This window comes from Triturus cristatus, chromosome 3_2 (assembly GCF_964204655.1).
Source record: "Triturus cristatus chromosome 3_2, aTriCri1.1, whole genome shotgun sequence".
Lineage (NCBI taxonomy): Eukaryota > Metazoa > Chordata > Amphibia > Caudata > Salamandridae > Triturus > Triturus cristatus.
The window spans coordinates 608,031,970-608,176,148 of NC_140584.1; positions in this window are offsets into that span (position 1 = coordinate 608,031,970).

Sequence of the window (144,179 nt, forward strand, 5' to 3'; positions counted from 1 at the left end):
GGGGCATGGAGGCGCTAGTGGCATGTGTGTGTTTTTGGAGTGTGGTTGTGTCCGGTGCTGTCTTTGTGGGGGTTGCGTGCATAATTGGTATTTGGGTTGTATATGGCGTTCCCCCCATGTGAGGTGAGTTGTTTGTGTACTCACCAGGCTCTCGGACTCCTTCTAGTCCGTCTACTGCCAACGGCTCCAGCGTGGTCATCACCTTCTCCTCCCAGGGATGGTAGTGTACCGGTCTGCGGGATGGCCCTCCTCCAGTGATGTTGGCCTGGTTGTGCTCGTCTGTCATTTTGCGGCGGACCGTCCTCCGCAGATCGTACCACCTGGCTTGGCACTCATGCCTGGTCCTTCCGGTGGCCCCAACAGCATTCTCGGAATTGACTATCCTCTCCCACATGGCAGTTTTTTCTGATATGCTGGTCCGTCTGACCAATGTTCCAAAGAGCTGTGGCTCGACTCTGATGATTTCGTCGACAAGGGACTCCAGCTCGACCTTTGTGAACTTTGGATTCTTGTTGGTGGGCATGGTGTGGGTTGTGGGTGTGGATGGTTGTGGGGGTGTGGGTGTGGATGGTTGTGGGGGTGGGGGTGTGGATGGGTGTGGGTGTGGATGGTTGTGGGTGTGCAGGTGTGTGTGTGTGAATGTGATGAGGGTGTGTTTGTGATGGTGGTTGTGTGAAGGAGTGCAAGTGTAAGGTGTATTGATGGTTGAAGTATGGTTCAGTGCGTTGTCTCTGGGGTCTGGCAGCAGTGGATCTGTTGCAAAGGATCATGGTTTGTGTGTGTTGGGCCTTTTTATTGGTCCATTTGTGGGTGTGGCTGTGTTTGAACTTTGGGTGGGTGTGTTATAAGGAGTGGTAGTGGTTTGGGCCTCTGTTTATCTGTTTGTCAGTTGCAGGTCAGTGTATAGGATGTATTTGGCCTTGTTGGATATGTTTTGTGGTGTTGTGTGCCTCGGATTGACTGTCCTTGTGTTTTTTTGGTTAGTTCTGGTTCAGTAGGAGTGTTTTTAGCCTTTGTACGGTGCGTACATGGGCCATTTTGTTGTACAGTGCTGTCCTTTGCTATGGCTTAGTACGACTCGTACATGCCCGATGTTGGGTGAGTGTGCTGGTGTGTGGGCCTGGGGTAGGGTGCGTACGAACACGGGCAGGGTGTTGGTCCGCACCGTCCATCGGTGGTGGTGTTTCGCACGGTACATACAAGGGGGGCTGGGTGTAGGCTCCGTACATACACGGGTGGGGGTACGGTCCGTACATACACTGGTGGGGTGGGGGTACGGTCCGTACATACACTGGTGGGGTGGGGGCTCGGCCCGTACATACACGGGTGGGGTGGGGGCACGGTCCGTACATACACTGGTGGGGTGGGGGTACGGTCCGTACATACACTGGTGGGGTGTTGGTACGCTCCATTCATACACGGGTGGGGGTACGGTCCGTACATACACGGGTGCGGTGGGGGTCCGGTCCGTACATACACGGGTGGGGTGGGGGTACGGTCCGTACATACACCGGTGGGGTGTTGGTACGCTCCATTCATACACGGGTGGGGGTTCGGTCCATACATACACTGGTGGGGTGGGGGTACGGTCCGTACATACACTGGTGGGGTGGGGGTTCGGCCCGTACATACACGGGTGGGGTGGGGGTACGGTCCGTACATACACTGGTGGGGTGGGGGTACGGTCCGTACATACACGGGTGGGGTGTTGGTACGCTCCATTCATACACGGGTGGGGGTTCGGTCTGTACATACACTGGTGGGGTGTTGGTACGCTCCATTCATACACGGGTGGGGGTACGGTCCGTACATACACGGGTGGGGGTACGCTCCATTCATACACGGGTGGGGGTTCGGTCCGTACATACACGGGTGGGGTGGGGGTACGCTCCATTCATACACGGGTGGGGGTTCGGTCCGTACATACATGGGTGGGGTGGGGGTACGGTCCGTACATACACTGGTGGGGTGGGGGTACGGTCCTTACATACACGGGTGGGGTGTTGGTACGCTCCATTCATACACGGGTGGGGGTACGGTCCGTAGATACACGGGTGGGGTGGGGGTACGGTCCGTACATACACGGGTGGGGGTTCGGCGCGTACATCCGCAGCCGGGGGGCATTTTGCGCGTACATGCGGGGTCTGTGGTGGGGTGTTCGGCGCGTATGCGGGCACGTGTCTCCATGCTTGCTGTGGGAGTTCGGTCCGTACGGTGTTTTTTGCATACAGCTGTGAAATCGAAAGGACGGGAGTGATCGTACTAGCGCGGTCGGACTTCATTTTTCCGATTCGTACGGTAAATCGTCCGGGGATGTGTCGGACACAATTTCCGACCCGAGGACGTGTGGGGAAATGTTCCGGATGTGATTCGTATGGAGTTTTTCCCATGCGAATCGTACTTTGTAGTTTGTACGCTACTTGTACGATTCGGACGGAAAAAAGTCCAGATTCAATTTGGACGGGGGAAATTTTTCCAGGATCCGAATCGGCACCTTTGTGTGTTGGGGCATGACATGGGTGTTGCTGTGGGTGTTCCCGGTGAGCAGCCAAAATATTGAAAATGAAATATCAAGATACACTAATATCGAGTTTTAAATATCGAAGGGACACAATATCGATGTCAAGAATATCGATGGACAGAATATCGACCCTAAGGTAAGTAATATCGATTTTTTTTATATCGATGTTAGTAATATCGAAGTTAGTAATATCGATATCTAATATATCGATGTTACTAATATCGATGTCACTAATATCGATATTTATAATATTGCTATGTATTTTATTATGTATTTAATATGTATGTGTTAATTATTTTTTGTTAAGTGTTCTATTGGTTTTAAAATATATGTATACAATTTTTATATGTTAATAATGGTTTTTTTAAGTTAATTTTGTGTTTTAGTACCATAGCGGGTTGTGGGTTTATAGGGGAATAGGGTGGGAAGTAATTTAAATATATGAATTTCATTATAAATTTTTGGGAATTATAAAATAATTTTAAATAATTTTTGCGTTTAAATTCTGTAGCTGGTTGTGGGTTTATAGGGGAACAGGGTGGGAAGTAATTTAATTATATGAAATTAATTATACATTTTAGGAATTATAAAAATATTTTAAATACATTTTGTGTTTAAATTCTGTAGCGGGTTGTGGGTTTAAATAGGGTGGGAAGTAATTTAATTGTAATTAAGTAATATTTTTATTTATTTATTGGTATTGATAATTATATTATTGTTAATTAAGTATTATTTGGTAATTAATTTTTATTAATTGGTAATTAATTTTTATTAATTGGTAATTAGTTTTTATTAATTGATTAATTGATAATTATGTTAACTGTATTATTTTATTATTTAAGTGTTTTGTACGTTTATAGGGGAATAGTGTTGGAAGTAATTGAAATCTAATTAAGTAATTATTAAATTTGTTGTTGGGTATTGATAATTAATTAATTGGAGATTAATTATTAATTGGTAAATATTTTAAATTATAATATTTTGGTACTGAAAATAATGTATTGTTGATTAATAATCAATTGGTAAATATATATGTTTAAATATTGTTTATTAATATTTCTAATTAATATAGTAATAAGTAATTATTAATTGGTAATTAATGTATAATAATTATGTTTTGGGTTATACAAAATATGTAATTGTTTAATTCTTTTTAATTGGTAATTAATGTTTGATAAATAATTATTTGGATAAAATATGTAATTGTTAAATAATTTTTAATTGGTAATCAATAATCACTAATTATTATTTATTGGTATGTATTAATAATTTATTGCTAATTAATTATTTATTGGTAGTTATGTTTTTAATAAATATTGGTATTTGTAAGTAATTTTGAGTTATTTAATAATTAAATTATTAATTATTTTAAATAATTATTTTATTTATAAGTATGTTATTTTTAACTTCTAAGCTATCCAACACTTTCCCTACTGTTGCACTCTCTGGAGTTGGAATAGTAATTTTTACCCCTACGCTATCCAACACTTTCCCTACTGTTGCACTCTCTGGAGTTGGAATAGTAATTTTTACCCCTATGCTATCCAACACTTTCCCTACTGTTGCACTCTCTGGAGTTGGAATAGTAATTTTTACCCCTACGCTATCCAACACTTTCCCTACTGTTGCACTCTCTGGAGTTGGAATAGTAATTTTTACCCCTACGCTATCCAACACTTTCCCTACTGTTGCACTCTATGGAGTTGGAATAGTAATTTTTACCCCTACGCTATCCAACACTTTCCCTACTCTTGCACTCTCTGGAGTTGGAATAGTAATTTTTACCCCTACGCTATCCAACACTTTCCCTACTGTTGCACTCCCTGGAGTTGGAATAGTAATTTTTACCCTTACGCTATCCAACACTTTCCCTACTGTTGCACTCTCTGGAGTTGGAATAGTAATTTTTACCCCTACGCTATCCAACACTTTCCCTACTGTTGCACTCTCTGGAGTTGGAATAGTACTTTTTACCCCTACGCTATCCAACACTTTCCCTACTGTTGCACTCCCTGGAGTTGGAATATTAATTTTTACCTGTACGCTATCCAACACTTTCCCTACTGTTGCACTCTCTGGAGTTGGAATAGTAATTTTTAACTCTATGCTATCCAACACTTTCCTTACTTTTGCAGTCCCTGGAGTCGGAATAGTAATTCATATCTCTAAGTTATCCAACATTTTCTCTACTGTTACACTATCTGGAGTGGATATAGTAATTTTTTGATATCCGCTATCCAACATTTTCCTTTCTGTTGTTTTTTTTGGAGCTGGAGTAGTAGTTTTATTCTATCTGATATTTAATATTTTTTTAAATATTTTAGCTAATGTAGTATATAATTAATTTTAACAATATTTAAATTAAATGTAATTATTTAATTTGTCATACTTAATTATTTAATTTTTATTTATGTTATTGTTTTATGTGTATAATGTTATTGAAGTTTTTAATATTTTTATATAATTTATAATTTATTAAAATAATTATTAAAACATTATTAAGTAAGTATATATTATATATTATATGTATATGTTTAATTAATTTTTTATTAAATTATATTTATTAATTATTAATTTTTAACATTATGAAATATATTTAATTATGTTATTATTGTATTAGTATTATTGTGTTTATTTTGCATATATTATTAAACTAAAAAAAAACTATATTTATTACTAACGATATTTTTGACATCGATATTTAATTATTGATATTTTTGTACTTACCATGTTGTAGATAGGATGTCGATATTCTTGTCATCGATATTTTTGTTCCGATATTTTTGTAGGTCGATATTGTGACCTTCGATATTTAGTCAGTGATCCGGTGTTCCCACGCAACACCCATGTCCACTGATGTATTTCCAGATTTACGAGCAGTTGTAAATCTGGAAATGCGTCAAAATGCTACGTCACCCTAGGGGTGGTATAGCGAGTTGCAACGAGGAGAAATGTTTTCATTTATCCTCGTTTTTTTCCTCTTTTAATGCGTGCTGCATTCAACAGCACACATTGGAAGAGGAAATCACCTCAAGTAATTGTTTTTGTGCAGGAAGGTACCCCTTCCTGCACAAAAACAATCTCCCCACGACGCAGGCATCCTAGCACTCAGCAGTGTCCGGCTCATGTATGCGCAGTGGGGTGAGGCAGGGCACAGCAGGGGGGAACCCGCGGACGACGGAATAAGTATTATTTATTTATTCATTTAGACCTATTCCATTATTCGCCTTCTTACCCCCTTCTGCGCACTGCCCTGCCCACCACGCTTAACTGAGCCAGCCACCGCTGCTTGCACCATGGTGCAAGGGTGCCTGTGCCGGCACATGGCAGCAGTTTGTGCGCCAGCTCAGGGGGAAGCACAGAGATGCAACATTTTGTTAGAAATATGTCGCATCCCTGCTTCAAAACTAACGCATTGCAGCAAAATGACTTGCAGCACCGCGCTTCGTTAGTTTCTTTTAAATCTGCCCCTAGGTTATCAACTTTCTGGGCTTGACACAGATCTTCTAGGTGTAGGCAGTGTCTGTGATGTGTTTGGTTCTGAGGGGATGTATCTTTGGGTGAAGAACTACAATAAAAACTGGATTTGTATATAGCACATATTGTGAACATGTGCGTTTTCTAAGAGCTTAACCAGCAGATATTACAACTAACCCAATATTTATACACAATTTACTGTCCTAAAGAATATGGAAACCTGAGCAGGCCATGCCAGAATTTTGTATTGGATACTTGCTGAGCACTTTTAATTTACTAAACTATGTTGTTAGCATTCTTTTTCAGGCCTAGGTGTTTATATCAAGCCAAGTTGTGATTAAAGACGAAAGGTGGCACCCTTTTTGGTCCCCATTCAGGAGATTGGACAATCATCAAAACAGGCAAGCAAAAGATGTTCACAGTCTCTCTTAGCTCAATGCAATAGCTATTTAGGTGCCGACTACGATCCTGGTAAAAAATTCCCCGTACGACTCGTATCCGGTCTTTTTACCGTACGAATCGTACAAGTGCCGTACAAACTGCCAAGTACGATTCGCATGGGAAAAAGTCCATACGAATCGCATTGGGAATAATTCCCCACACGTCCTCGGGTCGGAAAATGTGTCCGACACATCCTCGGACGATTTACCGTACAAATGTGAAAAGTGAAGTCCGACCGCGCAAGTACGATCCATCCCGTGCGTCCGATGTTACAACCGGATGGAAAAAACACAGTCCGCACCGAACTCCCATAGCAACCATGGAGACATGTGCCCGCATACGTGCCCAACACCCCCCCAGCCCCCGTATGTACACGCCCAACCCCCCCCCAGGCCTCGTATGTACGAGTCGAACCCCCACCCGTGTATGAACACCCCCATACGTACGAGTCGAACCCCCACCCGTGTATGAACACCCGTGTACGTACGAGTCGAACCCCCACCCGTGTATGAACACCCCCGTACGTATGAGTCGAACCCCCACCCGTGTATGAACACCCGTGTACGTACGAGTCAAACCCCCACCCGTGTATGAACACCCGTGTACGTACGAGTCGAACCCCCACCCATGTATGAACACCCCCGTACGTACGAGTCAAACCCCCACCCGTGTATGAACCCCGTGTACGTACGAGTCGAACCCCCACCCGTGCATGAACACCCGTGTACGTACGAGTCGAACCCCCACCCGTGTATGAACACCCGTGTACGTATGAGTCAAACCCCCACCCGTGTATGAACACCCCCGTATGTACGAGTCGAACCCCCACCCGTGTATGATCACCCGTGTACGTACGAGTCGAACCCCCACCCGTGTATGAACACCCCCGTACGTACGAGTCGAACCTCCACCCGTGTATGAACACCCGTGTACGTACGAGTCGAACCCCCACCCGTTTATGAACACCTGTGTACGTACGAGTCGAACCCCCACCCGTGTATGAACACCCCCGTACGTACGAGTCGAACCCCCACCCGTGCATGAACACCTGTGTACATACGAGTCCAACCCCCACCCGTGTATGAACACCCGTGTACGTACGACCCGTACCCCTACCCGCGTACGTATGGAGCGTACCCCCACCCCAACCGTGTATGTACAGCCTGTACCCTCACCCGCGTATGTATGGAGCGTACCCCCACCCCAACCGTGTATGTACGGACCGTACCCACACCCGCGTATGAATGGAGCGTACCCCCACCCCAACCGTGTATGTACGGACCGTACCCACACCTGCGTATGAATGGAGCGTACCCCCACCCCAACCGTGTATGTACGGCCCGTACCCTCACCCGCGTATGTATGGAGCGTACCCCCACCCCAACCGTGTATGTACGGACCGTACCCTCACCCGCGTATATATGGAGTGTACCCCCACCCCAACAGTCTAAGTACGGAGCGCACCCCAGGCCCCAACACCAGCACCTTCACCCAACATCGCGCATGTACAAGTCGTACCAAGCCAGAGACAAGGACAGCACTGTACAACAAGATGGCCGATGTACACACCGTACAGACGCTAAAAACACACGTACACAACCAGGACAAAGCAAAACAACACAAGAAGACTCCATTCGAATCGCACAAAGCCACAAAACATGTCCAACAAGCACAAATACAACACATTCACTGACCTGCAACTGCCAAACTCCCAAACAGAGGCCCAAAACACAACCACTCCTTATAACACACCCACCCAAAGTTCAAACACAGCCACACCCACCAATGGACCAATAAAAAGGCCCAACACACACAAACCATGATCCTTTGCAACAGACCCACTGCTGCCAGACCACACAGAGAAACAAATGCACCATACTACAACCTCCACTACACCTTACACCTGCACACCTTCACACACCCACCTTCACAAACACCCCCATCACATTCACACACACACCTGCACAACCACAACCACACACCCACAACCATCCACACCCACACCCCCCACAACCATCCACACCCACACCCCTCACCATGCCCACTAACAAAAATCCAAAGTTCACTAGCCAAGAGTTGGAGGTCCTTGTCGACGAAATCCTCAGAGTCGAGCCACACCTCTTTGGAACCTTGGTCAGACAGACCAGCATTTCCGAAAAAACAGCCATGTGGAAGACGATTGTCGATGCTGTGAATGCTGTTGCGTCCACCAGAAGGACCAGGCATGAATGCCACGCCAGGTGGTACGATCTGTGGAGGAGGGTCTGAGCAAAAATGACAGAGGAACACACCGAGGCCAACACCACTGGAGGAGGGCCGGCCCGCAGACGCGTACAATACCATCCCTGGGAGGAAAAGGTGATGGCCATACTGCCGGTGGTGGCAGTGGACGGAGTAGAAGGACTCCGAGAGCCTGGTGAGTACACAAACAACTCACCTCACATGGGGGGAACGTCATCCACAACCAAACTCACAATCATGCATGCAACCACCCCAAAGCTATCGCATGACTCAACCACACTCCATAAACACGCACATGCCACTAGCGCCACCATGCCCCATGCACCCAGCTGGACAATGCCAAGTCACAGGCCACAGAAAACACCAACACAAGACACGGTAACCCGGATGGCGGGAGTGTGGGCCTCAAAAATCACATAGTGCAACTCAGAAGCAGACAACAATGCCCTCTGCCCATATGGCCTAGGTCACAGTTAGACAAACAGTGTGTCCCCACACAGGAAAGACTTGCCTGCAAATGGCGGACGCCTTGCATGAAGACATGGGGGTGAAGGCACTTTTTGCACATGACAGCAGCCAATGAACAGCCAACACTGTGAAAGAGTGGCAGCACACACCACCTCAGCAGCAGCACAGACACAGACACTACACCCAATGGGTGCCTGGAGATCAGAAACAAACTCACATGAACAAGCCAAGGGCCATTCAAAGATCTGCAAAAAGTGTGTGCCTAGGAAGCTGGGCTGAGGTGACAGAGGGTGACACACAGAGGGAGGGAGAGGGGGAGAGAGAGGGAGGGAGACACAGGGAGACGGACAGAGGGAGGAGGCTGACACAGGGAGGGAGGGAGAGGGGGACAGAGAGGGAGTGAGAAAGGGATACACAGGGAGACCAATTCAGCCTTGGGGGGTGTGGGAATGTCTGCTCGTCAGCAGGTGGACTGCGTGCATGTAGACAAGGGTGGCCAGTGCCTGAAACCCCCTCTCTTCTCCATGGCAAAACACTGGGCCATGTGTAAACCTGTGCACGAGCACAATGCCAGCTACCTGCATTATATAAGTGTGTGGAACAACTCCATGTGCCCACGTACAGTGCAACACGGAAGGCGCCAATGCATGGCTCGCCACACCTGCTCACTCCACTGCTGACTGCAGTCACAATTGACGCAGCAAGTAAGACTGTGTCACACATAGGTAAAGTCTCAAAAGCTGTGGCCAAGGGACATACCCATGCCCAAGTGCACTGTGAGTGGAATGCAAGACATATCCAAATACCCAGAGGAAATGTGCCAACTTTGAAACGAATGAAACATGGATGTTGCATGGAACAAAAATAACATTGTCTCTCTCACACACAGGTCAACGTCGTGGATCACCCCCCAACACTGGGGGGGAAGACTCACAGGACCCGGCTCTGCGGGATGACGATCCCACCGGCAGCGACGACTCTCACCACTCTGTGGACGACCCCGACCAACCTGGCCCCTCTGGTGTCCAACCACCTGCAGCACATGCGTCAGGTACAACTGGGCCAACCACCACCCCCACTCCTGCCACATCCCAGGAGACACCCAGGATCCCTGCCCCACCACCACAACGCAGCCAGGCTGACCAGGAGGGACACGGTGTACCGGGCACCCAGGAGGAGGCAGGCGACAACGCTAATGCCACCCCTCAGGGGTCCCGGAGACCCGATGTGCCCACAAGGGCAGGCCAGGTGCAAGTGGGCAGGGGTGGTGGGAGTGGAGGACGGCGGAGGCGCGAGCCTGACCAGTTGGCTGCAGAACCGGTATATTCCCATGTAAGAAACATCCTGGACACATACCGGCAGGACACCACGGGCATGAGCCAACTTGTGTCCACCCTCAACGAGATGAAGAGGACCCTCGAGGAGATCAAGACCCAGCAGGCCCAGCAACATGCGGAGCAACATGCCTGTCAACTGCGACACCAAGGGCAGATGGAGGACAGACAGGCTGAGCTCGTGACGGTGTTCATGGGAATTCACCGTACACTCCGTCGGATAGCCGACAACATGGGCAACCCTCCCTGTGCCACCAGGCGAAGAACATCACCACCCACAGGGAGGGATCAGGAGGAGGAGGAGACATCCGACGGAGCATCCCAAACATCGCCACGGCCTGCTTCCTAGGGTTCCCGCAGGAGGGCGGGTCGTCCACGGAAAAGACCGTGAGGGTCGGCGCAACAGCACCATCTCCCAGGACACCTGGCCTGGCACCTGGCCCACTGGACCAACAGCAGCACATCAGCAAAAGACATTCTCTGCCACATGGACTTGCTGGTCACTGTATGACCAATGTTGACAAAGACTGTGGCATGGACTCTGATGATTTCCAATGGCAAGAACACCAACTCCCCCAGTGAACTTTGGATTCCACACACCCGGAAAGCCCCTCTTGTCATATCCCCCCCAACACGTACCCCAACACAAATAAAAAGTTATACGATAAAGAGATGATGCCTACATTTTGCATTATTACCTTACATGTGTCTTGTAAAGTCTAACCATGCCTGAGTTCTCATATGACTTCAACCATCCATACCCTGGGGCCTGAGTCTGGCACAGGACACACATGGGTCACAATGTATTAGGCAAGACAGACATGGAGCACCATACACACCCGTGATGGGCCCAACCAGCTGAGGGGGTGGCCGCACAACCGTGCCGACAGACATATTGAGTACAGCAACAGTCATGCGCAGAGGTCAGGGATCATGTGGAGTGTCCTGGGGGGCACCCAGGTATGTGTAGACAGGTGGCAGAACCATGTCCTGCAAGCTTGAGTCAGGTGGATGCAGAGAATGGTGGCCTGGCCAACGTTGGATGCATGGGGATGGCACATGTCACAATACCCACACAGTCATGGACATCATGCACAATACAGAGTCTAATCCCACACAAACAGCTTGCATCTTGCTACTCTACACATAGACACATAGCCACTATCACTGAAAACCATGCCAGACATGCCGTATGCACCGTGGCAACACACCAGCATTGACTGAGAAGAGGCACCTTGGAGGCATAGGGACACCTTTATTAGTCATGTATTCCGGAATGCAGAGGCAACTCGGAGTACACATACACAGGTCATGTGGAGTAACATGTGGGTCCAACACTGGCACCCCCCTTCTGCAGCACAAATGCGTGATAGCCATGGAACTGGCACACAAGTGTCGGGTAACAGCTAAACACCCCCTGCTGCTCACGGAGAGGCTGCCATACACCATTGATCCTCTGATGTGGAGGTCCCACACCATGTCAAGCCAATGCAAACCGTATGTGTCCGAGGGCAGTGTTACACACATTGATGCCATCATCACAATCCACTATCCCATCACAGATGACTGTCAACAAGTCTGACCATCTATGCAGGTGTATCCAGCTACATGTAATGTGTCCCATGGTGATGCGACATGTCTGCAGAGGAACCAAACATCGACAGGGGCAGTGTGCACACATCGTAAACAACTGCCACACCCAATACACCCCTGATGCATCCCTTACCCTAAGGAGACTTCCAAACTTGCCTGTGCGTGTAACGCTGAGTCAGCACACGATGACGTGTCCATGAGGAATAGCAGTGCCAATACAATGCAACCAGCAGACGGCATGCGCAAGTACCTGGGGATGAGAGACACACAAGAAGTCCGCCACAAAAAGCACAGCCACTTGCATGTGCATGTACTCGACACATGTAAGGATGACAACATGCTAGGTCACAATTATGACTGTGGAAATACACTCATCACTGGCACCATCACTCGAGTGACACATCCACACACACCTCTGACTCACGTAGCATACATGCAGATGGACACACACATGGCAACACATGCCACACGGGGACCAATGCGTGCACACTCAGACACTGGTACTCACCACTAAGCAAAGAAGTCGCGTATGAGCCGACTCCGGATGTCCTCTTGCGGAACCACATCCTCCACATCACTAGCCCCATTGCCAAGCCCTTCGTCCTCCACGGGTGGATGGTCCTGATCATCTTGATCCAGGATGAGTGGCACAGCTTTCTCAACTGCCATGTTGTGCAGCATGCAGCAGACCATGAAGATTTTGCAGACTTTCGCCGGGGCATATGGGAGGGCGCCGCCGGTCTTGTGTAGGCACCTGAATCGGCTCTTCAGGAGGCCAAATCTCCTCTCTATCACTCGCCTTGTCCGGCCATGGGCGGTGTTGTAGCGGAGCTGGGCCGGCGTGCTGGGGTTGCGGAGAGGTGTGATCAGCCATGGCATGTTGGGATAGACAGCGTCCCCTACATGGAAACCACATGGACATAAGTAGGACAGGAGAAGCGGTCGTGCTGGAAGTCTACGTAAAATACAGGACAGACAGAGTGTACCCACCAACAACACATGCTCGTTCGTTGCGCAGCTGCGTCATCATTTCAGGCACCCTGCTACGCCTCATGATGTAGGCATCGTGTGCTGATCCTGGAAAACGAGCACAGACATGTGAAATCACCATGTTGGACAGACACACCACAAGGGCATTGATGGAGTGGTAGTGTTTGCGATTCCTGTACGCTACCTCCTGTGCCTGTGGTGGTACCAAAGCCACATGTGTCCCATCTATGGACCCAATGACATGGGGCATCCCTCCCAGGGCATAGAATCCACGCTTGACCCCAGTCAACTGTTCAGGAGTTGGGAAATGGATGAACTCATCCAGGTGAAGCAACATGGCCTCTAAGAAATCATGCAGCACACGGCTGAACATGCTCTGGGACATGCCACCAACATGAGCTATGGTATATTGAAAGGTACCCGTGGCAAGAAAATGTAGGGCTGCCATTACCTTCAGCTTGGGTGTCAGTGCCGTAGGATACCTGTGCAGCGGTTGCAGGTGTGGTGCCAGCCTTGCCGTCAACTCCTCAATCAACGGTTGTGGGAAGCGGTAGCAGCGTATACAGTCATTCTCCCGCATGTCAGCCAAGTCCGGAATTGGTCGGGGAAGAGGCGGCGCTCTGCAGTAATTTGGAAGTGACAAGGAAGAGTGAGTGCACTACAACAACAATTTATATGTACTGAGCACATGTTAATCTGTCAATACACATATGCTACATAGGGAGTCAGGTATGTGCTACATGCCCTGGACACGTATGGCTGCCAGGTGACACTCCTACCAAGACCCAGCTACACACGGAGATTGTGAACCTCCACATCCCATGGCATGGGACTAGCTGTGTCCCAGTGTAAGTGAACAGCCAGACGCAACACAGGAGTGACATACATCAACATATCAGCAGAAGTAGGATGTTGATTGCAGAGACAGGTAGCGGAACACTAGAGCCACAGGTCACATGACATTACACTAGGACAGCCCACACACCTTGCCATGAAAGTGTACATGTCATGACTGACCACACATACATTGAGAGGATGCAGACAGGTCCTTGTTACGCTACTCCATGTCCCATGCATACATACACACCTTACATCCGATACCACATGTGGCCTGGTGTGCGTAACAGTGTGCCATGGCCATCTACACACAGACACATGTTGGTTGATGCAACAGCAGATGCTTTCGAGGGAACACCAACATCAAGCTAATGTGAACACACCACACATGCATGACATAGACACATCGTGCACCGTGGGTAGTCACATGTCTGGTGTGGTAATGGTAACGCCTGTAGCGGGCATCAGGGGACACTTGCGTGTGTTGTTGACTGTGCCATGCCAGTGACGCTCATCCCAAGTGTGCAGTGCGACATGCACACATGTCAAAGGAGTTAAGGGCATGTCTGGCACATATTGCACCGTCACACATAACATCTGTACACATCTCATCATACATCTATTGCCTTCACAACTCAGGAGTAATGTGCCACATCACAGCCTTTCACACCTGTGCCCCACACATGTAGTACTGCCCAGACAATGCCTTGATGTCCATCCATGGACAAGTATGTCAGCTCTATTCCTTCCTGTGTGCTGCCTGTCACCACTGTTATGTGTGAAAGGCACCGTACATTCGCTCTGAGGGCGTGTGTACGTTCCCTATCACTATGGGAGTGCTGCCGTAGGCCTACCCATAGTGATAGTGAGCATACAGGCGTGTATACGGTCTGTATAACTATGGGTACGCATACGCGAGCACACCCATAGTGATAGTGAGCGTACACGAGTGTGTACGGTCCGTATCACTATGGGTACGCATACGCGAGCACACCCATAGTGATAGTGAGCGTACAGGCGTGTGTACGGTCCGTATCACTATGGGTACGCATACGCGAGCACACCCATTGTGATAGTGAGCGTACACGCGTGTGTACGGTCCGTATCACTATGGGTAGGCATACGCGAGCACACCCATTGTGATAGTGAGCGTACACGCGTGTGTACGGTCCGTGTCACAATGGGTACGCATACGTGAGCACACCCATAGTGATAGTGAGCGTACACGCATGTGTACGGTCCGTATCACTATGGGTTTGCTCGCGTATGCGTACCCATAGTGATACAGAGCGTACACATGCCTGGACGGGCCGTTGCTATGCATTTGAGGAGCCCTAGGGCCCCGGAACGCACCGTACCTGTGTGTGAAACTCCAAATTACATAGGGGACACATGAGGGACAAGTATAAAGGCCTACATGCATGCTGGTTGTCATCGAGACCAAGTTTAAAGTTTGATTTTTTTCCAGCAGGTGCCCAGCAAAAGTCGGTTTGAATGAATCTACTTTGTTGCAAAGTGGTTGTGGAGTTTACATCATGCTCAAGAAAAAAAAAGAGCTAAGCCACTGACTGTGCTAGGTTTAAAGGGATTGGAGGAAACATAGGATGCAAATGTGAGTGACCAATCACTCTGTACTCCTGTGCATGAAACAGGCCAGCAAGGCAGATATAAGGCAGCCAGGTCCCATGAGAGAGCACTTGCCTGCACATCTTTTGTTTCTACAACACTGCTGCTGCTCGTGATTCCCTGGCACCATGTCAAGGTCTGTGGAGATGGCCCAGCCTTTCACCCTGGAGGAGAATCTGGCATTGCTGGATGTGATCCTCCCACAGTACCCCCTGCTGTATGGGCGACCAGGGTTTCAGGTGAGTGCAGAGTCCACTAGCACAGACTGTGTCCCTTTTTTGTGACTGGGACTTCTGGCATTGTGTCCAGGTGTGACACACATGCATTGTACTGTAGAGTGGGTCCCAGGGGGGGGAATGCCTGATGTCTCCCAGCCAGAGCATGCTGTGGTGCATGTCTGCCGTCCTCACTTGCATTGTGTTTACTGTGTCAATCACTGCATGGTGCATGCCACATTCTGCCTGTCTTATCCTCCTGGGAATGTTGCCTCTACAGTCCTCATGTGATTATGTGGTTAGCCCAGTGTGACAGGTGACTGTACCCACAGATGTGTGTTAGTTCTGTGTACCTGTGCTGAGAGTGTCCACATGATGTGTTCGTACCCTGGACATCGGTGTGTGTGTAAGTCCCCTGTCATGTGAGTGGGTGCATATGTGGAGTGTAGCACCCAAACTGCATGAGGGATGGATATACCCTGCCCATCTGATGCGAGCAGGGAGCAGTGCTGTGTGTCTGACGTGCAGAGCCAGCCCCACACCTGTGAGCCCCCCCGTCTAGTGGCACATGTACAGAGTGAGGTTTGTAGCTGCTTTTGGCAATGGGAGGTGAATGTCCTGTGCCTGTGTGTGTCTGTGTACTCTGCTGAGGTAGCGTCAGTGGCCTGTGGCATGTGACTGCTTTGAGGTGCTGCACATAATCCTGGTGTACCTTCTGATCCACAGTGTGAGTCTGGCTCACTTATTGTGTTGTACCCCTCATGCCACCTGTGTACTTTCAATGGCACGTGGTGCATTTGCCCTTACACAGAGGAAAATGTCCCTATGACAAAGGTGCAATGCTTTGGCTGCATACTATGCCTTGTTGAAACCAGCAAAATTGATCTAATGTGTGTCTCTGTGACATGTGGCAGGTGTATTGATGTAGTCTCACTTTTTCAACCCCACAGGTAGGCGCCGATGCCAAGGAGCAGATCTGGAGGGACGCCGTCAGTGCCGTGAGGAGGATGGATGGTCGCAAGCGGCGCCTGGCCCAGGTGAGAAAACGCTGGCAGGATATCCGGTGCTGGACGCGGAGGATCGCACGGGTCCTGCTGGGGGACTCACCTGTGGGCCCTAAGAACCATGGGCGTCGCCGTCTGACCCACATCCACAAGCGTGTGCTGGCGGTGGTCTTTCCAGACATGGACAGGCGCTTACGGGAGAAGCAGCAGCAGGAAGGGGGTAGGTACATGTGTGTTTGTTGTGTGTCACCAGCTTTTGGAAGTGCGCAGTTGCATGGATACACTGCCAGTGTTTAAATTTGCGGTGCAGGTCCTGTCACCCACAGTATAGCGGTGCTGTCCTTCCGCCCTTCCCCTCTTTGCCATGTGTTCCCTGGTCTGTGTGTACTCACTCTTTCACAAGGTCATCTGGGCTGGCAGTTAATCCACGTGACCAATGCTTGCAGCATCATGTGTGGGGGTGGTGTGTAACAGGTTTTGGCACCTTGCCTGTGCCCTGTCCAGTACAGTACTTGTGGGGTCCATGTCAATTGGCACTGATGGTGAGTCCAGACATAGGAGTATGTCTCTGAAGTGTAATGCCTTACAGCAAGCATGTCCTATGTTGTGGCCTGTAACATGATGTGCATGAGTGTGCGATACGCAGAGTGCAGGGATGGTGGCCTGTGTTGCAGTCATTACCATTCAGGACCATGGAATATTGTGGCCACTACTGTCCCCTGGGGCATACTTTGCTAGGTATCATGTGTGTCATCACAATATGTGGACACTCTCAGTGTCTACAGCATAGGATGTGCTCTGTGCCATTGTCCCCTGGCACCATGTATATTTACGTAACGTGTTCTACAAGTGTCCACTGTACAGCCTGACCTAATTTTCCTCGTTCATACTCACGGTGGCCAGTGCCTGTGTGTCTTGTTACAATTACTGATGATGGCCATTTGTACATGAGATCGTTGTACAGGCGCACATGGGGTATTTTGGGTCCAATATGGGTTTCTGGCAGCCCATGTGTATTTCTCCCAGACTAATAGATGCAAGTGCTTCCTGTGTCTCATCACATTGTCTCATGTAGGGGGTGGTTGGTGCGGGCAAGGCCTACATGTCGACCCCTGAAATCTCATTGCTCGGTCTGGCCAGTGTGTGATGTTTGTCTGGACATACACTCAAGGTGCAGTGTCCCATTCATGTTGGGCATGTCTTTAAGTATTACCTTTGCAGCATGTGCCTCAAGTTCATGGAGATGGTCCCTGCTCATCCCTAGTTACGGCAACGCTGTGTGGTGCAGATGCAGTGCTGGATTGGCCCCAGAGCCTGGCTCCTCTGTCCAATTCCATATCATGTCATTTGCAAATGTGTCATGCTCTCCATAGTTTCTCAGTGGCATGGTGGGTGAACCAACTGTGTGTTGCAGGGCCTATATATGTACCTTGTATTGTAGATGGTACTCATCTTTCATTTCAGGCTATGCACTGTAACCTATGTTGATTTGACTCATGTGACATATGTATACAGGTGTCTGATTAATTCCTGTTTATTCACCTTGCCCACAGCATGGTCGGGGGACACGGATGGAGACACAGGCACGGACCGTGCGGAGGGACCGGGCACCAGTGCCAGCAGTGACACCTTAGCTGGCACATCGTGTGTAACTGAGGCCGAGGGGAGTGAGCCGGAGGACCTGTCCACTGCCACCACAGATTATGAAGCTGACGGGTCCGAGGCTGAGCACTCCGAGGAGGCGGAGGCTGCTCCAACAGCTGACAGCAGCACAACATCTCTCCCCGCCCCCTCCATTGCCATCACCGGCCACACACTTGCTTGTGTCCCTTCCTGGCGTGCTAGGTCACCACGTGTCTCCTTCCTGCCAGGCACCGCACCCCCTGCCCCTGTCTCCACTGCTGCCGCCAATGCCGAGTCTGTGGACATCCTGCGGCAGTTGCAGGTTGGTCAGGCTGCGATGCTTAATGTCCTCCATGGCCACGGACAAGTGCTCACCAACATGGAGGCATACTTGGAGGGCATTTCAGCATCGCAGGCTGACCAACGCAACTTGCTGCGGTCTATTGACTCGACACTGTCTACAGCAGTGGGTCTCCTGCAGCACTTCGTCCCACCCCCTACCCATGCCCCATCCACACTTCCCACTCCCATGCCTGTCCCACGTACACCCAGACGTCAGCATGCACACACCCCACCAGACACAGGCACCACACCAGCAGGGAAGGCAAAGCGCACACCTCCTGGCACGCACACACAGGGTGAAGTAGGCACACCCACTGGGTCGGGGGGGAAACGGAAGACACGCAGCCAGAGTGGGAGTCCACATTCCTCATGACTACCACCCTCCAAATCCACTCCCCTCAGCTCTCCTGGCCAAGAGTCGGACACAGGGTCAGTCCTGCCCAGTCTGTCCATCAGCCCCAGTGTGGCACCACCCCGCAAGCGGTGGAGAAGGGACACCGGCAGGGGAGTTGAGTCCCCCCCCTGTTCACCTCCCCCAGTAGCGCTGCAACCCATCCCTGTGACCCCCCCCCCCTCCTTGGGGCCTGTGGTTCCTTCGGGTGCAGGGGCGACGCTGAGCGACCTGGCAGTAGTGTGCAGCGCCGTGCTCGAATCCACCTTTCGCGCTGCCCCACCCCCTGTGTTGGAGTCGTCCGTCCCTGCACCCACAACACCTCCACTTGCCCCTCCTGTCCCTGCGGTGCCTGGTCCTTCCCCCCAACATGATGCCCCCCCCTGTGGAAGACAAAGGAGTCTGACTGTGCAGGCAAGCTAGGGGACACACGTACCACTGTGTCCCCCATCCGGATTGGAGTCATGGACTGCCCTATGGGCCTTGTATATATTGACATTTATGATGCTTTTTACTTACATCCTGCTGAATAAAGCTATTTGTTTTTTCCTTTGTACACTACTGTTTATCTGGTGTTGCTGTGGGTGGACCAGCTCCATGATTTTGGGTGGTGATAATGTGTTGGGTGTGTGGGAAATGTAGTCTTGTGCTGGTCATAGGGTGGACCCTGGTATCTGTGTGCCATCACAAGCTGTTGGCTAAATTACTTGGTTCATGTAAGCAGTTACTGCATGGTGACATCGTCCCAAGGTGTGTTCCTTCCTCTGTGTAACCTGACATCTTCCCTGCAGGGTGTTTCCACTATGTGGTGCTGAGCTGTGTCTACATCAGCTGGGGGTGTGACGGACTCCTTCAACTTTGCACATGCATGCTGTGCGATGTCTCCACCTGCATCATTTGTGGCATCCTTGGTGGTCACTGTACTTGTGTATGTTGACTGTTGACAAGACTTCATGTGGACATGTTCTCTTTTAGGCGCTATGCATGTGTGTACTCTCAGCCTCGCACACATGTGGTACATGTACTGCAGGGTCTTTGTGCACCTGACTGACATTTGTGGGCATTGTATCTGTGGGTACTCCACCCTTTGCGTTCCATGGGCACTGCTGGGAGTGATAGGCCCCCATCCCTCCTGTGTCTGGGCACTGCTGGGAGTGATAGGCCCCCACCCCTCCTGTGTCTGGGCACTGCTGGGAGTGATAGGCCCCCACCCCTCCTGTGTCTGGGCACTGCTGGGAGGACTCTGCACCCACCCCTCCTATGTCTGGGCACTGCTGGGAGTGATAGGCCCCCACCCCTCCTGTGTCTGGGCACTGCTGGGAGTGATAGGCCCCCACCCCTCCTGTGTCAGGGCACTGCTGGGAGGACTCTGCACCCACCCCTCCTATGTCTGGGCACTGCTGGGAGTGATAGGCACCCACCCCTCCTGTGTTCAGGGCACTGCTGGGAGGACTCTGCACCCACCCCTCCTATGTCTGGGCACTGCTGGGAGTGATAGGCACACATCCCTCCTGTGTCTGGGCACTGCTGGGAGGACTCTGCACCCACCCCTCCTATGTCTGGGCACTGCTGGGAGTGATAGGCACACACCCCTCCTGTGTCTGGGCACTGCTGGGAGGACTCTGCACCCACCCCTCCTATGTCTGGCCACTGCTGGAAGTGATAGGCACCCACCCCTCCTGTGTCTGGGCACTGCTGGGAGGACTCTGCACCCACCCCTCCTATGTCTGGGCACTGCTGGGAGTGATAGGCACACACCCCTCCTGTGTTTGGGAACTGCTGGGAGGACTCTGCACCCACCCCTCCTATGTCTGGGCACTGCTGGGAGTGATAGGCACACACCCCTCCTGTGTCTGGGCACTGCTGGGGGTCCTCTGCACCCACCCCTTCTATGTCTGGTTGCTGCTGGGAGTGATAGGCACACACCCCTCCTGTGTCTGGGCACTGCTGGGAGGACTCTGCACCCACCCCTCCTATGTCTGGGCACTGCTGGGAGTGATAGGCACACACCCCTCCTGTGTCTGGGCACTGCTGGGAGGACTCTGCACCCACCCCTCCTATGTCTGGGCACTGCTGGGAGTGATAGGCACACACCCCTCCTGTGTCTGGGCACTGCTGGGAGGACTCTGCACCCACCCCTCCTATGTCTGGGCACTGCTGGGAGTGATAGGCACACACCCCTCCTGTGTCTGGGCACTGCTGGAAGGACTCTGCACCCACCCCTCCTATGTCTGGGCACTGCTGGGAGTGATAGGCACACACCCCTCCTGTGTCTGGGCACTGCTGGGGGTCCTCTGCACCCACCCCTCCTGCGTCTGGCCATGCACGGTCCGTACATACATTGTTGGGGTGTGGGTACGCTCCATTCATACACGGGTGAGGGTACGGTCCGTACATACACTGTTGGGGTGGGGGTATGCTCCATACATATGCGGGTGTGGGTACGCTCCATTCATACACGGGTGAGGGTACGGTCCGTACATACACTGTTGGGGTGGGGGTACGCTCCATACATATGCGGGTGTGGGTACGCTCCATTCATACACGGGTGAGAGTACGGTGCGTACATACACTGTTGGGGTGGGGGTACGCTCCATACATACGCGGGTGTGGGTACGGTCCATTCATACACGGGTGAGGGTACGGTCCGTACATACACTGTTGGGGTGGGGGTACGCTCCATACATACGCGGGTGTGGGTACGCTCCATTCATACACGGGTGAGGGTACGGTCCGTACATACACTGTTGGGGTGGGGGTACGCTCCATACATACGCGGGTGTGGGTACAGTCCATTCATACACGGGTGAGGGTACAGTCCGTACATACACTGTTGGGGTGGGGGTACGCTCCATACATGCGCGGGTGTGGGTACGCTCCATTCATACACGGGTGAGGGTACGATCTGTACATACACTGTTGGGGTGGGGGTACGCTCCATACATACGCGGGTGTGGGTACGGTCCATTCATACACAGGTGAGGGTACGGTCCATACATACACTGTTGGGGTGGGGGTACGCTCCATACATACGCGGGTGTGGGTACGCTCCATTAATACACGGGTGAGGGTACGGTCCGTACGTACCCGTGCCCACGCTGTGGAGTGCTTGTGCGGGCCGTACCCAGGCCTTTGGCACATGGGTACGGGCCGTACCGCCATTGTTGGGGTGACGTGGGTGTGGGCGTGGTACAACTCGTACCCACGCTCTTAAGGCGTGGGTACGGTACGTACCTGTATTGTTGTGTTGCTGGTTCGCGTCGTCGCCCACTTCCGTTGTGGCGGACGCTGGCGTTGCTGGACACGCCCCCACCCCCCCGAAGTGACCAGGGCCTGGAGGTCAGGTATGTCCAGGGCATGTGTGCTGTGTGACTTGGGTGGGGGTTTTGTGTCCTGCCCCTGCCCCCCCCCCTTTGCCCCTGGGTGTTGTTCTGACCTTCTGCGGCGTCTGCGTCGGTACCTGTAGAGGAGGTCGACTGCTATGAGGGCCGGGATGACACGTAGGTTCGGGTCCATGTCTGTCCATCGCGTACAGGTGCTCCTTGTGCGCGTCGTCCTGATTTCCCGGCAGTTTTTGGCTGCCGGAAAATATTCTCCGCGCGGGATGACGTTGGTGCGAATCGTACTTCCTGGTTCGTGGAACGCATGCTGCATGCGTCCCGACGTCACGTGGGCGCTTTTCCGGATGTAAGTTGTGTGTTTATTTTCCTCGGTTGGTGTTTTGTACGATTCGTACGGAAATAGTGTTTCCGTGCGAATCGTACTTGCATGTTTGTAAAGTTTTACAACCGGGTACGAGTCGGACGGAGAATACGCTCCGACCGACGGTTCGTGCCCGGTTTCTCCAGGATCGTAATCGGCACCAATTGGTACAACATAGTGAACAATGGCTAAGCTCAGAATTGCGTGACAAACGGATCAAGTGCGGGAATGACGAACGATTTGCGTCAGTCTGGCCCGGGCTGCCTGTAACTTGGCAGGGCTGCATCAAAGCAGCTGGTATGCCTACCAAGGCTGCTCTTTGCAGTATTTCATTTCTCCCCTCCGCCCTGAGAGACTGGAGAAGCGGCCGGCCGCCTACTGGATCCCCTAAAGCAATCTTTACCTCCCTTAAAGAGGGAGCCGCAGCAGGATCCAACCTCTCCTGATGGTGCATGGGGAAAAGTGCTTCCCTGCGTGCCAGGGCGCAATGACGTAGTCAGTGGCTATGTGGCTCCGTTCCCCTTCAAAACATCCTCAGGTGTGGAGGACATTCCCCGCCATTTCTACCGAGACCCGCCATATCATTTTGGAGGATTGCAAACTTTTTTGCCTCAGAATGCTAATTTCTGAGTGGAACTATGGTATCTGCTAACGGCAGATCCCATCAGATGAGAGTTGAAAGCAACCTCTACAGGAATTCAGTGCTTTAATACCACATGTATTAAATATTAATTCAGTGGGAGGTGTATTTACTGGTATTTATTGCTCCATCCGATTTCCACACTTCAGAATGGAGAACATGTAGTAATAGTTTGTGCTTTCCTCCTCTCGGGGTCTGCTAACTCAGAAAGCTTCAACGTTATTCTCGGGTTATAGCCATTGTAAGCATCTCCAGCCCAATCTGTCTCTTCCCTCCATCGCAGTCAATATTAACATTAGGGTTCAGGAGTACATCTGATTTGAGGGAGAAGCATACTCTTCCATACACAATCACCTGTGTAACTTTTCTGTTCAAAATAAAAACATAGAAGGGGCATTTGATGTGAGGGGAACAAGAAAAGAGGGGTCTCCAGTGGGAGGCATGGGAGCCGGAAATGAGGGTATAAAATGGTGTTATATCCCCGTCACTATGGTACACTCAAAGGCACTGGTGAAGCACACTGTTGGATAGTCTGGCAAATAAAAAGAGGGGCAGTCATTATAACAACTCTTTGGGGGTGTGGGTGGTGAAATGAGAGGGAACGATAAAAGAAAGCGGGGCTTTGCACACACGGTGTAAATCAAAGGAGTGTTGTGGATGACGGTGTGAGGGCATTTGTTGTATTATTTTGGATGGGGTTTGGTTGAGTATTGGTTGTGGAGGTGCATGGACACTGACCTACATGGAGGGATGTTGGGCTCAAGAGCTTGGTCTTCAGGGTCCTATCAGGGCCAAACAGGATTACATGGACCCTTTCCCATAGCTGGTTTGACCCTTCGGGAGGGTGGCAGGGCTTTGAATTAGTTAGTGTTTGACATCAGGGGCTTTCTGTAGATACAGGACACTATCCTTCTGTGTGCTACAGCACACCCTTATGTTTGGATGCCTAGCACAGACCACAACAGTGCACCTTATCACAGCAAATGCACTGTTCCTATTGCAAGTGTGAAACAGTGTTGCACTGGCAACAATGCCTTAGCAAAAGGCAAACCGTCTATTTCAAGTTAGTGGTCTGCCTTTTACTGAAGCTGCGGCCCCAGCCTCCGTTTTAAAGGGGGCAGAGATCTCTCTGCAGACAGATACAGTGAATGGCTTTATCTACCTACAGAGGGATATTTGGGGAGTCCTTTTCACCCCATACCCGCCTCACGAGATGCCTTCTACGGGAGCACACTGCCTGTGCACCACCTTTATGTGCGGCACATTCAGTGTACCTCTTGACAACTCCTTACCTGTATGTTCGTGTTTGTAAAATGGTGCGTGCACAAAGGAGTCCATCATTTTTTTAAGCCACATCCCCATGCAAATGATGACACATCCCATGGGATCTCACTGGTGCACATTTAGTCATGGCATGATCCATATAATAGAAGTAGCCGTGCGTGCACCTGTGCCCACTTATGGGATGCCATGGTGCCCCATGGGTTAAAAAAATGGACACTAGCACGTATTGCTCCTTTTGGGCACTATCTGTAAGATGACCCCATATAACTTAACATGGCTCAGTCATGCGTACTCAATGGACTACTCCAGGAACTACTGCCAGGGTGCCGGGAAAATGAATGTCAGTAGCCAGCCCTTTTTCAGTGAAAGAAACACTGTAGTGCCTAGAGCCCCTCCATGATCGACCACAGCTAAGCTTCTAGGCCCTTGACGAGGAGACAGCCATGATGTGTTGGGGCCTCAGAAAACAAAGATGTGGAGGACCAGCTCTTGCTTCTGCAAACAATATTTAAATTGTGGACATTCCTTTTTGTTTGTTGTCATTGTTTAGTGGCTAACACTAATAAAAAGACAATGAATGAAAAGATTTTAGACACATTATTATACGTCCTTGAACTGAACATATATGACGTATACTACTTTAGCCCGTATATGTGTGTGCATTCTGTAGTGTTTCATTTGTCATTAAATTGAGAAGAGTATCTTGTCCTCGACCTCACATGTGACAGAACCCACAACCATATAACAGGGCATGCTTCATCAATGGATTCTCCCACCTACACTGACCAAGCTTCCTGTGACATTTTCTTTTATGACCCTGCAATGGTATCTAAATTAATGGGGACATGTTGCTGAATTTTTCATATCATTATTCAAGGAGGATCTATGTAGTTCAGGTATACCGCACACTGAGGTGCCGATTCCGATCCTGGAAAAACCGGGTACGAACCGTCGGTCGGAGGGTTTTCTCAGTCCGACGGTAAAAAAACATTACAAACATGGAAGTACGATTCGCACGGAAACACCATTTCCGTACGAATCGTAAAAAACACCGACCGACGAAAATATACATACAAATGTGATCCGGGAAAGCGCCGACGTGATGTCGGGACGCAGTCAGGCTCCGTTTCACGAACAAGGAAGTACGATTCGAACCGACACCAGTCCGGACGGCAATATTTTTACGGCACCCAAAAAGTGCCGGAAAAGCGAAGTACGGCGCGATGCGAGCGGAATTGCGTCGAACCCCCACCTGTGTATGTACACCCGTGTATGTACGAGTCGAACCCCCACCCGTGTATGTACACCCGTGTATGTACGAGTTGAACCCCCACCTGTGTATGTACACCCGTGTATGTACGAGTCGAACCCCCACCTGTGTATGTACTGTGCGTACCCCCAGCGCGCTGGGGGTACGCACCGTACATACACGGGTGGAGGTACGACTCGTACATACACGGGTGTACATACACGGGTGGGGGTTCGACTCGTACATACACGGGTGGGGGTATGACTCATACATACACGGGTGTACATACACGGGTGGGGGTTCGACTCGTACATACACGGGTGGGGGTACGACTCGTACATACACGGGTGTACATACACAGGTGGGGGTTCGACTCGTACATACACGGGTGTACATACATGGGTGGGGGTTTGACTCGTACATACACGGGTGGGGGTACGACTCGTACATACACGGGTGGGGGTTCGACTCGTACATACATGGGTGGGGGTACGACTCGTACATACACGGGTGTAAATACACGGGTGGGGGTTCGACTTGTACATACACGGGTGGGGGTACGACTCGTACATACACGGGTGTACATACACAGGTGGGGGCTCGACTCGTACATACATGGGTGTACATACACGGGTGGGGGTTCGACTCGTACATACACGGGTGTACATACACGGGTGGGGGTTCGACTCATACATACACGGGTGGGGGTACGACTCGTACATACACGGGTGTACATACACGGGTGGGGGTACGAATCGTACATACACGGGTGTACATACACGGGTGGGAGTTCGACTCGTACATACACGGGTGTACATACACGGTGGGGGTTCGACTCGTACATACACGGGTGGGGGTACGACTCGTACATACACTGGTGTACATACACGGGTGGGGGTTCGACTCGTACATACACGGGTGGGGTTACGACTCGTACATACACGGGTGTACACACACAGGTGGGGGTTCGACTCGTACATACACGGGTGTACATACACGGGTGGGGGTTCGACTCGTACATACACGGGTGTACATACACGGGTGGGGGTTCGACTCGTACATGCACGGGTGGGGGTACGACTCATACATACACGGGTGTACATACACGGGTGGGGGTACGAATCGTACATACACGGGTGTACATACACGGGTGGGGGTTCGACTCGTACATACACGGGTGTACATACACGGTGGGGGTTCGACTCGTACATACACGGGTGGGGGTACGACTCGTACATACACGGGTGTACATACACAGGTGGGGGTTCGACTCGTACATACACGGGTGTACATACACGGGTGGGGGTTCGACTCGTACATACACGGGTGTACATACACGAGTGGGGGTTCGACTCGTACATACACGGGTGTACATACACGGGTGGGGGTTCGACTCGTACATGCACGGGTGTACATACACGGGTGGGGGTATGGCACGTACATCCGCGGGGTCTGGGGGGGGGTTCGGCGCGTATGCGGCACACGTCTCCATGGTTGCTATTGCAGTTCGGTCCGTACGGTGTATTTTCCATACGGTTGTAAAATTGGAAGGACGGGACGGATCGTACTTGCGCGGTCGGACTTCATTTTTCCGATTCGTAGGGTAAATCATCCGAGGATGTGTCTGACACATTTTCCGACCTGAGGACGTGTGGGGATATTTTCCCAATGCGATTCGTATGGACTTTTTCCCATACGAATCGTACTTGGCAGTTTGTACGCTACTTGTACGATTCGTACAGTTAAAATCCCGGATACTATTCGTATGGGGAAATTTTTTCCAGGATCCAAATCGGCACCTTACTGTTGAAAATGTGTGAGGGTGAACAAAAAATAGTCTTCTGTCATCTGATTAAAAAAGAAGAAAGAAACCTAACACTATTTTAGACCTTACCTTCTTAGTCATCAACATGTTTCTGCACATTGGTGATTGCTGAAAACAGGTGTATTAAGCAGGACACAGAATGAAGCACCGGTCCTGGCAACGTCACATTCAGCTGTTTAATCCAACTAATTGACTAATTTCTAAATGGATGTGGATGGTGATTGGTCTACCTGCAGTCTCTTCCATTGATCCTTTGCATAGCACTGCCAGGAAAAACACAATAAGGTGCCAACTATACACTTCCCCAAAACACGATATGACGCAGGGAAAAGCTCGTGCAAAGTGATGAATGAAAACCATTCTTGCACATCACACTATGATTTGACCAAGGATTTTATCATGGCTTGATAACGCATACTCCTACTGGCAGAACAGAATAGCTTCACAGTGCACAGAACCCTCTATTAGAGTTCAGATTGACTGCACAAATATTAACATACATCTTAATCTAGAACTTGAATTATGTACAACCACCCTCTCAGTAAATTAGAATCACTTCCACGAAAAGAAGCAGGGGTTGATCAATGTTCCTACAGTGAGATAAAATGCCCACTTTTCCCCATTTCCAATCAGCATTTCTATCCGATCCTATTAAACATAAAGACAATTACATCACTTTCGTGTTTTCTATAATGATCAATTGGGATATCATAACCAAGCCAAGAGATAGGAAGCTTCTCTTCCAACTAAGAGCTGGAGCACTTCCCCTTAGATCTTTAACAGCAAAATGGGAAGCGGGAAACAGTGCTGTTTGCCCTGCCTGTGGTATAAAAAATGAAACTATTGGTCATTTCTTGTTTTCTTGTGAAATCTATGCTGCTCCACGGCGTATATGGCTTACTCCAATGTGCAAAAATCTAGGAACTACTAGTGGCACTGTTGCTCTACGTATTATATGCACCAGCACATTGCCTTGGATTTCAATTGCCACTGCAAAGTATCTAGGATGGGCGTGGATGATAAGATTGAGACTGCTAGTCAATTGACTATTCTCTTGAACTGGGGGAGACTGCTAGTCTTTTTACTATTCCCCCCCCTGCTAATGTTTAGCATTTTATTGTATGTAATCTCTTTTAAATTTTTAATTATTTAAATATCATTGTTTTAACAAAAAGTATCCACTGTAATTATTGCGGAATGTCTAATCCAGGGCTTTAATTATGTCAACCCGCATGTGATCTGAACAGCACCGCTGCCAAATGAAATAATGTCTCCCTTATGGATCTAATTTAACTAGATTTTGTAAAAGTATGTAGTATCGAAATGTATTGTATTTAATAGTATTTTAATGTATCTAATGAATTGTTATTGTATATTGTATTTTGCTTTTATGAATATCCTTCGAATAAAGCATACTTTGACTTGACTTGATAATGATCAATTTATTCCAAAGTGGCTTGCATTTGCAAAGTTATACAGAGTTGGAATTGATCTAGGTCTCAGTTTACCTGCATTGGTGGAGGATGGTGGTGGTGTGTTTGCACTAATTCTGTCACACCCATCAGACTTATTTTTTCTGCGTTAACATCAAATTCCTCTCAAGAGGCTTCAGAGTCAATTATCAGAATAAATAGTCCTAGGGGGTCATCTAGAATTTGTCAGTGTTAAAACTCTGCAGTAAATTGGTTGCGGTCTCATTCCACCAAACCTATGGTTTAACAATTCTATTTAGAGCCAGGGAAAGCATTGGGTTTACACTTGCAGTGCCTCAGCTACCTCTGTGGCAGACTATCTGCTACTGGATGTAAGTAAGGTGTGGTGAATATCAGTAATTGTTTCTACTAGAGGCCACCATGAATGGCTTCCACACACAGGTAGAAAACATCCTGTACATCAAGGTCACAGTTTTTTTGTTTTCTGAAAACAAATTCCTGGTTTGGGAGCTTTTTTCAGAAAGCAAACATATTTCCCAAGTAAGCCCATCAAACGTTTGAGAAAACAAACATAGTGTACACTTAACAAAGGCACAGATCTCCCCACCTACAAGGAGGGGGTCTCTAAATGTGACGGGTAGTCATTCACCATGGGAGTGGAGGTCATAGCTGCCACTGACTTGGCGAGGCACTGGGCTACCCACCAGGCTCTTATTGTGCCCTTAGTGGGTTAAGATCTTTTCTGTCACTGTTAGAAATGGGGGTCTCTAGTTGGCAATGGCTGGCCACTGTCCAAGTAGGGACCCTTCTTCCTAAGTCAGAGTAAGCAGACTACACCCTTTGATAACCCCTGCTCAACCCTGTGGTAACGTAGCACGAGCAGCCAGGCTTATCTCAGAGGCAGTGTGTGAAGCATTTATGACCATACACAGTAACACAGTGAGGAACACTACAAAGGGACACCACGCAAGTAGTTATAAAAATAAGTATCTTTATATATAGACTTAACACAAGACCAATAACAGTAAAAATCCACAATACTAGAAAATTAGGGTGACTCTTAAAATGCTGCAAAAATAGTTCAAGGTGTGCAAAGAGTAGTTCGGTTCAAGGCAGTGGTCACAAGATACCTGGATTCTGTAGCAAAGCAACAAAAATGTCGCTAAGGAGTTGTAGCGATGATTTTCCTTACGCTAACCAGCGATGCGTTGAATCCTTGCTGCAAGGGAGGATGATGCGCTGGTTTGTGGGCAGGATAAAGCGTCAAACTTCTGCATGCTAAGCCGGCGATGCGATAAAATCCTTGCTGCGAAGGGAGGATGATGCGCCGAGCCTGTTGCGTGTGCGATTTTGTTGCGATGAAAGAAAATGGCGCTCCACGAGGGAGCGACGATCCTGATGCGATGCGATGAAAATGGCAAACGCTCGGCGTCCGCTCTGCGATGTCGTGAAGCGATGAACTCGATGCGATGATCTTTGGTTAGCGAGCGTTTTGAGGCCCGCAAACATGCAATGCGATAATCTTCGGGTTAGCAAGCGTTTGGCAGCCCGCAGACAGCTGATGCGATGATCTTTGGTTAGCGAGCGCTTTCAGGCCCGCAAACATGCAATGCGATAATCTTCGGGTTAGCGAGCGTTTGGCAGCCCACTGACAGGTGTTGCGATGATCTCCGGTAGCGAGCACTCTGCGGCAGCAGAGCGACGATTTTCCTTACGCTCTTCAGCTACAGCGGCTCGCTAACGGGCGTTAGCAGCGGTTTCAGTGCTCTCTTCTCCACAGTAGAACTAGAGGCCCTGGAACTCACAGGAGCCTCACCTGCAGATAGAAATCCTCGCTGGGAGGAAACAGGAGGCTAGTGGTGGAGTCTGATGTTCCTGAGACTCCTGCAGGTGGCTAGCTCTCTTCTAGCCCATGGGTGATTGCTGTAGCAAAAATAAAAGTTCCTTCAAAGTCCTTTTCCTCTTCTTCCAAGTCCAGTAGTAACCACTGCAGGCCAGTCTAACAAACAGCACACAAGCACAAGGACAGTCCTTCTCCTGTAGATTCCTTCAGTTACACGGACAGAGGTTCTTCTTGTTGTCCAGGAGCAATACAATTTGTAGGGGTTTGGGCACAGATATTTATACCCCAAAAGTCTTTGTTCTCAGAAGCTACAAGTCACTGAACCCAGGCAGAACCAGTTCTGCCCAGCACTGGAGCACTTTGTTTACCAGGCTGCATCCTTCCTTTCAGAAAGAGGGGGTCTGCCATCAGACGCACAGTGGGAGGTGGAGCCAGCATTCATCTTGCCAGGCACAGCCCTATTCAGGTCCAGGAGCTACCCCTCCCCATACTCCATTGCAGATCTCTCTATTCAACCCAGGTCTGACTCAGCCTGCCCTGTCCCTCCAAAACCCGACAACCAATACACATAACAGCAGAGCACACTGGAAGGCGTAGGCAAGAAAATACCTACTTTCTAAAAGTGGTATTTTCAAACACAGAATATAAAAATAAAGTTCACTAAAAGATGTATTTTAATTTTCTGAGCTCAGGCATACTAAATTTGTTTTTCTACCATGTTCTATGGGTCAGTTAGGACTATAGAATGTAATAGCCAAACCTCCCATTCTGGCCTATGGAGAACAGGTAGCCTTACAGTAGTGAAAAACGAAATTGGGTGTAATTCACTACCAGGACATGCTACACACATCAGAGCATGTCCTACCTTACACATACAATGCACCCTACCATAGGGGTGGCTTACATGATGCCAAGGGAAGGTTCAGGGGCTGGGAAGTGGGTGCACTTCACAGCCAAGATGGCAGTTCTGGACTGCACACAGACACTGCAGTGGCAGGTCTGAGACACACTTTACAAGCTGCTTCTGTGGGTGGCGCAAACCATCGCTGCAGGCCCACCAGCAGCATTTGGTTTACCAGCCCTGGGCACACATAGGACACGCTACTAGGGACTAACAGGTAAACCAAATTAGCCAATCATAGATATACCATTTCACATGTCATCTTTACACAGGGAGCATTCGCACTGTGGCACTGAATGGCAGTGGCACAGCGCCCAGAGCATCTATTACCAGCAAAAACAGAGGAGACACAGCAAAAAATGGAAGGGAGACTCACGCCAATGGTGCCAGGTCTAACACGCGTCCCCTCAAGCTGAAATGTGAGGAGAACTACCCATCCCCTTGGAAGTTCTCATCACTAAGGCGGAAAAATCTGGACAGACCATCAGCATTGGCGTGTTCTGTACCAGGGCGATGTTCCACCGTGAAGTCCATACCCTGTAGGGAAATGGACCACCTCAACAACTTGGGATTCTCACCCCTCATCTGCATCAACCATCTGAGGGGTCTGTGGTCTGTCTGAACCCGGAAGTGAGTCCCAAACAGGTATGGTCTCACCTTCTTCAGTGCCCAGACCACAGCAAATGCCTCACGCTCAATTGCACTCCACCTCTGTTCCCGTGGAAGTAACCTCCTACTGATGAAGGCTACAGGTTGGTCTAGTCCTTCCTCATTCATCTGTGACAGAACAGCCCCCACCCCATGCTCTGAATCGTCTGTTTGGACAATAAATTCCTTAGCAAAATTGGGGGCCTGGAGTACGGGTGCTGTCAGTGCTTAATTTGTAAAAAATTAATTCCCGGGGCTCAAATTTTAATAGGAGGCCATGCCGACTACCCCAAGCTCCACCCACGTCCTCAACTGACTCCACCCCCTTACTTTAGTGGTGAGATATGAAAGGAGGGTGGGTGGAAGAAGAGGGAGCAGAATGGTAGTGGATGCTGTGATTGTTTGCTTGGAGGAGTTAATAAATTAAGGGTGATTAAGGGTGGGAGCATAGTTTGTTGAGAGTATTAGTGAGGAGGGGATTGTTTTTATTGTATTTCTGAAAGCTAGCTGCATGCCTCTCCTAATAAATCGATACCAAAGGGGATGATGGACGGAGCGTTTGAGCAAATCAAACACTCACCCCCAGTCAACTGATCTGGTTTTAATCCATCATCATTCTTTAGCTCACTCCACCACCCCAGTTCAGACATGGCCATATGCAAATCAATCTGACCCTGTGCCTCATGGGAGCAGTCCAGCCCGAACTGCCAAGCCATGTCTTCCCTGGACTGGAAACAAGCATCCTGGGACCGGTTTCTGGCTAATCAGCCATCATCAGCCAGGCCTTTGGTATCGCTTTGTTCGCCCTAATTTGGCAGGGTATGCCCAGACTTGGGTTCCTTGCTCACTTTGTCACTGGATTCAAGCTAGCCTGGCTGATGACAGCTGATTAGCCAGAAACCGGTCCCAGGATGCTTGTGTCCGGGCCAGGGAATACATGGCTTGGCAGTTCGGGCTGGACGGTTCCCATGAGGCACAGGGTCAGACTGATTTGCATATGGCCATGTCTGAACTGGGGCGGTGGAGTGAGCTAAAGAATGATGATGGATTAAACCCAGATCAGTTGACTGGGGGTAAGTGTTTGATTTGCTGAAGCGCTCCGTCCATCTTCCCCTTTGGTATCTCCTAATAAATTAGCAATTTTCTCTCTAATGGGTGTCCTGCTTCTTTCTGCACCATCTTGCTATCAGTCGGTATGTGCATTATGTGGGCAGTATGGCTATGGCGATATTTTTATTTAGAATTCACCATTTTCCACCACATCCTGGGACTGACAGTATTACATTTTAAAGCATAATGCCGAGTGTGATTGCTCAGCCTGCTCTGTGTGGAAAATCTGCGCTCTCTCTGCTGGGGCTAGCACTAAATGATTACTGATTTTCCTCTCAGACGATAGTGGTTTACCACAAAGGCATCACCACCACAACATGTGACATTTAGGCACAAAGCACAATATAAGAGTCTGCACAGTGCGGGCCTCTGTGGTCTCGGGGCATCCAGCAAATAAATACAGACAAACGTAGCCAGCAGCAGGAATAGTTAGCTAAATTTCGCCACCTGGATGGCTCTCCCTGTTTTCATGGACGTTCAGAGTGTTCATATTTCGGAATAACGTGTTCAAAAAGGAAGAACGTGGAAGGGATTAAAGCAATGTCTGCTCTGCATGTCCAGAAAGCATGCTTCCGATAAGTTCTCTGATCTTTGAGCAGAATTCAGTCTGTCTACAGGAAGCCCAAAAAAGAGCAGCAAAAGTTATGGTGGTACAAGTGTATACTTAAATCAAATGTATCCGGTAATGTTTTTGCAGATAGTGTTCATAAACGTTAGTTAAGATAGCTCAGCCTTTCATCCATCTGAACACAACTATCCCTTACATTTTTTATGCACAATGAAATAATTCTACATAGTCCGTTGATAGTGACATCTATCAAAACAGTTGACAACTTAGCAGACTGGCACTTAAAATAAATTTATAGTACATGGGCCCAACTTCTACTCAGATGATGAAATGACATCATGGCCCTCCGTTGGGTGTTCACTTTTAACCAAACCTTGCTAAACATAGGAGGCAGAAGTAGGAGCAGCAATGTTTAAGTGATCTGCATCATAGAGTTGAAGGGCCGTATTAGATCAACTTGAACAAGGCAGCACCATTGCGTGCTTGAGCTAAGGGAATGCCTCAGTACTGAACCACCTGCATGCACAACCACGAGGCTTGATGTCGTGAAATAGAAATAAACTTAAAACTGGAGCATTCCAACCTACTGCACACCGGGAAGAAGTTAACCAAGAATTATAAAGACCTAAATATATCCGGATTCCAAAAGAGATGATGAAAGTGAAACGCACGGAAAAACAGCATATTTTTATGGTGTGAATAATCAACTATTATTGGAACAATAGGGGTTAAGTTAAGGGCACGGCCCTGCCCTTCCAGCCACCTCCTCGCCCAGGGCATGAAACTTCCACTTGCACACAGTGCCTGGCACCGGAGGCATGATTGCTCGGGTCATAGTCAAAACCAATGCATTAACAATGGTTGTTTAAAATGGAGGAAAACTGATCTCTCTCTCCTGTGCTATGTCTGCATGTTTGCTGTCCTTTGCTCATGCTAGATGCTTACTACCTACAGGCACTGCATCTTAAAGCGATAGATGAATATTCATATTTTTCAAGAGCTCCCAACATATGCTAACATTCAAAGATATATATATATAGAAAGTAATGAAACTTGCAATGCGAAATTACCTTAGATTTTTTTCTAATTTATACTTTTACAAAAGCACACAGCTTTCCCTGCACTCAGAAAGGCACACCACTCACTCTTCACTAAAAGAGGACACCTATAACACTACACTTAGACAGGGAAACAATTTACTCTGTGATCAACAAAGACACACCACGTACAGGGTGATATCTCTCACCCTGTACTCACACAGGCCCAGGGCTCACCTTGCACTCACACAAGTACACCGCTCACCTTTCACTCACATCGGTAAACCTCTCACCTCGCACTCACACAAGTACACTGCTCACCTCTCACCTTGCACTCACACAAGTTCACCTCTCACCTTGCACTCACACTGGTACACCTCTCACCGTGCACTCACACAGGTACACCTCTCACCTTGCACTCACACGGGTGCACCTCTCACCTTTTACTCACACGGGTACACCTCTCACCTTGCACTCACACGGGTACACTTCTCATTTTGCTCTCACGTGCCCACTGCACCCTCTGAAGTCATACAGGCACAACTCTCTCCCTTCACTCAGAGGAACATCCTTCATGCACCTGTCACAACAGCACACCACTCATAATATGCACAGGGGCCTAACCCTGCACTCAACTGGTCGCAGCTGTCACCTGGCACTCAACAAGAGCACATCACTCACAGTGCCATACCTCCCTCATTGCATCTAAACCGGTCCAGCCCTCAGCATGCACTCATATAGGTACACAGCTCACTTTGCAATGACACAGTTAACCTTGCACTCACATGGACACACCTCTCAACCGTACACTCACAGGGACACACCCTTCACCTTCACCATATAGCACACCACTCACCACGCGTACACACAGCTCATAAGGACACAACCCTAGCACTGTACTCACACGGACACAGCGCTCACCCTACACACACAGGGACACACCCTTCATTCAGCAGTAGCAGGAGCACACCACTCACTACACATACACACCACTCACAAAGGCACACTCAATACTTAAATAACTTACAGTGGCGGACTGATCATCAGTCAGTCACATGGGCAGACAGGCTGCTCAACTTGCACTGACGAGGACACACCCCCCACTCTGAATCTACACATACACACTCACAATAAATCACGAAGCCAATCAGGTTCCAGTGTTGGCAAATGTATCCTTTTAATGCACAACAAAAGATTCACCAAGTGACCCACTGTCAAATTAGCATGGGCTGTCTGCAAGCCCAGACTCAGAGCTGCCCCTTCAAGCCCTGATGTCTATTGTGTCTGCTCACCAGCCGTTTAATGGGCATGTATTCTCTTTATGAATGCAGCACTCTCTTCAGCGCCATGGTGTGCTAGCATGGTGTTTTCTTGTGTTGTAGGTTTCCTTGTTTTTTATTGTTGATTTATAAATGAATCATGCTTGCTGTTCCCATGCTTTTGCAGGATTTTCTTATTTTGAGTCAAATAAATTGGTCATATCATTTCCGCACCCAGCAGCTAGTTTCATGGGATCGGATTAGGTGAGTGTGCTACATACTCTTTAAAAGTAAAACAGCAAAAATAATAAAATTCAAGGTGCACGTGCAAGGGTGAAATCAGGCGAGCTCGGCAACCTGGAAAAAGCCATTCACGCAGGTAATGCGGATCTAGGTGTTGACAAGGAGCATATGGGCAAGCAGGTTGTTGGGAATATATTAGACAACTTTATAGGGGTGTTGTAGTTTATTTATTTATTTAATCACGGGCCTTTGTGAAGTGCTGAGCACTTCATTTCTGCTGCTTCAGCGCACATAGAGTTTACAACCAGTAGTTAACATCGGGCTTTAAGTGCATACCCGAGGTACACTACATTAACTCGGCACGTGCTGTGCTCATCCTTAAAGTGAATTGTTCTATACATGCAGCGAAGGAAATGGGCTGTCTCCCGGTGCACAAATAAAACAGGAAATGCAGCGTGAACATCCATCAAAATAATTAGATTATGAAGCAGTCAGTCCTGGAATATAGCACAGTATTACACGTACATAGAAGGCGTGGACACGTTTTCAGTGCACTAAGATAGGTCACTGGTGCCTACAGAAGGCCCTAATACAGGCCCATCAATCACTCCAAAGTCAGCTGGGAAGAAGTTGGGATCTATTAGGCAATCTTCCACTATGTTTTATTTTGCAGTGTATAGCCGGCGCAAGCTTGATCAGAAGGTATCAGAGTGCTTCACACAACCACCAGTTGCATTACAGATGGCCTGGAAAAGCGGAGACTGCGGTCACGGCTTACTTTGCAAACAGTTAATGGACACCTACTCAGCCAGCTGCAAGAACTCCCGGGACCGTCCGATCTGAGCAGCGCTGCGGCTGCAGTCCAGGACTCCGACTGCATTCTTGACTGCACCAGAAGTGAGGTGACTGCAGAGCAGGGCGTGAGGGCGGCCGGCCGGCCGGCCAGGCTGCAAACACCACCACAACGGCCGCACACGTCCAAATCAAATACAATTCAAAGTGTGCCACGCCCGGGCCCTAATTCAGTGCGCATGTCTGCTGAATGTTGATTGAGCAAATTAAATCACGAGACCCAGTCTCGACGTAATGTGACGTCAGTGACTGCGCAGTGAGTGAAGAAATATTGTAAGCTAGCCCTGCCTGAGCCAGCAGTGAGTACCCGTGAGGCGAACAGTACTGTCTGCGCCAGGTGCGCCTGCACTGTACACATGGTTGTCTTGAGGGCATCAAAAGCTTTCTGACAGGTGTCAGTCCAGTTCACAATCTTTGGCCGCTTCTTGGAAGTCAGCACAGTCAAGGGTGCAACAATGTTGCCATACCCCTTGACAAACCTCCTGTAGTAACCCGTGAGTCCTAAGAAGGCCCTCACCAGGGTCTGGGTCCCTGGGGGCTCCCAAGCCAGGATGGTTTCAATCTTGGTCGGTAGGGGTGCCACCTGGCCACTCCCCGCCTGGTGTCCCAAGTACACCACAGAACCCTGCCCAATCTGGCACTTACTGGCCATGATTGTGAGGCCTGCTCTGCGCAGCGCCATCAACACTTCCCAGAGGTGGTGCAAGTGGTCCTCCCAGGAGGAACTAAACACTGCAATGTCATCCAGGGAGGCAGCACTGAAATCCTCCAGCCCAGCCAACACCTGGTTGACCAACCTCTGAAAGGTGGCAGGGGCATTCTTCATCCCAAAGGGCATCACACGGAACTGGTAGTGCCCATCTGGTGTGGAGAATGCTGACCTCTCCTTTGCCCCATCAGTCAAGGCGATCCACCAGTACCCAGATGTTAGATCAAACGTGCTGAGGTACCGGGCAGCCCCATACCGATCGATGAGCTCATCAGCTCTGGGGATGGGGTGTGCATCGGTCCTCGTGACCGAATTGAGACCTTGGTAGTCCACACAGAACCTAAGTTCTGGAGTGTCACCAGGTGCTGCAGCTTTTGGTACCAAGACCACGGGGCGGGACCAGGGGCTGCTAGAGGACTCAATCACTCCTAGGTCAAACATTTTGGAGACCTCCTCCTTAATGTAGGCCCTGACCCTGTCAGTCACTCTGTAAGCCTTGTGCTTGACAGGAGGACTGTCCCCGGTGTCTACCTCATGGACGCACCAATCAGTGACACCAGGCACCAGGGAAAACAAATCAGAAAATTGCCCCAACAGCTGGGGACAATCTCTCTGCTGCTCAGGGGTAAGTGTGCTGGAGAGGACCACACCCTCCACTGACCCATCCTTCTCTCCAGCACACAGGAGGTCAGGAAGAAGCTCACTCTCCTCCTCCATCCCTGCATCTGTGGCGAGAAGCATGCCCACTTCAGACCTCTCAAAGTGGGGCTTTAGGCAGTTCACATGCAGGACCCATAAGGGATTCCTGGGAGACTTAAAGTCCACCAAGTAGGTAACTGGACTTTTGCGCTCCACCACCTCAAATGGACCGGTCCACTTGTCTTGAAGCGCCCAAGGCTCCACTGGGGCCAGTACCCAAACCTTCTGACAAGGTTGAAACTCGACCAGAGTGGCATTCTGGTCGTGCCAACGTTTCATCTCCTCCTGGCTGGCTTCCAGATTTGCCTCAGCAATTTTTATGAAACGCCGAGTCTGGTTCCTGAAGGCCAATATGTAGCTAAATACATCTTGGGGAGGTTTCCAGGGAGATTGCTCCCAGCCTTCCTTGACCAGACTCAGAGGCCCTCTTACCGGATGGCCATAGAGCAGTTCAAAGGGGCTGAACCCTAAGGACTTTTGTGTCACCTCACGGTATGCAAACAACAGGCATGGCAAGAGGACGTCCCACTTACGCCTCAGGGTCTCTTCTAGGCCCATGATCATGCCCTTCAAGGTCCGGTTGAACCTTTCAACCAGACCATTACCTTGGGGGTGGTAAGGAGTGGTGAACTTATAAGTTACTCCACACTCCTTCCACAGAGACTTCATATACTGGGAGATGAAGTTGGTCCCCCTGTCACTCACCACCTCTCTGGGGAAACCCACACGGGAGAAGATCCCCATCAGTGCACGTCCCACCACGGGGGCCGTCACTGTCCTGAGCGGGATGGCTTCAGGGTACCGGGTGGCATGGTCCACCAAGACCAAGATGTACCTGATGTCCATGGCCGTCTTGGGGTCCAGAGGCCCCACAATGTCAATGCCCACTCGCTCGAATGGGGTACTCACAATTGGAAAGGGCTGGAGTGGGGCTTTGATCTTCCCCCCACTCTTCCCACTTGCCTGGCAAGTCTCACAGGTTCTGCAATATGTATCTGAGCTCTTCCGCATCTGGGGCCAATAAACGTGGGTGACCAGTCTCCCAAAGGTCTTGGTCTGCCCCAGATGTCCTGCCAATGGAATGTCATGAGCCAACCCCAGTAGGAAGGCTCTGAAGCACTCGGGTACCACCAGCACACGGGCTGACCCCGGCTCAGCAGCCCTAGGCTCGCTATACAGGAGACTGTTCTCCCAAAAAATCGGATGTGAATCACCTGCTGTCTGGGTTGCAGCCTGTCGCCGCATACCCTCAAGAGAAGGGCAAACTCTTTGCTGCTCACAAAACTCCTCCCTGGTGGGCCCTCCTTCCTGCTGCTGATGGGTCAGCTCAGGCAGGTCCCCCAGGTTGGCACTCTGCTCCCCGGTAGGCTCCAGGGCATCCCCCTCAGGGTCTGCTCCCTCCTGGGCCATGGGAACCAAGGGTCTGGCCTCCTGTGCCCCCCTGCCCCTTCTCTCTAAGGCAGGGACCTGGGCCATACTCTCAGGCTCCAGGTCTTTCTCAACACCCTCTTTGGCTGCCATGGACCGAGTGGTAGCACACGCCCACTCAGGCAGACCCAACATCTCCAAGTGAGATTTCCTCTCCACCATAGCCCACGGGGAGTTCTCTAAGTCATTACCCAACAGACAGTCTACAGGCATGGCGGGCCTCACAGCCACCACTAGAGTTCCTGAGACCCCCCCCCCCACTCAAAGGGAACCTGAGCCACCTCACATTGGCTCTCTGAGTTGTCTGCGGACACTACTGGGTAGAATGCATGGGGAACAACCTGCTCTTTGGACACCAACTGGGAGCTGACAGCAGTTACACTGGCTCCTGTGTCCCTCAGAGCCTCCACTCTATGGCCATTGATGGTCACCCACTGCCTGTACTTCTTAGTGTTATCAGTCAGTGCAGGCTTAGGGACCATCTCAAAGTCTCCTAGTGAGACAAGGGTCAATTTTACAGGATCCCACCCACCTTGGGCACCCATCTCCTCCCCTCCCAGGGCTACACTATCAAGCTGGCGGGGTGGTGCAGGAGCATCCCTTTGAGGACACTGTGGATCAAAGTATCTGTGGCCCACTTGACCACACTTAAAACAAGTAAGGGGAATCACCTAATTGCGACCACGATCCAGCGACCGGCGAGTCTTCTACTCGGGGAGCAGTTGACCGGGGCATTCTGTCAGGAGTCTCCCTCGCTGGCGGACTATCTCACCTGGAGCCGCGAGTGGAGACTACAGATCCCAGCAGCCCCTGCTCCTTCCCCGACGGCACTTCCGCCGCCTGCGCGCCCGGAGGCGCTAGAAAAACGCCAGCTTCCTCGGCGGAGCGGGGGGAATCACCTAATTGCGACCACGATCCAGCGACCGGCGAGTCTTCTACTCGGGGAGCAGATGACCGGGGCATTCTGTCAGGAGTCTCCCTCGCTGGCGGACTATCTCACCTGGAGCCGCGAGTGGAGACTACAGATCCCAGCAGCCCCTGCTCCTTCCCCGACGGCACTTCCGCCGCCTGCGCGCCCGGAGGCGCTAGAAAAACGCCAGCTTCCTCCGCTTCGCGGGACGCGCGCGGCCTCTTCCGGCCCCGGAGCCCGGGCAGAGGGCGGGCCGTCTGTGGCCGTCCGGGGCCGGAAGAGGCCGGGCTGGGCTACCCCTCTGACCTGCGAGTTGGCACACCAAGGTACTGTATTGCTGAGATTCTTCCATCCCCAGAACAAACCTGGGCCCATAATATACTATACAGCACTACCATCTGTGAGAACTTGAACTAAGTACTGTCGCTGTATATTGCTCCCTGATTGTACACTGTTCCCAGGTCTGTGGTGTTGTTGTTATCCTCCATTTCCCTTGTGCTTTTACCATGGCTAAAAGGAAATCCATGGAAGGAGGTGGGGGCAATGCTTCGAAAAAGGGGAAGAAAGCAAAAAAAGTTAACCATGCTGCTGGCAACTGTATTCTAGATAGGCTTGAAGCTATTGTGGACGATTGTCAAGTCATACTAGAGGATTCTAGCTCTGCTCCTCTTACCACTGGGGACTTGACAAAAGATTTGCCATCTAGTTTCTCCATTCGCAAGATCCCTAGTATGTTTACTAAAGCCAGGGAAGCCCCTTCCAATGCACCCACTTCCCTTACACCTATAGTGCATAATCATGAGTCCTATCAGGAAGATAAACAGGCTACACAGGGTCTTACACCAGATACTGAATCTCTCTCTTCCACCACTCAGCTTGACCTCACTTGCTCTAATAGGTTTGCTATCCTGGAAGATCTAGAGGAGGATACAGCTGCTTGCCAAGCGGCTGGTCCCTCGCTCTCTAATGTAGTTCAGACCCCTGTCTTGTATGGGGTCTCGATGGAACAAAAAATCGACCAGTTATTGTCCGAGATAGTATCCCTGAAGAACATAGTCATGGAATTGAGCAAGAGGGTCTTATTAACTCCTATGCAGCCTGCAACGTTCAGTAGCTCTGCGGAGCCAACATCACTTGCACCTCAAACCACCGTCCAAACAGGCCCTTTGTCAATTACTCGTAAGGCTAAAGATCAATCCCATGCCACAACTAACTTCACTAGTCAGATAACTCTGCCCCCTCCTAGCCGGAGTATACCACCAAACAGGGATACTGCAAATAATCTGAGAACTGACAAAGCTACTACTTCTATCCCACCCTTAGCTGTAGGAACTGGACCCGTGAGACCCAGCAGCCAGAGGTCTGTGCCATGCCCTGGAGACAATATCGCACTTAATACTACTCTCGCTGGTTCACTGTCCAACCCAACTGTAGTATATATGACTGGGGTACCAAGACTTACTAATAACCAATCTCACGAAAATGCGGACTCCCTTACAAACAAAGCCATACACTGGGTTAGGCATGTCAGGGGCTGTAGGTCCATTATTCGAGAAGACATTACCAAGGCCAGGAGACTGTCTCATTATACTAGCCAATTTGACTGCATTGAGCTTACTCTCTCTAACAGTACCCTGGCCGAGAACTTGGTACTCCTCGAGTATCGTACCTCGGCCCCGGACCACTCCGGTATCCAGATAAGGCGCATTCCGCCTTGGATCCCAAGCAACGCTTTCCCAGCGGGTAGACAGAGGATTTTTAGCAATGATTCCAACTTGAATAGGGTGGACTGACTGGCCCAAAATCCTCCTCTTGAGGTTTGTCTTATGGAGCCGGTCACTGTTGTTCTTAACGACATTACCACAGCCCCTGAAAGTTTGTCCCCCTCTTTTCTGCCCTCCCCGTCCTGTGAGATGCCCCCTGTCACTCAGTCTACCATCTCACCTGCAAAGCCTACGCCCCTTTTTAATCTTGTGTCATGGAACGTTGCGGGGCTCACCAAAAAGCTTTTGATCCCGGAATGGCACGATTTTATTGGCACATTCGACGTATGTGCATTCCAAGAGACATGGAGTACAACCCCGTTATACAAATCAGGGTATTCCACATACTTTTTACCGGCCATAAGCTCAGGGAAAGGTCGCCCTTCCGGGGGACTCCATGTGTGGATAAACATTAAGCACAACTGGCAGGTTCAGTGCCATAACAATGTTTCCCCGGATCTGCTACATCTGACAATAAAAGGCACGCATGGCGGCCCCACCCTAGATCTCTTTAACATTTATGCTAGAGGTTCTATGGGTGGACAGATCTCTCAGACAGTGGTTGCTCTGGAACATGAACTTACACATATTGACCGGAACTCCACTATTATTATCTGCGGAGATTTTAACTGCACTTTCGAACCCTTAGCCTCAGAAGATCTACTCGGGCTTAGTGATTCAGATCTCACTTGGGGAATCCCGCCCTTGGAGCTTGCTCCGATTAAGAAATGGTCACAAAGGGCCATCCAACTGAACGCACTTACACAAGAATTTAATCTACGTGCAGTGAATGGCAGATCTATATCTGACAAGGGTGGCGCCTTTACCTTCAACAGATTAACCTCGCCATCACGCATCGATTATATCCTTGTCGATATCCATTCATGGGGGCTCATCATAGATATGGTCGTCAAAAATACAATAGATAGCGACCACAATCCACTATGTCTACAAGCCAAAGACCCTTGGATGATAACACCCAATGTGGCCAACGAACCCCCACTAATGGCAACCAAGGAGGTGTCATTGGCAGGGTGCTGTCGACGCCTTAAATGGCACGGGATCTCCCAACATGAGGAGAAGCTTGCTCTGATCAAAGAGCTTCTAGCTAGGAAACTTACCGAACTCCATGATGCTAGCACTAAAATGGATGATCCCCACCTCATAGCCTCTGTCTACTATGACACCATCAGTAAAATAGGGGACTTCTTTATTGTGGGGGAGAAAGCCCGCCCCAAGGCGGACTCCTCGAGGAGCGGGAACCCTTGGTACTCCAAAGGTTGCAGAAGGGCCAGAATTACTCTGCCCCAAGCCTTAAGGAAACAGGATAGAAACCTAATCAGCAAGGCAAGACAAGACTATTCAAGATCATTGAAAGATGCCAAACGGGATTGGGAAGAAAGTCATTGGCAGGAACTCAAGGAGGCGGCTTTAAACCGGAATTCTACAGCCTTCTGGGACATTCTGAACAGAGCCAAAAGGGCCAAAACAATAAGTATCCCAAATCATATAGCGGAGCTGCAATGGTTCGACCATTTCTCTGCTATATATGAGGGGGTGACTGCCTCTGACACACCGGTGGCGGAGGATTCGCCACCCATTGTTGAGTTCCCAGCGGAGACCAACTTTGGGATTCACGAAACTATCTTGGCCATCAAAAGTATTGCCCCCGGTAAGGCGGCTGGGCCTGATGGCATACCAGGTGATCTTCTTCTACATGACCCAATTCCCTGGGCCTCATTCATTGTTGTTGTCATGAATGCCATAGCTAAGGGCTCCATAGTACCTGTGTCCTGGAAAGCCGCGGTGGTTGTGCCAATTTTTAAAAAGGGCAATAAGGAGGACCCTGCTAACTATAGACCTATCAGTCTAATTGATGTAATACAGAAAGTAGTTGGCAGGGTTCTCCTAATGAGACTGAGATGCTGGATTGGGAATGGGGATGTTTTATCACATTTCCAAGCAGGTTTTAGACAAAAGGTAGGCACCATGGATCAAGTTTTTAGATTTTTTATGATATATTGGAAAACGGTAGTCTTAGGCAAGGGAACCCTATATTTAGCTTTTATTGATTTAAAGTCGGCTTTCGACCTAATTCCCCGCCAACGTTTGTGGCAGGTTTTATTTCAACTAGGTGTTCCCCATGAGATTCTTGCCTTTTTAAAGCTTTTACATGAAAATAACCATGCCAATATCAGATGGGGGGCCCAAGGCCAGCTTACAGGGAGTGTCGCGGTGAATAGGGGGGTACGCCAGGGCTGTGTGCTGGCTCCCACCCTGTTTTCTCTATACATTAATGGGGTGGTGGACTTCCTTAGAGAGGTCCCTGCCGATGCGCCAGCCCTGGCTGGTGAAAAGATCCCCACCCTCCAGTTCGCCGACGACACTCTCCTGATTTCAAAATCCCCGGCTGGCCTACAAAGAAACCTAGACAGATTTGCTTTCTTTTGCAAATCCTATGGGCTCATTATTAATACCGAAAAAAACAAACTAATGGTTATAAACCCTCCGAGACGTTTTAGTTATACTTTTACCCTCGATGGCACTCCCCTAGACATTGTAGATTCTTTTGATTATCTAGGGATACGCATTGCAAAAGGGATGAAGTGGAGTGCACACTTGACCAAGATGCTTCTGTGCCACAAGAGGGTTTCCGGTGCCATTATAAGAGAACAACACCTCTCTACTAGCCGACCTGTGGCACCGGCTCTTGTGGTATATGAGGCCCAGGCATTGTCTAGCTCCATGTATGGGGCTGAAATTTGGGGTTACGAAAACATTCACGATTTGGTTGTCTCAGAGAACAAATTTATGAGGAACCTCATCTCCGTCCCAGTATCATCCCCCTTAAAACCTTTGTTGCATGACCTGGGGAGACACTCCATCCAGGACATTGCACGTCTACGCCCTTTATTATTCTGGGCTAGACGGCGGAGGACCCCTGAACTTGCTAAATATGCGGCAGGTCTAGATGATCTCCTATTAGCAGACACTGGGCGGAGGTTAAAATGGATCACCCACATAAAGCAAACACTGAAATCCATTGGCTACGAAGACTCCTGGGTATCTCAGGTACCCCCTCAGAAACAGGATCTTAAGGAAGCATATTGGAGTTGGGTAAATACAAGAGATCTGAATAATCCCAAATTGGGGAAGTTGAGTGTGGCTTTTTTCGAACATAAGCCCGTTTGTAAACTGGAGGCATATCTTGACTTCATCCAGTCCCCTCTGGACAGATCCCTGTATGTACGATTTAGATTAGGGTCCCTCCCCCTTAATTGTGTGACTGCTGGTTGGAAGGGATCCCTACCGTCATCTGCTGGTTGTCCGAGTTGCACAGCACCTAGTGAGTCTATTCCTCACTTCTTATTTGCTTGCCATCATTATCGAAGGCCAAGAGCTAAATGGCTCCGTCCGATCTGCAGAATGTTGGGATGTCGTGACTATTGTACTGTGCTACGCATTCTGCAGACGGATACTTCGTCCCTTACTATTGTCTGCGGCATTGCCAAGTACTTGGGTTGTGCGTGGCTATTGCGTAAGAAAAACATTCCATCCCAACTGCACTGATCCATTTATGAGATCGATGGCTACCTTGTATTTTAACGAACTCTAAATAACTAAGCACTTTATTCTCTGTTTTTTATATGTTGCTTTTAATTGTTTTTATAACTTTTTAAGACGTTTTCGACTACTGATGTTTTTTATGTACACTTGATCCTCTTTCTTTATCATTGTATGTTGTGCTTTTATGATATTTTATATCGAATAAAGCTTTACCTACCTACCTAAGTAAGGGGCCCCCTCTGAACAGGGCTACCTCTTGGGGCACTGGATTCTTATCTTGGGGAGGCTGGGACACCACTGCTTGGTTCCCTTGGGAATTACATTGGGGCCCTTTGTGGAACTCCCTTGGTTTACCCCTGTCCCCCCCACCTCTCTGCTGGGGACCCTGCCCACCTTTGGCAAAGTCTCCCACTAGACCCTTGCGAACCCGGGTGCTCACCCAGCGGTCCACCTCCTCAGCAAGTTTTCTAGGGTTAGTTAGCTTGCAATCTATCAGATGCTGGCGCAGCTCAGAAAAACAATTACTAGATAGATGCTCCCATGCAATCAATTCATACAGTTGCTCAAAAGTTTCTACTTTGCTGCCTTTTACCCAGCGCTCCATTGCTCTGCAAAAAAAAGACACATATTCAACCCACGTGGTACTCTCTAGCTTCTTGCAGGTTCTAAGGGCCCGATTCACAGAACTAACTTAAGACAAAATCCTAAACTTACTACCATTTTGGTATTCACAGAAGGCACTTACTCATTTTGGTATTCACAGAAGACACTTACTCATTTTGGTATTCACAGATGTTAGGAGTCCTAAGTTTAGGACTCCTAAATGCCTTCTGTGAATACCGAAAGTCTTAAAATTAGGATTTTTCTCATTTTAGGAGTCCTAAAGTTCGGAGTCCTAACTTTACTACTACTAAATTGAGAAAAATCCTAATTTTAAGGCTTTCGGTATTCACAGAAGGCATTTAGGAGTCCTAAACTTAGGAGTCCTAACTTTCCTACTACTAAATTGAGAAAAATCCTAATTTTAAGGCTTTCGGTATTCACAGAAGGCATTTGGAGTCCTAAACTTAGGAGTCCTAACTTTACTACTACTAAATTGAGAAAAATCCTAATTTTAAGACTTTCGGTATTCACAGAAGGCATTTAGGAGTCCTAAACTTAGGACTCCTAACATCTGTGAATACCGAAATGAGTAAGTGTCTTCTGTGAATACCAAAATGAGTAAGTGCCTTCTGTGAATACGAAAATGGTAGTAAGTTTAGGATTTTGTCTTAAGTTAGTTCTGTGAATTGGGCCCTAAATCTCTGCCTGTACATCTCAGGGGTCAAACCATAGCGTGTAATCAAAGCTTCCTTCATGTGGGCATAAACACTGCTACTTTCTGGGGGTAGGTCCAACAAGGTATCCCTCCCCTCAATCACAAAGCGTCTCCACAACACCGCTCCCCAATCCTTCTCAGGGACTCGGTGGGACACCATAGCTAATTCATGAGCAGCAAACCATTGCCCAATATCTTCACTTTTATGGAAATCCTTAATAACCTCTTTAGGTATATACACTCTACTCTCAGTATTCCACTACTGGTATGCTGCCACCAGAGGGGGAGATCTCTATACTCTTTGGTTTAATCTCCAACTCCCTCACAATTCTCTGATGCTCAAGTTTCACTTTCATCATTTCAAATTCTATCTTCTTATTCTCTAGGTCCCTCTGACCATCCAATTTAAGCTTAGCCATCTCCATATTATGCCTCCTATCTCTCTCCCTGTCCTCCATCTCTTCTGGAGTCAGACCCCTTGAGGACACACTAGTGCCCGGACTGGAAACTGCTTTATCCCCTACCAAATCTACCACTTCATCCTGCTGCTCTCCTGCATTCTCTCCCCCTCCACAGGCTCTTCCATATTCCTGGGAACATCCCTGGCTTCTAACCAAGCCTTCAGCGCCTTGTAATATTCTTCCCTTCTAGTGAGACCTGTGATAGGGACTGTGAAGCGTTTGCAAAAATATTTGAGCTGCTTGGCATTGTAGGTTTCTAATTTCTCTTCTTCCCAGGACAGATTCTCAGAGGCATTGGATCTGGGCTTGCCCATTGTAGTAATAAATGGCAATACCAATCAGAAATAGAACAAAAACCTCAAAAACGTACGTGGTTGCGTTATGGTCTGCACTCACTAGTAGTGTACACTATAATTACTATATGCAATCATAAATGCAAGTCCAGATCCTCACCGCTGACCACCAATGTTAGAAATGGGGGTCTCTAGTTGGCAATGGCTGGCCACTGTCCAAGTAGGGACCCTTCTTCCTAAGTCAGAGTAAGCAGACTACACCCTTTGATAACCCCTGCTCAACCCTGTGGTAACGTAGCACGAGCAGCCAGGCTTATCTCAGAGGCAGTGTGTGAAGCATTTATGACCATACATAGTAACACAGTGGGGAACACTAAAAAAGGGACACCACACAAGTACTTATAAAAATAAATATCTTCAGATATAGACTTAACACAAGACCAATAACAGTAAAAATCCACAATACTAGAAAATTAGGGTGACTCTGAAAATGCTGCAAAAATAGTTCAAGGTGTCCAAAGAGGAGTTCAGTTCAAGGCAGTGGTCTCTGTGACCCTTTTACTCACAAGATACCTGGATTCTGTAGCAAAGCAACAAAAATGTCGCTAAGGAGTTGTAGCGATGATTTTCCTTGCGCTAACCAGCGATGCGTTGAATCCTTGCCGCAAGGGAGGATGATGCGCTGGTTTGTGGGCAGGACAAAGCGACAAACTTCATCACGCTAAGCCGGCGATGCGATAAAATCCTTGCCGTGAAGGGAGGATGATACGCCAAGCCTGTTGCGCGTGCGATCTTGTTGCGATTAAAGAAAATGGCGCTAAGCGAGGGAGCGACGATCCAGATGCGATGCGATGAAAATGGCAAACGCTCAGCGTCCGCTCTGCGATGTTGTGAAGCGATGAACTCGATGCGATGATCTTTGGTTAGCAAGCGTTTTGAGGCCCGCAAACATGCAATGCGATAATCTTTGGGTTAGCGAGCGTTTGACAGCCCGCAGACATGTGATGCGATGATCTTTGGTTAGCGAGCGCTTTCAGGCCCGCAAACGTGCAATGCGATAATCTTCGGGTTAGCGAGCGTTTGGCAGCCCGCTGACAGGTGATGCGATGATCTCCGGTAGTGAGAACTCGGCGGCAACAGAGCGACGATTTTCCTTACGCTCTTCAGCTGCAGCGACTCGCTAACGGGCGCTAGCGACGATTTTCAGCACTCTCTTCTTCACAGTAGAACTAGAGGCCCTGGAACTCACAGGAGCCTCACCTGCAGATAGAATCCTCGCTGGGAGGAAACAGGAGGCTGGTGGTGGAGTCTGATGTGCCTGAGACTCCTGCAGGAGGCTAGCTCTCTTCTAGCCCTTGGGTGATTGCTGTAGCAAAAATAAAAGTTCCTTCAAAGTCCTTTTCCTCTTCTTCCAAGTCCAGTAGTAACCACTGCAGGCCAGTCCAAGAAACAGCACACAAGCACAAGGACAGTCCTTTTCCTGCAGATTTCTTCAGTTACACGGACAGAGGTTCTTCTTGTTGTCCAGGAGCAATACAATTTGTAGGGGTTTGGGCGCAGATATTTATACCCCAAAAGTCTTTGTTCTCAGAAGCTACAAGTCACTGAACCCAGCCAGAACCAGTTCTGCCCAGCACTGGAGCACTTTGTTTACCAGGGTGCATCCTTCCTGTCAGAAAGAGGGGGTCTGACATCAGACGCACAGTGGGAGGTGGAGCCAGCATTCATCTTGCCAGGCACAGCCCTATTCAGGTCCAGGAGCTACCCCTCCCCATACTCCATTGCAGATCTCTCTATTCAACCCAGGTCTGACTCAGCCTGCCCTGTCCCTCCAAAACCCGACAACCAATACACATAACAGCAGAACACACTCGAAGGCTTAGGCAAGAAAATACCTACTTTCTAAAACTGGTATTTTCAAACAAAGAATATAAAAATAAACTTCACTAAAAGATGTATTTTAATATTCTGAGCTCAGGCATACTAAATTTGTTTTTCTATCATGTTCCATGGGTCAGTTAGGACTATAGAATGTAATAGCCAAACCTCCCATTCTGGCCTATGGAGAACAGGTAGCCTTACAGTAGTGAAAAACGAAATTGGGTGTAATTCACTACCAGGACATGCTACAAACATCCAAGCATGTCTACCCTTACACATACAATGCACCCTACCATAGGGGTGGCTTACATGATGCCAAGGGAAGGTTCAGGGGCTGGGAAGTGGGTGCACTTCACAGCCAAGATGGCAGTTCTGGACTGCACACAGACACTGCAGTGGCAGGTCTAAGACACACTTTACAAGCTGCTTCTGTGGGTGGCTCAAACCAGCGCTGCAGGCCCACCAGCAGCATTTGGTTTACCAGCCTTGGGCACACATAGGCCACGCTACTAGGGACTAACAGGTAAACCAAATAAGCCAATCATGGATATACCAATTCACATGTCATCTTTACACAGGGAGCATTCGCGTTGTGGCACTGAATGGCAGTGGCACGGCGCCCAGAGCATCTATTACCAACAAAAACAGAGGAGACACAGTGAAAAATGGAAAGGAGACTCACGCCAATGGTGCCAGGTCTAACAGTCACTATTTTGTAAGCTGGTGTAGTTTTTCTTATGGTTCACAGTCATACCCTTAAGTTTTAACGGGCCATGGTTAATAAGCATTTCTTCTCCGGTCATTATACTTTTTCATTCCACTAATATACTGATGATACACAGATCATCCAAAGTTTCTGTAGTGGTCTTCACTCACAGGCTATAATCAAGAATTTCTAACTTAGATAATACACACATTATCACCCAATCAGAAATGGTTTCAGCTGAAGACTGACGTCATGATGCAAGACTACCATACTGAACTCTTGGCTAGCTATCTCTGGCTAGGATCTACCTGGTGCCAATGGCCGAAAAGTTGGGCTTTCCGCATGATCCAGAGCTCTCCTTGCATCCTCAATGGGGATCAAACAGTCAGAATCTCATAAAGCGTGGCTACTCACCCGTGATGGTCTAAAGGCACTGGGTGGTGCTGTCTACGGTTCAGTCGAAGAGCCAGGTCGTGAGGTCCTTTGTAAATTGCGGAAGCAATGGTGATTGCCTGAGGTGCAAAGGCAGGGATTTCCAAGTTTTCACAGTGAGGATGGGAGAAGGATTGTCCTCTAGCTGTGGTCTTGCAGATCTGTGGGACAGTGGCCAGGCCAGGCCGAGTTGGGCAGAGGAGAGACGTCTGGTGGGAGTGTAGAAGGAGAGGCCGTGGTTGCGGTATGCAGGTCTGGTGTTGTGAAGGGCTTTGTAGGCATGCGTTGGAAACTTGAAGGTGTATCTCTTGTTGACAGGTAGCCAGTGAAGGTCTCTCATGTGGCCAGTGATGAGGTTGCGATGTGAGAAGTTCAGGATGAGTCTGGCGGAGGCTTTATGGATAGTCTGCAGTTTATTTGGAGTTTCTGGGTGATGCCGGGGTAGAGTATGTTGCCTATGGAGAAAAATCGTCATCCTGTTGTCTGAAATAGCTACAAATGGTTATTTCCCTCTTGTTCCTTCCGCACACAGTGTCAGCTGTGAGTCGTGTTTCATCCCATTCTAGTTAATGTAAGTAGTCTACTTTGAACCTACATATTCTTGAACTGAAGAGGTTGCAGCCTCGTCCAAATGTTGTGGAACTACGTTCCCAAAGACATGACTAAGTCTCATTAGTCCTATATTAACTGTTCTGGCTACCATATATATATTATTCCATCTATCAGAGGTTCACATCCCGGGTGGGCGTCTTCACTGAAGGTAAACCTGTTGTTTGGGATGTTAGCGGCTATGCCCAGCCACGAGGACGAACCACTGCGTAAATGCGGATCTTCAGTGCCTTTACAATTTGGCACAGAGTGGAACGGAAGGATCAGTGTGAGTGACAGAATAATGGCATGCATATTTAGCAATTTTAGCCTTCATCAACCCACAGTGGCTTTTATATTTGACATTGATGATAAGGCAACACCCAGTTGTGAATGTTATTTTGGGTAAAGACTGCCAATACCATAATGCATTGTAGCACATGCCCATCGGGGTTAACTACACGTCCACTGTGGTGGGACTTTTTGAATAAAATGCAGATGCTCTACACAGTAGTTACTGTTTCTGTTTGGCTTGTGAACAAGGATGAGAGCCTGAAACGCATAAAGCAGTCTTGAAGGCCTGAAAGCTGAAAGCCGCCTGTGCTGCAGTCCTCACTATCAGAGGTTCACCTTCCGTGTGGGTGTCCTCACTGAGGGTAAACCTGTTGTTTTGGATATATATATATATGACTGCACGAAGGACTTTGGCACATTGTTACCATTGCCCCTGCCCTATTGACATTTGGATGGTAAGGTTGGAGCGTTATAGGGACCCGAGGAAGCCGTTGGACCTTGGATTCACCTTTAACAACTTAAAAACCTCCCTTTTGCCTGATATTTCAGCGCTCATTGAGCACGGACTCCGCCACTGGTACTTATCGCCAAGATGCATTCTGGGGGGTGCAGTCTTCAGACATCGGACTGCAGCTGTGAGTAATCTGTAAGGAGGAGGCAGCTAACTTCCCCACCCAGGGGGAGGATCGCAGTAGTTCAAAAGGAGGGTGTCGGTGATCTTCCAATGAGAAGGGCGTCTGATGAAGGCACACCCCACGCGGAAATGCATTATGCCCTGATGTTCCAAAGAAGAGCTTCTGAAGGATTCCCTTTTGTGGCCTCTGCTTCTTCTGCTTGGAGGAGGTTTGTTTGGATATTTTGTGCATCAGCCAGAGACGCGATACAGAGGCCCCGCTCTGCAAGTTGGCCTGAACATCACTGGACCTGCTCCTGTAGCTGTTTTTTCTTTTCCGAGGTATCGGATTGGTTCAGGCCCGCCTCTAAAGCCAAACTACACAAGGGCGGCTGCCTTGCAGTTCGTGACTGCACGAAGGACTTTGGCACATTGTTACCATTGCCCCTGCCCTGTTGACATTTGGATGGTAAGGTTGGAGCGTTATGGGGAGCCGGGGAAGCCGTTGGACCTTGGATTCACCTTTAACAACTTAAAAACCTCCCTTTTGCCTGATATTTCAGCGCTCATTGAGCACGGACTCCGCCACTGGTACTTACCACCAAGATGCATTCTGGGGGCTGCAGTCTTCAGACATCGGACTGCAGCTGTGAGCAATCTGTAAGGAGGAGCCAGCTGACTTCCCCACCCAGGGCGAGGATCGCAGTAGTTCAAAAGGAGGGTGTCGGTGATCTTTCAATGAGAAGGGCGTGTGATGTAGGCACACCCCACGCCGAAATGCATTATGCCCTGATGGTCCAATAAAGAGCTTCTGAAGGATTCCCCTGTGTGGCCTCTGCTTCTTCTGCTTGGAAGAGGTTTGTTTGGAGATATATATATATATATATTCACTTAAAAAACCATAGGTTTCACACATGTTATAGTTAGCTGGACATTTCCCTCGTAAAAAACCAATGAAATTCCCACTGTGTCTAAATACAGTGATGTAATATCTGACGTCATCAGCAGAGGATTGCGGTCGCGTGAGTTATAGTTGCCTGCACTAACTATAACGGGGGAATTTCATTGATTTTTTACGAGGGAAATGTCCAGCTAACTATAACATGTGTGAAACCTATGGTTTTTTAAGTGAATTTGCAAGGTTTTTTAAATGCTAATTCCTAACTATAACGTGTGTGAAACCTATGGTTTTTTAAGTGAACTTGTACGGTTTTTTAAATGCTAAGTTATGTATTTATTAATATTTTTTTTTTCAGGTTTTTCACCGTGCGCGCACCGTGCGCTCGCTGTGGGCACTCGGTGCGCTTCGCGCACCGAGCGCCCACGATGCGTTGTGCGTGCTATGCGCGCACGGTGCGCGCACCCCGCGCTTTTTCATCAAAAAAATAAATGTTTTTTTCCCCTTTGGGGGTCCTTCAGTGAATGAAATAGGTTTTATCACGCGCAAACTTAGCCCAATGGGCGTCAAGGCGCCTAAATCAAAATAATGCAGCTCGCAAATCAAAACCAGCAATCTCTCATTGGTAGGCCATAGTAAAATACCACGTCTTCAGGGCCTTTTTAAACAGATCGATTGAGGGAAGGGTTTTAACCTCAATTGGAAGGGAATTCCAGAGCTTGGGGGCGACTACAGAGAAAGCTCTCGCTCCCCATCTGGCTAATCTTGTGCGAGGTACTACCAATTGAAAAAGCCCAGCCGACCGAAGTGATCTGGAAGGGATATAACGAGTCAGCATCGTTGGAGCCTGCCAAGAGAGCTCTGTAAGTAAGACAGAGAATCTTGAAAGTGATTCTATACTGAACAGGGAGCCAGTGAAGATTTTTCCTAGCGGTCGTGGCTGAATACGCCAAGGGGAGGGCTAAGACAAAGCGAGCTGCGGCATTCTGCACGATTTGTAGTCGATGTATAAGGCCCTTGTTGGACTCCACATACAGGGAGTTTCAATAGTCAAGCCTGGAGCCAACAAGGGCAACTGCAACCTGCATGCGTGCCTGGGGAGAGAGAGAATCTTGGATCCTATTTAGGATCCTAATAACCCCCCAACATGTGGCTATTGTCCTATTCACTTGAGGGATCATAGAGAGTGAGGTGTCAAAGATCACACCCAGATTCCTGGCTGATTGGGAGGGGGTGGGGCAAACACCAAGAGATGGAGGCCACCACTCACTCGACCAAACATCCTGGTCTTTCCCAAAGACCAAAACCTCAGTTTTATCGCCATTTAGCTTTAGGGAATTGATGATCATCCAGTCTGCAACAAGTTGCATGCAAGACCTATAGCCAGTGACAGATGTATGAACAGAGGAATGAGCCAGAGACACCATGATCTGGGTGTCGTCAGCATAGGACACCACCTCCATCCCCTGAGATTTTACTAGTCGTGCAAGGGGGGCCACATAGATATTAAACAAGGTCGGACTAAGAGCCGACCCTTGTGGCACCCCACATTGCAATGACTTTGCCGGGGAGAGAAAGTTTCCGAGCTTCACTCTCTGTTCTCTTCCAAGAAGAAAGGAGTTGAGAAGATCCAAAGCCTGCCCCGTAATCCCCGCCTCCCTTAGCCGAGATGTTAGAATGGCGGGAGACAGGGTATCAAACGCGGCTGTGAGGTCCAACAGGACCAATATCGTAGTTTGGCCACCATCCACTTTACGACGGATGGTATCAACTACCACAGTAAGTGCGGATTCAGTACTATGATGTTTTCTAAATCCGTGCTGTGTGTGATCGAGATATTCACTGGTCTGAAGAAAAGTAGAAAGATGGAAGTTAAGATGTGCTTCCAATATTTTTGCAGGAGCAGGAAGCAAAGAGATGGGCCTAAAGTTTTTAAGGAGGCCGGGATCTAAAGAGGGTTTCTTTAGAAGTGGCTTTACGATAGCCTTCTTCCAGATTGAAGGAAATGAACCCTGAGCAATGGCCCTGTTCATGACTCCTAACAAGAGCGGAACAATGCTGTTTCTGCATTCCTTCAGCGATTTTAGCGGTAGCGGATCCATAGGGGAGGAAGATTTTGTCTTGTCAAGAAGAAGGTTCAATCCTTCTAACGACAATGGAGGAAATTGCCTAAGAGATTTAGAAGGTCCTTTACCCAAAATGTCCAAGCTAGCTATAGCGGAAGGAATGTCCTTATCTAGAGAGCGGCATTGGGCTTCCAGAGCAATATGTATATCCGAGATTTTACTAAAAAAGAAGTCAGAGATATTATTGCAAAGATTTTGAGAGCTGACTACAGGGTCAGGGAGTTGAAGAGAGCATAGTGAGTCAGCAATTTTGAAAAGTTCACTAGATGAAGTAAGGGAACTTGTAAGATTGGAGAAATATTCTTTCTTTTCCACTAAAACTCTCTGTTTATAATCTCGTAAAGTAGATTTATATACCTCAAGATCGTTCGGATCCCAAGACTTCCTCCAATATCTCTCGCTACGCCTACACTTCTGTCTTAAAAGTCTCAGGTGTTCAGAAAACCAGGGTGCAGTTGGTTTCTGTCAAGCTACATATCGGAGGGAGGCGGGGGCAAGCTCATCCACTACTTTAGTGATTGAGTCCGTGAGTTCCTGAGCTGCCTCATCAGCATCTTTCAAAGAAAAGGATTCTGAAATCCAAATATGAGAGCCCACAGTATCATCCGTGATATTTCTAAGATTTCTCCTAGAAATAAATGGAGAGTTGATACGCTTAGCTGAAGACGAGGAGGAGAACTCGAATTTAAGTGGAACAGCAAAGTGATCCGTCCAGGTCAAAGGCAGAGGCAGGCCAGCAGATAGCCTAGGATCGCTAGAAAATACCCCATCAAGGGTATGGCCAGCCATGTGAGTAGGGCTGCTCACCAATTGGGACAGGTCACAGGCCCCAAGTGACTCCATCAATGTCAAGGTATCCTTGGAATTGATTTCCTCAAGGTGAAAGTTGAAGTCACCCAAAACTGAAAGATCAGTTCTCCCAAAGTAGGGCTCAAGGATTCTGAGGAGATCAGAAGGAAAGCTGGCCCTAGGGCCGGGAGGTCGATATAGAAGTATCCCAGTAAAAGAGACGGATGGAGTGCAATGAATGCAAAAATAAAGTGCCTCAAAACAATCACCGGGCAAAGATATAGATTTAACAGAACATGATAGGGAGGATTTAAAGAGGACAGCGATTCCTCCACCTCTACGCAGTAGTCTATCCTGCCTCAGTAAAGAGTAGCCATCAGGAATGGCCAGCAGTAGGTCATGGCCAGAAGAATCTGAAGCCCAAGTCCCCGTGATGAAAACCCAATCAGGCTGTCTGTCCACCACAAATTCATGGAAGACAACATTATGCTTAATCAATGATCTTGTGTTGATTAAAAAGCCAGTTTTAAGCTGCAGAACGGGCGGACGTCCAGAGCACAGATGGGATCTAATAATAGGAGGGGCAGGATAGCGAAAGGAGGCCTTACAGGTCAGGCATCGCTGAGAATGTAAAATACCTTCAGGAGAGAAGCGGTGAGCGCATCGCAGTGCTGTAGGTCTGTAAGTCAGGAGTTCCGAGATGGAGTATTGCCTAAGCACCTCATTAGATGGAGAATTAAGAGCCGCCGGGTCGCGCCCGCCCTGCAGCACGTCCTCAGCGCGGACGGGCGCAGACGGGCTGAACTCAGGCGTAACTCCGGCGGAGTGACCCCCTGACAAAGGCTAGGGGGTCAGGAACTGTCCACCCTGCCCCCTTTTCACGTTCTCCACCTTTGTTTTTCACTGCCTCAGACTGCGAGAGACAAAATGGCGGCCGACACTTCCTGATTTCGACCGATTCGAATGTTTACTGACATCTAACAACCAATCAGAATTGCGCTCGCGCACGGTGCACGCTTATAGATATATATGTACTTTTAACTGAAATTTTCTCTGGAACTACTGAACAGATTGACTCCAGATATTCAAAAGGCACATTCCTGACCTGAGGACTACCTCTCTGCCAAATTTCAAGTAATTCTGTTCAGCCGTTCGGGCTGTACCTTGGACTAAAGGTCCCTATGGAAAAATGCATGGGGAAAACGTGTTTTGGGACCCCCCTTTTTTCTCGGCCCCCACTTGACTAATCACCCCGAGACTTTCAGGGTAGGAGCGGAGCGGAGCGCACCACCTATTTTGAAAAATTTGCGAGGATTTGTCAACCGGCGCCAAAGTTATTCAAAATAGAATTTTCAGAACACGGTCCTAACTATAACTATCTACTGGCGATCGCCAGATGATTATATATATATATATATATTATCTACTGGCGGTCGCCAGTAGATAGTTATAGTTAGGACCGTGTTTCCATAGGAAATCCGCAACATTCTATTTGGAATAACTTTGGCGCCGGTTGACGAATCCTCGCGAAATTTTCAAAATAGGTGGGGCGCTCTGCTCCGCTCCTACCCTGAAAGTCTCGGTGGAATTCGTCAAGCGGGGGCTGAGAAAAAAGGGGGGTCCCAAAACGCGTTTTCCCCATGCATTTTCCCATAGGACCTTTAGTCCGAGCTACAGCCCGAACGGCTGAACAGAATTACTTGAAATTTGGCAGAGAGGTAGTCCTCAGGTCAGAGATGTGCCTTTTGCAGGTCTGGTGTAAATCTGTTCAGTAGGTCCTGAGAAAATAGCATTTAAATCAATATATATATCTGTAAGCGCGCTACGTGCGCGTACGGTGCCGTGCGCGAGCTCAATTCTGATTGGTGGTTACATGACTGTAAACATTCGAATCGGTCGAAATCAGAAAGTGTCGGCCGCCATTTTCTGTCTCTCGCACTGAAAAACAAAGGTGGATAACGTGAAAAGGGGGCAACGAAGAGAGTTGCAGACCCCCTAGCGTTTGTCAGGGGTTCCACGAAGGACCAAAAAGTACGAAAAATACATTTAATAATTTTAAAAAAAAATCGCGGAGTGCGCGTATGGTAAGCTTACCGTACGCGCACGGCAAAAAAAAATATTTAAAAAAAAAAACCGAAATAATCACATTTATTAAATAAATTGAAGGACCCGCAAGGGAGAAAAAAAAATTGTTACTGTGTAAAAAAAGGCGAGGCGCGCACGGTATGAACTGCGCAACGTGGGCGCTCGGTGCGCGAAGCGCACCGAGTGCCCACAGCGAGCGCACGGTGCGCGTAGCGCACCGTGCGCGCAAGGTGTGCGCACGGTGAAAAACCAGAAAAAAAAATAAAAAATAAATACATAACTTAGCATTTAAAAAAACGTACAAATTCACTGAAAAAACCATAGGTTTCATACACGTTATAGTTAGGAATTAGCATTTAAAAAACCTTGCAAATTCACTTAAAAAACCATAGGTTTCACACATGTTATAGTTAGCTGTACATTTCACTCGTAAAAAAACCAATGAAATTCCACGTTATAGTTAGATCAGGTAACTATAACTTGCGCGACCGCAATCCACAATGTGTCATTTCAGATGTCATCATTGATGTGAAGAGTGATGTCACTGACCATGTCATGAGTGATGTAATATGTGACGTCATCAGCAGTTTATTGTGGGCGCGCAAGTTATAGTTACCTGATCTAACTATAACGTGGAATATATATATATATATATATATATATATATATATATATATTTAAAGATTTCTGTATATCTAGGGAAGTGGATCTACCACAGTGGATCTGCGGAACCACACACCACCAGAAATGCCGTGATTGTCTGGCTGCTACCTGAAAGGAAAGTTGTGGCCACCATTTTCTAGATATCGGTACTTGGTCCTAGGGGCAAAAATAACTGATTAAATTCAATGAAGGGGTCAGGGTAGAGGTACCCTGAACCATGAGTCTGACGGCGGGGTCTGTGATGGACCCTTCATGTGCAAGAAATTACCCAAAAATGTTTAGGGGGGGGGGGGCGCCCGTGGCACAGCAGATCCACTGCAGTGCTCAGTGTAGCCCTGTGTGAATCTGCGATGATCCATGGATCCAGAGCCCAATTTTGTTTAAAATGCACCAACTCACAGGCCACACAGTCACTCACACACCCACACAACCACTCATACACCAACTCACATATCCAAACAGCCACTAAATTACCCAAGCACACACCATACAGCCACAGGTACATCCACTTAGAGACCCAGGAAACCACTCACAGACCCAAACAGCCACTCACACAACCACTCACATACCCAGCCACATGCCATTCACACACTCACACACCCATGCACACACTTTAACACACCCATTTACACCCACAGACCAATGAAACCATTCACACACATCGAGTCACGCACCTACACAGCCACTCCTACACCACTCACACATTCATACACCCATTCACACACCCATGCAGTCACTCCCACACCCTCCCACACAATCATATGGTCACTAATACATCCACTCAGAGACCCAGCGAACCACTCACTCAAACAATCACAGACCCACACAGGCACTCAGACACTCACTCACACAGCCACATACGCTGCATGTGGGGTGGTTGGCCAAACCCCCATGCCCAACGAAAGGCTGTGGCCTGTGTCAGTTGGATTAAGTTATGTTAATTTAATATTCCTTTACGTTATTAAAAAAAACTAGAAATGTACCGGAAAAAACACAAAGGTTACTGGGACATTATAGTTAGGTTACTAGCATTAGAAAACTGTAGAAATTCACTAACCAAAGGTTACAGGGACATTATATTTAGGTTCAAATTTTATACACACAAAACTATAGAAATTAGGCAGAAATAGTTACAAGTATCTCAAGTAACCATAACTCATGGTCTAAGGTAGCTGTAACTCGCAACCTCGCCCGGCACTCCTGATTACCCCACATATTACATCACTCATGACATCTTCTATGACCGAGGTACTCGGAGTACGGCCCGACAGACCTTTCTAGGCGGCCCACAGACCTTTGTTACCAAACCACATTTGTAGCAGCCGTGCTCCACAAGGCTCTCAGTAAAACAAAAGAGAGCTACAGGAACATGCGCAAGATAACAACTTCCCTGCTCATGCTCCAGCGGCCCTCTTTTGTGTTTCTCGAGAGCCTCGTTGACGAAGTACACCTGGCACTGGTGGGAAGCAAAGGGCCCTTAAAAGTCAGCTGTTGCACATTCACAGCTGACTTTAAAGATTCCTGCTGCCTTTGCCACCAACAGCCTGCTCTTTTTAACGGCGTATGCAGCCTTTGAGGACTGCAGCAGGGGGCCTCCCGTGATTGGGCCAGGCTGTACCCCTCCTCACCCCCCCCCCCTTTGGAATCACTAGTACAAAATGTCGAAAAAGAAATTCCTATTACTCTTCAGATACAGTTTGAAGGTCTTTTGAATAAAAATGCCCCTGGCTCTAAGGTTTGGTTTGCATTAAGTTGCTTTTCACTTCAAAATGTTTTCTGCTTCAATGTGCTTTTAGGAATCAGACCCTCTCTTCCGGAAGCCATGTTTTAACAACCTTGCAGTTAGCAAAACCCTTGTATAGGCAAAGTGCAAAGCTATCCTTCATATGCCTTTTGCAGATCATTCCACGCATAAAATCCTATTACATGCTGCTGTATCAAGTCAGGGTCTAGTACACATGATCAATTCACACAACTTTTAGTCGACACATCACTGATCACTGTCATCTGACCATACACAGAAAAGGAGTAGCACCTTATTCAACCAGTCATAAAGAGTTGGTGCTCAGTCCAGAGCTAGGAAAATGCTTCAGAAATTCTGACTTCAATATGCATTCTTTTTAAAGGTGCTTTGAACTCTTTGTGTCAAGGTATGCTTTTATCATGTCATATTATCAATGACATTCTTTCATGATGGTTGCAGAATAATGTCTAGGTTTACCCGGGTGACCATTGACTCTGTTTTAACTGTAATAGACATTCACTTCCATATTTTGATAATATACTCTGACCCTCATTATGGGAGAGCCTGTAATGGATACGATACATACTCTTATTCCAAGTTTATCTATGGAAAATTAGGAATAACATGAGTGTTTGCTGCTTTCCATGCTACTGCATGTATTGACATTTAATGCATATTGGGGTGGTGTTTAATCAGCTTTCCAATCCCGATGCAAACCAGAATTTGGCTAAGGTTTTGAGTTAAACTCCCCCTTGTGATGAATGCCTCTGTTTCTAGACTACCTAGGACTTGATTATGAGTGAGGCTGGTGGGGGTAGGGTTTCTACTGCGCCTGGTAAATACCAACACCTGGGACGAGGTCCACACCAGGACCGGCCCTACATCAGAATTGACTGGGACAGCGCCCTGGGCAGGGGGTCATTGTGGTGTGATGGCAGGAGGTATGTGGAAGATGGGGGGGAGGGCAGGTGATTAATGGGGTGCTAACAATTACACTGAGGCTGATTACAAAGTCTTTAATGGGAACCGATTGAGATCAAGTGGGATGAAGGAGTGCTGTTTGCATGAAATTGTCAGGTAGCTCCATGCTGCACCCCTCGGAATATTGACACCCGGGCCAGGACCCAGCCCGCCCATACCCAGGGCCGACGCTGTGAGGCACTTACCAGATGTGTGGCATGAGTATGTCCAAGAAAAGGGCGAATTGTACTTTGAAATTTTTAGTTCTGTACTGAAGTCTGCATGTATCAGAATGTATCAGGTATTTACCTTCACCTGAAGGGAAGCGTCTGGCAGATGGGAGCCTGCCCATCCCTCCACCTCTCCTGACCCCCAAAGATTTCTAATCCAACTATCCTTTGCCGCCTCTAGAGTCACCCTGCCGATCCCCCCTTCTTCACCATCCTCACAGCCACTTGAAGTACACTTAGTGACCCCTTTCCCCCCTTTTCGCAGATGCACATTGTAAGACCCCTCCGCCCTTCCATAACTTACCTGCCAAGCACAGATAATGCCCCACTTAGTCCTCTGTATAAACTGAAACACATCCAATGACCATCTCCACTCCCTCTCTCAGTTTCTGAGGCCCACTCGGTGGTTCCCATCGCCTCCTATCCTACATCCAGAAAGAACACATGATGCCCCCTTACTGTCCCCACAGTTGCTAAAAGCACACCCAATAACCCTCTCTGCTTCTTCTGTTAACTGCCCACAACTCAATCTATGGTCCTCTCTGCCTCCTTACCCTGCTCACGCAAGCTACACACAATAGCTCCTTCACCGATTTGCTTGAGGCATGCACATATTTATCTCCTTCCTCCTTTAAATGCCAATAGAAACTTTTCTTGCAGCATTCCAGCCATGCACAGGAGGGGAGATGCAGCCCCTGGCAGTGGGAGTTAAGTGTAAAAAAACCAAACTGAAATGCCTCAAATACTGTGTGTATGTATGTATGTAAGCGAGTGTGTGTGTATACACAAGTGCATGTCTATGAACATGTGTTGCAGGCTTGTGTTTGTACGTGAATGTGCATGAGCGTTGTGCTCATTGCCCACCATGGTGCAATAAATAATTCTGAGGGCATTAAAGTCAAAGTAGGCGCAGAGAAGACAGGAACCAATGCAAGTGAATACATGCAACATTACGCTACAGTACAGACTTAGCCAACCTTCTTGACTCCTCCTTGTAGCTTTGTAGTTACATCTGCTTCTGAAATACAGCACTGTCAAGTAATGTTTTGAAAAGGTGGTGATTTTTCTTGACTATAGTAGCCCCGCCCCCATTGACCCTGCCCCACATAACCCCGCCCCCTTCTGCCGGCCCATCGGTGCGGCCCTCCGCCACAAACCAGACTGTACTTTTGGCCCCCGAGATAAAGTTTGTGAGTACCCATGTTCTATGACAAGAATGATATCACTGCAACATTTGCAGTGAAATTATTGATGAGAAAACTGTGCATGGTAGGGGCGCAAGTTACAGCTACCTTAGGACACAAGTTAAAGTTACTTGAGATAACTGTAACTATAACTTCTGAATTATAATGGTTGTTTGGAAAATTTGAACCTAACTATAACAGTCCTAAAACCTTTGTAGTGAATATTTATATATTCACTAAAAACAATGGTTATAGGGACGTTAAAGTTAGAGTTTGAATTTTGTCGCACAAAACCATAGAAATTCAGCAGTAATTGTTATACTTATAGCTAGACCTTAAGTTACTTGATGGCAGATGATGTCATTTGAGATGTCGTCAGTGAAGTCATCAGTGATGTCACTGACCATGACATGAGTGATGTAATATGTAAGGTCATAAGCAGTGATATGCCAGGAGTGTGAGTTATAGTTAGCTCACTAACCATAACAGTTCAATTTATCTGGTTTTGTACAAGTGAAATGTCAGCCTAAATAAAAACGTCCCCATAACCTTTGGTATTTTCAGTGAATTTCGAAGTTTTTTAAAATTCCATTTCTTAACAATAACGTCTCAGTAACCTTTGGTTTTTTCAGTGAATTTCTAAGGTTTTTTTAAATGCTAATTCCTAACTATACTGTCCCGGTAACCTTTGTTTTTTTTCAGTGAATTTCTATGGTTTTTAAGTTGTAATTGTATTTGCAGAGTTGTGTGAAAAAGGGGGCGGGCCTATGACCAGCTCTCAGGAATCCTGCTTTGTAGGACTTACAGGAGGTATCAGGAGGACTTCTTGGCACACCAGGTCCGTCAGGAGTAAAGTTGACTTCATCCCCCAGCTAGTAGTGCACCACAAGCCATGTTTGCAAAGTTGTGGAGAAAGGGTGTGTGTCCTCCGAAGACCTCTTAGCAATCCCACTGTAAGGGACTTACTGGAGGTAACAGGAGGGGTAGTTGGCCCCCAAGGTCATCCTTGGAGGCCACCTACCCCTCCTGTTACCTCCAGTAAGTCCCACACAGTGGGATTGCTGAGTGGTTCTCTGTGGCCATGACCCCTTTCTCCACCACTCTGCAAACGCTCCTCCTAGTGCACTACTAGTTGGGGGATGAGGTCCCCTTTGGCTCTTGAGGGTCGTTGGGTGCCAACTGCCCCTCCTGTTACCTCCAGTTAATCCCACACAGCTGGATTGCTAAGAGGTTGTTGGAGGCCACGTCCCCTTTCTCAACAACTCTGCAAATGCGCCTCCTGTCACATCACTGGTTGGAGGAAGAAGTCCACTTTAGTGCTGAGGCCCTCAGGAGTAAAGTGGAATTCATTCCCTAACCAGCAACGCTCCAGGTGGTGCGTTCGCAGAGAGGTGGAGAAAGAGGTGTGGCCTCCAAGTCCTCTCAGCAAACCTGCTGTAAGAGACTTACTGGAGGTAACAGAAGGGGTCCCTGGACCCCAGGGACCCTCAGCATCCAAAGGGACTTAATCCTCCAACCACTCCTGCACCAGGAGGCGGGTTTGTAGAGGAGTGGAGAAAGGGGGCGAGACCTCTGGTGACTTGTGGTCACATTTTTTTCTTTTTAAGGTGGACCACATGGCCTCTCTACCCCTGGCCTTTTTATAATGGGGAGAGGGGCCGCGCCTCCCCCCCCCCCCGGGCTGATTTTACCCCTGGGGACCCCATCTCCCAGGGCCTGGCCATTTCCTTATTTTGTTTTACAATTTTAAAACACACTGGGGGGGGCGGCGCTCCCCCTCTCGGGGCCAATATCGGCCCAGGGGATCACAAAACACTGGGGCTTGGCTATTTCCTTTTCTTTATTTCTGAAAGAGGGGAGGGGACATCAATACCATGGCCTAGCCATTTATGTATTTTTTAAAATTAATACTAGGGGAGGGGGACCACTAGGCTCCCCTCCCTGGGCCGATTTTAGCCCTGGGGACCCCATCCCCCGGGACCTGGCCTTTTCAAGATGAAGGAGAGGTGCTGCATGGCCCCCCCCGGGCCAGATTTGCCCCCAGGGACCATATCCCCCGAGGCCTGTCCATTTAACGTGGGTGCCACCAGGGCACTGCTGGCATTGCTTTTACAAAAAGAGAGCTGCTAACATGCAGCTCCCTCTCTGTAAAAGCAATTGTGCCCCGCTTTTATCAAGCAAGAGCAAAATGCTCTTGCTTGCTCAAAGAAGAGCACCTTTTGCTATGGCTTGAGAGAAGCGGTAAAGATCCTGCCATGCCGCAACAAACTGCAGTGTCCCATGGGTGGGCACCTCAGGACACAGCAGGAGCTGGCCCTGGGGGATGTAAGGTCCCATGGGCCATTATTGGCTCCAGGAGGGGGGGCCACATGGCCCCCCTCCTTTAATCGAATTCTAATCTAATTTGCATTGGCTGTTGGTGGTCTCCTGGGCTGGAAGGGGAGAGTGTGGCGCCCAGCATTTTTTAAAATTAAAGTCCTGGGGACGTGGCAGCCTCCAGGGCTGCAAGGGTCCATGTACCCGCATCAAATTATGATGAAGCCCTGGGGAGGTAGCAGTCCATGGGGTTGAGGGGGATGTAGAGGCCCCCCGTTTAAAATGAATTAAGCCCCAGGGAGGTGGTGGTCCCAGGGGCAATTGTGAGCCCCAGGAGAGGGGCCCATGTGCTCCCCTCTTATTGATGGCCAGTCCCTGGGTGAAGAGGTCCCCGGGGCAGAATTTGGCCCCTCCCCAACTATTAATTAATTTTTTTTAAAGGCCGGGCCCCGGGTGATGGTGACCCCGGTGTCAAAATTGGCTCAGAAAGGAGGGACCATGTGCGCCCTTCCATAAAAAAATGCAACTGTTAGTCTCTGGAGGCCCCGCCCCCTTTCGCCACAACTCTGTGAACGCGCCTCCTGGCACAGTTGTGGTTGGGGGATTAAGTCCCCATGAATGCTGAGGGTCCTTGGTGTCCAGGAACCCCTTGTGTTACCTCCAGTAAGTCCCAGACAGCGGGATTGCTGTCAGAACTGGGAGGCCACACCCACTTTCTCCACTACTCTGCAAATGTGCCTCCTGGCACACTACTGGTTGGGGAAAGAAGTCCACTTTAGTCCTGAGGCTTTCAGGAGGCAAGGGGACTTCGTCCCCCAACCAGCAGTGCACCAGCAAGTGTGTTTGCAGAGTGGTGGATAAAGTGGGTGTGGCCTCCCAAGACCTCTCAGCGATCCCACTGTGTGGGACTTACTGGAGGTAACAGGGGGGATTGTTGGCCCCAAAGGACCCTCAGCATCTAATCGGACTTCACTTCACCAATCAGCAGTGCACCATAAAGTGCGTTTGCAGAGTGGTGTAGAAAGTGGTCAAGGCCTCGGCGGCTTGCCGGTCTGCTTTATATTTTTTTAGGTCTCTCTGAGCCAGCGCATGCTCTGCTCTGCAAGATATTTAGTTAGTGGCTTTTCAAAGTGCTACCACAATCTTTTCCTGGCCTCAAGCTTGCGTTCACGAGAGCGTGCACACGTGCAGCCACCATGTGGCTTTAATGGCTCATTAAGCCTTGCTCTCCCAAGCGCTTCGCTCTACCCCTCCCGCACCACAGAGCGCGTCCCTGCCATCACTTTTGCTTTCACGGCCGAAGGGAGGAGAAATTGTTACAAAAGAAAACTTTTAATTGGAGTTTTTGGGGAGAAACTCCTTCTAAACAGACAGAAGCTAGTGGAGAATTACAATGAGGTCCATCTTCATTGCTGTAACTAATCTAATAATCGTCTTTACCGTGTGACTTTTTTCCAAGAACCCTCATGGATCTCTCTGAAGCACTCCTCCACTAGAATGGAGTAGATGCCTAAGTTAAGTGCAGGTCAGGTTGGGTTACACATATACGGTAGCATCACTGAAACAAAGAAGTCCATGAAGGAGTTTCAAATTGCACCTGGGTTTACTTCAATGACACAACCAGTCCCTTACGTTACCATCTTAGTCTTTTTCTTCCTTTAGTTCTTAAAAAGTTGACCTTCCACCCTTCACTCTAAACTGCTCCTTTTCAGACGTTTTTGAATTCATAATAAGAAACACAATCATGCTGTTCTCACAAATACATACCTGTTATCTGTATGATTCTTATCTGTGTGACTTCTGGATCACATGTGGGTTGACTTCACAAGTGCATTTTTAGTAAATACCAAACACTCCTTGTGGCTCTGATGACAACAGTCACCACAAGTACATTCTTAGGAAATAAGTTATTCTGTGTCCCTTGTGTATGACACCTGGGTCGACCATACAAAAACACATTGAGGAGCTAAGCAAATCTTTGTTTCCTTTGAAGTATATTGAAGTATACAGTGCAAATACTACTATGTTCTGAGAAATTCCGTAATTCCATATATTGCATTTAAAACCCATATTTTAATGTGTCTCAAATGCTAATTCACTTTGAAAGAGAGTAACCCTGTATTCCTTGTATTTCACTTATAGGAAGAACTTAAACAAGCATAGCCAATAGGTCTCGCCTTTGGGACCTTATAAGTGTTTAACTATGCAACAGTTAATGTTGTTGCACCAAGGATATTATGCTGCATAACTAAATATTTATAAGGTCCCAAAAGCGAGACCTATTAGCTATGCCAATGCTTGTTTATTTATGTATTATTGGAGGGGGGCCACATAGCCCCCTTTCCTGGGCCAATTTGTACCCCGGGGACCCTATCCCCTGGGTCCTTTTTTGAATAGGTAGGGGGCGCCGCGTAGGCTCCCTCGCCCAGCGACCCCATCCCTCAGGGTCAGCCTTTTTTTCTTTTTCTATTTTTGAACCTTAAAGAAGGGGGGCTGAGTGCCCCCCTCCTGGGCGTGGCCTTTATTTATATATTTTAAACAAAAAGGAGAGGGGGCGGGGCAGCCTCCCCTCATCGTGCTGATTTTGGCCCCAGCAACACCATCCCCCCAGCCCGGCTTTTATTTTTACAGTTGAACAAAAAGGGGAGGGCAGCCGTGCACCCACCCCCCTCCCTGGGCCGATTTCTGACCCGGGTTCCACATCTCCCTGGCCTGGCCTTTATTTATATATAAAAATGGGAAGGGGGGCTGTGTGGCCCCCCCCTCCCCAGGCTGATTTCAGCCCTGGGGACCTCATCCCCTGGGGCCAGGCCTTTATATATTTTAAAAAGAGGGGAGAGGGTCCACGCGGCGCTGTACCCAGGCCAATATCAGGCCCGGGACTACGTTCCCCGGGGCCTGTGCCTCGCCATTGAAGACCGCTGGGGGAGCCTCAAGGCCCCCGTGGTCTCTGTCGGCTTCCCACCTCCTGCAGGAGCCCGGATTGCTTTGAGACCCAGGCAGCTGCTAAATATGCAGTTCCCTGTATCCCAAAGCAATTTGTCTGTTTCCCTGCTCGCTTGACAGCGGGCAGGGAAACAGACACATGCCCCGCTTTTAGCAAGCAAGAGCATTTTTTTCAGCTCTCGCTAGCTGAAAGCGAAGCATTTGCTATGGCTTGGCAGGAAGCTCCCACCAAGCCACAGCAAACTGCAATTTCCCTAGGGTGGGCACCATGGGAAATTGCAAGAACTGGACCTGGAGGGTGACGGTCCCCAGGGCCATCTAGAGCTCCAGGAGGGGGGCTTCAAGCCGCCCTCCAATCTTTACTTTAGTTTGGGGTGGTGGTGGTCCCTGGGGTCTGCAATAGACCCCCTTAAATATTGTGTTCATACCAAGGGGAGGTGGCAGTCTCTGGGGCTGTAGGGAGGCCATAGGACCTTCCCCGCTTTTTTTTATAATGTATGGTCCCCAGAAAGGCGACATTCTTTTAAAAAAACTGTGGCCTGAGGAGGTGGCGGTCCACGGGCAGTGGGGGGCAGTGTGGGCCCCCCGCATTTGTAGTGCTCATCGCCCCGGGGAGGTGTCGGTCCCCAGGGCTGTGGGAGGCTAAGCGGCCCCCTCTGAATTTCTATTATTTACTACCCGGGGTGGTGGCGGTCCCTGGGGCTTTGGATAAGCCTCGGAGGGTTGCCCCATTGGGCCCCCTCCTTTTTGCCCCTGGGATTTGGCCCACCTGGTGGCTTTAAAAAAAGGATGCACTGGAGTCCACACCTCTTTTTTTAAAATGTTGCCTTGAATCCACTGATCCATCCATTTTCGTGGCAACATTAATTTAAAAAATACTTTTTATTCCCGGTGGGGTCCCTGTGGGACTTCCCCCATATCTGGGGGGGTCAGGGTATTCCTACGCTGCCTCTTTTCATTCTTAACTTTTTTTGTGGGACTCGGCTTCAAGCCGAGGCCCTAGATGGCTGCCAACATTTTATGATTGAAGTGTTGGCCACCAATCAAATTTCAGTAGGATCTGTGAGTTCACTGTAAAGACTTGCGTCCTCAGATATCTATATTTTTTCCATTTAAATATCTCTGAAGCTACTGAACAGATTTACACCAAATCACAATCATGCTTTCTGGACCAACATCTAGCTTTCTGCCAAATTTGGGGTAATTACGTTCAGCGATTTGGGTTGTAGTCATGTTCAAAAAATGAAAAATCCCATTAAACATAACATGGAGAAAATACAGTTTGGGACCCACCTTGTTGACAGATCACCCTGAAAATTTTCAACACAGCAGCTGAATCAAAAAGATGAAGATTTTGTGAAAATGTTGTGAAGACTCGTCAAGCAGCGCCAAAGTTTTTGGCCAAACGAAAAAAAATGCTTTTCCTGTGGAATCTTTGGTCATTACTATAACTACCTATATATATATGTATAGCCTACTAGCGGTCGCCAGTAGGTAGTTGTAGATAAGACCTAGTTTCCATAGGAAAAGTAGTTTTTGACTTACCTATAACTCTGGCGTAGTTTGACCAATCTTCATGAAATTTTCCCAAAAAAGTGTCAAGGTAGGTTTTGGTTGTCATGGAAAACATGGGGGTGATCCGTGCCTTGGGGATGGAGAATTTGGGGTGCGAAACAAGGGTGTTTTTGTAATTTTAATTTAAATAGAAACATTTAGCCACAGCTGCAGCCGGAACCGCTGAATGGACGTACACTAAATTTGACAGGGAAGTAGATGTTGGTTCAAGGATGTGCCTTTTGCTTACTTGGTGTAAATCTGTTCAGCAGTTTTTGAGAAATGTAAGTTTAAAATTATAGTGATATATCTGGCCGCTGATATTTCACCATGTGCACGTGCCAATGGGAATGCTCTGATTGGAAGTACAGAACCCGAACAGAAAGTTGCGGCTGCCAATTTATTGCTCAGGAACGGTTCTCGGGGCTGCAAATTTCTGAAAAAGCTAACATAAGAGGTCAGAGTAGAGGTACTCTGACCCTATATTTAAGACATGGGGGTGTTAGTGGCACAAGTAATGTGTCAAAATTAGATTTTTTTTTATCGCATGCGATATTTGCGATGATGACAACCCCCAGGGACATCGTGAATATCGATGTCATCGCAAATTTTGGGAGAAATATAAAAAGTATATCAGTGAATCATTAATACACATTGTTATAAAGAACTTGAGATTTTGATAAATGTTTTGATAGAGTTATTTATATATTCAGCTATCTACTGTGATGGTTAGAAATAATTATACAGTTATAATTTTTTAATGTGGTGGTGGCTATTGAATTCCTGCTTTTGCTTTCTGCTTTCACAACATAAACGTGGGGTTCGTGACGACCAACGTCATGGCGGTCTCCGGCCTAGGCGCGAAAAGAGAAAATAGGTTTTGGAGATGATTTTTTCCATATTATTTTTGGATGTGTTGGTGGTCATTGAATGGCTTTTTTTCCTCATTTTTGCAATGTGTTGTTGCGAAGATTCCCAATGACTAAAGTAAAAAAAAAAACTTTTAGAATAAAACTACACAATATTTTGGGTACTAGAGTGGCTCTGAAAAGATCCATTTTGTTGGTTGGGTGTATATGGCTCCTATAAATAAGATCAGATTCAGAGTTTCAGGTTACTGAGAAACACCCTGTTGCCTTTATCTGTAAAGTGCACTCCATTTCTATAAATTCCATGCATGTCAAAACGCACATTGTTATTATTGATTAGGCCAATGTGATTCTCTCTAAGGAATGCAGAAACAGTTTTATTAACATGTTTCCTGGATTTGTCAATCTGTGGACAGAATTGATTTGACCACTTCTATTTCTGTCTTTGGCATATATTAGAGTACACCAAGACAGTGTGAGGGAAAAGCGACATCAGTTCTGCAAAGGTTTCTTTCATTAGGATTTTCAGCCCTACCCCAGTCAATGTGCCTAGGTCATTGCCACCACAGTGCACAATCATGAGGTGGGGAGCTTGGGAATCCACAATGGATTTAACCAAAGCCAGCAACTGATGAAACTTTAACCCTCTCTGGCCAAACCAAGTAATCTTGCACATTTGGCAAACCCAAGTCCCTGTCAATGCCTCTATTTTTTTGCAGCCTTTTTATCCCAATAGAAATAGCTGTGGCCCACAATCCATATTCTAAGCATTTTGAAGTGAAGACGCAATAGTTCTCAGGAAAAGGCTGGAGATGAATGAGGTAGTTTTCCAATGGAAAAGCAGCTAGAATTGAGGTGTTTTTTAAAAGATATATTTCATTGGATGCTGTCAGCATGAACGTGAATAAAATTAGGTAGTGTGTTGGATGCCTTAGGAAGAAGTCTTATTATTGGCTGTTGTTTAAAAACAGAAATTGAATACAGACATGTATCTGCTTTTGAAACTGTGGAGTAAACCACACATGCTGTATCTCATTTGGAAGTAGCATGTTCCTTCTAGAATGTACTGTGAACATGTGACTTTCTGGTTTCACTGGGTTGTTAGTTACCCTTAGCTAAGAGTGTATGGGGGAGGGTGTTAATATTTTTTTTAGTTTGAGGAGTGATGACATAATGTAAGTAATGGTAAGCTTTAATTTCCAACTCAGGACTATGTAATTAACTGTTCTGTAGTATATAAAGTTTTAAAAAATGAAGCTAGATTTAGGTTTGAACTCCTCACGATGATCACGAAAACAGAGAGCACGCATGGATAGGAATCTCTTTTGAAAGAGACAGAAAGGGTTTTTCATTAACAGATACTAAGGGGCATATTATCAAGCCAGGCGTTAAAATTATCGCCGCTTTAGCAGCAGAAAACTGGCGATGATGGGCTTGCTAATATGCTCTATGGAATTCCAATTGAAGCCCATGTTAGATGTCCATCACATCTAACATGGGCTTCAATTGGAATTCCATAGAGCATATTACCAAGCCCATTATCGCCCTTTTTAGCGGCAGTTTTCTGCCGCTAAAGCGGCGATAACTTTATCGCCTGGCTTGATAATATGCCCCTTACCATTCACAAGTGGAGATAGTGTAGTCTAAAATGAAAGACATGATTTAATTTGCTACCTTTCTCATGATCACGGAGTGCAAAGTTGAAGAGGTTGCCATTTTATGGTTGCTGTATGTGAGAGTGGTGTGCCATTCTTGTGCTTAGTTTTTATAAATCCTAACAGTGTCAAAACTATCCACAAGGAGCTAAAGCGACAACATAATCTACAAACTGAATTCACTGGTATGTATATAACTTTTTAATGTTTTATAAAAATTACATTAGAAATGTACTCATCCATTCACTAAGGCAGTACCCATGCATTCATCCAATCACCCAGGTACTTCCCATGCACTCATCCAATCACCCAGGCATAACCCATGCACTCATGCAATTACCCAGACACTATCCATGCAGTCATCCAATCACCCAGGCAGTACCCATGCACTCATCCAATCACTTAGGCTCTATCCTTGTACTCATCCATTCACTTAGACACTACTCATGCACTCATCCAATCACTATGGCGCTATCCATGCACCTATCAAGTCACCCAGGCACTATACATCACTTACCCAATCACCCAGGCACTATGTATGCACTCATTCAATCAACCAGGCACTACCCTTGCAATCATTTATTCAGTGTGGCGATACCCATGCAACCATCCAATGACTAAGGCCGCTGGTGGAAACATGGCAGCAGACTGACGCCGGTTGTGGGAGCTTCCAGAACAACGAGAGGTATGGGCTGAATTAAGTGGAAATTCAACAGAGATTCAGCAACAAAAATAAAGATGTTGTGAACGGGCAGGATGGACCCCAATAAGATAAAAATAATTCTTACTGAGGCCGAATATATGGGTCAAGACATCGAGAGACAGCTGGGAAACTGGAGGCGTGCAGCGGACCTCTGGATGAGAACGCGAGCGGCATCGGCGTTGGTCGGATTCTGGGCCAGGTGAGGCAGCGTCAGAGCAAGACACTGGCTACCGGGGAAATTTGAAATGTCAGAGAAGGGATGCAGTGTGTGGCATGGTGAGGAGGAACGGGACCCCAGCTTGAATCCACGACCTGAGGAGGGGGTAAGGTGTAGGAATGTGCAAAACCAACAAACAGAGGTAAACGGAACTCTTTCTCTGTCGATGGAAGGGACTCTCCCTCCAAGGCACTGCAGCTTGATAAAGAGAGGAGGAAGGAGGGGGGGGCGATACCACAACTAAAGAAGGCATTGTTAGCCCGCAGAGGGGGACAAAAATATTGAAAGGAGAGGGCAGCATCACTGCTAGTACCTCTATGAGGAAGGAGGTGCAGTCCACCCAAATTAAGAACAGATATCAGCTAAGGTCCCACCCGAGGCTAAAGGTACAGGTGGCAGAATTAGTGCTGCCAGAGAGTAGGTGGTTAGGGAGGTGGTACCAGTCTCCCCTAGAAGAAAAGTGATAAAATCTGGGGTGAAGCCAAAACGGTGTGGTGCTAAGGCGACTCGAGCTTTGATAAAACCTCCACCGTCCCTTAGCTCTTATTTCAAAATAATGGAGCATGTTGCGGCACCCAAGGGAGGAGGGAACAAGACCACCCAGTTAAAGTCGGTCCCCCTTCAGTTGGAAAATCGATTTTCACCATTAGCAAGTATACAAGATGGAGATGGCCAGAGCGAAAGCCGGGGGGCAGAAAGAAACACCAGTCCCTCTCCCACCTCTAGTATAAGTCTATCTCTAGGTAGTGGCATTACCTTGGAGGTGGTAAGCACGAACAACACACAAGGAGTAGAGGGGCGAAGAGTCAAGTTGAACTGATGTTTCTGAGTTTGAGGCAGGATATCTTAACGAAATGTGCGATTTTTTAGACCAACCAGAAAGGTATTCAAGATAAATGTGATATTTTGGGAGGAAAACTGGATGACATAGCACAGCGAACTGGGGTGTTGGAGAGTGAGGTGAAGGTCCTGTCAGAAGCCGTGGCAGAGAACACTAAAGACTTAGAGAAATTAAAAGTACAGAACAGAGCCTTGCAAAAGGACATGGAGATGCTTGAGATGCAGGCCAGACATAATAACTTGAGAGTTCTCAAGGTACCGGAAGGATCAGAGGGAGGAGATATTAAGGCCTTTGTATGCAAACTGTTGAGAGAAGGAATTTTGAAGGACAGACCAGACATTGAGCTCGAGAAGGAGATCCAGAGAGTTCACAGAGACCCTTTTAAGTTAAATCCAGCAAGGAAGGCGCAGAGGAAAATATTGATACATTTCCTCACCTATGCGGTGAAGGAGCTAGTGCTGGGGCGCGCTTTGAAAGAGGGTTCTTTAATGTATGAAACTTTCAGCTATCAAATAAGATCGGATCTCGATAAAAGAATGGCTCAGAGGCAGTGGGAGCTGGGGATCAGAATGAATGAACTGAGAAGCAAGGGCGCTCAGGTTCAAATGACGTTTCCGGCTATGTTAAAAATAATGAGTGAAACAAAGTGCACAATATTAGCACTCTGGAGGAAGTTGATACCTTCCTAGCATATATGGAGGGATGAGCCCCATATAGAAAAGGGGGTACCATCAGTAGAGACTGAGGGCCTGATTCACAGAACTAACTTAAGACAACATCCTAAACTTACTACCATTTTGGTATTCACAGAAGGCACTTACTCATTTTGGTATTCACAGAAAGCACTTACTCATTTCGGTATTCACAGAAGTTAGGAGTCCTAACTTTAGAACTCCTAAATGCCTTCTGTGAATACCGAAAGTCTTAAAGTTAGGATTTTTCTCAGTTTAGGAGTAGTAAAGTTAGGACTCGTAACTTTAGGACTTCTAAATGCCTTCTGTGAATACCGAAAGTCTTAAAATTAGGATTTTTCTCAGTTTAGGAGTAGTAAAGTTAGGACTCCTAACTTTGGGACTCCCAAATGCCTTCTGTGAATACCGAAGGTCTTAAAGTTAGGATTTTTCTCAGTTTAGGAGTAGTAAAGTTAGGACTCCTAACTTTAGGACTCCTAAACTGAGAAAAATCCTAACTTTAAGACTTTCGGTATTCACAGAAGGCATTTAGGAGTCCTAAAGTTAGGACTCCTAACTTCTGTGAATACCGAAATGAGTAAGTGCCTTCTGTGAAAACCAAAATGAGTAAGTGCCTTCTGTGAATACCAAAATGGTAGTAAGTTTAGGATTTTGTCTTAAATTAGTTCTGTGAATCGGGCCCAGAGATATTGTGTATACTTAGTACGAAGTAACAGGCTGTTTCTTCTTATTTTGTTTAATGCTTCTTTTTGGGAAGGGAGGGCATGAATGAAGGATTGAACCACCTAAGGAGTAGAAAGGGGGTTTCCTGAGGGGTGGGGGGAGCACTGGGTGTGGGGAGCAGAGGGAAAAAAAGAAAAAATGTAGTCCTCATGATTGAGTTGGGCTCTAGATTGAAGGAGTTAGGATGCTATAAGGAAAAAAGCTCTAAACACGGAGAGGTCGAACACAATCAAATTACTAACATGAAATGTGAATGGGCTGAGAAATAGGAGAAAGATGTCCCAGGTAATAGAATGTTTAAAGAACAGCGAGGCACACATTATATTTTTACAAGAGACCCATATGGAAAAACAAGAATGTAGACAGAGCTATAGTAAAATAAGATGGGTCCAGTATGTACTCTGTTCCGAGCAGAGAGGAAGTACAAGGGGAGTGGCCCTTATTATAAGAACCAATGTAGAAATTAGAGTAGTTAAATATGAGACGGATCAATTAGGGAGATGGTTGGTGGCCACCATACTGATTCAGGACAGACCTTTAGTGTATGCAGTCTACTATGGGCCAAATGAGGATACCCAGGAGGCCCTATCAGAGCTCGTATCTTGCCTATTAGAGACAACATCTCCAATTATTATGGGAGGTGATTTTAATTTAATTCTAAATAAAGAGTTAGACCGTACTTCACGAGTAAAATATATTAGCCCCCGAAAAACATTTGGGAGCTTAAAGAATATGATAAGGGAATTTAACTTGGTGGATATCTGGTGCAGTAAGATGGGGGAAGCTAGAGATTTTGCCTTTTATAGTATAAAGTACAGACACCATTCCCGTATAGATTATTTCTTTTTAGATCAGGAGCTATATACAGATGTGGAGACAGTAAATCATATTCCTGCAATTTTATCTGATCACCCGGAAGTGGCTGTGATCCTGAGGTTTCAGTAAAAAGAGGGACAGAAGAGGTGGACATTGGACAGGACTATTTTATTAGATGAGGAAGTGAAATTTGATTTGGGGGGGAAAAACAGCAGAGTACATCCGACTTAATATGGGCAGAGCAAAAGAACAGATAGTCTGGGACGCTTTTAAAGCATAATTGAGGGGGTTACTCAGGTCTATAACGGGGGGGCAAGCAGGGTGGCGAAATTAGATGAAGAGAGGAAAATTAGAGAGATTAAGGAAAAAGAAGGGGAATTGCAGAAAGCATCGATAGAAGGCTTAAGTGATATATCAGTATTAGCGAAGGAACTGGAGAGTTGGCAGGCTGAGTTACAGGCGCAGCGAGATAAAAAGCTATGGAGAGCGAGTAAGCTTCAGGACTTCGCATATGGAGACAAGTGTAGCTCGTTGCTGGCCTGTAAAGTGAAAGCAGATAGGGCCAGAAATACAATAAGAAATCTAACTAGAAGAGGGTCAGGAGAAGTGCTCTATGCCGATACAGATGTTCGTGGAGAAGCCCGAAGTTTTATGAGCGATTTGTATAGTGAAGATATAGCACCAGGTCGAGAGAGTATAGAGAACTGGCTAAAAATGAGAACACTCCCCCAATTAACAATGGAACAGAAGAAAACCCTAGAAGCAGACATCACAGAAGAAGAAGTTAGGGCACAGTGCAAAAAAATGATAAGGGGAAAGGCAGCTGGACCGGATGGTCTGCTGGTGGATGTGTACATATGTATTATAGAGTGGTGCCAGTTCTAAAATCTTTGTTTAATAAAATGTGTATGAATGGGGAAAATACACCTAGCTCATGGGCAGAGGCCACAGTTACGCTACTTTTAAAACCAAACAAAGATCTGCAGGAGATAGATTCTTATAGACCTATATCTCTTTTAAATATAGACTATAAGATTTTTTCAGGAATTGTGGCCTCAAGAGTTGCCAAGGTCATTAAAGGGGTTATCCACCCTGACCTAAGAGGTTTTATACCAGGGAGGCAGCTTAATGAACTAACTTTTCAGATAATGGGGGTTATAGATATGGCGGAGGCTTGAAATATCCCATTAACCATAGTGGCAATAGATGCTGCCAAAGCTTTTGATCAAGTGAACTGGGCATATTTGTGGGAGACCTTAAACAGCTTTGGTTTCCCGAGAAATATGGTTAGGGCAGTGCAAAATCTATATCTGAGTCCCAGGGCTAATGTATTGGTTAATGTGGAATTATTAGATTGGTTTAGTATCATGAGAGGTACAAGGCAGGAGTGCTCCCTGTCCCCGCTTTTATTCAATCTGTATATAGAGCCTTTCGCTAATTGGATTAGGGAGGATCCCACGAATACTCCCGTTAGATCTAGCGGGTTCGAAGCAAAATTAGCTTTATATGCAGATGACCTTATCCTTTATACTACAAACCCTCAAGAAGCAATCCCTAATTTAATGAAGAAGGCAGAGACTTTGGGTGAAATCTCGGGTTATACGGTTAATACGGGAAAAACAGAAATAATGGAGAAAAATCAGAGGTTGAGGAGTCAGGAGGCCAAAAATCAAATGCGGTATCTGGGGGTACAGATATCTCAGAAATTAGAGGATATACCTATAGTGAATTGGAAAAAAGTCAGTAAGGAGATACGTTTATTGTTACAATGGGCGAACCTACCATTAAACATCTATGGGAGGGTAAACCTTGTAAAAATGATTATGCTTCCTAAAATTACTTTCCTATATAATTCCATCCCTCTATCATTCAGGAAGGAGGACATAGCTAAGCTACAGGAACAAATTGGTAGTTTTTTTTGGTCCTCGAAGGTCCCAAGAATAGCATGGAAAAAGCTGAGAAGTGGGCTTGAGGCGGGAGGATTGGCTCTACCGGGACTACTTACCTACTGTTCTGCCTTTCATTTTAAAAACTTTCGCATGTTGGCAAATAAGACTGATAAGTCATCACTGGAACTATTATTTGAAGCTATGTTAGGTGATGTCTGCCAAGGCTAGCACCATTTTCTTTATAAATATGGCGACCCAAAGTTTTTTTTAAAAGTCAGGTTGAAGACTTTAAGGTCTGCGTTAAAAACCTGGTTTTACATAACAAAAAAACCCTGAAAATTCCATATTACTCATCGCAGGCTCCGATTTGGGAATCTCCAGGCACTCCTGAATGCCTGAGAGATCAACTTAGACAGCCGTTAAAAGCAGGAGGTATATATTACTGGGCGGATCTTAAAAAGGACTCTAGTTTAATGAGCTGGGAAGTGCTTAATAACCTTACTAGAGGAAGACTGACTAGGTTTAAATATTACCAGCTATATGATCCTGGTGGGCTGCACAAGATTGGTTCCCAGGAGGAGGAGAACTCAAAGTTGGACCAAGTGATGAGAACAGATAAGTGGAATAAAGAAATATCTTTTTGGTACTGGGCCTTTTTGGAAGCAGAGGACAACATAGGAACCAAAATCATAAACTTATGGGGTAGGGAGCTTAGGGATGAAGACATAAAGAAACTGTAGTTTGACTCCTTTGGCATGCTGCGGACAGTGGTAAAACCTGCATCGCTTAAGAGGAATCATTTGTATACTACCTACAGAGCCTACTGGTCTCCTCAGAAGTTATTAAAGGTTACAGGTAACACATACAATTGTCCAAGGTGTCAGCATGCCACAGCAGATGATATGCACCAGTTTATGGAGTGTTCAACAATTTAATCTTATTGGACTGGGGTATGTAACTTTTTGGATGAAATACGCGGCAAACCAATCAAGGTATGCCCCTGCTTAATATTTTTCGGACTTACCCAAGGGTATTGGTTGAATGCACCCAGTTCAAAGCTTATATTCTATGTGATAGTATTGGCGAGACGGGAGATATGAAGGCTCTGGAAATCTAAAACTCCCCCAACTTTTACTGAGGGTCTAAAGAACATTATTTACACATGTGAACCAGATATGGAATGCGACCCAAGAAGTGGAGATAAGATCTGGAATGCATTGGTGGACTGGAGGGAGAAGACAAGTGGGTCCAATGATTAGGCCAAATATGCTGTTGGTCCTGGCCTCTCCAGTATTTTCCCGATGGCCCCCATATGTGAATAGGAGGTGGAAGTGGAAACAGCATTGTTCTTGTGGGGAACCTCCGTTCTGTATCTCTTCTTGAGGGTCTCTACATTTCGACACAGAGAGATAAGAGGAGTCCAAACTAGAGAGTTGGCAAAATGAGGACAAAAAAAATAAAACACATCCAATCACTATGGCCCTATCCATGCACTTATCCAATCACTCAGGCACTATACATGCACTTACCCAATCACCCAGGCACTATGTAAGCACTCATCCAATTACCCAGGTACTACCCTTGCACTCATTCATTCAATGTGGCGATACCCATGCAATCATCTAATCACCCAGGTGCTAATCTTGCACTCATCCAGTCACCCAGGCACTACTCATGCACTCATTCAATCACTCAGGCACTATCCATGACCTCACACAATCACCCAGGCAATATATATGCACTCATTCAATCACCCAGGCACTACATATGCACTCATCCAATCACTCAGGCACTACTCTTCCATGCATCCATTTACTGAGGCACTACCCACGCACTCACCCAATCACCCAGGCACTTTCCATGCACTCACCCAGCCACCAGGGCACTACTCTTGCACCCACCCATTGACTCATTCACTACCCTTGCACTCATCCATCCACTGAGGCACTACACATGCACTCATCCATTCACCCAGGCACTACCCATGCACACATCCAATCACCCAGGCACTTTTCATGCACTCTTCCAATCCCCCAGGCACTATTCATGTACCCACCTATCACCCAGGCACTACTATGCACTCATCCAATCACTCAGGCATTACCCTTGCACTCATTTATCTACTCAGGTACTACCTTTGCACCCATTCATTCAATGAGGCACTACCCATGCACTCATCCCATCACCTAGGTGCTATTCTTGTACTCATTCACTCACCCAGGAACTATGTATGCACTCATCCAATAACTCAAGCACTACCCTTCTGTGCATCCATTTACTGAGGCACTACTCATGCACTCACCCAATCACCCAGGCACTATCCATGCACTCACCCAATCACCTAGGCACTGCTCTTGCACCCACACATTCACTCATTCACTATCCTTGCACGCATCCATCCACTCAGGCACTACACATGCACTCATCCATTCACCCAGCCACTACCCATGCACACATCCAATCACCCTGGCACTTTCCATGCACTCTTCAAATCCTCCAGGCACTATTCATGTACCCACTCATCACCCAGGCACTACATCAATCACTCAGGCATAACCCTTGCACTCATTCATCCACACAGGCACTACTCTTGCACTCATCTTTTCACTCAGGCACTACCCATGCACTCATCCATTCACACAGGCACTACCTATGCACACATCCAGTCACCACGGCATTACCCTTGCACTCATCCATTCACTCAGGCACTATGTATGTGCTCATGCATTTACTCAGGCACTACCCTTGCACTCATCCAATCATCCAGAAACTACCTTGCATTCATCCAATCACTCAGGTGTTACCCTTGCACACATTTATCCACTCAGGCACTACTCTTGCAGTCATCCATTCATTCAGGCACTACCCATGCACTCTCTATTCACCCAGGCACTACCCATGCACACATTGAATCACCCAGGCACTACCCTTGCACTCATTCATTGAGGCACCACCCATGCACTCATCCAATCACCTACGCACTACCCATGCACTCATCCAATCACCCAGGCACTACCCATGCACTAATCCAATCACCCATGCAATATCCATGCATTCACCCAATCACTAAGCACTATCCATACACTCACCCAATCACCTAGGCACTATCCTTGCACCCATCCATTTACTCAGGCACTTCCCTTGCACTAATCCATTCACTTATGCACTACCCATGCACTCGTCCATTCACCCTGACACTACCAATGCACATATCCAATCACCCAGGCACTTTCCATGCACTCACCCAATCACCCTGACACTATCCATGTAGGCACCCATCCCCCAGTCACTACTATTACACTCATCCAATTACCCAGGCACTACCTTGCACTCAGGCAATCACTCAGACATTACCCTTGCAATCATTCATCTACTTAGGAACTACTCTTTCACTCATACATTCACTCAGGCACTACCTATGCACTCACCCATTCACCAAGACACTACCCATGAACACATCCAATCATCCAGACACTACCCTTGCACTAATCCATTCACTAAGGCACTATACATGTGCTCATCCATTTACTCAGGCACTACCCTTGCACACATCCAATCACCACCTTTGCACTCATCCATTCAGTCAGGCAGTTCCCATGCACTCATCCATTCACTCAGACACTGCCCATGCAGTCATCCAATGACCCAGGCACTGCCCTTGCACTTATCCATTGACCACATACCACCCATTCACCCATCCATTCTCCTAAGCACTAACCATGCACACATCCAATCACTCAGGCCCTACCCATGCACTCATCCATTCACCAATGCACTACCCATGCAAACATCCAATCACCAGTTACTAGCTTTGTACTCATCCATTCAGTTAAGTAGTTCCGATGCACTCATCCATTCACTCAGGCACTACACATGCAATAATCCAATGACCCAGGTACTAACCTTGCACTCGTCCATTCACTCACACACTACCCATGCACTCATCTATTTATCCAGGCACTACCCATGCACTCATCCAATCACATGGACACTGTCGATACACACATCCAATCACCCAGGCACTATCCCTGTACTCATCTAATCACCCAGGCACTACCTTTGCACTCATCCATTTAATGAGGTGCTGCTCATGCACTCACCCAATCACCCTGGTGCTACTCTTGCACTCATCCAGTCACCCAAGCACTACTTATGCACTCATCCAATCAGTCAGGTACTATCCATGCGCTCGAACAATCACCCAGGTACTATACTTGCACTCCTCCAATCACTAAGCTACCCTTGCACTCATCCATCAATAAGGCGCTACACATGCACTCATCCAATCACCCAGGCGCTACGTTTAAACTCATTCAGTCACCCAGGCACTACTATGCACTCATCAATCACTCAGGCATTACCCTTGCACTCATTAATCCACCCAGGCACTACTCTTGCACTCATCTTTTCACTCAGGCACTACCCATGCACTCATTCATTCACACAGGCACTACCATGTACACATCTAATCACCCCAGCACTACCCTTGCACTCATCTATTCACTCAGGCACTACGTATGTGCTCATGCATTTACTCAGGCATTATCCTTGCACACATCAAATCACCCAGTCACTACCTTTGCACTCATCCATTCAGTCAGGCAGTTCCCATGCACTCATCCATTTGCTCAGGCACTATCCATGCACTCATCCAATCACCCAGGCACTACATTTTCCCTCAGCCATTCAATAAGGTGCTACCCATGCACTCATCCAATCACCCAAGCACTCCCTTGCATTCATACAATCACTCAGGTGTTACCCGTGCACTAATTTATACACTCATACACTACTCTTGCATTCATACATTCACTCAGGCACTACCCATGCACTCTCTATTCACCCAGGCACTACCCATGCACACATCAAATCACCCAGGCACTACCCTTGCACTCATCCATTCAATGAGGTACTATCCATGCACTCAGCCAATAACCCAGGTGCTACTCTTGCACTCATCCATTCACCCAGGTACTACGTATGCACTGATCCTTCTATGCATCCATTCACAGAGGCAGTACCCATGCACTCATCCAATCACCTACGCATTACCCATGCACTCATCCAATCCCCCAGGCGCTGCCCATGCATTCATCCATTCACCAACGCAATATCCATGCATTCACCCAATCACTCAGGCACTATTCATGCACTCACCCAATCACCTTGGCACTATCCTTGCACCCATCCATTCACTCAGACACTACCCTTGCACTCATCCATTCACTTACGCACTACCCATGTACTCATCTATTCACCATGGAACTACCAATGCACATATCCAATCACCCAGGCACTCTTCATGCACTCACCCAATCCCCCTGGCACTATCCATGTAGGCACCCATCGCCCAGGCACCACCATTACACTCATCCATTCACCCAGGCACTACCTTGCACTCATTAAATCACTCAGGCATTACTGCTGCACTCCTTCATCTACTCAGGCACTACTCTTCCACTTATCCATTCACTCAGGCACTACCCATGCACTCACCCATTCACCAAGGCACTACCCATGCACACATCCAATCATCCAGACACTACCTTTGCACTCATCCATTCACTCAGGCACTATGCACAAGCTCATCCATTTACTCAGGCACTACCCTTGCACACATCCAATCACCCAGTCACTACCTTTGCACTCATCCTTTCAGTAAGGCAGTTCCCACGCACTCATACATTCACTCAAGCACTACCCATGCAATCATCCAATGACCCAGGCAATACCCTTGCACTTATCCATTGACCACATACTACCCATGCACTCATTCATTCACCTAAGCACTAACCATGCACACATCCAATCACTCAGACACTACCCATGCACGCATCCATTCACCTATGCACTACCCATGCACACATCCAGTCACCCAGTTACTACCTTTGTACTCATCCATTCAGTTAGGTAGTTCTGATGCACTCCTTCATTCACTCAGGAACTACCCATGCAGTAATTCAATGACCCAGTGTTAGACCTGGCACCTTGGCGTGAGTTTCCCTTCCACTTTTTTGATGGTGTGCCTCGACTGTTTTGCTGGTGTTGTCCGCTCAGGGCACTGCGCCACGGCTAATCCGTGCCGCAGTGCAAGTGCTCCCTAAGTAAAGTGTACCTGTAATTGGTGTTCCCGATTGGTTTATTGGATTCACTGTCAGTCCCCAGTAAAGTGCACCAGGGGTGCCAGGGCTTGTGAATGCCAATGCTGCTGGTGGGCTTGCAGCGCTGGTTGCGCCACCCACGGAAGCGGCCTTGTAAAGTGTGTCTAGGGTCTGCCACCGCCGACCCTGTGCGCGGTCCGGGACCGTCGCGCTGACTGCGCAAGTGCCCCCACTTGCCAGTCCCTAAACCTTCCCTTACCTACATATTAGCCACCCCTCTGGTAGGCCCAAGGGCAGGGTGCATTGTAGGCATAAGGTAGGACATGCCCTGATGTGTGTGGCATGTCTTAGTAGTGAATTACAGCCCTTGTCGTTTTTCACTATTGAAGGCTACCTGCTCTCCATAGGCCAGAATGGGCTGCTGGGATCCCGCCAACGCTGTGACCCCAGTGGACTCAGAGAGCATGGTAGAGTGTCAAGTTTAGTATGCCTGAACTCAGAATAATAAAATACTTCTTGTAGTCAAGTTTATTTTAGTATCCTGGGTTTGTAAATCCTACTTTTAGAAAGTTAGTATTTACTGACCTGACCATCTCAGTCCGCCTCTGCTGTGTGTATGTGTTCTGCCTGGCAACAGTAAGGAGCAGGGTGGGGGGATCCCCAGAGACAGGTTGGCTGCCAGGTGGTGGGTAGAGAGATTACACCTGAATGGGTGGGAGGAGTACACCTTGACTCTTGAATAGACCTGTGCTCTGCCACCACAAAGCCGGCGCCACCCCCTGTGGGGCGGCTGATGTCTCTGCCCTGCTGCTGAAAGGAAAGAGCAGAGTCACCATAACAAAGTGCTCCAGAACTGGACTGAGCCAGGCCTAGGCCCCCTGGCGCTAAAGAACAAAAGAATTGGTGTATAAAAGTAGGAGCCTGGCTCCTAAGAAATCAGAATCCTGTTTACCACAAAGGACCTCTGCCCGACTAGAAGGAGAAGAAGACGCCGGAGGAGCTGGCCTGCTGCTTGCCTTGCTGAGAGAGGAGAGGAAGAGACTTACTGAAAAGACTTTGCTACTTTGTGCTTGAACATTCTCCAAGGGCTTGATCTGAGCTTGCCCCCTGAACTGAACCCCAGGAACAGTGGGTTCTTGGTGCTTCTTGCTCGTCCTCCAATTCGAGCCGTGTGTGCATCCCGCTGGAAAAGAGACTGCGCCCCTCATCGCCCCTCCTAGGGCCGTGACACTCAGAAGCTCGCCTGCCTCAAACCCGTGAGAGCCCCGCTCCGTCCCGAGCCGCTCTCTGTCCCCGGGCCAGGCCGCCTGCATCCCTGTCACCGCCTGCTACTGGAGCGCGCTGAACGCGCTATCACCCCTCCTGCCGGAAGCCGTCCGACGACTGTGATCTACGCCGGGTCACCCAGCTGCACTGACTGTGCCCTGTGGCCCCGCTTCGCTATCCTCGGACATCTCAGGCCGCGCCGCCCCCGCTGTGGAGACCCTCCTGCACCGCCGTGCTAAAGGGTCGCGGGCCGCGCCTGCCTACTTGCCCACACCTGCTGATTGAGGACCCAAGAACACTTCCCAAGCTGAGAGTCGCACCGACCTGTGCCGACTCTCCACATCACGAAAGAAGTTCCAGTATCGGGCTCGGGGCCCGCAACGCCTTATTTCCCCGTTCGCAGGAACCGATCTCTGTGAGTACTGGAACTACAAGTAAAGAGACTACGAACTATCCATTTGAAACTACGAACCAAGAACATTTGCCTGCTGTATAACCTGGTGGCCTAGCGAAAACATTATTGGTCTTGTGATAAGTCTGTTGAGATATATATACCGTATTTTTACATAAAGAATCGTATTTTTATATATATCCAAGTCTGGTGTCCGTTTCTGGGGGGATTGATGTATTTACTGTGTGTATGATTGTAAGTGCTTAACCAACAACGCCTGAGGAATCGCCTTGGCTGCTCACGCCACGCACCTAGAGGGTGAGCAAGGGTCATTCGCGAGGGGTTATCCTGCGCCCTGACGTGGAGGAGAGGGTCCCTGCTTGACCCAAGGGCAACCTTGCGCCAACCAGAGATCCCCGACTCTAACATTGTTGGCAGCGGTTGGGATTTCGGATTTGCACTTGTAATTTGCATACAGTGAATTAATAATCACCAGATAGTGAGAGCAGACCAAATAACGCAGCCACAGGTTTTTAATTTCTGAACTTTGTTGAGACATCTGCCATTACTGCAACCATGCCTGGCTCACACTCCGCTGGGAGAGCACTCTCTGTGATTTCTGGAATCGATGAGGTGGATTGGGAGAGACTGGAAGGCTACACGATGGAGCAATTGAAAGGCTACAGTGTACAATTCAGAGTCCCCCATGCTGGATGCAAGAGGAAGACCCAGTACACCAAGGCGTTGAGAGCCTGGAAGGAGTCACGAGACCTACGGAATGCGGGGGACATCGTTCCACCCGACAACCTTGAGGAGCCCAGCAGAGTCCGGTCGCCAGAGGAGCTGGCAGACAGGGCAGCAGACAGGGCGCATGCAATGGAGATGGCAAAGTTGGCAGGACAAATGGAAATGGAAAAGCAGAAGTTGGCCCTGGAGGCACAACAACGCCAAATGGATCATGATATCAGATTGAAGGAGTTGGAGCTGAAGGCGAAAAGTTTGGACACCGCTCCTTCTGGTGGCAGCACTCCACCAGCGCAGGTAGAGTCCAAGGTGTACATCCCCAAAGATGTAGTAAAGGAGTATTTCAGAAAGGATGACATAGGGCAGTGGTTTAGGGCCTACGAGGTGGCCATGTCCTCACACCGGGTCCCTGAGAAAGACTGGGGAGCGGGGTTGTGGGGAAGGTTCCTTGCTGAAGGGCGTGACACACTGTTAGATTTACCCTTAGATCTCCAAACCTCATACCCCCATATGAAGGAAGCTTTAATGACCAGGTATGGGTTAACTCCGGAGCTATATCGACAGAGGTTCAGGGAGACCAAGAAAATCCCTGAGAGTACGTATGTGGAATATGTGACCTTTTTCTGCAGAGCGCTGGATGGTTGGGTGAAGGGTAGCAAAGTGAATGATTATCAAGGGCTGCTTGATTTAATTGCATGGGAGCACTTGTCCAGTCAATGTTTTCCTGAGCTACGCCAGCACCTGATTGATAGCAAGCTGTCCAACCCGAGGAAGCTTGCTGAGGAGGCGGACCGCTGGCTCAGCACCAGGGTCCACAAGGGTCAAGTGGGAGACTCCGCCAAAGGTGGGCAGGGTCCCCAGCAGAAGAGTGGGGGGGACAAGGGTAAACAGAAGGGGTTCCAAAAAGGCCCCCAAAGTAATTCCCAAGGGAACCAGCAGAAGGGTTCTCAGCCTCCCCCAACCCCGCAGCAGAACGGGGCCCCGACAGGTAGACCTGTTCCAAAGGGGCCCTTCAATTGTTATAAGTGTGGCGATCCGGGTCACATTGCCTCTGATCCTAAGTGTCGCCTGTTTGGTAAGACCGCACCCACTGGTGCTCCACCCCGGCAAGTAGCTAGTGTTAACTTTGGGGAGGAAGTAGCAGTCCAGGAGGGTGGGGGTCCCGGGCAGATGACCCTAGTCTCGCTAGGAGACAGTGAGATGGTCCCTGTAACCTACCTGCCCTCTAACACTAAGAAATATGGGCAGGTGGTGACCATCAATGGAAAGAAGGTTGAGGCTCTTAGAGATACAGGAGCCAGCGTGACCTCGGTGAGGCAACACCTGGTGTCTCAAGAGCAGATTGTACCCAATGCCTACTGTAGGGTTGTCAATGCTGACAACGTAGAGAGTCGTTGTCCAATGGCTCAAGTTCCCTTTGAGTGGGGGGAGGTCTCTGGTACTCTACAAGTCGCTGTGAGAACTGACATGCCTGTAGATTGTCTGCTAGGGAACGACCTGGAGAGTTCCCCTTGGGAAAAGGTGGAGAAGACCGCGCATCTGAGGATGGTGGGTCTACCCGACTGGGCGTGCGTGACCACCCGGTCCATGGCAGCCAGTAGGGGTGTTGAGAGGGTCCTGGAGCCTGAGGGAGAGGTCCAGGAACCGGCCTTAGGGAGAAGGCGCAGGAGGCGCGGGAAACCGGCCCCCGAAGTTCCCACGGCCCAGGAGGAAGTAGACCCTGAGGGGGATACTCTGGAGCCTACCGGGGAACAGATTGCCGAACTGGGAGATCTGCCTGAGCTGACCCATTGGCAGCAAGAAGGAGGTCCCTCCAGGGAGGAATTCTGCAGGGAGCAGAAAGAATGCCCTTCTCTCGTGGGTATGCGGCAACAGGCTGCAGACCAGGCCAATGGTGTTCAGGCCAAAACACACTACGTGTACTGGGAGAGTGACCTCCTGTATTCCGAGCCTAAGGCTGCTGAACCTGGGTCAGCCCGTGTGCTGGTGGTACCCCAGAAGTTCAGAACCTTCCTACTGGGGCTGGCTCATGATGTGCCGTTAGCAGGACATTTGGGGATGGACAAGACCTATGACAGGCTTGTCACCCACTTTTACTGGCCCCAAATGCATAAGAATTCCGATTCCTACTGCAGAACCTGTCAGACTTGCCAGGCAAGTGGTAAGAGCGGAGGGAAGCACAAGGCTCCTCTGCAACCTTTCCCTGTGGTCGGTACGCCATTCCAACGAGTGGGTATTGATATTGTGGGGCCTCTGGATCCCAAGACAGCCCTGGGCAACAGGTTCATCCTGGTCTTGGTGGACCATGCCACCCGGTACCCTGAAGCCATCCCTCTGAGGACAGTGACGGCCCCCGTGGTGGGACGGGCACTGATGGGAATTTTCTCCCGAGTGGGATTCCCTCTAGAGGTGGTGAGCGACAGGGGGACCAATTTCATATCTACATATATGAAATCCCTGTGGAAGGAGTGTGGGGTAACGTACAAGTTCACCACTCCTTACCATCCCCAAGGAAATGGGTTGGTTGAGAGATTCAACCGAACCCTCAAAGGCATGATCATGGGCCTGGACGGTCCAATGAGGCGTAAGTGGGACGTCCTCTTGCCATGCCTGCTCTTCGCTTACCGAGAGGTGCCACAGAAGTCTCTAGGGTTCAGCCCCTTTGAGCTTCTGTATGGTCACCCGGTAAGAGGACCTCTGAGTTTGGTAAAGGAAGGCTGGGAGCAATCTCCCAGGAAACCTCCCCAGAATGTATATAGTTACATGCTGGCCTTCCGAAACCAGACTCGGCGTTTCAGGCAACTTGCTGAGGCAAATCTGGAAGCCAGCCAGGAGGAGATGAAGCGGTGGTACGACCGGAATGCCACTCTGGTAGAGCTTCAACCTGGACAAAAGGTGTGGGTCTTGGCCCCAGTGGAGCCTTGTGCACTTCAGGATAAGTGGACAGGTCCATTTGAGGTTGTGGAGCGCAAAAGTCCTATCACCTACTTGGTGGACATGCAGACTCCCAGGAACCCTTTGAGGGTCCTACATGTTAACCGCCTTAAGCCCCACTTAGAGAGGACCGAAGTGGGCATGCTGCTGGCCACTGATGATGGAATGGAAGAGGAGACCGAGCCTCTTCCTGACCTCTTAGTGGCCTCTGAGAAAGATGGGTCAGTGGATGGAGTTAACCTCTCACCCACCCTGACGCCCGAACAACAGGAAGATTGCCGCCACTTGCTGGGACAATTTTCCGACCGATTCTCCCTGGTTCCTGGTGTCACAGATTGGTGCGTCCATGATGTGGACACAGGAGACAGCTTACCTGTGAAGCACAAGGCTTACAGGGTAACTGACAGGGTCAGAGCTTGCATTAAGGAGGAGGTCTCCAAAATGCTTGCGCTAGGGGTGATTGAGTCCTCCAGCAGTCCTTGGTCCAGCCCCGTGGTCTTGGTCCCCAAAGCTGCTGCGCCGGGAGCCACACCTGAACTCCGGTTCTGTGTGGACTACAGAGGACTCAATTCAGTCACGAAGACTGACGCGCACCCCATCCCCAGAGCTGATGAGCTCATTGATCGGCTGGGGGCTGCCCGGTTCCTCAGTACGTTTGATTTAACGTCTGGGTACTGGCAGATCGCCTTGACCGATGGGGCCAAAGAGAGGTCAGCATTCTCTACACCAGATGGGCACTTCCAGTTCCGAGTCATGCCATTTGGGATGAAGAATGCCCCTGCCACCTTTCAGAGGTTGGTCAACCAGGTACTGGTTGGGCTGGATGCGTTCAGTGCCGCCTACCTGGATGACATCGCAGTGTTCAGTGCCACCTGGCCTGAACACCTGCGCCACCTCTGGGAAGTGTTGATGGCGCTGCGCCGAGCAGGCCTCACGATCAAGGCAAGCAAGTGCCAGATCGGGCAGGGTTCCGTGGTGTACTTGGGACACCAAGTGGGGAGTGGCAAGGTGGCACCCTTGCAACCCAAAATTGAGACCATCCTGGCTTGGGAACCCCCCAAGACGCAGACCGCAGTGAGGGCCTTCCTGGGGCTCACTGGGTACTACAGGAGGTTTGTCAAGGGCTATGGAACGATCGTTGCCCCCTTGACAGAGCTGACTTCGAAGAAGCAGCCCAGGAACGTGATTTGGACTGACACCTGTCAGAAAGCTTTCGACACCCTGAAGACTGCCATGTGCACGGCGCCCGTGCTCTTGGCCCCTGACTTCTCCAAGGAATTCCTAGTCCAGACAGACGCTTCAGAGCATGGTGTGGGGGCTGTTCTTTCACAGATGACTGAGGAGGGCTGGGACCAACCCGTAGCCTTCATCAGTAGGAGGTTACTTCCACGGGAAAGTAGGTGGAGTGCAATTGAGCGAGAAGCGTTTGCTGTGGTCTGGGCGCTGAAGAAGCTAAGACCCTACTTGTTTGGGTCTCACTTCCGGGTTCAGACGGACCACAGGCCCCTCAGATGGTTGATGCAAATGAGGGGTGAAAACCCGAAGCTGTTGAGGTGGTCCATCTCCCTACAGGGTATGGACTTTACGGTGGAACACCGTCCTGGTACAGATCACGCCAACGCTGACGGTCTGTCCAGGTATTTCCGCCTTAGTGACGAGGAACCCCCTGGGCAAGGGTAGTTCTCCCCACATTTCAGCTGGAGGGGACACGTGTTAGACCTGGCACCTTGGCGTGAGTTTCCCTTCCACTTTTTTGATGGTGTGCCTCGACTGTTTTGCTGGTGTTGTCCGCTCAGGGCACTGCGCCACGGCTAATCCGTGCCGCAGTGCAAGTGCTCCCTAAGTAAAGTGTACCTGTAATTGGTGTTCCCGATTGGTTTATTGGATTCACTGTCAGTCCCCAGTAAAGTGCACCAGGGGTGCCAGGGCTTGTGAATGCCAATGCTGCTGGTGGGCTTGCAGCGCTGGTTGCGCCACCCACGGAAGCGGCCTTGTAAAGTGTGTCTAGGGTCTGCCACCGCCGACCCTGTGCGCGGTCCGGGACCGTCGCGCTGACTGCGCAAGTGCCCCCACTTGCCAGTCCCTAAACCTTCCCTTACCTACATATTAGCCACCCCTCTGGTAGGCCCAAGGGCAGGGTGCATTGTAGGCATAAGGTAGGACATGCCCTGATGTGTGTGGCATGTCTTAGTAGTGAATTACAGCCCTTGTCGTTTTTCACTATTGAAGGCTACCTGCTCTCCATAGGCCAGAATGGGCTGCTGGGATCCCGCCAACGCTGTGACCCCAGTGGACTCAGAGAGCATGGTAGAGTGTCAAGTTTAGTATGCCTGAACTCAGAATAATAAAATACTTCTTGTAGTCAAGTTTATTTTAGTATCCTGGGTTTGTAAATCCTACTTTTAGAAAGTTAGTATTTACTGACCTGACCATCTCAGTCCGCCTCTGCTGTGTGTATGTGTTCTGCCTGGCAACAGTAAGGAGCAGGGTGGGGGGATCCCCAGAGACAGGTTGGCTGCCAGGTGGTGGGTAGAGAGATTACACCTGAATGGGTGGGAGGAGTACACCTTGACTCTTGAATAGACCTGTGCTCTGCCACCACAAAGCCGGCGCCACCCCCTGTGGGGCGGCTGATGTCTCTGCCCTGCTGCTGAAAGGAAAGAGCAGAGTCACCATAACAAAGTGCTCCAGAACTGGACTGAGCCAGGCCTAGGCCCCCTGGCGCTAAAGAACAAAAGAATTGGTGTATAAAAGTAGGAGCCTGGCTCCTAAGAAATCAGAATCCTGTTTACCACAAAGGACCTCTGCCCGACTAGAAGGAGAAGAAGACGCCGGAGGAGCTGGCCTGCTGCTTGCCTTGCTGAGAGAGGAGAGGAAGAGACTTACTGAAAAGACTTTGCTACTTTGTGCTTGAACATTCTCCAAGGGCTTGATCTGAGCTTGCCCCCTGAACTGAACCCCAGGAACAGTGGGTTCTTGGTGCTTCTTGCTCGTCCTCCAATTCGAGCCGTGTGTGCATCCCGCTGGAAAAGAGACTGCGCCCCTCATCGCCCCTCCTAGGGCCGTGACACTCAGAAGCTCGCCTGCCTCAAACCCGTGAGAGCCCCGCTCCGTCCCGAGCCGCTCTCTGTCCCCGGGCCAGGCCGCCTGCATCCCTGTCACCGCCTGCTACTGGAGCGCGCTGAACGCGCTATCACCCCTCCTGCCGGAAGCCGTCCGACGACTGTGATCTACGCCGGGTCACCCAGCTGCACTGACTGTGCCCTGTGGCCCCGCTTCGCTATCCTCGGACATCTCAGGCCGCGCCGCCCCCGCTGTGGAGACCCTCCTGCACCGCCGTGCTAAAGGGTCGCGGGCCGCGCCTGCCTACTTGCCCACACCTGCTGATTGAGGACCCAAGAACACTTCCCAAGCTGAGAGTCGCACCGACCTGTGCCGACTCTCCACATCACGAAAGAAGTTCCAGTATCGGGCTCGGGGCCCGCAACGCCTTATTTCCCCGTTCGCAGGAACCGATCTCTGTGAGTACTGGAACTACAAGTAAAGAGACTACGAACTATCCATTTGAAACTACGAACCAAGAACATTTGCCTGCTGTATAACCTGGTGGCCTAGCGAAAACGTTATTGGTCTTGTGATAAGTCTGTTGAGATATATATACCGTATTTTTACATAAAGAATCGTATTTTTATATATATCCAAGTCTGGTGTCCGTTTCTGGGGGGATTGATGTATTTACTGTGTGTATGATTGTAAGTGCTTAACCAACAACGCCTGAGGAATCGCCTTGGCTGCTCACGCCACGCACCTAGAGGGTGAGCAAGGGTCATTCGCGAGGGGTTATCCTGCGCCCTGACGTGGAGGAGAGGGTCCCTGCTTGACCCAAGGGCAACCTTGCGCCAACCAGAGATCCCCGACTCTAACACCCAGGAACTACCCTTGCACTCGTCCATTCACTCATGCACTACCCATGCACTCATCTATTCACCCAGGCACTATCCTTGCAGTCATTCAATTACCTGGACACTACCGATACACACATCCAATCACCCAGGCACTACCCATGCACTCATCCATATACTCAGACAGTACCCATGCACTCATCCAATCACCCAGGCACTATCCACGCACTCATCCAATCAACCAGGTACTACCTTTGCACTCATCCATTCAATGAGGCTCTATCCATGCACTCAACCGATCATCCAGGTGCTACTCTTGCACTCATCCAGTCACCCAGGCACTACTTATGTACTCATCCAATCAGTCAGGCACTATCCATGCGCTCACACAATCACCCAGGTACTATACTTGCACTCATCCAATCACTAAGGCACTACCTTTTTACTCATCCATCAATAGGGTGCTACATATGCACTCATCCAATCACCCAGGTGCTACACATGCACTCATTCAATCACTCAGGCACTATCCATGTACTCACACAATAACTCAGCCACTATACATGAACTCATCCAATCACCCAGGCACTCTCCATGCCCTCAGCCCATCACCAGGCACTATCCATTGGCTCCGGCACTGTTCATGCACTCAATCATTCACTCAAACACTACCCTGTCAGTCATCCAATCACTCAGGCACTACCCAGGCAGTTATAAATTCATTCAGCGTATCTTTTTTTAACCATGAAAGGCGGTTATAAAAAGAACCATTGTTTTCTATATTTTATTTGGAGTTTTCTTTCCAAAGAAATGGTAAACATAGTAAAAAAAACATAACCAAGCAACAGAAACAAACTGCACAAACTAAGGTTTGAAAAACAAAATAACATTTGTGCTGCTTTGCTGCATCTCTCATAGCTGCAATTGACTGCTCTCCTGCAGTGACTATGGTGGTACAGAACATGCATATATTGCCATGCGATGGAATTCTGGAGACAGGTCTACATGACGGCTCTCAATTTCAGATGGGACTTTTTGCCCTTGTACAGGTGGTGCAGCAGAAGATGATAATGGTCCTGCAGCTTCTCTGTCTTTCTTTGCCCTTTTCAAAGTATTATTATGGTATGTTTTAAGATGATACAACATAGAAGTTGTACCACAGAAGTAATTCTTTTTTTAACCTCTGGATAAATATTTTCTTGCAAAGAGAGCACTTTACAAACTTTGCAACCGTCTTAGCCCCTCCAGATGGGATAGTGAAAAATTCCCAAGCTATACTGCTCTTCTTCAGGTGGGGCTCTTCACCTTCTTCTTATGCGCCTTCCATCTCCTCAAAATCCTGTTCTGTCTCCTGTTGGAGCTGGTTCTCTTCTGCACCTCCTGCTGACATTTTCTCTTAAAAAAATGAAAAAGCAGCCAACCTCCACGATGAGTTCTCAACTGCACACACACCTATTCAGAATGATACCCCATTCAAGAAACAAATATGGGTGGGGACTTCCTATCAATATAGTTGAAAACAGTTTTATCCAATCATATTACATTCTTTTCAGGTCATGTGATCTTCACGACTACATACGTAATTGCGAGCACCGGAAAGGAAATATAAAAATAGGTTTGAATAATGTAAATATAAAAGCATAACTTTAAAGCTGGGGTATATAAGCACATACAATCACACTTGTTTTAAAAGCTGTGTATATAAATGTTTGAACTTTTTTAAAACACACTATCGTTGTGATTATAAATATGTTAGCAGAGACCAGTGTCACTGCAAAATTAGAAAAATAGATTTCAACATTAGTTTTAAACTTAAGGGGGATGGGAGCATGCATGCTTAACCTCCCAGCACAGTTTTTTTTTATCCCTACTTATGACGGATCATATCCAGAAACACATGTGTCTAGAGATTAACAGCACTAACCTGCACCAACTTTGGTGAAACACTTCAACAAAAATTCAAGTAAGCATTTAAACTGAACTGCATTTTCCAGGATGCAGAGGTGCGAACTGTGCAGGGAGGTGAAGCAGTGGGCTCCCATTCCCCTTCTATTAGTTTTAAGCTAAATAACAACATGAGTTTAAACAATATTGAAAAGTACCGCTACTGTTTAACGTACTGTAGAATGTGTTTATATATATGTTTTACACTTTATACAAAACATGCGCTCTTTGCAACTACCAACGTCATCACGACGCCCGGCTTCATCACGAAAACACAAAATAGTCTTTGAAGACGATTTTTCTGGAATCTGACAACAAAATATGCGTTTCAAAAGTACACTAATAAAGTTCTACTGTTAAACATACTGTAGAAAGTGTCTATATATATGTTTTATACTTTGTACAAAACACACGCTTTTCGCGACTACTGACGTCATTGCGATGCCCAGTGTCACCGTAAAAACGGAAAATAGTATTTGAAGACAATTTTTCGGGAAACTCACTACAAAAATATGAGTATCAAAAGTACACTAATAAAGCTCTACTGTTAAATATACTGTACAATATGTCTATATTGTTATTTTACACTTTGTACAAAACACCTGCTCTTCGCGACTTCCGACATCCTCACAAAGATATCGATAGTCGCGAACATTAAAAAAAATTGTGTGGTTGGTTTTCTCCTAAATTAATCACACAAAGAAAAGTTAAATCAATATTTCACTAAATATCTAGACTTAACTTTACCTTAAAAATGTATTTAAGTGTATTTTCAGTATGTGAAATACATTTGCTGATCACACATTCTCCACAGTAAATGTGGCAATGTCGAGCAGACTCAAAAAAATTCTTAAAAATAAAAACTGCTATTAATTTACTTTCTGATAAACACATTCAAAGTTTTGAAAACAAGTGGTATATAATATATTTATAATGTACAATATCCAATTATAGAAAGAAAATACAAAAATCTTGGAAGCTTGCTTAAAATAAATGGACATTACAATTAAGAAATAGAATTTTTTTTAAACCTTAGAAATTCATTGAAAAAAATAAAGGTTACAGGGACATAATAGTTAGGAATTAGCATTTAAAAAACCTTAGAAATTCACTAAAAAACACAGAGGTTACAGGGCCGTTATAGTTGGGAAATAGAACTAAAAAAAACATAGAAATTAACTGAAAAAACCAAAGGTTACAGGAAAGTTATAGATAGGCTCCGGTTCCACTCATGTAAAACCAGTGAAATTCAGCAGTTATAGTTAGCTGAGCTAACTATAGCTTGCGCCCCCACAATGCACTGCTTACAATATCACATATTACATCACTCATGACATGGTCAGTGACATCACTGATGACATCTCAAATGACATCACTCAGTAACTGTGAGTGTTTTTAAAAAGTTTATGAGTGTTAAATATATATAGACCAAGGTGGATTGAGGAATCAGTGGGTGTATAAGTACCTGTATAAATGATTCAGTGGGTGCTTGACTGACTGTATAAGTGCGTGATTAGGTGTCTCAGTGAATGTAAGGGTGAGTGATTAGGTTGTGTCAATCAATCAATCAATCAATCAGGGAATTGTAAGCATGAATCTCACCTGTGAGGGTCTCAAGGCGCTGGGGGGTAAAGAAGCAGGTCCGTTCAGTCGAAGAGCCAGGTCTTGAGTGTCTTTCTGAAGATGTTCGGGGCAGCACGTATGATGTCGATCGGGAACTTGTTCCAGGTCTTGGCCGTGATGTAGGAGAAGGCTCTTCCACCTGTCCTGGCTCTGCAGATGCATAGGGTTTTGGTGAGGGCGAGGACGGCAGATAAGAGGTTTCTCTTGGGTATGTGGAATGTGATTCTCTCGTTGAGATATTGGGGTCTGGTGTTGTGGAGGCACTTGTAGGCTTGGGTGAGTATCTTGAAGGTTATTCTCTTCTGGACAGGGAGCCAGTGGAGGTACCGCAGTTGTTGGGTGATGTGTTTGTGCCGAGGGATGCCGAGGACAAGTCTGGCTGTGGTGTTCTGTATGGTCTGGAGTTTGTGGAGCAGGGACTTGTTGATCCCGGCATAGAGGGCGTTTCCGTAGTCCACTCTGCTGGTTATGAGTGCGTGGGTGACGGTCTTTCTTGATTTGGGGGTGTTCCATTCAAAGGTTTTTCGGAGAATGCAGAGGGTGTTGAAGCAGCTGGAGGTGACAGCGTTGACCAGTCAGGTCATGGAGAGAGAGGAGTCGAGTACGATGCTGAGGTTTCGGGAGTGGACCTTTGTGGTGGGAGGGCTGCCGAGGGTGGTGGGCCACCAGGTGTTGTCCCATGTAGAGGGGGAGGGTCCGAGGACCTCTGTCTTTTCTGAGTTGAGCTTCAGGCAGCTTCTGCTCATCCAGGATGCGACGTCCTTCATTCCTTCCTGGAAGTTGATTCTGGTTGTGACTGGGTCCTTGGTGAGGGAGAGGATGAGTTGGGTGTCGTCGGCGTAGGATAATATGCTGAGTCTGTGCTGTCTGACAATGGCGGCGAGGTAGGCCATGTAGATGTTGAAGAGGGTGGGGCTGAGCGACGATCCTTGGGGTACTCCGCAGTTGGTTTCCGTGGGTTCAGAGAGGAAGGGTGGCAGTCTGATCCTTTGAGTTCTGCCTGTGAGGAAGGAGCAGAGCCAGTCGAGTGCAGTTCCCCATATGCCAGCGTCGTGGTGTCTGGCTGTGAGTGTGTGGTGGGAGACGGTGTCGAATGCTGCGGTGAGGTCAAGTAGGATCAAGGCCGTGGTGTGTCCTTGGTTGAGGAGGGTGTGGATATTGTCTGTTGTGGTGGGTAGAGCTGTCTTGGTGCTGTGGTTGCAGTGGAATCCGGATTGGGAGGGGTTGAGGAAGGAGTTTTCTTCGATGAATTTTGTAAGCTGGGCATTGACCATCTTCTCCGTGACTTTGGCCGTGAAGGGGAGGAGGAAAGGGGTCGGTAGTTCTTGAGGTCTGTAGGGTCTGCTGAGAGCTTCTTGAGCAGGGATCTGACTTCTGTGCGTTTTCAGTCATTGGGTAGGGTGCCAGTCTTCAAGTTGGAGTTGATGGTGCGTCGTAGTTCTGGGGTGATTATGGTGGTGGCTCTGTGGTAGATGTGCGGTGGGCATGGGTCCGTGGGAGCCCCCAAGTGGATGCCATTCACAGTGAAGGTGGTGTGTTCTGTGGTGACTGGGATCCAGGAGGAGATGGTAGGCCGGCTCTCGTTGTTGGAGGGGGAGGTGGTTTCGGGTTTGTAGTCAGATGTCTGTTTGCTGAAGTGGTCGTAGAGGCCCTTGATTTTCAGGTGGAAGTAGGATCCGAGCTTGTCACAGAGGTCCTGGGACGGTGTGATGTCTGTGGTTTCTGTTTCAGTCTGTCAGTTGGTAGCTGTATGGGGTGGTAAGTGAGTAACTCTATGGGTGATTGATTGGTTGTCTGAGTACCTGTATGGGTGTATGAATGTCTCTGTGTGTGGGTGAGGGGGTGTTTGACTGCCAGCATGATGAGAGAGTGCGTTAGTCAGTGGATGTCTAGGTTAGTGAGTACATCTGTGAGGGGCTGTATGGGCAACTGAGTATGTGTATGGCTGTGTTGGTGAGTGAATGTATGTGTCAGTGGAATATGGGTGAGTAACTGCATATGTGAAAGGCAGTATAAGTGAGTGTTGAAGTACATAAGTGACTATATGTGTGAGTAAGTGATTGTGAGAGTGGCTGTATGGGTGAGTGTGTTTGTGTCAGTGACTGTATAGGTGAGTGAGTATATATTAGTATCTGTATGAATAAGTGAGCCGGTGTGTGTATAAGTGTGAGTAGTTCTATGGGTGACTGGCAATGTGTGAGTGGCTGTATCAGGGGCTGTATTAGTGAGTCCATTGGTGTATGAGTGACTGTATGGGTGACTGAGTGGATGTGTGTGTATGAATCAGTGAGTGGGTGTGTACGTAGGTGTGTACGTACTGGTATGCTTGTGTCAATGGTTTTGAGAATCGTAGCGTGGAAGTTGGAGTGGCTGTATAAAAGGTTATATGGAGGTGTGAGTGGGTGCAACTGAGATTCTGTGGATGATACCATCAGTGATGTCACTGACCATGTCATGAGTGATATAATATGTGAGGTCATAAGTAGTGCACTGCAGGTGTGAGTTATAGTTAGCTTAGCTAACTATAACTGCTGAATTATAAAATCCCTGTAACCTTTGTTTTTTTCAGTGAATATATATAGATATCTAAATATATATATAATTCAACAAACAGTCCATCAACGGTGGGCGCACTTCTCAGCTGGTGCATGTGGCAAGGTAGGAAAAGCCTTGAGAATATATTCATCATCAAAATAAAGATATCACAGGACTCTCCTGGGGATATCATTTATCATTTATTTAATCCTCCATCTCTCTCCTCCTACATGTTTCAACCATCTAGGTCTTGATCACGATATATATATATATATATATATTAAATCCACAAATCGGGTCATTCCAGGATTGAGCCCATCGTCTGGTGGTGCATAAAGCCGGTATGCCCTACCCGGCTATCACAATCTCGCTTATCCTTAATATACACGCACTCTCAAAGTAATAGTGCTATAAAGAAAACTCTTTATTGCTCGCGAGCAATAAAGAGTTTTCTTTATAGCACTATTACTTTGAGAGTGCGTGTATATTAAGGATAAGCGATATATATATATATATAACAAATTGTCCCCAACCTTCAAATGATTGAAGATCCAGCACTCGTGTTCATGGGGTTTCTCCTGTGTATTGCCTCCGTTGCATTAGACACACAAACATTACAGGGACGCGTTTCAGCAGTCACTCTGCCTTCTTCGAAGGTTGGGGAAAATTTGTTGTCCATAACTAACGCTTGCGGTAGCGCTACCTTTCGATCACCACCAGCGATCTGGCAGCACGCCAGTTTTACAGCAAATTGGATTTCGGAAATATATATAGGTGATCAAGGCAGGCGACTGCCGAAACGCGTTATGGCGAGACCTAGTTGCAGTCAATAAAACAAAATTTGCACTAACTTTTGGGTCCGCTCTTGATTGTCGGCAGCAGACGACGAAGGATTCGAGTTGTGGCAATATATATATATATATATATATATTCACTGAAAAAACCATAGGTTTCACACATGTTATAGTTAGCTGGACATTTTACTGATAAAAAACCAATGAAATTCCCCCGTTATAGTTACTGTAGGCAACTATAACTCACGCGACCGCAATCCTCTGCTGATGCTAATACTGTATTTAGACACTTATTTGCCCATGTCTTCTTCCATTAAATTTTAGCTATACATATATTACAAATATTTTTTTTTCATAAAGACACATATGTCATCAGCAGAGGATTACGGTCGCGTGAGTTATAGTTGCCTACAGTAACTATAACGGGGGAATTTCATTGGTTTTTTATCAGTAAAATGTCCAGCTAACTATAACATGTGTGAAACCTATGGTTTTTTCAGTGAATTTGCAAGGTTTTTTAAATGCTAATTCCTAACTATAACGTGTGTGAAACCTATGGTTTTTTCAGTGAATTTGTACGGTTTTTTAAATGCTAAGTTACTTTACGCCATTTGTGGCGTGCGCGCCCACTTAACGCAGTTCGTTCCGTGCGCGCACGGTGCGCTTCGCGCACCGTGCGCGCACAGTTAGCACGCGGTGCGCTAGATGGGCCCTGAACGCACGATGCGCTTCGCGCACCGTGCGCACATGGAGGAAACATATGATGAGCATCGTTGTGACAGGTAAAATATATGTTTTGTGATGTCTTTATAAGCCATGCACAACTGGTGTACTTCGGGTACCAGTTGCACACGGGGTGGGGAGAATGTGGATATTTTTTTTTTTTTTAATATTGTCTACCATACGCGTACGGTAAGCGTAATCGGCGAAATTTTCAAAAAAATGTAATTTGTTTTTTTTCACTTGGGGGATCGTTGGGGACTCCCTCGACATGGCTAGGTGCTTGGGAGCTGTCTAAACAGCCCCTTTACATGTATTTTCACTTTGTTTTTCAACCCCCTGTCAGAGTGCGAGAGAGAAAATGGCGGCCGCCGCTTCCTGGTTTAGACCGATTCGAATCTTTACTAAGATCTAATGGCCAATCAGCATCGCGCTCGCGCACGTCACCGTACGCGTACGGTATGCGCACCGTAAGCGCACTGTAAGCTGGCTCAGATATATATATTGATTTAAAGGCTATTTTCTCAGAATCTACTGAACAGATTTACACCAAACCTACAAAAGGCACTTCCTTGACCTGGGGACTACCTCTCTGCCAAATTTCATTAAATTCTGTTCAGCCGTTCGGGCTGTAGCCCTGTCTAAAGGTCCTATGGAAAAATGCATGGGAAAAACGCGTTTTGGGACCCCCCTTTTATCTCAGCCCCCGCTTGACGAATCCCCCCAAGACTTTCAGGGTAGGAGCGGAGCGTAGCGCCCCACCTATTTTGAAAAATTCGCGAGGATTCGTCGACCGGCGCCAAAGTTATTCAAAAAAATAGAATGTTGCGGATTTCCTATGGAAACGTGGTCCTAACTATAACTACCTACTGGCGACCGCCAGTAGGTAATATATATATATATATATATATATATATATTCCAAAAGACTCCTGACGAGAGGAGCGCCTCAGCCTCTTGGGTCGGGGCCCATGTAGATGCGTCAGACATCTCAGCATATCCCAAATAAAACACGTACTGTTAGGTAACGTGAGAAGGGCCACACCAACGTGCTGCATCAATCCTTTATTACGAGGCAAAAACAAGCATAACGCGTTTCAACTCAACATGAGTCTTTGACAAATGCAAATTGTAATCAGCCAGATTCGTTTGACCTTTAAACATGGCTATCAACATGGAAAAGGGACAATTCCTTTAAAGCAGCAGTACATCTTTTGAATCAGAGTTTTATTTGGCGTTTCATTTAGTGATGGTAAGTATTATTCCATTCATTTGCAGATTTAGTTCATCATAAGATGTAGTATATATATATATATATATATATATATATACATATATATATATATATATATATTGAAAAGGGCAGATTCAGCCCCTTGGCTGTAGCAAAGAGCAAAGGAAAGCGTGTGGACAGCTCTCTTCTAGCAGAAGCATCAAGCTGGCACATGCCCTGTGGCATGCCCCCTGCCTCACCACACTTCTTGCTGAATTTCTTTAGAGTTAGCCCACTGCCCCACTTCCCAAGCAGGGCTAGATGCCTGTGTTCCAAATGCAGTCTGTATGGCACCAGGTCCCCTTACATATTGTAGGCCAGCCCCAGCGCTGTTCCTAATTCTTACTATAACTCTGATCAGGATCGGATTGGGAATGTGGGCAGTTTGGCATTGGGCGATGGACCGGTGCTTCAGGGACACCTGTGGGCTGTTATTCTGGGCCTCTATAAACTGGCCCAAGAGACTCATTGTCTTCCCTAGTCCCTGCCAGGCCACTGTAATGCGGCACCACCATCATGGGCACTCTCCTGACCTGCTGTAATATGAGGCTAGAGGCCAGGTGTTGCTCTCGCTTTTGGGGCATTCTCGCCTTCGCCCCCTGCCTTGTGGGACCTGCCTGGCCAGAAGCAGTGTTATTCCCTGCCGGGCCATGACCTTCAGGTTATGGTGACAATTGGAAGAGTGTGTATTTGCAGGGGCGTTCATGTGCGGAGATGATTTTGTGGCCTTTGTGCCATTCTCACCTCAGGCTATGGTGAGCTGATGGGGTGAGAGAAGCCGCCTCCCAAGTGGTCAGATCTTGTCACCTCAGCCCCACTGTCTTTTAGGCATTGTTAGGGTCACGAGGCTTTAAATCTAGATATTGCATTAAGGTCAATCCTGATCACTGCACTAAACGTGTGCCTAGAAAAGTACAGAGAGCATTGAGTGGAACAGTGTCAGTGCTGTAAATGAGCATTTACAAGAGTTAAATGAACAATGCAGTACAGGAAAATGTCAGCAAGTGCACACATGTGGCAAAACCAGATGGGCCCCTGATTGGAGGTAACTGAATGAAGCTGAATTAAATAGAGTATTATATCATGAATAGGGCTCCCGGTTTTATGGTATTTTTTTTTTTTACACTTCCGTCTGTATTTATCCATATTTATTTTTTGCTAATTGTTTCTGTATTTATCCATATTTATTTAGGGATATGCGGAAAAATGAAGCTGAAATTAGTATATTTCCACATTTATTTAACCGGTAAATATACACTCATGCTTGAACGCCTACTAGGTTTCAATGCTGTAAACACCTGCAGAAGATAAATTAATGCACTTTTAAGAAAATATGCAAATTTCAGTATCAACTTTGTGCATATCTACTGGTATTAAAACCTCTTTACTAAAATTCCTTTCTTTTTAAGCCCATTTACCTATCAATCCACCCAGCTATTGGCCTGGCAGTCATGGCAGGCAGTATTTGTAATAACTCAAAAAGTAACCCAATTTCCGTTTTTATCCACATTTAAAAATAAATACAGACAAGAAAATAAATGTTTTCTCTCTATTTATCTGTAAAGATTAGTAAAAACGGAAAACAGGGAGCCTTAATCATGAACCAAGCATCAAATGTAAACCGTGAGCTCACATAAATCAAGCTTTGTAGATCTAATTATCAGAGGCTCCTATGCTGTCATACAGAAAGGGTGTTTTGCAGCCACAGAAAATGAGTTATTGAACCAGTGTGTTTTTAGAAGTTATCTGAATCACAGAATGGATGGATGTTCCTGACTCTGGGAGAGTTGCCTGCTAAAGGGCTGTGCAACTTGCACTTCTTTAAAAGTGAATACAGTGATTTTTTAAATTGTTTTTTTGGGGGGGAACGCGGGTCTCAAGAACGTTCAGGCATGAATATCTTCGGATAATGGTAACTGGGAATGTTGACGTATATTCAGATTTCCCAATTTTTCCTCACAACGCAAATTCGTGGCTACATCGAAACACTCAGAAGGGCAAGAGGTGGTGCTGTAGAAAACGCATACATAAGACATCAGCCCTTTGCATTATACAGAAGACATCGGAGTGCAAATGGGGGCTTCCTCAAGCACATTTTCGGATTTTGTTCTCTGCAGCCTTTCCAGCCTTGAGCGGTTCAGGGATATTGCTAAACCAGAAATATGGTGCCCCAGCAGTACTCACTATAGCACTTATAAAGCTGGGGAAACTTGATCAAAAGTTGAAAGTGGACTTCTTTCCACTATTTGAGAATAACACCATAATGATCTCGTACAATTTCAAGCCCAGAGTAGCAACAAAAACTTTAAAATAAAAAAAATAAACCTCTCTCTGCCTTGGAACAAGAAAAAAGCACAAACGATATGGGGGGAGTAGCAGGCAGGGGAAGATGGAGGGGGGAGAAATAGCACTTCAATCGTGTCGTGAGCAGCAGATGGGCATAGATTAACTTGAATGAATCTGTACTTGGTCCCTGCTCCACAGAAATGACTGGAAATTATGTTGGCCTGGACTGGCCAATTAGGTAGCCTGTAAAGTAGGGTGACATCAAGCAAACAAATAGTAAGCAATGGGCGGGCTCCAAGCCCTGGACTGGCCAATTAGGGAGCCTGTAAGGTAGGTAGACATCAAGCGAACAAATAGTAAGCAATGGGCGGGCTCCAAGCCCTTTTTGTAAACAATAGCTAGGGCATTCTCTCAAAGGCTTGACCCTTAAAATGAATTTCATCTTTTATAATGTAACTGTTGCATATGTAAATCGCTCCAGAGTTCAGACTATATAAAACTACAAAAAAATAATAAGAAATAACCAGCCAGATTCTGCAAAAGCTGGACAATGATAATTAAAGAGAACTCTTTATATAAAAAAGTCCCTATTCCTTTTTTACATTTCTTTTCTGCTTTTTATTATTACTTAAACTTCAGTTACAGATCATTCAGGCAGCTTTAGAACACATTTTAAAGTGCTCTCGCCTTACATTTACTACTGAAAGTACATACCTGTTAGAGCACATAAATACCAGCTTTGGGTGATTTTCTTTTGTTTGGTACCGTCCTGGTGGCAACCCTAGCTAGATCCTGTGTTGTAGCTCTAGACTATTTTATTTATCCACGTCTGCATGCAGTGCTTCTAGTAATACCAAGGCACTGGCTCTAGAAGCTGTAAAATATTTAATTTACCAAACATTTCTGAAAAAGAATTAGTCTGATCAGACTAACATGATGGTGATGCATGACAGGGACGATCCGGGAAATGTGGGCCACTTTTTTCGAGAGTGCCCGGGCCGAATTGTGATCCCTGTTCGGCCCTGCCTCTGATGCCATTTCCAGTTGCAGGATTTCCGACCATTCATTTGAGCAGGCGCAGAATAGATACACTTTGTTTCGGTGAAGATGGGCAAACTCGGGAATCTTTACCTCGCGTATCTATTTAGGTTTCACTCGACTTCAAAGGCGAAGGTTTACCAACGCACCAAGCCATATTCTTTCCTCACGCCAGGGCGCCTCTTTGTGAAAGTTCTACCATCTCTGAAAATGAGGAACTCTGCTTGGCCACCGACCATTGTTATCTTGGAAAGCCCCACCTGAGACTTGGAAAATTACGTAAAATATAGGCCGGTCTCTAAAAGATCGGTAGGTGGCGCTATTCTCGCACTCATAACTTCTTAATTGAATCAGCCCATATAAAACTGGCATACATGTCCTACAAGAACTGTCTTTATAACAATGATTTCATCCGCAATAACAACTGTCTTCCATGATTTGATTTTCCACGGACAGCAGAAAAACATCATTATTGGTTCCTTAGCCTCTCTCACAGGGCTCATTACCAGAGGGTGGCTGACATTTGCATGACGCATCTGTGTACAAACACCGCCTACTACAGCAACGCCGCTTCGAATTATGTCGATATATATTACTCAAATGTCTTCACTGTATTCGTTTCACTCTTCCAACGCCCCTTGACCCCTGGTGTCAGCCACCCACTGACTGATCTGCATGCCCCTTGCAAAAAACAGCTACGCAGTTGATGGATAGACAGCCCTTGCATCCCCCGGGCCGTGCATGATCCTGGTGGTCTCAGAAGAAAAGCATTAGCAAAGCCAATATGTCTCGCCTATGCAAGGGCAATTGGCTTGCCAATGTGTTAGCCATGTGGTACACCAGGGTGGCTGCTGTTCAGCATGGCTAAAAGTTAGTGGCATAGAGGAGAGTGATGTGGAGTGTCATTGAGTGCAATGACGAAGAGTGGAGTAGAGTGGTGTGGCATTGAATGTCGAGTATTGGAGTTGCATGGAGTAGAGTCATGTACAGTGATTTACAGTGGAGTGTTGCAGAGTATAGTGTTGTAGAGTACAATGGTGTAGAGTGCAGGAACATAGAATTCAGTGGTGTACAATGTAGCATTGTAAAATGCATTGGCATAGATTACAGTGTTGCATAGTAGAGCACAGTGGCATAGAGTGCAGCTGTGCAGGGTGGAGAGGAGTAGAGTAGAGAGGCACAGAGTGCAGAGGCATAGAGTGGTGCAGAGAAGAGTGGCTTAGAGTGGTGCAGGGTCGAATGTAGTGCATTAGAGTACATAGACTGCAGTGTTGCAGATTTTACAAAAAAAAAAAAATTTGTGCCTTCCTCATTTTGAAGTATTCTGGAATACTTGAATAGTTAATTTAAATGTTGTGTGCTAGAAGAAAAAACGTTCCTAGCCCCAGCCTCTAGCAAGATTGTTACATAAATCCTCTCACTTCAAAGTCAGAGGAAAAAAGTAATGAAAACCAAGGGGCATATCTACAAGGCGGCGATATAGAATTATCGCCGCTTTTGTGGCAGTTTTCGGCCGAAAAGCGGCGATAATTTTATCGCTATAATACCAAGGTCACGCTATGGTGCGAAACCTTGCCTTAGCGCCTGAATTCCTAACGCCCATCTTTGCATCTCTATTGAGATGCAAAGTGGGCGTTCCTCCCCAGGATAATGGGAGAAATGTCGCTAAGCGACATTTTTCCTATTATCAAGCCTCACGCAGAGCAGCATAGCGACAAGAAAAGTAGCAATAACCTCTGTTATCGCTACTTTCCTTACGCCCGCTTTGAAACTGACTTAGCCATGATATCCTATGGAAGGTGGATATCATGGCTAAGTATGTGAGGACCTATCAGCAAGCTATCGTCAAACTTCGTGCGATTATCGCTGGGTTTTCAGTGATAATCTCACATTTGGCAGTTAGCGCTAGGATTTTTATCGCTTTTGAGATAAGCGTTGCTAATAGCACGCTATCTCAGTGATAAAAATCCACGCTAGCCGGCGATAATTATCCTAGCGCTAAGTGCGCTTAGCGATAATTATCGGCGGTTGTTGCTGATATGCCCCCAAGCTCCCACAAAAGACAGAGCCTGACATTTGACCTCTCTCTTTGAATGCACAGCAAATGTGAAAAGATAAGAACAAGATTTGCAGGCCTGTTTACAGAAAGGCCCACTCATGGAAGAATACAAGGCAGTTGGTTTGAAAAGGCTTTGCTCTTTGGGAGGGACAAATTCACCCTAGACAGCCTAAAACAAACAAAAGCCAGCAAAAAGAAAGGCAGACAATGTGAGTTACAAACCACAAAGTCAATGGTAAGCAGTGTGTGTGTGTGCGTGCGTGCGTGCGTGCGTGCGTGTGTGTGTGTGTGTGTGTGTTAAAGTGATGCTATATTTAGGTATGGTGATAATAGTTAACTGGCATTAAAAAACATCAGAAATTCACTGAAATAAACAAAGGTTGAATGACATTACCTGTAACCTTTGGTATATATATATATATATATATATTTATATATATATATATATATATATATATATATATATATATATTCACTGAAAAACCCATAGGTTTGAGGGGCGTTATAGTTAGCTGGACATTTCACTCGTACAAAACCATTGAAATTCCACCGTTATAGTTAGTTCTGCTAACTATAACTCACGCGCCCGCAATCCACTGCTGATGATGTCACATATTACATCATTCATGACATGGTCAGTGACATCACTGATGACATCACTGATGACATCATCCAGTGAATGTGGTTTGGTTCGTTATTTAAATATGTATTATATATATAGCAATCTGCATTGAAGAATGAGTGGATATATAAATATCTGGATGGAGGATTTTGTAGCAGTGTGATTGACTGTTTACTTGACTAATTTATAGTGTCTCACTAAATATATTGGATAGTGAATAAACTGTGTGAATATCTGTATCACTTTGTCAGTTGTTGTGTAAACTGCTGCACCAGTTGGTTACTAGCTACGCGAAGGTCTATATTAGTTATTGATTAGTTAACTGAGTATTTGTATGGGAGAGTGAATGTGTGTGTGGGGGGGGTGTGACTGCCCAAAGATGTGTGAATAGTTGATTCAGTAGGTATATGAGGTTAAGACTGCATGTTATAACAATTGTTTGGGTGAGGGAATATCTTAATGGGTGTGGTGATGAGCAAATATATCTCTCAATGGTACATGTCCAACAAACTAGAAAAATAAAAGGCAGTGTATGTGACAGTTGTATATAAATAAGTATACATAAGACTCAGTGATTGTATGAGTAACTGTATGGATAACTGTATACTTGTAATAGTGATTTTATAACACACTAAGTATGAGTTACTATTTATATGAATAAATTAGGTGGTGTTTGTATAAGTGTGTAGCTGACTAAATGTAAGTATGATCCATTGATTGGATAAGCGAGTAGGATGACTGCATAAGTGAATAGGATGTGTGCTGTTGTGTAATGTCGATATAGGTGTGTAAGTATATTTGATAGTGTTCTATTGATCATTGACAGCATGTATGAGTGAATCTATATGTAAGTGATTAGATGTGTGTGTAGATCTAGGAATCACTGTATGGGTGTGTCAATGGATTCAAATATGGTACTCTGTATTTTACAGTGAGTGATGAAAGGGTATACTAGTGTATGATGAGGTGTATCTGATTGTCACGTGGATGATGTCATCAGTGATGTCATCAGTGATGTCACTGACCATGTCATGAATGATGTAATATGTGACATCATCAGCAGTGGATTGCGAGTGCGCGAGTTATAGTTAGCAGAACTAACTATAACGGAAGAATTTCAATGGTTTTGTACGAGTGAAATGTCCAGCTAACTATAACACCCCTGAAACCTAAGGTTTTTTCAGTGAATTTCTAAGGTTTTTTAAATGCTAATTGCTAACTATAACGTGCCTGAAACTTATGGTTTTTTCAGTGAATTTCAGTGGTTTTTTAAATGCTAATTTGTAACTATAACATGCCTGAAACCTATGTTTTTTTCAGTTAATTTCTAAGGTGTATTAAATGCTAGTTTCTGACTACGCCTACAGAGGTAGGACATATGACGAAAGAAGAAAAAACACACAGAAAGAAGAAAAAGAAATGCAGAAAGAAGCAAAAGAAGTCACAAAGATGAAGAAAAGTGCAGGAAGAAGGAAGACATGCAGAAAGAACAAACAGAGGAGCAGAAAGAGGCCTTGTTGCAAAATCCCCCAGTACCCTCAACTTTTTCAGATGGGTACTGGTGGTAACTGACTCTGACTAACCAGTCCTAGAGCCAGTGCTATGCTAAAAGACACTTAGAATACAGTTAAAACACCTACATACACTAGGGAACACTATGCGTTGGGGTACCTCTGTGATTAGAATTACCTGCTCTGTAAGCCCCTGGTACATAATAGGGCAGGGGGATTAAAACTACCTCTTAAAACGCGCCACAAGGCACGTTTGCACACTGGTGAAGGGAGGGGGGGGCTGAACTGACGTGTGCAAACATGCCCTGTGGCCATTTTAATTTTGGGGATAAAGTCCCCTTGAATCCTGAGTGTCCTTTGAGTCCAACTAGCTCACCAGGTATTTCCAGTTAGCGCCAAAGAGCTGCGTTGCAGAGAGGTGTAAAATGGGTCGTGGTCTCTGAACACCTGCCTGCAACGCAGCTCCCTGGCGCATACTGGAGATACCTGGTGGGCTAGTTGGCCCTCTGGGACCCTCAGTATTGAAGGGGAATTAATTCCCCAACTTACAACTCGCCAGGGGGCGCATTTGCACAATGGTGAAGGAAGGGGGCGGGGCCTGAGGTGAGGTGTGCAAACACGCCCTGTGGCGCATTTTAAGTTGGGGAATTAATTCCTCTTCAATCCTGAGGGTCCCTGGGCACCAACTAGCCCACCAGGTACCTCCAGTATGAGCCAGAGAGCTGCATTGCAGACAGGTGTTCAGAGGCCACGCCGCTTTTACAACACTCAGCAACGCAGCTCCCTGGCGCTTACTGGAGGTACCTGATGGGCTAGTTGGCCCTCAGGGACCCTCAAGATTGAAGAGGAATGAATTCCTCAACTTAAAATGCGCCACAGGGCGTGTTTGCAAACATGTCACCTCTGGCCCCGCCCCCTCCCTTCACCACTGTGCAAACGCACCCCATGGTGCATTTTAAGTTGTAGGATTAACTCCCCTTGAATCCTGAGGGCCCCTGGGGTGCAACTAGCCCACCAGCTACCTCCATTAAGCGCCACAGAGCTGCATTGCAGAGAGGTGTAAAAAGGGGCGTGGGCTCAGAACACCTCTCTGCAATGCTGCCCCCTGGCACATACTGGAGGTTCCTGGTGGGCTAGTTGGCGCCCAGGGTCCCCCAGTATTCAAGGAGAATTAATTCCCCAATTTAAAACGTGCCACAGGGCGCGTTTGCAGTGTTTTTCCGAGGGGGCAGGGCCTAGGTACGATCGCATGTCTTTTTTTTGTGATTTTCTTTTAAAGGGGGCTGTGTGCCCCCCCCCCTTCCTTTTACTCTTTTTGGGCCCTGGGGACCCCATTCACCAGGGCCTGACCCCATATTTAAAATAAAAATAATGTATTTACGGGAAGGGGACTGCGTGGCCCCCCCTCCCGTGGCCAATTCCGGGCCCCGGGGACCCCATCCCCCGGGGCATGGCCAATTGCTGCGTAGCCCCCTTCCTCAGGCCACCTATGGCCCCGGGGACTCCATCCCCCGGGCCGGCCTTTGTTTTTAAATAAAAAAAATTCAAAAATTACATTTATTTTGGGGAGGGGGGCCACGTGGCCCCCCTCCCGGGCCACTAATAGCCCCGGGGACCCCATCCCCCGGGGCTAGCCACCTCGTTGGGGACCGTGGGGGGTCCCCAATCCCCCCACAGTCCCAGCCCTCTCCCCGCCTCCTGCGGGAGCCGGCATTGCTCTTCCACATGGGGAGCAGCTAACATGCTGCTCCCCATGTGGAAAAGCAATCTACTTTGCTTCATTGAAGCGAGAGCAGGTTTCCCTGCACTCGCTTCAATTAAGCAAAGCAGTTTGCAATGACAGGGCACCCAGAGACATCTGTTGGGCACAGAGGGTGGAGCCTCAAGCCCCCTGCGGTCCCTGCCAGTTCCCCACCTACTGTGGGAGCCTGCATTTTTCTGAAATACAGGGGGCTGCTGAAAAGCAGCATCGTATGTGTCAGAGCAATGTTTTCATCTGTTTCTCTGCATGCATATTTGCCTGCAGGGAAACAGATGAAAATGTCATTTCCTTCTTGCCGGTGCTGTTTGACAGCTCCAGCTTGCAGCAAGCGGAGCGTATGTTTGCTTTTGTTTGGCGGGAGCTGTCAGCTTCCGCTAAGCAAAAGCAAACAGCTACCTCCTGAGTGTGTGCACCTCGAGAGGTAGCAGAAGGGGGCCCTGGGGTGTGGCAATCCCCAATCCATCAATGGCTGTATGAGGGGTGCCATGTGACCCCCCACCGAATATGACTCATTACATCGCATACCAATACCACGCGTGCCATACACTACCCTAAACCCTAAAACACTACCCCCAGCATGTCCCTCCCCAACCCCCAGTTTGATCCCTACACTCAAACACTACCCTGCACGACCCCGACACTACCCTAAACCCCAAAACACTACTCTACACTACACAAACACCACAACACTACCCTAAACCCTAAAACACTACCCCCAGCATGACCCTCCCCCACCCCCCATTCCGGTCCCTACACTGAAACACTTCCCTGCATGACACCTCAACACTACCTTAATCCCTAAAACACTACCCTACACTCCACAAACACCACAACACTACCCTAAACCCTAAAACACTACCCCCAGCATGTCCCTTCCCCGACCCCCAGTCCAGCCTCTACACTGAAACACAACACCCAGCATGACCCTCCCTCTACCCCCAAACCCCCTTACCTCTCTCTCCTCGTGGTTCCTCTCTCCTGGTTCCAGCGTCATCTGAGGGGCGGTGCACGTTGTTGTGAGGAAACGGAAGAGCCTCAGTTTCCTCAAAACGACGTGGCTAGCCATTACATCGCAATTCATTGTAAAAGCGCATGCGATGTAATGGTATGCGCAGTAATGGTTTGCGTTGTCTATGTATGTAAAGAAGGGTTCCCCTAATTACTTATAGGCCCAAGAGGAGGGGAGAAAATGAATACATAGGAAAAACCTCTTATCTGACCTTTCCAATTTTTCAATAGTAATAACTTATATATAGACGAACCCCAGAACAATATTACATTGCAGAAACAACTTTCTTCTTCATTTTTTTATTGTTATATTTTTTACAAAAACATTCATATAATATTTTTTACATTTGTGCATCATTTTTTAGATATTTTTATAAAGATATTTCCACATGGAGTTGAGTTCAAACAATCAATGAAATTGAGAAGCAAGAAAGTGTGCTCAGCTCCCTAATTTGGAAAAACTGTTTAAAGAGACTCACTATTAGACAGAAACACATTTGAAATAACCCCAAAAGAAAAACACCATCACACTGTCATTCTCACCTATCATACTACTCATGCATGCCATCAATCACACCACATAGGAAAAAGGCTAAAAACCACATCGGGATGAGATCCTGTTGAGGATTTTTTTAGTTCATAGATTTACAAGTCTGAAGTGAGCAATAAATGTCTTATTCAGTATGTTAGCAGATGGTTCTTCTATGGATCTCCCAGATGTGTAGTCACTGATCTACGTACGTTTCGGAGACTAAATATAAATTACGTGTCTCCTTCTTCAGGACCAATAGTTTAAAAAAAAAAAAATCTTTATCTTCTGTGCGGCAATGAACAGGGGTTCTATGAAAGGATGCTGTCTCGTTCAAAATAGACTGGTCCGTATTTCAGGTTCGTGTCATCCAATACAAATATTCTTCGAATCTTATTCCTCTGTTAAGTTAGCCTATAGAGGGAACAGTGTGTCATAACCAATTGAACATCCAGTTTATTCTTTCTTTAAAATGGAGTAGCTTCACTTTCTATGAGAGTATCATAATTCCATCGATATGGTTTAGACATATGATTCCACAGAGAGTATGGGTAAAGGCTTCCTATTTTCTCCTATGAGGATTCCTGTCTTATAGTGATTTCAATACAGGAGATTTCATTCTAGTAAATTTCAAAGAGATAACGCCATCCAAGTGTTGCCAGAACGAGACAGCATCCTTTCATAGAACCCCTGTTCATTGCCGCACGGAAGATAAAGAATTTTGTTTTTTATCTATTGGTCCTGAATAAGGAGACACGTCATTTATATTTAGTCTCCGAAACGTACGTAGACCAGTGACTACACATCTGGGAGATCCATAGAAGAACCATCTGCTAACATACTTAATAAGACATTTATTGCTCACTTCAGACTTGTAAATCTATGAACTAAAAAAATCCTCAACGGGATCTCATCCCCGATGTGGTTTTTAGCCTTTTTTCCTATGTGGTATGATTGATGGTTTGCATGAGCAGTATGAGAGGTGAGAATGACAGTGTGATGGTGTTTTTCTTTTGGGGTTATTTCAAATGTGTTTCTGTCTAATAGTGAGTCTCTTTAAACTGTTTTTCCAAATTAGGGAGCTGAGCACACTTTCTTGCTTCTCAATTTCATTGATTGTTTGAACTCAACTCCATGTGGAAATATCTTTATAAAAATATCTAAAAAATGATGCACAAATGTAAAAAATATTATATGAATGTTTTTGCAAAAAATATAACAATAAAAAAATGAAGAAGAAAGTTGTTTCTGCAATGTAATATTGTTCTGGGGTTTGTCTACATATAAGTTATTACTAATGAAAAATTGGAAAGGTCAGATAAGAGGTTTTTTCTATGGCTTGCGTTGTTACATCGCATGCGTTGGACTTGCGGTGAAACAGCTGCGTTGTAATGGCTGTTCACACCCCACTCCATTGCACTACATAGCCCCTGGGAGGTGGTAGTCCCTGGGGCTGCGGCACGGTTGCTCTGCCCCCCCCCAATGCGAACGAATTGCCCAGGGGAGGTGGCGGTCCCCGGGGCTGCAGGAGTGCCCTGCGGGCCCCCTGTATTAATTTCATGTTGAGCCTCAGGGAGGTTGTGGTCCCAGGCCTAAGGGTGGGGGGCATGCAGGCCCCCCACATTACTTAAAATGCATTTGCCCTGGGGAGGTGGTGGTGGTACCCAAGGTGCAGGGGATGCCACGTGGGCACCCCCGGCATACATAAACAAGCATTTGCAATGCAATAGGTCTTGCTGTTACACAAGTTTAAGCTATTGGCATTGTAAATGACAATGCCTTTTATTTATGTTTTTAAAACGAAAACAAAAATAAAAGGCATTGTTATTTGCAATGTCAATAGCTCCAACTCGCGTAAATGCGAGACCTATTGCATTGCAAATGCTTGTTTTTCCTCCATCAGGGTTAGGACGGACTTAGCCAGAGCGCTGCAGCATTTGACGCTACGCACCCTAAGGAAAAGAAAACGAAGACCGGAAGATCAACTGCACACCAGAACAGACTTCCCAGCATTCAAGTAACAAATGCCGTCCAGAATTACCATCTCCAGGTGATGGAGACGAAGAAAGATCTATTCCGACGGTGCCCTTGGTGTGGACAGTTACGCCCACTCCGACACTACGTATGCAATTTGTGCCTGTCTTCAGAGCACAAACAACAGTGCGCAGCCTGCTGATTGTTCAACAAAAAGAAAACACTTCGGACATGACTGGATCAACAACTCACGCACAACATAGGCTGTCGAGGCACATTTCAGCCACGACTGCAAAGCGATAATGATGCAAGCACTCCAGAAGGAAGCAGGATTGTCATTGCCAGCCCACTCTACACCAGACATATCGTCGTGGGACGAACATTCTCCGGTACAGCCCACGTTGCCAGCGCCAACCACTGCCTCTGGCCCAAAGACCAAGACATTGCTATCTATTTTTGAGTACTGTTGTTACCCCCTATGCAATGACTACACTTGCCACCACCACGCCCCATCCATGGTGTCGCCACAACCTGCAGGTTCAGGCCGACACTGAGAGCATGCCCCAGAGACGAGAAGGGACGAGAACATTCTCTATCCTGATCGGGCATTTATGCCACAACAAGTTCGGTTCTGGCACGCTGCAGGCAACTGAATGCAAATTGGCACTGACCGAGCCTTTGACACCAAACCTTCACTCTGAACCGCCAAACACATCCGCACTGATGAGCGCCAAGAAAACCTTCAAACAGATATGGACTGAACATATGCTTGGGGTCGAACGGATACAAAACAGACTTGGGATTCAAGGCCTGAAAAACAGACTCTCTTCTAAGCAGAACAACATCCATGGGTCCGGGGTTTCTAAGCCACATTCTTTTTCTAAAGAGACACCACCGGCACCAAAAGAAAAAAAATGCTGCCGGGAAAGACACAGAGCGCCTTGCCGATTACGCACAGTCACAGCTGAAACAAGGAGGAAGAGACGCGGCGAGACGACGTGCGTGTGCACATCGCCTGTCAAGGCGCACACATGTCCTGTCCCCCTTCGGACAAGAAACCGACAACAATAGATCTCGCCAAGGCAAGCAGCACGCATGTGCTGCCTCGCTAGGCAAGACCTAAACACAATGCCCTGGGAAGGTGGCGGTCCCTGGAGATTTCCTAAGCCCTAGGAGAGGGGTCCCGTGCACTCCCTCCTATTTTAATGATATGACCCAGGAACTCAGCCTACCTGTGAGTTATTTAAAAGCAAGCCAGCGCTTTCTTTTTGAAAAAGAAAATCCAATAGGTTTGCGAATATCATGATTTTGCTGCAATCATTTTTACCTCCTTTTTTAGCCTTGCGGGGCTGCCAGGGGGACCCCAAGATCAAGGCTAGTACTCAGGGCATTCCTACCCTGCTCCCTTTTCCTTTTTTTTTACATTTTATTGTGGGACTCCGCTGAAGCCAAGTTGCAAGATGGCTGCCAACACTTCCTGTTTGAAGTTTTGGCAGCCAATCATAGCTCTACATATCCCTGCACGAGCTCATAATTTTAAGCGATTAATTGCGAAGGAACCACAGCCACAGATATAAATAACTGGATTCTCTTACATTGCTCAACAGCTACTGACTTCCCTTTTTCTGGCCCTCGCTTGACAGATCACCCTGAAACTTTCCATGCAGAACAAGACCCACAAAGACACTTTTTTGGGAAAATTCGCCAGAGTTATAGACAAGTTCAAAAATGCCTTTTCAATGGAAACATGGTCCTACTGCAACCACCTTAGTGAGTGTGTATGTATATATATATATTACCTACTGGCGGTCGCCAGTAGGTAGTTATAGTTAGGACCCTGTTTCCATAGGAAATCCGCAACATTCTATTTGGAATAACTTTGGCGCCGGTCGACGAATCCTCGCGAAATTTTCAAAATAGGTGGGGCGCTACGCTCCGCTCCTACCCTGAAAGTCTCGGGGGGATTCGTCAAGCAGGGGCTGAGACAAAAGGGGGGTCCCAAAACGCGTTTTCCCCATGCATTTTTCCATAGGACCTTTAGACACAGCTACAGCCCGAACGGCTGAACAGAATTACTTGAAATTTGGCAGAGAGGTAGCCATAAGGTCAAGGAAGTGCCTTTTGCAGGTCTGGTGTAAATCTGTTCAGTATTTCCTGAGAAAATAGCATTTAAAAGCATATATATATGTGGGCGGAGCCTAACCACACATCTCATCCTGAGATCTGATTGGCTGTCAGCACTTCATCCAAGAAGTGTTGGCAGCCATCTTGGGACCTATATACATGATAGCACCTCATTAAAAAGCATTGCAGTTAATAGAAGGTTTTAAGACTTTAGTTACATTATAAATCATTTGTTGATGGTACCATACTCATTTTAGGAATTGTGGTATGTTCTAAGGTGATTTCACCATGTGAAAAAGCCTTCTGCTGGGATATCATGATTGAGAGAAAAATATTTTCTCATGCTTTTACCACAGAGGTTTGGAAGGTGATCTATAGGCTAAACTGAGAGCTTATTTTCTGTAAATTCACATTATCTTTCTCAGTCATGTGAGAATGAAGTCTGACATTCTCAGTAAAACATGTACATCCAACAAGGGCAGAGACTGTCAGTTGATTCCTTTGTGTTCTACTGCAGCTTCCCAGAGTGTTCCAAAGAACTACTAGAGCGCTAACAGTCCTACTTATGATAAACGTATGGCACACCTGAAGCCATCTTGCTTGGATTAAAGTGGTAACTCTTAAAACATTTAATTTAAAAAGGAACAAAATGAGGGGGTTCATTTTTCCATAAAAAGTATGATTTGTGCTGCAGAAAGAAAAATTAGGGCACATTTTGAGTGACTTCTCAAATCCTCTTCTATTTCATTAAAAAATTCTGACATGCAGACTGAAACATGCACTTTCAATACCAGCAGCAGTTTTCCCTGGTGAGCAGTAGCTTTACTACAGTGATCTAATGAGCAAAAAGAGTGCTAACATTCTGAATTTATGGCAAATGTGTGACACATCTGAATGCCTTCTTGATGGAATCAAAGTAAAAAACTGAAAGTATTTCCTACTGAGGAGACTGCAGTAAATGAGGAAATTAGGAAACTTCATAACAAATAAGTCTCCCAAGATGGCCACCAGAGACAAAAGAGCCCAAATGTAGCCCAAATATCACCCAGATGTAGCCCAAGTATAGCCCAATGACAGAATGTCCCAGAATGTTCTTAAAAACAACTAGAGCGCTTACTGTCTTCATTATGACAAAAGTATGGCACACCTGAAGCCATCTTGATTGGAATAAACTGGTAACACTTAAAACATTTAATTTAAAAAGGAACACAATGAGGAGGTTCATTTTGCCATAGAAATTATGATTAACGCTGAAGAAAGAAAATGAGGGCACATTTTGAGTGACTTCTCAAATCCTCTTCTATTTCATTAAAAAATTCTGACATGCAGACTGAAACATGCACTTTTAATACCAGGAGCAGACTTCCATGGTGCAGTAGTTTTACTACAGTGATCTAATGAGCAACTAGAGTGCTAACATTCAGAATTTATGGCAAATGTGTGACATATCTGAATACCTTCATGATGGAATCAAAGTAAAAAACTGAAAGCATTTCCTACTGAGGAGACTGCAGTACATGAGGAAATTAGGAAACTTCATAACAAATAAATCTCCCAAGATGGCCACCGGAGACAAAAGAGCCCAAATGTAGCCCAAAATCACCCAGATGTAGCCCAAATATAGCCCAATGACAGAAGTGTGCAAAACACTTATTATTTTGTGTTTTTGCAGTGTTATATAGTGCAGACTTGTCAGGTATTGGAGTGCTTTACATGAGCATTGGTTACATCACACAAGAACAAATTCATTTTGGTTGTAGACATGGGGAGACTAAGTGATTTGACCAGAATCACAGAATGTCGAGCTGAAGCAGAAACTTCAACCTGGTTCCCCAGTTGCAAAGTCTGCAGTTCTGGAAGTAACACCACATCCTCTCCCCTAAGTGCAACATTTAATCAAGTGGTCAACTGGATAAAAAAACATAAAGATAACAAATAATTTAAAAGTGCTTGGTCGCTATTTGAAAACTCAGAAAATATGTCCTTATTTTAGTCTTTTAGAGCACTAACCATAATTTTGATGCCAATAAGACCCTCTCATATATGTAATTTCTAAAGGAAATGCTCTAGGTATTACAGTTTTGATTACATCAAGATGATGTCAGGCGTTCCACACTTTTGTAATAAATATAGAATGTTAGCAATCTAGTTGTTCATTAGGATACTGTTGAGAGGCAGAGGCCAGGGGCACGGACTCTGAAAATTGAAGGCAGGTAGGAGGGTGCAAAGGCAACAATTTAACCACACTGAGCAGGCAGGAAGGGCCGTGGAAGCACAACAGACTATGGAGGGCAGTGGAAAGGGAGGCAGGGGCAACAAACCAACAATACAGGACTTGCAAGAGAGGCTGTTGGAGGGAAGATCTATTACGGGTCAAGGAAGCTAGGGGCGGTCCCCAGATCCCCGGGAGCCACCACAGAACTGAGCAGGTGAGTGAGTCAGGGACAAAAGGGGCACCTTAATTTGAGCCGGGGTGCCTAGGAACGCTTGCTCCAAAAATGAAGAAAACAGACATATGAGACATGGAATTGGAGGCAGAATACAATGGCAGTTTAATGAGAAGATGCAACTTCAAAGAAACCGCAGAATAGAGACATAAAGTACAAAATACAGAATCCAGATAATCATACAGCTGTCATAATATTCTCTGTATCTCAATTAATGTACTGACAGAGAGAGAGAGAAAACACATCTATAAATGCATCATGAGAAACAAGTTACACCAAGGAAAATGTTACCTAGGAACACTCACGTTTACTCTTAGAGCAAGCATTCCTGCAATTACAATACAAAATCTTTTAAATGCAAAAGTAAAGAGAACAATGGTTAAACATAACATGACATTTCATATAGGTAAAATAGAATAAGATACTTCAAGCAAAGCAGAGCAAGACATTTTAAGCAAAGGAAGACAAGAGCTCCCAGCTCTTGGGGAAAACCTGCACTGCCTGTTAACCTACATACAGACGGCGAGGTAGTCCGTCGATATCTGTGGGTGCTCCCTTTTTATATCATTTTGTGGGCTCCTTTGCACGCTACATCTACCTACGTATGCTACCCAAAAGCTTCGTCTGCAGATTTTACCAGACATTTCGTCATTTACCCACTTAATGCTGACAATGGACTGGGTGAAAAGGTCAGTCTCTCAGGCCAATCGCTTATCGTAAGTTCCATAGAGCAAGCAGAAAATAATGGGTATTGTACGGGAATTCAATATATTCATGTATAAAATCTCCTCAGTTCTCCTAACTTGACGCTCTGCGGTTGCCACTTCCTTAAAAGCGGGAAACCTGCCCAGGAAGCAAGTACCAGTCCAGGATGCAGCCTACTGTATGTCGACAGCTTCAGGGGGATGTTGAACTTTGATACCGAGCACGGAGCACTCGGGTAGGGTGGGGGCTACTAGTTTGGATCAGAAGGCCTCGCAGACCTGCCTTCAGACTGCTATACACTAAAATTGCAGAGCTATGGTCAATTTAACAAAGAGGCCTACATATTGAACAGAAGGGCCTACACAGGGGTTTTATGCTGGCTGAGTGGTAAGGATGTCTCAGGATAATTATATAGCAACACAGGACCCGCTGGTCAATTTAATACGGCCTACAAATGCAGCTGGCAGGGCAAGGACAAGGGTCTCATACTTCAGGTGTGGACAGAACGGGCCAGGGGCCCCCTGTGATACAAAATCTACCCTCCTTCAAGGCTGTGGCAATGTAATAGACCATTGTGGGCAGAAGGAAGAGGCAATGGTAGTACAACCATACATGCCAACAGACCCGATTCAGCCAGGAAACGTCCAATGTTTTTAAGCTCAAATGGGCTTTATTTGATCTGTCTCCTGTCTACAATATCCTCTTTTTCAATGTAACTCAAAGGGGAAAATCAATACCCCAGTTTTTTTTCAAAATCTCCCTCTTACCAAGTTCAAAATGTTCGCAAGTATGGTACATTGGATCATGGAAGGAAATGGGATAGGGACATGGACTTGGATAACAGAGGACAGGAGGGACATGGAGAGGTGCACCAAACTGACCCTGCAGGGCAGGCATCAGGGTTTGCAGCAGCACAATACACCACACAGGGCATGCAGGACGGGAGTGCAGCACAACAATCCATAGAAAGCAAGAGGGAGGGGACAGGACCATGCACATGGACAACAGAGAACAGAGGGGCAAGAGGCAATGGTAGCTAGCTGACCATAATGGACAGACAGGAGAGAAAGCTGCAGCATAACAGACCATAAAGGGCAGGAGGGACGGATCAGGGGCATTACAATGGAACAGACAAGCCAGGAGGGAGGGAGTAGGGCTGGGGGCAAGGGGGCAGGGCAGGAGCAGCAAGATAGCCATGGAGGTCAGGCAGGATGGGCACTAGAAGCAAGACACACCATGAAGAGCAACAGTGAGACTGTGATGGCATACACACAGACCATGGAGGGAAGGTGGGAGGGGGTCAGGGGCAGCTAACTGACCACACAGGGAAGGTGGGAGGGGCCATGGCAGCACAGAAGACCATGCATGGCAAGTGGGAGGGTTAGTGGCAGCACAATGGCTATGATGGGCAAGAAGGAGGGTGGAGGGGCATGCACAAAGGACGATGGAGGATAGAAGGGAGGGTCAGGACCTGTGCACAGACAAGAAAGTTCAGGGGAAGGGACCTCACAACAGACCACACGGGGCAGGCAGGAGGAGCAGTTGCAGCACAACAGACCAGGGAGGGCAGAAGGGTGTGGCAGTACAATGGACCATGTAGGACAGGAGGAAGAGGATAGGGGCATGGCATGTGGACAGGCAGGGTGGAGGTGGCAGGGACAGGTTACAGTCATCTGACAATGCTAGGCAGGTGGGAGGGGAGTGGCAGCTCAACAGAACACTCAGAGTAGATAGGAGTGGCAGGTCCATGGGACATGGTGGGCAAAAAGGATGGAGCAGGGGCATGCACAAAGACATCGGAGGGCAGGGGGAAGGAGAATAGGGGCAGCAAGCTAAGCACAGAGTTTAAGCAGGAGGTCAATGATGGGGCATAGAATTGGGCAATGGAGGGCAGGAGGAGTGGACTGGTACATCATACTAAATTGAGGGCAGTGGCAGCACATCAGACCATGCATGGCAGGAGGGAGGAGGCTAGTCCATGGATTCACACAACAGAGGATAGGGAGGAAGGGGATGGGGCAGCAAGCTAACTGTTCAGAGAAGGCGGGTATTAGGAACTTTATTGTTTTTAAAACATTGTGTCTGTGCGAACTACTTAAAATATGAACAAGTATGCAGCATAATCTCACTTTTATTCAGGAAGAAGAGGACGTTTGTGACTGTGACTCCGGGCTCACTTGGCAGAAACACCCCCTGACCCTCCACCCCCTATCGCAAAATGTAATGCCCGTGAAAAGGGTAGGTGAACACAGTGTTATATAGAACATAGACCTGAGAGCACGATTGAAAATGAAAACTAGATATAGTGTATGGTATAAACTATGCACCAAAAATTGTGATATAAGATGAACCGGGCGTGAAATATAATATGCAATACATTGTGCGCAATGACAGATTCATTGGAGAGCGCGAGATAGCACAGGCACTAGCGCGTGCTATGCGATATGCGCCTTGGAGTGTAATATGCACAGGGCAGTGTTGTGTAACCTAACTAGTCTCTAAAGTTGTAATATAAAATATGTGCTGGGGAGTGTAACGTTGCATATGCACTGTGACAAAGATATGGATCCCAGATTGTAATATGTATGGCATAGCACTGTGCGTTATAACATAGGCATCGAGAAAGGCACGTTAGATGGGGCAATATAACCCGTGCAAAGATAAGTGTGGCATGACATATTCACGGGGTGGTGTTACAGTGCACATGGGCTAGAGAGTGTCATAGCATATGCACTAGCTAGTGGAATACAACACAGAGGTGTGTGGCACTCGGCAGGCAATGGTGGGTGTAACACAGCATTGGGCTCTGTCAGGAGCACGCTGTGACTCTCAAGTGATGTTCGTCCCCTTTCCAGAGAGTAAAATAAAAAGTATTACACATCCGGCAGTGGATGTGTGTTTTATTAACCGTGAGGGGGGTTTCTTGCATAGTTTTGGTCGAATTTTTGTCGAATCCCCTTTGAATGGCTTGGTGTGCATGTGTATTAAATGTGCCCGTCAATAGCTACCCATGTTTGTATAAATAAACGACAAGGGTGTCTACCAGGATTAGGCACGGTAGGGCATCAGACATGTCAGAGCTTCACTAGTGGTGTAAATACATTCCATGTGGATTCATTGCATGCATAGTCGCCTTTTAATGAATATCACGCAAATCGTCATGGTGATAGGTACGTACGGTTTGTCCAGCATGTCCTAGGTGTGTCTATGAATATATATTTTTTAAAAATAATAAAAAACAGTGGCCGGCCCTGGGGATTGGGGTCAAAAAAATATAATTAGGAGACTGGCCCTGGGGGATGGGGTCATCAGGGCCAATAAATTAGAATAAGAAGGGGAACCAAACAGCCCCCCTTCTTAAAAAACTAAAATAAATAAAAGACATGCCCCCTCCGTGCAGCACTCTGCAAACGCGCCCCCAACAGGCATCTCCAGTATGCGCCAGGGAGCTGCGCTGCAGCCAGGTGTTCTGAGGCCAAGCCCCTTTTTACACCTCTCTGCAACGCAGCTCTGTGGCCCTTACTGGAGGTACCTAGTGGTCTAGTTTGACCCTAGGGACCCTTAGGATTCAAGGGGACTTAATCTCTCAACTTAGAACAGCCACAGGGCGCGTTTACACAGTGGTGAAGGGAGGGGACGGGGCCTGAGGTGACGTGTGCAAACACGCACTATGGCACGTTTTAAATTGGGGATATAATTTCCCTTCAATACTGAGGGCCCCTGGAGGCTAACTAGCCCACCAAGTGCTTCCAGTAAGCGCCACTGAGCTGCATTGCAGAGAGGTGGTCCAGGCCATGCCACTTTTTACACCTCTCTGCAACGCAGCTCTGTGGCACTTACTGGAGGTACCTAGTGGGCTAGTTGGACCCTAGGGACCCTCAGGATTCAAATGAACTTAATCTCCCAACTAACAAGCATTTGCAATGCAATAGGTCTCGCATTCACACGAGTTTAAGCTATTAGAATTGTAATTGAGAATGCCTTTTATTTATGTTTTAAATCCCAAAACATAAATAAAAGTCATTGTCCTTTACAATGCTAATAGCTTATTTTATTTTTATAGCACGCATTTGCAATGTAATACGTCTTGCATTTGCAAGATTTTAAGCTATTGTCATTGTAAATGACAATGCCTTTCATTTACCCGTTTTAAAAACAACATATAAATAAAAGGCATTGTCATTTACAATGCCAATAGCTCAAACTCTCATAAATGCGAGACCTAATGCATTGTAAATGCTTGTTCTGTTTTTTTTCACCTTCTTGACCCCTTATACTCGCTGAACTGCCGTTGTGCTGTATGTGTTCAGTGGGTGAGGGACGCTTGCACTGTTAGTGACGCATAAAAAAAACACTCTCACTTTTAAAAAAAAGTAAATACTATTACCTTTGTCAATGCTTGTTTGTTAACCAGCTGACTGCAACTGCGAGGTGCGATGCAATGAAACGTAGACATCTTAGTCTGCGCCCGGGGGGGCACTCTGTAATTCCCTGACACTGGGTTTGCACCACTCGTCACACACAAGGGGACAGCCTGGGGGGGTGGGGGGGTTGCAGATCAGAAAATACTGTGCAGATTTCCAGACTAATTACCGCCCTCTTCGTTCGAACAAAAATACTTCAGATGTGCAAGGGTGGAAGACAGAGGCCGGACTAGAGCCAAATTTCAGGGGGTGGGGGGTAATAAAAATTTTGGGGGGGGAGGGGGTGCCTAATTCATCCAGCAATAGACAGAGTGGAGGATGCAGGGGCTTTAAGAAGGGGTGAAAAAAGAACACAAGCATTGGAAATGCAATAGGTCTCGCCTTTGTTAAATTAATTTGTTTTGTAAATGGTATTGTTTTTTTAATTTTGTATTTATTAGTGTATGTTTTTGATGTATATATATGCATATATGTGTATATATATTTTTCTATGCATATATATGTATGCATTTATATTTGGAAATATATATATGCATAGATCTATGTATATATATATGCATATATATGTATGCATATTTATAAATATGCACTAATATATACACACATATATATACACATACATATGTATGTACACATCTGCATATATGTATGCATATATATTTATTAGCATATATATGTGTAAATATGTATGTATGCATACATATGTATTAATATATATTTGTAAATATATATATATATATATTTGCATATATATGCGGACATATATAAATATATGTACACATTCACTTTCTTTTAGCGACTGCTAGTTTCAATTTGCTCTTATATGAAATAGTGGAAATCCCCGTCTTTTTTTCAAAAACATATACAAAATGAATTATTCCACTGCAAAACATTTAATAGTCAGCAGGAGTTTCCCCCTGGGTTCCTGTTAAGCGCTACAGACGGTGTCAACATCGTTTCTATCCTTAATTAAAAGGACTTATCTATCCTGGCCAGTAGCTTCTGTTTGCACAATTTCTCAGTATCTCCAAGCTGCACAACAATCTTAAAAGCCTTCATGCGAATTAAAAAAGAAATATGTGCCAACACAAATCAAACAACATAGCTTTCCTGGAGACAACCCGAAGTGTAGTTTTGTTTCTCTCTTGACAAACGCTGTTCTGCAAGTGCGTCATCTCAATGAAGTCATAAAAAGAGGCTTGAGAAAACTATTCATACCAAACACTGGAGAACTAGAAATCTTTGCAGCACTGCGGCGCTCTGAAATAAAAACATAGGCGCGCAAGAGGTGATGGGTTAGATGGAATGGACCTAACTACTAATCCGAGTTTGAGAGTGGAGATGAGAGTGACCAGTGATTAAAGGTGGGCGAGCTGACCTTTGACCCCAGAAGAGGCTCCGTCCGTGGTGGCGGGCACACGCCCAGTCGCCCACAGTCGTCATCAGCTTACACACAGCAGTTCCCTAATTTCACTCCTCAGTAGTTTAGTTCGGTGTCAATCAAGGCCTCTGTGTGGTTTGAGGTACCCCTGCATCCTTAAAAGGGGTCACATCTGTTTGCACAGTGGGCATGGAGCATATACGTCGGCCTGAACCCCCTCCATTCTCCGACCAACTTACAGGGCCCGCGTGGGCTTGTGTTTGAAAACCGTTTTGATATTATCGAAGGGACCATCAGGGGGCAGCTGTGACCAGAAAGCGAGGAAGAAAATCCTAGAAAAGGCGCCGAGAAATACTGACGCCAAGGGAACAAACAGCAGCGCATTATGGAGCCGGTATAGCGAAACAGAAGTACACACCCGACTTCACAGGAGAGGAGAAGACGGGAGCCACACGAAGAGCACACATTTCAAAGAAGACCGCAGAGCAACGGCACACAAGGGGAACGGCGATGACAATTAATATTCATTAATTAAATATGAAAATAAATGAAAGGTCAATGATTAAATAAAAATTTGAAAAAGTAGGACGTAAAAGAAGATTGTTTTTCGTGTGAGTTAAAGTTACAAGCGGTTTGGTAAGCCTACACACGCAATCTTAAAAACAAAAACGCCACAAGCCCCACGCGCCGATAATAGATTAAGGTAAACGTGAACAATAGAAGGGAATGCATCCTACACGCAAGACGCATGCAATAGTAAAAAAAAAAAAAAAAAAATGCAGAGGGAAGAGCATATGACAAAGAGAACAAGTACAGGCTATGCCAAGCGGAAGTGATCGCGTTTGCGATCAAACATCAAAGCGGCAAAAGTGAAAGTAATCGAGCAAAGCATCAAAGGGCTGGGTGAGAAGGGAGGGGGGAATGCAATGAGCAGAGGAGCAGCTGTGCACGTGCATGTGATCGTGCACTCAAGGTTCAGGCCAGCCAAAAGACTGTGGGTAGCACTTTGAAAATCCCACATATAAAATGTCTCTTCGAGCCTTTGGCTCGCGAGACCTAAAAATGGACACAGGGCGTGTTTACACAGTGGTGAATGGAGGGGACGGGGCCTGAGTTAACGTGTGCAAAAACGCCCTGTGGCCTGTTTTAAGAGGTAGTTTTAATCCCCATGCCCTATTATATACTAGGGGCTTACAGAGGAGGTCATGCTAATCACAGGGGGACCCCAACGCATAATGTTCCCTAGTGTATGTAGGTGTTTTCACTGTATTCTAAGTGTCTTTTAACATAGCACTGGCTCTAGGACTGGTTAGTCAGACTCAGTTACCACCAGTATCCGTCTGAAAAAGTTGAGGGTACAGGATGATTTTGCAACAAGGCTTCTTTCTGCTCTTCTTTTTGTTCTTTCTGCACGTTATCCTTCTTCCTGCACTTATCTTCGTATTTGAGGACTTCTGTTGCTTCTTTCTGCACTTCTTTTGTTTCTTTCTGTGCATTTTTTCTTCTTTCTTCACATGTCCTATCTCTGTAGGCATAGTTAGAAATTAGCATTTAAAAAACCTTTGAAATTCACAGAAAAAACCATAGGTTTCAGGCACGTTATAGTTAGGAATTAGCATTTAAAAAACCTCAGAAATTCACTGAAAAAACCATAGGTTTCAGGGGTGTTATAGTTAGCTGGACTTTTCACTTGTACAAAACCATTGAAATTCCCACGTTATAGTTAGTTCAGCTAACTATAACTCGCGCGTGTCCGCAATGCACTGCTGATGACGTCACATATTACATCACTCATGACATGGTCAGTGACATCACTCATGACATCACTGATGACATCTCAAATGACATCACTGATGACATCACTGATGACATCATCCTTGTGATAGAGTGGCAGACCTCCTCTCACCCTAATATAACCTTTGATACACACATTCAAAAATAGAGACTAACATTTTTAAAACAATGGACATACCAATACCAGTTACAACAACCTCTTCAGTAATTCTAAGATCCACATACACATCCACTCATTCACCAACAGTCCTATACAGTCACTCATACATGTACTCACTCATCATATGTACTCATACACCTATACATCCTGTTACACAATGCCACTCATCCATAGAGTTACTCACACACATAGTCACTCATGCTAATAAAGAATCAAACATACATTTACTTGCATATACAGTTATACACACACCACCATACTTACTTCTACGGAAACTTACACATACTTAGTCTTTTAAACAATCACTTATAGAAACACATACTTATTCATACAGGAACTCTTTCAATCTCTCACTCTCACATATACTCACATATATACACCAATAGTCACATATACTAGTTTAAAACATATGTAGTTACTCATAAAGACACTATTGAGACAGTCATTCACTCACTAACACACCCATACACACACTCATCCACCCATACAGTCCTGCACACATGCTGTGTTCAACCCATACAAACAGTGAGTCACTCATTCATGCACCTATGCACTACGTAATACCCCCCACCGAACCATGCAGACACTCAGACTGATACTCAAAAAACCAACTAATAACCTATATAGACACCCATGTAGCTACTCACCAACCCATGCAGCCACTTATACACAAAGTGAGAGACTGATACAGATATTTACATATTTAAACATTACTCACTAAGCCATGTATTCACTATGATACACTTAATCAGTCAGTTACACAATCAATTTTTCAAAAACAAATCATCCATTTAGACACTTATATACCCATTTATTCTTCCATCGACCTTGAGATATACATATATAAAACATATTTAATTTTCAGAAAAACACACATTCACTGGATGATGTCATCAGTGATGTCATCAGTGATGTCATTTGAGATGTCATCAGTGATGTCATGAGTGATGTCACTGACCATGTCATGAGTGATGTAATATGTGACGTCATCAGCAGTGCATTGCGGGCGCGCGAGTTATAGTTAGCTGAACTAACTATAACGGGGGAATTTCAATGGTTTTGTACAAGTGAAAAGTCCAGCTAACTATAACACCCCTGAAACCTATGGTTTTTTCAGTGAATATATATATATATATATATATATATATATATATATATATGTGTGTGTGTGTGTGTGTGTGTGTGTGTGTGTATATATATATACACAGAGAGAGAGAGAGAGAGAGAGAGAGAGAGAGACATAGAGAGAGAGAACATTTTTAAACTTTCTGATTCTGATTGGTCGATCCCATGGGATTCTCATGTGACCATGCAATGTGACTGACGGCGGCAAAATGAAGAAAACTGTTGCATTTGCCATTTAAGGACTCGGGGATGTGGTCCCCAAGTTCTGAAGAGCAACCAAAACACATAAGGGGCCAAGGTAGCGATACCCTGACCCCATAGACCTTCTGCAAGTGTCCTAGAGGAACACCTCCTGGGACTAAAATTTTTTTTTTTTAAATCTTCTGGTTTGCTGCGGTCCAGCAGGATGGCATCTCTTGTGAACCCATCTGGACTGGTGTGAAAAAGTAAGAAAATAAGGCTTTGGGGCCAAAGCTCATGCATGGCAGGGGGTGAGGGTTTGGCTGTTGCACAGGCTTTACTTCCCATGGGGCTGGCCACTTTGTGCCTGGCCTCTCGGTTGGCTGATCACGGGTGTTCAATCATTTAATCAATCAGGGGAATTGTAAGTGTGCTACTCTCCGTGAGTATGTCAAGGCGCTCGGGGGGGGGGGGGGTGCAGCTCCGGTCAGTCGAAGAGCCAGGTCTTAAGGGGGGAACAAAAGGCTGTGTGTGGGCCAGCCACCAGCAAAGTTAGGTATGGTAATGAGATGTTTGTAATTGTTTGGAAAGCCCAAAAATGCACAGAAAAAATGAAGGTGAACATGGCGTTATAGTTAGATGTATAATATCTAACTTTACATTCTTTTAAAAACATCAAATTCACTGGAAAAACCAAAGGCTACAGTCACCAGTCATAGTTCGCGGAGCTAACTATAACTTGTACCACTAACCATGCCCTGTTTATGGCAGTAAATGGCGTACAATCATGTAAACCATAAATTACTCTTTACACACACAGACTCCCCTAGGTGAACCAAGGTCTTCCTATACACAGCCTTTGCCTAGCACAAAGCCCTTTTTAGGGAGCTAAACTCATGTGGCAACTAAAGAGACACAAGCCGACTCGCCAATCCCGTGCTACAGACATTTTTTAGGCTGTGACATGTAATAAATATATGACCTAGTAGTGGTCGCCACTGGGTGGCTATAATTAGGATCGTATTTCCATAGGAAATACCTTTTTGTGTTGCTGATAGGCAGTAAGTCTCTGAAACCCTGCTGCTTTTTATTTTCTATAACACATTTTATTGGATTTCCATGGTACAGTCCGGGTCGTAGCCCTGCATATACATATCGGAGACAAAAAGACTCAAACGTACCAAAGCATGTATACATTATTAACTGCAGAACTTGCATATAAAATAACAAAAACATGGCGTAGACAGTTCCAGTTCCCATATATCTTAGGTAGTCTAACTGAGTACATTAACAGACGGTGATGTAGTGTGGTGCAGGTTGTACAGTAGTCAGGGGTATGCGGGAAGAATCTCTTTTCAGGGGGTCTGAGAGGGAAGGAAAGGTAAATCTATACCCTCATATGTTGCCCATCGGGACCATATTTCCTGTGTTTCTGGGGAAACCTTGGGCTTGGAACACAGTGATCTCTGCACCCATACATCTGTCTAAGTCCTTTCTCCACCCCCCTAATGTCAGGGTGACGCCCCCTTCCATACCTGGGCGATGTTGTGCTTAGCAATAGTGAGGGCAAGGAAGAGTAGGTGCTGTTTGTACCGGTTTCCCCCATCCTGTCAGTGCTATGAAGTAGGAATAACTTTGGGTCGAATGGGAGATCCCAGGATAATACCCTGCCCAAAGTGGTTGAGGCCTTGCACCAGAAGGGCTGTAGTGCTGTACAGCTCCAGACCATATGTATAAATGTTCCCTCTTCCCTTTCGCAGCGCTAACATAGGGGGTATTGGATGACGATAATACCTTACGTCAAGTTGAAAACATATCTATGTGGAAAAGCATTGTTTAATGTTTAATTTTGGTTTGAGACTGGTTTTGCAGTTTTTAAAGGTGTACCTTAGTGGACACTATGTGTTATATTCATTTGTTTGGGTACAGCATAATTGAGCATAGGGCTAAATAACCATTAAAATTTAAATTTAATTTTAATAAAGACCCTTTTTCCGCCACACTTGTTTCAGGGCGGGCCTCATATTCCTGAGAAAGGTTCCAGGTGAGGTGAGGTTTAGTCCCCGATCAAGACGGGTAAGCCAAGCACTTTTGCATTTTGCCATGATTGGTTTAAGAAATTGTTAGTTCTTAGAGGCCGTTTGGCCCTAATTTTGGAAGTACACTCAAATACAGGGGTTGTTGATGATAATTGTTCTATCTTTTTAGGTGACTTTCGCACCCCTTGAATTGGCGGATTGAAACTAAGTAAGGTTGTATTGATTCCGACCTTTAGCAAACAAATTGTGTTATTCATTCACTTTCACACTTTACTGTGGGGGGTGTAAGTATACTTGGCAGTAGCAAGATTTTGACAGAAAAAAGGTCCTGAAGAAAGCTGTGGGTAATTTACCCTTATGGCTGAAACATGTCGACCTTTAAATTAGCAGTCATTTGTAAACACTGCTATTTTTTGCACTGTTTTTAATAAGTGTGTGAGGAGTCTGTTTAATAAAAGAAAGGTTTTTTCTCCTGCACAACCCTTTTTTAAGATTTCACTTAATTTATTATTTTTTCTGCACTGCATTGTTATTATTATTTTTCTTGGATCACGAACTATAGACACAATTGTCTTTCTGAATCGCAGGTTCCAGATCCATCTATCTATATGAGCAAGAGAGCTTCCAATGGAGATAGTCTCTATGATCAAGAGATATACTCCTTAACTGGGTGGATCGCCAAATGATAGTACCGATCACAATAAAAGATCGATGGTAATCCAACCTCTGCTCTAAGAATTCTTTGTTTTGACTCTCCATTTATACTCCTGTCTTTTTGTGCTTCTGTTTATTCACTTTAGACCCCTAGTTCTCTTTGTGGTTTATGTGGTTTTGGATGACCCCCATCTTCCAGAGATGGGATCTCGTCTAGTATACACGGTGTATTTATTTATATTGAATAAGGCGGTAGCGAGAAGACACTGACGCTCCCTGGGGATAGCTAAGGCTCCAGCCCAGTCATCATCGGTTCAGTCATGTATGTCATCTTGCCACACCCTTCTAGTCTTATGCAATGTTGTTCTGGTGTGTGTTGTTAAAGTCTGATAAATCTGACGGATTTTATGCGCACCCAGGACTCCTATTACCAGGCGGCGCTCAAGGGGATGGAACTTTGGCAGGGTGTCCAAGAAGAGAACCGTGGCGGCGAGTGCACGACACAGGTGGAGATATTTGTAAAATTGTGTCTTATGTAACTGGAAATCCTCTTGTAACTGGTGGAATGACTTTAGAGTAGTGCCCTGCATAACATCCCCTAGGGTTGAGATGCCCACCAGGTCCCATTTGCGGAACCCCATTAGAGACACCACCGGGTGGAGATGGGTACCGTGCCACAAGAGAGTCACCTGGGTCAGGCGGCAACGCCATCCCATTTGTCTAACCGTGTACCTACAAAGCCGGACCACTGTTCTACTGGCGTGAGTTAAGAAGTCCAGGCTCTGTGCGCTGTATAACAGCTGAAGAAGTGGGACACCTTCCATTGCCACGTCTTCAAGTGCGAACGCCGGGTCCGTTAGTGAACTATACCACCATTCGTTTATGATTAATAAGTGGGATGCCGCATAATATGCATATACATCTGCCGCCGGAGTATGTTAATTGTGCACAAGTATGTAATGTCACCCAAACCACCCCATCATTCCATAGGTATTTAGTATAGATGGCGTTTATTTGTGCAAACCAGGATCGTGGTATATGGTATGGGAAGTTCTGCAGCCGATATGGGACTCTGGGTAGAGAGACCATTTTAAAAATCGCTGAGCGCCCGTACAGCGAGAGCGGGAGGGAGGACCATATTGCCATCTCATCTAAGAAACTGGTGACAAGTGGATTTATATTCTGTGCCCATGAAATCTTTGGGCCAGGCGACATGAAGATACCCAGATATTTGAAGCCCTCTGTCGTGTTGTTTATCTGTGCCGCTCACGCTCCTCCTCCCTGGTCTCCCCATACCGGGAATAGCACAAATTTAGAGGGGTTAGTATGAAGCCCAGTGGTCTGGCCGAACACTCAGAGGATCTGCAGGATTCATGGGCCCAAGATCCATGTGTCGGTCATAAAGAAAAGGACGTCATCTGCATAAAGTGCGATGCGGTCGGATCGTGACTGTGGCCACTTAAAGCTCTGGAGTACCGGGTCGTTGCGCACCCACGCCGCCAGGGGTTCCACAGCCAGGGCAAATAAGAGCGAGGACAGGGGGCAGCCATGTCTCGTGCTATGGCGGATAAGGAAGAGGGCCGCCCGGTGCCCTGCTATGCAGACCATAGCCGTGAGATTTGTGTAGGCAGGCGGACATATGCTAAAAAGCGCTGGCCAAAATTGACGTCTTCAAGAAGTTGGAAGAGGTACACCCAGCTGAGGAAGTTGGCTGCCTTGTCAATATCGGCTAGTAATATGGCTGCAGGGCACTCTAGCCTTGGGGCCACAGCCATGGCGTTATGGACCTGTCGGATATTGTGGCAAGTGGCCCGGTGTGGCATACAGCTAGATTGATCGGGGTGGATCAGATCGTGTACACAAGCCTGCAGGGGGTCAGCCAGGGCCTTGCCCAAGAGTTTGGGTTCATAATTATTAAGAGAGATGGGACTGTATGAGGATGTATCGCATGCGGGTGACCTGGCTTGAGGAAGAGAACAATCTCCACATGCCGCCAGTCCCGGGGTAACAGGCTTTGTTCAAGAGCGTCATGTATTGCCTCTAACAGGTGTGGGCCTAGTGTAGACATGTGGAGTCAAAGGAATGGTGCCGGGGTCCCGCCCCGGGTGCACCAGCACCGCACTTAACTTGTCAGTGGTGATATGAGCATTTAGTTGGTCTCGCATCTGATCGATGAGTCTTCGAGGGGGGGATATCTTGGAGGAATTCAACTGTGAAAGCCTCCGACAGCTGTTCTTGCTGTAAGTATAATGCAGAGAAGTAGTGCGCGAATTCATCAGTGACCACCCCGGGGGACGAGTGCAGGGCGCCGTCTGCGCCTCGGATAATTAGGACAGTGGCTGGGGACTTCCCTGCCTGACATAGCCTATGAAGCATTTTGCTTGATTTGTCCCCCCACTGATATATCCGGTTTCGCAACGCCAGCAAGATTTCTTTTGCCTCAACAATGAGATCTTTTGTGTATGTTTAGGCTTTCCTGTTTTCAGTTTCTATTTTTGGTAAATTCTGGTGGTGTTTTTTCAGTGTTTTCCAGTGATTTCCATACCTTAAAAAAACAGTGCTTTTCAGTGGTTACTCATTTTCGCGCCAAAAAAATCAACTGAAACAGTGTTTTACCGGTGTTTATGTGACGCTTCGCTCTTATTATTGCTTTTTCCATTTTCTTCAGAAATTGTATACTGCTCTACATTTCAGAAGTTAATTCAGTCATGAAATACTTTCCATTGTCCTTTGATTCTGCTGCACAGATTTAACAAGCATTTGCAATGCAATAGGTCTCTCATTTATGCGAGTTTAAGCTATTTAAGCTATTGGCATTGTAAATGACAAAGCCTTTTATTTATGTTTTAAAAACGAAAACAAAAATAAAAGGCATTGTTATTTGCAATGTCAACAGCTCAAACTCGCGTAAATGCGAGACCTATTGCATTGCAAATGCTTGTTTTAAATGAAAGCGTGAATTGGTCACACAGTGTTTGTCAATAAATAAACATAGAGAATTTTTTTTAATGCTAAGATGAAATTGCAGTGTGGCCGAAGGGGCATATTCAAGTCAAAAAAATGGGGTTAAGAAAAAGACTTCCTCTAGCAAAACAAAATAATAAGTATTTGGGGCTTTGTTATTGCACTTGATTTTTTTTGCGTAGGCGAGACCTAACAAGACTTCAGTGCACTGATATAATCTGATGTACTAAAGCGAAACAGTTCTGAAATACACTTTAATTTTGAAGAGACCATTTTACACTTTTGCTGCAAGATGGCTGTAAAAATGTGGATGTTCCTAAAGTTGAGCGGTGCTAATTCCTTTCTTAAACTTCAAATAACCTCCAAAAAATGCTTACCTATCTAATCAACATCTTTTTAATGTTAGAGCTGAATCTAATAAAAAGCAGCCCAGCGCAGCTGTAGACCAGGGTCCCGCATGTAAAAGGTAGGAGGGCCACATGCAGTCCTCGGGCCCTGCTTTGAGTATCACTAGCCTAGGATCACACAATGTGGTCAACTGAGGGGAAGCAGGCATGGACCCCAGGTTTTATGGTTCCACATTGGGCAATTCAATTCAGCAATTAGATTTACATGCTTTGCTTCCCCTACACCCACCTTACAGCCCCACTGCCCCAGCCTACCCCCCCTGCAGGCATCAGTGCGGCCCTCTGGTACACCAGAGAGCAAAGCTGTGTGCCCTCCGAAAAGATATGGGTTGAGGAGCAATGTAACGTTTGCATTTTGTGACTGCCGGAAAGAGTGGAAAACTTTGCTGGAAAGAAGGATTTAGCTCATGTGTTTTTCCTGTAAGTGATTCACTATCAAAAGTTGGGCTTTGCGAAGACTTTTCCCCCGGAATAACAGTTTTACAAAATTATTCCGGAACTTTAAACTCGTAACCGTTGCAAGTTTCCCCAGTGTGCGAATAGCACAGAATTTTTCAACATGAAAGCCGAAGGTTGAAATACTGGTGTAGTGTGTGCATGGTGCACAGATCTGTAAACTGCAGACTAAACAGGATACATGTTGGCCTAGTGTGCACGGTGTGGAGAGCGATGGAACCTGCGAGCCACAGGTTGAAATACTGTCCCAGGGTGCCATGTTGCACAAATCTGTGTAACCCTCACACCAAAGGGTGAAATGCTGGCCTAGTGTGTATGGTGCACAGATCTGTAATCCTCACACCATTCTAGCCCAGTGTGCATGTTGGAGATCAGTTCGATCCGCAGGCCAAAGACTGGGCTGCTTGCCTGGTGAGCATATTGAATAGACACCCCCCCCCCCCCCCACCCACCCATGGGACAGACGTTTGAAATGGCGACCAGTCTCGATAAAATGCAACCCAAGGGACAAGACAACCACAAAGTTGAGTTGAGGTCGGAGTAATTTAAGGCCAATAAGAGATAGTTGTGTGCTCGTAAAATGATCTTCTAGTCTTATCTAAAATCAGTGTGCGCCTCACCCAGCCACCCCCACCCCCTCTAACCAATCCTACAGGGCTCCGATGGGGACTTAAACTGAATAATAGCCTGCTTAGATGGGTGATTATGCAGTCGAGCGCCCACTGAGCTCTACAATAGACCTAACAAATGTGCCCCCCCCCTCATAAAAACCTGCTCTGTGGAAGCACATACTCGCTTCAGTAGAAAAGGGGGCCCTCCCAGCCAGCAGGCGTCCTCATCCTATTGGCTACTGCCAAAACACAAGACAACTGAAGGTGTCATCACCTGTCAGGAGTTTCAGCCAAGACCTGCGGACTGGCCCCCCAAAACCAGGGAGATCTTGAAAGGAAGAGTGTAGTGAAGAGCGAGAGCAGCACCCAGCCCCCCTCCTCCCCACTAGCACCGAGCGCTATCCAAGGGCCACTAGCCCCAAAACTGAAGACAGTGCTTGGAATCCCACACGGTAGTTCAGGCCTGGTCAGACCGCAGGGTGTGCTAAAGAAATACAGCTGCTCGCCCATTTAGTCAGCCACCCATCCATGGCACGTGGGTCCGGTACTGCGGCTGAGTTGCCAAGGTGGTCAAAGCTAGATTGGGGGATGGGGGAGGGTGAACAGTAAAGAGGCGTCCTCGGACAGCACCCCTTCATACCCTAAGCCACGGCTTCGAGGAGCATTAATTTAGCCACCACTTTACCCCGATTGCAAGGTACATGCACTTGAAAGCATCTCCTACGTCATCATACGTATTTATTGTGGATATATAGCTCAGTGGGTGGTTGCTTTTGTCGCAGAGAACCCTTTTGGGATAGCAGTTCATGAGGCAATCTGTAAAAGAGGTAATTGGTGGGGGCACCAAAAACATTATCGCGACAGGCATTACCAGCGCTAAAGCCGGCCTTGCTTGTAGCTGGGAGCGTTATCTGCGCTATCAGCACTTAATCTGCTGGTGAAAGTTCTAACTAAGCAGTGGCTTTTGGCTTTTGCAAGCAGGCGTGAAGATCACAAGAATTAATTTCACAGCACACACTTTCTAAGTCACCTTCAGGCGAAAAAAACATGAGAACCCTTGGTGTACTGGTGCTGCAACTACTGCAGAGGTCTGTGGGCGATTTGAAAGTCCAATGTTTCACTCAACATATCATCTTTTTAAAAGTGAATTCGTTTGTCACAGAAGCGCAACTAGAGCCAGATTTCGGGGGGGGGGGGGCTGAGCAAAAATTCCGGGGGGGGGGGGCTGAACTTTAAGCAATAGGCAGAGTGGAGCTGCGGGGGCTCTTGGAAGGGGTGAATCAACAGCGAGGCCTCATTAACATGCAAATGGTCTTTTAAAGACCTGTGAAGTGCTCGGGTGCGGCTGCTTTTTTGCCCGGGAAGGTGTCTCATCCCGGGCTGCCACACACGACGGGGTGGGGGGGGGGGTGGGGGGGGGAGGGGGGTTGCTGAAGCCCTGTGAGTCCAATGGGTGTTGCGCGCCTGGTTTGTCATAACACATTTTCTGAGCGCCGAGAAACAAGGCACTTGGTAGAGTGTGCTATATAAATGTTGTTGCTTTGACCAAGGTATAATACGCGCTTTTATGCAACTTTAAAGTGAGGGACACCCCATGAAATGCGTGGCAAATGTTTGCCACCACCCACTCATTATGGGTATCTATAGCTTAACTTGACAATAAGTTTCATTTCAAACGCCTCCAACAATATCTAGGCACTGCTCTTATTATTTCCCCACTGAATAACGCGCTTTTATATTGCACTTCATACAGTGTCTACTCAACTTAAATAATAGTTGTTAGCAATGAATAATGTTTTTACGTAGCGCTTCGTGGCATTTGTAAGAGGTAACACTAACAGATGCTATCCCGCTTAATGATTACAACGCACCAATCTGAGACGAACGAAAGCCTGCGTTGCCCTTGGCTGGAGTACAACCTGTGACTGGCAGATGAGACCACCGTCTAACTCACTGAGCCATCCTGCCGCCACTATAACAGAGCGAGCACTGTGCAGAGACGGAATGGCAAAACACAAGCGAGAGAGAGAGCGCGCGTCAGGAGAGAGAGGTTATAAAGCTGCAGGCGAGGAAAAAGCTGAGCCAGAGGAGACGAGTGAGAGACCAGATATGACTAGCCCGCGAGTGGTGCAAGAAACGTAAGCATGCCGCCTCTTTCCCCGGTGCCCACCCCCCGTCGCCCACTCCTTTGTTAACAACATCAAAGCCTTGTTAAGTAAATGGTCTTTTTAAAGACCTGTGAAGTACTCGGGTGCAGCCGGCCACAGTAAGGCAGCAGAGCACAACAGCTTCTCTCCCCCCATGTGAGCCAGGCAGGGGGCCTGGTGTTGCCCTTGGGCCATTCACACCATAGCTCCCCGTGTGCCTGACCGGCCCAGATGCACTGTTTTCCCTTGACACCTCGGCGCCAGGCACCACAGTTTATAATGCTTTGGCTCCATCAAGTGGCCAAGTGGTGTAACAGCAACGAAAATCAGTGACACTCGGTTTAAACCGAGTCCGCTGATTTTCGTCCGGTAGTGTACTGTCGGTCAGATTCGGTTAAAACCGAATTCCGGACAGCCTATGTATGTTGTTGTGTTTGACGTATGTTGCATTGGAGAGGAGATGGGTTCATGGATAAACTGTGCCTCTAGGGGTGCCTGGTGGCTGCTAGATCGGCCAGTTGGGTGGAGCGTTTGCGTTTCTCGTTCTTACGATAACTAATGTCAAGCCGTCGGACTGTGGGCTTTAGGGCATCCTATAGGGTATCCTTGGATGGGGCTGAGGCTACGTTTGCATCAATATATTCCTGGACTGCCCTGGTGAGTGTCTCCTGGTAGTCGGGATCCTGGAGGTGCCATGGGGACATACACCACAAGAAAGGGGGGTTTTTGGGAGAGTGTATGGAGTTTGAGAGTAACCAGGGAATCATCCAACAGCCTCCTAGGGAGGTGGGAGACCTTAGATACACTATGAATGTAGCTATGTGGTGTGAACATGTAGTCCAACTGGGATAGGGAGCTGTGGACGGTAGACATGTATGTGAAACCTAATTCGGCAGGATGGTACTCGCACCAGATGTGCAACCGTCCCAGTGTAGTGGTAAGGAGGCAAAATTTAGATGTCTCTTGTTGAGGGGCCTGGGTCAGACCCACGCCTTCTATCTAGTGGTGACATGACGTCGTTTCAGTCTCCTCCCAGAAGGGTCAAACCATCAGGGAGTTCACCCCAGAGCCGAGAAATATTGTCGACAAATGTATTCCCGAAAGGAGGGGGAGCATAAATACTACCAATGGTAATGTGTTCCCCATATAGTGTGCCTGATAATAGGATGTATCGTCCCCCTGGATCTACCCAGTGCTTTATGTGGACGAAGGGGACGTGACGGTGAATGAGGATGGAGGTCCCCCGGGATTCCCTGATTAACCCTGCGTGATGTATCAAGTAGTATCAAAATCTGGCCAAGCAGGGAGCCTTGGTGCCTAATAAGTGAGTCTCCTGTAGGAGAAGGATGCCGGCCTCGTAGCGCTTGGCCTGGCAAAGGATGACGACCCTCTTGATTTTATTGAGCAGCCCCCTGACATTCCAGGATACCACGGTCAGGTCCCCAAGTGGGGGGATATGAGCCTGTGTAGTCATCTAATGTCAATACACGCGCTCTGAGGACCTAGCATAGCAGGATCTGGACTATGTGTCTGCGCTCCTGTAAAAAGTGAAACCATCATGCCAGGCCTGGGTAAGGATGTATCACGGCTGTGAGGCCCTTGTGACCTGCTCCCTTGAGTGGGACCCCTCAGATTTACCTTTAAGTCCCCTTGTGCAGTGTGTTTTCAAGTGGCCCCCTTCTTCGAAGTGCGTCAGCTACCAACGAACTCAGCAACTTGCTCCCGGCCCGAATCCAGGATGCTCCTGAGAATCCGCTGGTGCATCTTTGGTCCTGGCCTTGCTACCTACCCAAATCCCAAACATGAACCTTGAGATCAAACGGAGTGATTTTATATGCATTTTTCTATTTTCTTCCATTGACTTCCATGGCGCGTAATTGCGCACATAAGTGATTTATTTAGCAAACTTGAAAAACTCACATCTTAGAATGTACTTACTGTAGAACAAAGTTCTTGGTCTGAAAAATTACATATAAATTGGTGTCATTTTTGTAAATAGGTCTATGAGTTATTGTTCAGTATGTGTCTCATTTATTGCCTCTATGTACAACAAATGCTTAGCACTACCCTCTGATAAGCCTAACATCTCGCCCCCTCTACCACAAATAGAGTGCTAGTATTATCTATTTTTGCCTCTGTGACCCAACCTGTCTCACTGAAGTCTCTGCACAGTGTACAACTAGATAAGGTGAGCAACAATGAGAGGTGATTACTCCAGCTCCATTAAGAGTGATGTGAACTAAACATTCACATATGCCCCCCACGGTTCAAAAAGTTCCCCACACAATATAAATGTATTAAAACAGGTATAAAATTGAATATAAAAACACAAGAACTCAGTAATTAAAATAAAGCAGCAGAGTTTTAGAGACTGACTGCAAGAGTACGAGCCTCAGTCAGCAATAGATAGGGAGAGCCTATGGGGAAAAAGTGGCCCACCCACACCACAGCTAGAGTGGGTGAACAACAAGACAAAGTGATTACTCCAACGCCATTAAGAGTGACGTGCACTAAACACTGCACTTATGCCACACACCATTCAAGCTCCAAAGTTTCCAACACAATAAAAATGGATTAAATACATGTGCAAAGTGATGAAAATAAAAGAGCAAGGAGTCAGTAATTAAATAAAGCATCAGGAGATGCAGAAGGCCGCGCCAGGTTAAACAACCTCCACTTCGTGGGCTTCCAGGAGGGCTGTGAAGGCACCTCCATGAACGGCTTTCTCACCCAATGGCGCAAGGATCTCCTACCAGAGAACATGCTATCCACCTGCTTCCTGGTGCAGAGAGCTCATCGGGCATTGACGAAGAATCCGCCCCCTGGGGAAAGGCCACAGCCAGTAATTGCTAAACTGCTCAACTATGCGGTCCAGGATATTGTATTGCAATTTGCCAGATCGCACAAGGTCAAACTCATATTCGATTCTCGGCCCATAATGATTTTCCTAGACTACACCGCTTATTGCAACAACAACGCCAGTCCTTTGCGGCAGCAAAGCGTAGATTGTGGGACCTTAATATCCAGTATATGCTCCTATATTCTGCCAGGCTGCGTGTCATTTTTTACTCCAAGTCCCACTTCTTCGACAAGTCAGAGGCTGTCTTCGCCTGGACTGATGAACAAACCCATCTGAGGCCCCATTCTCCACTGCCGCTAGAGTCAGACTGCTCCTGAGGCTTGCAGCGGAACAGATCAAAAAGGACAAAATCAAAACGGCGCCACCTATCTGGCTCCGAACGACGTTCCTCCAGCCCCGAATGGACATCGTGATATGGACTGGCCGACAAGAGTCCCTAGCTCTAATACCATACAGACTTTTTTGCATTTGGAATATCCTGTTCCATACTAAACACTGAGTTGGGGTGGACACCCTGACGAAAGGCTGCCTAGCCCGGACATTAGTACCCCATATTGAAGTTTTTCAAGAGGGTTGGGAATCATTGGCGGTGGGTCTCTGGGTTTCCCCGTTGGGGGCCTGGGGTGTCCTTCACCATGAAAGATGCTCCTTGTTTATGGCAGTATTGGGGGGGTTTACGGGGTACCATTTACCAGGGACTTATAGGGGTTGCTGAAGTTGATCCAACTGTGGTAAAGTTTTAGGGAAAGGACATTGGTTGTGGGAAACTAGTTAGCAGGAACCCAGTACACCTCAGTGAAAGTTACCTCAAGAACCAGGCAAAAAGTTGGGGGGCAAATGTGCAGTTTTTAGTGCACGTCACTCTTAATGGCGTTGGAGTAATCACCTTGCCTTGTCGTTCACCTGCTCTAGTTGTGGTGTATGCAGGCCGCTTTCATTCTTTCTAAGTGCCGCAGGCTCTCCCTATTTAATGCTGACTGCAGCCCGGATGTGCCACTGGCACACCAAAGGCAAGCCCGTCTGCACCCGTCAATATCACGGAAGCGGTCAGCACCACCCACTATGCCCTAAAACGCAGAAATTCTAACGGAAGTCTCTGTTATTCTAAAGCAGAGCTATTGGCATTTAACACTCTTAGGAATTGTTCCCACAAAATGCTCCTAGAGGACTTTACTGGTGGCTTAGCTTGCAGCCAGTGCGGCTTTTGGCTGGAGCCTAACCCTCCCTCTATATTGAGTAATATGGTTGATTCCACAATTGTTTTGAAAGCCAAGGGCTCTATGAAAGCTTGGCTTATCAATGTCCATTCCCTTCAGAAGCATGCAGTACTCATGCATGATTTTCTTAGGGCTGAGAGGCCAGACTAATTATTTATTACTGAGACCTGGATGAATACAACGTCTAAACATGTGGCTGCTTTGGCTATT